Source organism: Malus sylvestris, chromosome 8 (genome assembly GCF_916048215.2).
Source record: "Malus sylvestris chromosome 8, drMalSylv7.2, whole genome shotgun sequence".
Lineage (NCBI taxonomy): Eukaryota > Viridiplantae > Streptophyta > Magnoliopsida > Rosales > Rosaceae > Malus > Malus sylvestris.
This window is the reverse complement of record NC_062267.1, coordinates 8,179,436-8,313,414: the sequence shown is the minus strand read 5'-3', so window position 1 is coordinate 8,313,414 and position 133,979 is coordinate 8,179,436. Positions and strand designations below refer to the sequence as shown.

Here is a 133,979-nt window from a genome sequence, read left to right as displayed (position 1 = left end):
GGACCTGCCGCAGTAGCAATAAATTCCACCAAATGGTTACGAACCACCACCCCAAAACCTCCCCGGTTCCCTCTTTGACTCCAAGCTCCATCAAAGTTATACTTAACCTAATCCTCCATTGGTCTCTTCCATTTTTGGACCACTCGAAGAAACTTCTTAGCTGGTGCCTTATGCCATTTTTGAAACTCCTGCATCCAACCTTCGATGCGAAGCACAATCTCATATGGTGGTAGAGATGTGTCGTTCCATAGTACCTCATACCTATGCTTCCACAGAGCCCAAATCAACATTAGACCCCGAAGTAGAAACCTGAATCTATATATTGGCTAACCACTGCATAAGGGACACCCTTTGACCGGTATCCACTGTAGTGCTCAAGCTTTGAAACCACACCGCTCTTGCCACATTATGATCTCTCAAAACATGTTCCGTTGATTCATCTTGACCCCCACAAACTACACAAGCCTCCTCATTCGTCACTCTCCGCTTGCAAAGATTCAACCGTGTAGGCAAAGAATCCAAAGACGCACGCCAAACACAAATCTTCACTTTCCCAGGAACATAAGTGCTCCACAGTTTCTTCCATAGCTTCTCCCCCATAGAACTAGAAGAAGAGGAAGACCCAGCAGCACCCTCACCATTAATTGCATTTAATCTCCATGCCACATGGTATTCGCTCCGGATGGTAAACTTACCATGTCGATCATAATGCCATATTCTACGATCGGCAGTATTTCGTAAACTGAGTGGAAGCCCTCGAATTAACTCCACTTTTTTCAAGGAGAAAAGTGCAGTCAACAATTGGATTTTCCATTGTTTCGTCTCCATCCAAAATAGAGCCTCTACCGTGGCTTCAGCATCCCAATGTATTAATGGCGGTAAAATCCTGAAGCAAGACTCCCTCGGCACCCAACTGCCATTGGAGGCCCTTTTGAAGCATCAATCTCAAGGCTGCAATACTCCTCCAAACATATGAACTATTGGCGGTCACCTGAGCCTTCAGAAACTCCGTCGTAGGGAAATAACGGGCTTTGAAAACACGAACTACAAGAGAATGAGGATCATGAAGAAATCAACATGCTTGTTTTGCCAACAACGCAAGATTAAACGCATATAGGTCTCTAAACCCAAGGCTTCCCTCCTGCTTAGACTTGCACAAATACCTCTTATTGAGCCAATTTATTTTCCTTTTTCCCGAATCCCCACTCAACCAAAATTTAGCTATCATCATGTTCAACTCTTCGCAAAATGATTTAGGAAGAAGAAAGCATTGTATGGAATACATAGGTAAAGCCTGAGCCACCGTTTTCATGAATAACTCACGTCCCACACTTCTGAAGAGACCACATCACCAACTTTGTAGTTTTTTCCATACCCTATCTTTCACATACGCAAATGTTTCCTTCTTCGACTTCCGAACTAGCATCGGCAAACCCAAATAGTTATCATGAAAATCTACTCTCCGCACATCGAGATAGTCGGCCAATAGTTGCTTATCATAGTTAGTAATGAAACACAACTCGTCTCAAAGTTTACCGTTTGTCCCAAAGCCATTTCATATTTTCTCAACACTTGTTTAATGGTCTAACACTCGCAAAGAGTACCTTGAGCGAACAAAAAACTATCATCAGCGAAGAACAAGTGATGGATGCTAGGAGCAGCATGACAAACTTTAATCCCCCGCAACTCTACATCTAATTCTGCCTTTGTCAATAAACCCGCACATATAACAAACAAATAGGAGGAGAGGGGGTCCCCTTGCCGAATTCCTCTTTCCGGATGCACATAACCCACATGCTCACCATTCAACTTAAAAGAATAAGTAACCGTAGTAATTCACAACATGACTATGCGGATCCACCTATCAGAAAACCCCAATCGATGCATTATAGCCTCAAGAAACTTCCATTCCACACGATCATACGCCTTACTGATGTCTAACTTCAACGCTATAAGACCATTGGCCCTGGAGGACCGTTATAATGAGCAACTTTAGCAGCTACCAAGTAATTATCCAAAATTAATCGCCCTGGAATAAAAGCACTTTGTGTATGAGAGATAACACATGGAAGAATAACCTTCAACCTGTTCGTAAGCACCTTCGCCATTATTTTGTACAAAACATTACACAAACTAATAGGGCAAAGTTGTGTCATCCTCGTAGCATCCTTGACTTTGGGGATTAACGTGTCATGGGTGTAATTAATTTTCCATAAGATTGGACTAGAGAGAAGCATGGATCGAACCCCATTATAGAGATCCGTACCTACGACTCCCCAATGCTTTTGGTAGAATCCAGGAGACATGTCATCAGGGCCTGATGCTTTTGTATGATGCATTTGAAATACTGCACATTTAATTTCCTCATCTTTGAACGGACAATCAAGCTCGTCATTCATCTCTTCCATTACCGAGGGTGTGATGTGACAAAATATGTCTTGAAAATTTTCCCCACCATTTGAATTAAATAACTTTGAGAAATACGACACCATAACCTTTTCCATCCCATCTCTATCTTCACGCCAACACCCATCATCATCGATTAACCCATATAGACAATTATGCTTATGTCTCTTATTAGCTTTCTAGTGAAAATATTTGGTATTGCGATCATCGAGTTTAACCCAATTCTCTTTTGATCTTTGTCTCCAAAATTGCTCTTCTTGTTCAAGTAATCTATTCAACTTACCAATAAGCTCTTTCGTCTGATCAATAGATTCCTCCGTGAATGGTTGCCCTAACAAGCTCGTGAGTTTATCTTCCACTTTGCTAATCTTTCTTGGCCACGACCTAGCATTGCTCCGAGTCCAGTTATTAAGTTTCATCCTTGTCATCTTAATCTTCTCTGTCACCTGGAACATTGGCGAACCTTCCACAGCGTGGTTCCACCCATCTCGTACCACTTCATTACAACCATCCTCCATATGCCAACATTCCTCATAACGAATGATCGGACGAAGACTTGTTTAAATGATGCACTTTAAACCAAGGAAACAAATCCATCCATCCTTGATTACCCAATGCTCGATCTAATCTCACCTTGATCCTACCCCCTTTTGTCGTAAACCACGTAAATTTATTCCCAGGGAAACCAATATCAAGTAACTCACATTGCTCCACCGTAGTACGAAACCCTTTCATTTGCCTGTCTTGACGAATATAACCCCCTTCCTGGTCGTTGGCTTGGAGGATTTCATTAAAATCACCAATACATAACCATAGACTAGACTCATTGCCACAAAGAGACTTAAGCAACCTCCAGGACTTATACCTATCACTTGTGGATAGAAAACCCTAACAAGCAGTAAAACGCCAATATAGTGCATCCCTCAAAACACCCACATCAAAATCGACATGTTTATAAGAATAAGACCTTAAACATAAATTTATTTCCTCATTCCATAAAACACACAAACCACCTGAGTTACCTCTACTGTCAACCGTAAAGCTACGATCAAAATTCAACTTCAAACGTAAACGGTCCATGTAATGAGCATTAATTTTTGTATTTTTGTCTCGCATAAGAACACTATAGTGGGATCTTGACTAGAAATTAAACGTTGGAGTGCAAGAACTGCATGGAGGTTCTAAAGCCCTCAGCAATTCCAACTTAAGCAACTCATTGCGGATGGCGGGGTTGACCCCTGTCAACCTCTACCGATGAACTGAAACACACTGAGTTATCCCCCAACTTCCTTCGTCCACCCTGCCATGCCTCCATTTCCTTATCTTCACGTTCCACCTTCTTCTTGAGCTCTGGCAATGGAACAACAACACAACCCCTAGCATTGGACTGAATGCTCCGTGAGGAGAGACTCCTAAGTTATCGCCCTCTTCGATGTTTCCTCTTCCTAGCTCACTGATGAAACTCAATAATTGGCATTAAATTGAATGGGTCAGATCCTAGCCCAGCTCCAACACCACCTAGAGGGCCAGGACCCATCATTAGTTGCTCACCATGCATAGTCTACTTCACTGTAGCTCCAATCCGGCCTAACACAATTTTGTGACCCCCACTAGGCCCAATGAAATCATGTATTCCCCCCTCATGTGCGAGGCCAAACAACAATAGGAGGTTCTCCTCCCGAGTTCCTGGTGTGACCTTCAGATCAACACCAAATAGTGTCAACCCTTCAGACCCTTGGACTGCAGACTCTTATTAACATGGGATAACTGCAAACGAATCAATTATCATTTGCTTCAAGTCCACATCCTCGTTTAAATCTAGTAGCCCGAGTGTGGCTTGTGTGTTATCAACCTCCCTCTCTGCTCCATGATCTTTGCCATATGATTGACCATCACAGCCACCGTCAACGCCTTATTCAACAAACCGTGACCCTGCAACTCATCATTGATCGAACCCTCCACCTTCTCCACATGCTATAGATCTTTCATAGACCATCCATGCGACCTATCCAACCCAAAGCGCTTCCCTGGAGGCTTACGATAATTATCCCCCAACATGTCATTCTGAAACCACCACCCATATGGCTTCGATAGATCATCATCATTTTTGCCCCTAAAGTGCACATATTGATCCTTCATATGTCTAATGATCCCACATAAGAAGCAAGTTACATTAAGTTTTTCATACCGTAAATCAATTCCCACCTTCGACCCCTATATTGCTAACAGTAAACTTCGACGTAGGAGCTTTGTGATATCCATTGCAACCCTAATGCACAGTATACTGCCTAGAATATTACCCATCCTACTTTGATTAGTTAGTACATGAACCCTAATCTGGTTTCCAATGAACTCACCTATATGGTGAGTCATATATGCAAGAGGTAGGTCTTTCTCCTGGATCCAAAATTCCTGAGAACACAGCAGAATGCTTGCAGGATGTGCCAGATCATCCACCTCCGCCAACACCAATAGTGCACCATCATAAAGCCATGAACCTCCTTTATGAACCATCAACCTTTCTCAAATGCTATCAAACCTAAATGAAAACAGCCTGTTATCCAACTCCATGATCGTTACCTGAGCTTTAGGACACTAGAGGTTCAACATCTGATGTTTAAACCTCTCATTGTTAATCACTTTACTCGAAAACACCCTACCAACTAGGAAAACCCTAGTGGTTTTGAGAAGGGCATTGTCCTTAGCATCAATCACTACCACCATTTGTTCCTCAGCCGTAAGATCCAATCGCTCTGTAAACTTCTTCATCATACCTTCCATCCACCTTTGCCCCGCTTGCAGCTCGTTTTGATAAACCCCAACAAGTTTATCCCCCAATTGCCAAACTATACGATCAAACATCCATGCAGATCCACTTGAAACTGCTTACTGTAATCCCTGCAGCGCCTCAACCTCAGGGAATCACCTAGAATAACCAACAGCCGGCATCTAATATTCTCACGCCACTCTCCTAGCGAAACCCTAGAGAAACCCTAGAGAGGAATTATAATTAGATAAGGAGTTATCTCCTCTTAAATATGAAACATGCGATTCCTTCTCTGTATAGAAAATAAGATCATGTCATTATACATAATCAAACCATTTTGTTTTTTTTCCGTTTTGAATTTACTTTACATTTTGATTTTGTCCTGCTTTCAAGGCCTTAATCTCTCAAACCATCAACGTCTCTTTCTTCTATAAGTATATATAGCAGTCCTTGGAATCATTGAAATAAAAACGATAAAAATGATACATATACTTTCTGATATTGTGTTTTGGTTAGCAACATATTGAAAGGGTGTAAGTTCAAAGGTTCTTTCGTTGTGCAAGGAAGAACTTATCAGAAGAAGAAGGTTCTGGGCTGTTTTATCCTGGGGACGACATGGTGTTTGTGAACTGCTTGCACACTTTGGGCAGAGCCACGAAATGTATTAAAGAGAGTGACTTAGTCCGCGACTCATCCCAAGAATCATTCATCACTCAAGACTTCTACATTTTCTTGGTAACTTCATTCATTTCTATTTCAGTTTACAACATTGTATAAGTTGTATAGTTACGTTCTAACATCACGTGCCAATCTTGGATGTAGCTCGGGATTGGGGTGTGACAAGTTGAGTATAGAGAAATGGATAAAAGATTGTAAGTTTGTGATGAATCCAGTTCAACATAATCGTACCAAACATGTTGAGGTAGAAAGATAATTTATTAAGAAGATCAAGTACCGGATATCTTGACAAATATAGTTCGGGCAAATCTCATTTGGTAAGTTAGGTAGTAGCGACATCTATGCACCAACTTGAGGGATGTTGACAATGTCAACTCACTTGCAGGCTGTTGATTAATTGTTATTATCACTGTTCTAAAAATCCCCGCCTAGAGCCATTTAGGTGCTAGACGGCTGATCGTCGCCTCGATTAATCCCTAGATGTTTGAAAATTAAGAAAGTGTGCCTAGACCGGCTTAGGCATCTGCCTAACCCGCCTAGGTTTTGACTCTCACTTAGGCAAGAAATTGATCACCTTCGTTTTTCATTTTAATTTTTCAACAAGATGTAAAAGACTTGTTGAATACTTTGATGAACACTCATTATATGCTTGTTCTCCATGTTTTTGATATGGTCCAATACTTTATAATATATATATATATATATATATATATATATATCTCATTTTATTTTTGTAATTTATATATACCAACATAATTATATGTGTTTTTTAAGCATAAATAGACACTTATCTATAGGCGCTAGGCCTTAGGCCCCAGCCCGCCACCCGACTAGTGCCTTATGTCTTTAGAACATTGGTTATTATTATAATTTTATGATATGTTTCCTATTTAAATTTATTTCATATTGTAATTAAAATTAGAATATGGGACATGTTAATGTTCTACACCACTATGGGTGGTTGAATTGTGCAAATTCGGCCACCTACAAACAAGAGCAAACAACTGCGAATAACATACCAACCAAAGGCTCTCCGATGGTCAAATCAGTATAAATATGCCCTATACGAAGGTATTTAAACTAGTCAGGAGATAGTTCTTTTAGTATAATGATATATGTTTTAAACCGAGAGAATTCTAAAGGATATCTAGCAAAGATATTGTTTCCTTGTAGGATGTAGGAATCTCCAAGATTATAGGAAACCAATCTGGTCCCCAGTTGGATCAGGTTTCCGTACCTTGAAGAGCAAGCATGATCGATCTCAGTGAGGTCCCCTAACCTCGCTTACTGTTCTAGAGCTTAACAAAATGTTTGGCATCATTTGTCCCCATTTAGGTAGCTTATATCAATCAGACTCTTTGAGTCTGTAACTATTCCCTAGGTATTTGTAATCCGATCCGCCTTATTCGGTCCCAGTAAAATTCATTGTCCCACATTACACAAACACATTTCGCTAAGCAAACCCTAATCTCTCTTTATACTCGTTTGGAATTGCTTATTTAAAAGTAACTTTTGCTTTGAAACATGTTCAGTAAAATCTTTTCTGTTATAAGAACATTGAAATTTCTAGAAAGAACTTCCTACTTTCTATGCTAAACATAATCATGATTGTACTCTATATATTTATCTCCTAAAAAAGAAAAGAATTATATCATAAAATTCCACATAAACCTAATTTTAGCATCTCAGGCTTAATCGTACAAGAAAAGTTGCTCAAAATTTCAAAATCGTATGAAAGGAGAGGTAAAAGAACTAAGGGAGAATGGTCTTCAATCCAAAAATACACAAAATAAAAAAATTTAGCAAATCGTAATTGAAATACAAAATAAACATTTTCCATTTACAGCGATTTATATTGTTGCTAATAACAATTGGGTTGCAAAGAAAAGGACGAAGAGAAGAGAAGAGATCATGTGTTGGAGAATTACAATCCGAAAATACAAAAATAATAAATAAAAGAAATATTTTCTCTTTCAAGGAGAACGCACTTCATGTAATGTTAATTTCAAAAACTGCGTACTAATAGAGCATAAAGATCACAACCTTAACTGGTTCTGATCTTTTTGGCAGGAGTATTTGTACCAGTGATAACCATAAACAGTGATTCGAGATCGTCTGGAACCTGAAAAAAGCATTGTGATTGTGAAGGCCATAACCTCCTAAAATTTCTTCTGGCTGCTTGGCGAGGTTTATTGGGTGGTGGTGGTTGCTTGGCCATCACGTGAGCAGCAGGTGACTTGGGTGTGTGGCATTCTTCTTCATGTTCCAAATGCAAAAGCTCCTCCGCTGCCGCTGCCTCCTCCTCCTCCTCCTCCTCCTTTGTGTTGTTTAAAGCTCGTGGAATAGGAATGACAACTCGCACTGGAGTTATTGGCCTGAATTGATCTTCTGATATTTCAAGACCCATTTTTTCTTGGGACTTGGGAGTTAGAAAAGATTTCTTGGCTGAAGCAATTAAGCTTGCTAGATCGTGTCAATTAATAAATTGTGGCTAGAAAGGGAAAACGAAGGCGTGCTGAGGAAATCGAGAGGGTGTTATGATGTAGGGTGCTGAAGGAGAGGCAGATATCAACATGAGAGAGAGAGAGAGAGAGAGATGCGATGTGATTGAGGGTATACACACCACAACACACTAATATGTAAACAAGACTGCAGATGGGAATGATGAAAAAGTAGCAACCGAAAGTGTTGGAAGAGTGCGATGCAAGACAAGGAAATATTAAAGAAATAATAAACAGTGGAGTGTTTTTCTTCCCATCCAGCAAATTTTGAACTTCTCATTTCGCCCCTTAGGTTGAAGCCTAAACCTAAACAAAAAAACAATATCAGATAAATATGCAGAATGTAAGTTAACTTTAATGAGTTATATACATATATAACAACTGACTCATATACCTATCTAACCACTAACCTGAGGAAGACATCGTCTCAGAAAATAGGGTAAAGAACTGAGGCTCTTCTGTATCTCTGCACTGTCCGGAAGCAAGGCTCTCTCAATGGGGCTAGAGAATTTCTGTATACTTGCGGGGGTGTTTAGTGAGAGCACAGGGACCTCAGTTATATACTATATGTGATGGTCTTTGATTAGGAGTCCTCCCATTAAGTAAACCCTATCAAAGATGAACTTTATCACCGAAGATTACTTGTGCATAAATCAGCTAGAAGAGTTCTAGTTTAACTAAGAATGTTTCTGACTTGTATACCTAAGTAATACAACTCCTTATAAGTCTGCCGCATGTGATAAAGTTAATCTCCTTATCGTCCCAAAAGACTTTGTACAAATCACAAAGTGTTTGCTCTCAAATAGAACTTACACAGAACTGTCAACTGATGTTTTAAATCAGACAATGTTTTAAATCAGTCATGCAACACCAAGAAAGTCAACGTGTGGCGTGGTGCAATTGTTTGGGACACCGTCACATTGCTCTTGATGTTAATCTCGCTCCTCAACAGCTCTCTATGTCAACATCTCGATGAGAGAAAGAAAGAGAAATGGAGAAAGACAGTTACAAGGGACGGGGAGGCGGTGAAAAAGGAGATGGGGGTGTCGGGGTAGCTGCCAACATAACAGCTCCAACACTTTGCTTTTTCCTCTCTCTGGTCTTTGGTTTTTGTTTAAAGGGCAAACTGGGAACACACAAAATTTGTTGGGTGGAAATGACTTTGATAGGTTAGAATACAGAAGCACTCGTCAACTAATTGTGATCCAGTGAGTGAGTGACTGACAGGACTTCCACTCATCACTCATGAATATCATGACATTTTAAGTTTTTGCCTTTTTTCTGTCTAAACCATGTTGGCCTGCATGTTTAATTTTCACACTACAACTTTACTTTCAAGTTGTTTGTCCCTGCTGCACCTCATAAGTAGTACTCCTCTTCCCTTAGCATGTAGATTTAATGTTTTACGCCAATTGGCCATACTAATTATCTCTAATGTTAATTCTTAGAAAACAAATTAAATTAAGTACACAATTGTTCATGTTTGTATTATGTTGCATGTCAGTGATTTATTTTACAAAGTTTGAGAAGGAGAAAACAGGTAGACCAAACTTCTCGTCCCATGTGTGGATAAGTGCTTTATCACTAGAATATACAGACTAACATTTAAGTACAATATATTAATTTGTTCTATGAAAATAAGTCCATGAAAGTGTTTACTGATTTTATACTTATCCTTGTTCTCTAATCTCTGTTAAGAATTTGATCTTGTGCAATGATGATGAACAGTTTGCTTAAGATCCAAAATTAATAGTAATATTAAGCTGCAGACTGCAGCGACAGGCAAAGTCTGCTGAAGTCACATGACCACTCTCTTTATTGGATTGTATAATACAGTAAAGGCAAAAATAACAAACTGTGCGGCATCACATTCACATGTCCGCTTTGCTTGCTGCAGATCAAGTGCATGCATATATATATATATATATATTCATATGAAATATTCTACGATGAATCCGAGTATAAGATACTCTGAGCTTTTCGGCTATTACATCTTGATTTTGGCATCTTTAATTAAAGATATGGTTAAAAAATCTCAAGTATTCAATACTTTGGAGTACCATAAAATCTCGTCAAACGTTGCTTAATCAAGAAAAATGAAAATGGAATTTGAAAACTGGCGAAGAAAGATCAAGTACATACTGTATGGGGAACATTAGAAATTCAAGAACAACAATAGTCATCCATATTTTTTTTCTTTTTCTTTTTTTTTTAATAAAAAGGTTGTTTTCATAGTTCATGTTAGACCAACCTTGGATTCGGCTCATAATAAGCGAGGCTATTATCAATTGGTCCGCAATTGATAGGCTTATTGAGTGCCGGAACTGCAGGAAAAATTAAAACTTTACGGTACAAATATTGTATCATTACCAATGGTACAAATTTTTCGGCACAACTTTGGTATGGTACGGTTAATATGGTAATTTGGTAAAAAAAATCACCCCTAATTAAGCTCACCCCCTCCCCCTTAGTGTAAATAATATCGTTTGTTAAAAAAAAAATGATGTAATACAAGCATTTGGGCAGACTTGATTAATGAAAGAAATAGTTTATTTGCCTTGTGCATTTGACGTGAGTGATTTCTCCTTCTCCAATCAAACGTTTAGCTTGGTTGTGTGAGCGAATCCACTATCAACGACGGCGAGCAAGCTCCATTGCCCTTGGTTGAGTGATTCCTAAATTCTATTCCCTGTTTCTTCGAGACAACAACAATCAGTTCTTAGAGATCTTTATTGTCGATTTTCTTATTTTGGACTAACTTTCCAGTCTGTAAGATAGCCTTTCATGAGCAATTCTATAGGGTGGAGCCAAAAATGACCATTAATAATCTGGTAGAGGTGAAATAGTATGAACATGAGTCTACGGAGGATTTCATGATGAGGTTCAGGAAAACCAGGGTGGGGTGCCAGTTCCCAATCAACCATGCTCAACTCATAGCCATTGCCTAGAAGGCTCCAAGACTACCTTTGAGAAAGAAGTTTTATGATGTGCATTTTAACGAGTTTCAAGAGTTGGTGATTGCAGTCATTAAGTATGAGAAGTTGCTGACAGAGGAACAACAAGTGAAGCATTCATCTAAAGTGCCTCATTTCTATAAGAGCAAAGCCCCAATACACCAGATAGAGTTTAAAGGCCTAAACCAGGAGAAAATGATAGCAGTTTGGGAAAAGGGATTAAGTTATATGCTACCGAGATGAACACTCATTTCAAACCTTTAATGGTGAAGAGTTTGGTCCAGCCTATCAAAGACCAGAAGATCATAATGAATGATGAAGGCTTTATTCCTATGAAGCCTCCAAAGTACTAGTCATACTCCTTTGATTTAACCAAAGTTGCAGACATCTATGAGAAGCTAGTAAGAGCTAGGTTAATCTTGCCCAATAGCACCAAATAGATGCCCAAAACCTAAAGAACTTAGAGGGAAGAAGTATTGTAAGGTTCACCACACCTTCAATCACTCCATAGCTAATTGTGTGCAGTTCAGGGATTGGATTCAAAACCTTATAGTCAATGGAAAGTTGTTTCTAGAGAAACTCCAAGCAAATATGATGATTGACACAGATCCATTCCCAGAAGCCCCAATCAATATGATCAACCTTAATTGGGTTGAGAAAGGGAATGAAAGGCTACCTAGGATGTGAGGGGAGAAAAAAAGCAAGTTGTCAGGCCAACAAAATGTGTTAGAAGGTTGCCCGACACACCCCAAGCAGCTGTGGTCAAATAATGGTTTTATGTAGCAAGTATCAGTGTGAGTGTAAACTTGAGGTGCTAGCATTAGGTGTCATCATAGATCAGAGATTGTACCTCTTCCTCCTCGAAGAAGATGGACATGTTTAGACTAGCCTGAGAATGATGGAGGCCATTGAGCCGATGACGCAAGTTAACAATTCCCTCTCCAGATTCGCATGCAGGGCGTGATTTGGGGGCCATGGTTGAAATCGAGGGAGAAAAGTAAAAGTGATCAAAGATTAGGGTATGAAAGGGTTGAGAATGCAAGAGATTCGAGAATTCTAGAAATTCAAAGAGTTGAGGTTGCTGAAGGTAATGGCCGAGAAAATGAAAGTGGAAGTTATTTAAACAAGTAGGTAGTTAACTTCGAAAGTCATGGGTTATAGCAAAGGTTTGTTTAAAATGGCTAATTAAGAGGAGTAGATACCTAGTTAAGGCGTGCAACATATTTTTAATCATTATCAATGTCTCAATTAGCAGACTTAACAATGGTTAAAGGTGGCACTATTTGGGTGGAAATTTGACACTTGGCTTTGTGAGGAAAGAGGCCCAAGATACAAAAGCAAAGAGAAGACTGGGCTCGAACAAATCGATAGGCCTGAGAGGAATTAAAAGCCATTTTAGCAAAGGCATAGGCCACCAACCAAACAACACTTTTCAAGGGTATTGGATGGTAAATTGTGGGTGACTCATTACCCTCCGAAAGCCATCAGCAAAAGGTAAAGCTTGGACAATCGGGCCAAATTGTCTATAAAAGCATAAAGGGACACCAGAGATAAGGACACTCAACCAATCAATCAAAAGACATCCCATTTTGCTCTTAAACAAGAAAGAAACTAGAAAGCTGCATTTTGGCCATATTCGACCCCCTTTTAGTCGTAGTTCCCCCACTGAAAGCCATCTTTTGTCAAGTTTAGAAGCTCTGCTACATTCCCTTAGTGTTGTAGTACCAATTCCCTCTAGTGAAACCTGTTTACTTTCCATTTTCTAGAGTCCACAAACCCCTGTAAATACAAAGAGAAGCGAGTGCAAGAAGTTGAATCTTGCTCGACAAGGTTTAATCTTGCCCGAGTCTCTTTTGTTTGTACTTATATAAACTAGATTTGTTGTTTTAATGCATATCTCATTGTGTTTTAAATCATTTTCAACTGTTTCTCATTCAAAAGTGTCATTTGTAATCAAATCTGGCTAAATTAATGAACCTGCTTTCTTTAAAGCTAACTGTGATTAAAAAAATTGTTGGAAGGACCCTGAACCCCCTTCGTTTTGGACATACAATATCATGAACAAAAGTCCTTGTTTACAAGGTAAGAAAAGAACTTTATTCAGACTTAACTCATCTGTGACAATCCTTTAAGATCAAGAAGTTTAAAGTAACTTATGGAGCAAGAAATCAATCCAGTAAATAACCTATAAATACAATCTATTATACAAAGATAACAGTGGCACACTTAGATCCATGTTAGCTTTGATTGTGAGCCTCAAGGCCTAAACAAAGGCCCGACAAAGGCACCTTTCAAACTAACAGCAAACTCATATTGCAACACACCAAGTAGCAAACCTTGCTCGACAGGCAAGAGAAAGCCAGAGCAACCTGGGAGCTATGCAAGAGACCAGGCCCAGAATCCTACCTCGAATAACCATCACACCCGCACTTTCTACATATACCTTGCACTCTGTACATACACCCCACATCAAAGATGAAGCAAAGAAAGACACAACCAGGTTTCTGTCAGGAATATCAAACATCAAACATGAATGATATTTTTTTACCGCGAATATCAAATGCAAAAAAACCATGAATATTCAAGACAAAGGTGATATTTCATTTGATATTCCACAAACGCGAGGAATCTGTCATCAAATAATAATGTATATGGATGAATAATCATAAATGTGTCATTAATAATCACAAACATGTGAAACAGCCTACCGCAAGCAAAACAAAAATTTCCATCGATTGTTTTTATTATCGTATCACTAACCTAAATAATTCTTTGATTCTTCTGTGAATTAGGGGTTTGGAATTGATCCTGAATCAACGATGCCAACGTCACTTAAATGTTGTTTGGAAGAACATGTATTCAATAAAAAGGCAGATAAAATTATATTTAGAAAAGCTCTTCAAAGTCATAGTTTAGAAACACAAAGAAATTAATTTATTTGTTATGAGAGAAAGAACCCAAAAAAACCCCAAGCTTACAAGTAGATAGATTATGAGTTTGGGTTCTATTTTATCTGAACTTTTAAAGTGTTTTTATATAAATCGTGAAATGTTTTTTCTTATTTACTAACCTTGTCATTATGAGACTAAAAAAAATAATCATAATTTCGAGTTATAATTATTGACATTTACAAGTAATGAAGGAGCACTAAATTAAATCTATTAGTGACACATCATATAATTTGCAATTTTGGTCTAAAAATTTGGTCTACGCATTATTCTTTGTCAAAGTTTAGACTTAAATTAGAATGAATGTTTGAAAACTGCAACTCATATATAGCTACTAGTAATTGAAAAGAAATTAACCACCAAGCATAATTTCATAAACATTAAAAAGAATAAACATGCACATATTTAGAACACCTCTCGTTAATTTAAACTACAAAAACCATTGCTTCTGATTAAATTTTCTGATTATTTAATCAAATTTTCTAAATTTATATTCTTATGAAAAGAAATTCGTAAAAATTAGAAACTAAATAAACACACATATTGTTTCAAACCCGAGACATCCTCATTAAATTTAAACAACAAAAACCACCAATTCTAGTTAAACATCTGGATCATTTAACCAAATTTCATAAATTTATATTCCTATGAAAATATATATAAATATATCACCCTAATAATTTTGGTGTCCCAAATTTTTTGGACAGCAGACGATTGCCCAGCCCACACTGGACCAAGGCCGACCCTTTGCCTTAGAAGAAAAAGGAAAACTTATGCGAAAAGAAAAAACTTGGGTAGTATATATCTCTTGAATAAAAATTAATTAAAAAAAAAGAACTTTGACTTACTAGAAGTGTCTACCTCGATTATCACTGGAATAAAAAATGAAGGGAACAAATCTCATATCCAAGGTATAAAATATCAATATTATCAGCGATATTTCGTCGATAATATCATTTTTGTGAGATGGCGATATTTTTACACTTATCCAATTAATTATCGTCAATATATCGCGATATTATCGATAATATCGCAATATTTATCGATAATATCGCGATATTGAGTATGAAATTGAGTATGCATCCGACGACGAGAGTCGAGAAGACGAAGTCAAGCTCGTTGAGGCCGAAATTGGGGTGGGAAACCATGTCACCGAGGACGCAGGAGCTGACTCCGACCACCTCCTCCATCAGAACCTTGAAGGGGAACTGCGGATCGGCGGCGACTCAAGATCTCCACCCATTGAGAAACATACCCAGAACTCCGAATCCCGAAACCGACGATCGATGACGACGAAGACGAGTCGTCGAAGTTCCCATCTCCGCCCTGGCTCCATCCCCCGCTGTTTCCTCCTGCTCCTGCGCCGCCACCGCCATTTCCACCGGAAAAAGAAAGCTCTGGCTTTTTGACCCAAATGGGCTTTAGGACGAAAAAGAGAGGGCGATTCTGGGTTTTGGAGTAGGGGAAGGAGATTGAAGAATTAGGATTGGCGGAGAAATGTAATGAGAAAGCCCCAAGAGGAAAATTACAAAAAGGAATAGAGGGCGGCGCGTCCCTGTCCTCTGAAATTGCAAACCTTAAGAAATGATAGAGAAACGGAGAAGGAGTGAGGGGAGTATTTAGTGTTCTGCTGTGGCGCCGCGCGTGTGAATTTCCATTTCAGGTTCGCACGTGGGATTTTGACACGTGTCGTGGTTGAGCTCGAACGCAATTGCGGAATTTGGGGAATCAAATCGAGTTGGCAGATCTTTGGACTCGGTTGGTGAAAAGGGGTGTTTTTGGTAAGGGAAATACTAAAAAACTGAAATTTTAAATCAAAAGATGTGATTTGTTGACACGGCGATAATCCAAAATGAGTCTTTGGACCAAGGTCTAAAATATCGATAATATCGCAACATGAAACTCAAATACTTGAAAAATGCTGAAAAGTCTCAATCTTGCGCATAAAGGGATTCGAACCCCTCCCTTTGTCAACCACGCACCTAGGCCTTATCCATCTCGCTACAGATTTGTTTGTGATTACATATTTAGCCTATAATATTTATATGGTCGTTAAGATGTCTGCCAGGCTTGCAAGCTAATATTTATTATCTAGGATAAATTTCTATATTTAAAAAAACACCAAGGGGATTCAAACCCCTCCCATTTTACTCCTTCAACACCTTGACCACCATATATATCACTTACGTTTTTGTGAAAATATTCTAAAATACACTTACTCTACACATAGAGATGATGAAGATAGTGAAATTTTTGAACCTCATAGGAACTCTATGTGGTACTAACTCACTCATGTATCTTACCATGCAATATATAAAGAATCAAATATTGTACTAATTCATTATATATAAATGATTATGGTGTGTTTAAACTTTTTTCATTAATTACTACATATTTTCTACACTCACAATGTTTGCCAGCTCGCTATATAATCAACTTAAATCAGTTAAATCCATCATGCAATGCATTTCCTTCTAATTTTTTGTGATAAACTAATAGATAATTGACTAAATAAACATCCTGCAAAGTTTCAATAAAAATTTCCAAGTTTTTCTTACAATTTTCGTGGTTTTTATTCAATTTTTTTCGATATTGATAATATCCCGATATTTCCATCGAAATTTCTGTGTTTTTGGACTACTGATATTTCCGATATCATTGATATTTTAGACCATGCTCATATCTGAACCAACATGCTAATTGGTATTTATTGAGATAATATAATTTCAGTACTGAATTACAAGACAAATAATTGTTCAGCTACCATTTCACCATGGCTTTATGATAGCCTTTTTATTTTACATAAAAAAAATAACCGAACAAAATTCAATAGTGTATAGCCATATACGTATAGAAGTGTATATACGGTCAGTATTGTATTTATCATGGAGTATATGTATAAGATCAGTTGGATGCTGCGTCCTTTCCATTTGGTGATGGTGATTTCAGTTTAAGAACTTTGCTTCTTTCAGCCCTCTCCCTTGAGAGAACTCCGGCTACCCTGCACATGGAAATCAATTTTTGAAAGAAGAAATACAGTGAAATTTTATACACATAAAAATGCTACAAACTTGAATTAATTATGGATTTGGTGATGTATGTATACAATATTCAGATACCTTATGAGAGCCTCTTGATTTGTAATATCAGGATGAACAGGCTTTCCTTTTCCAGTGCCAAAGTCAACTCTTGAAACTGGTTTCTTTAACAATTTCTCCCCAACTTTTATGAGATCATTCAAGTTTTCTGAAGTAGCAATATCCACAGAAGCCAGAGTTCCACTCAGTGTGTCATCCTGCATTCATATTTCACTTTCACGCATTATTTCTACTTATCTTATTAGCTAGGTTAATTCGCTAAGCGAAAATGATCATTTGATCTAGTAATATTTTTCTTCACTTTATTGAATCAAAATGTTAATGGTTCATAAAAAAATTTTACTCACACATACATATATATACCTGAATTCGAAGATAATTGTCGGGAGACTCAAGAGCTTGAAAAACGGTAGCAAGGTGGAAATCAACCATGTCACTACTTGCTTGAGTGAATATATCTAGCAGAGGAGCTGCAAAATCAGGTCCAATCAACCATCCTAAAGCACCCCACTCAGATGCTTCTTTGGCATCGTACTTCTCCTCAGATGTAGTTCCGGTACCCAGTGATATAACTAGGAACCGCTCATACAACTTGCAATTTGCACCGAAAGGAACGAAGTCAGGGTTGCGCTTGTGGATTTGTTTTGTCACTTCGCTCATAGCAACCAAAGCCTAAAACATAAGAACAAAAAAATAATAACGAACATATATATATGTATATGTATTCATAGTGAAAATTAAGTTTTCGGATCAATACTGGGTTATTAGCAGCCACGCCACCATCAATGAGATTGAGTTCTCTTGTTTCACCAGTTGAATTAGTCGATTTAAATTGATGTGCTGGAAGGTAGTACGGGGCTGCTGAAGTTCCGATACATATATCCGACAGCAAAGCATCTAGGTTATTGTTCTTTTTCAACTAAAATCATGACAGAAATACATATGCAAAATCAAGAACCATTGCAAAGAGAAGAATATATAAGAACAATACACCAAAATTTTGACAGTATCTGAATGTTTATATTGTCAAAATGATAATCTGATCAGGTTGGATTTTGAGGGTACAAGAGATTCACAGTTTAGCAACACAATAGCATACACTCAGTAAGAAAATATTGTCCCATATATATATATATAGAAAAATTTGTATCTAATCCCTAGTTACTAATGTTCATTAAGTGAGACCTTATTAATTTTATTTTAATTGAAGTCCCTAGCATAATGAATTTACATGTTTATTACATAATTTTTTAAAATAAAAATTTGTAATTGATTTAGGGTTTTAATACTCACACATCTATCCTAATTAATTTTCAATTCAAACATTTCCAAAATAAAAAAAAAATAGAATAAGTTTGTACTCATTAGTTTTTTTATAAAAAAAAAATTCTCAATTTTTAATCTTAAATGTATCCATTCATGTATTTTTCAATTTTTTAATCTTAAATGTACCCATTCTTAAATATACCAATTTGTTATATGTAAAATGTACCCTTTTTTAATATAAAATGTACCCAATTTTTCAATATAAAATTCTTTTAGATTTTTTAATCCATTTTTAAACTTATATGGGTACGTTCTTTTTCTTTGATTTGAGAATGTATCAATATCAAGTTTAATAGAAGAAATTTACTAATGTTATTAAGCCTAATATCTTTTTTTCTGTGGTTTTGAAGAATGTATCCCTATTTTGGTGCAATAATATTTGTTTGTTAATTTTGATGAATGTGTATATATATATATACACACACACAAACAATATAATAGAGAGTATAATTTATATTTTATTTTTTTTTATCCCACAAATTATGAGTTTTATTTAAAATTTCATTAATATAAACAAATACAAATTTCAATTTTTAATTTTTAATTTAAAAGCTATAGTACCTTACATTAGTACACTAATGTTAGGGATTTCGATCAAAAACTAAAAACAAACAAAGTTTCAATCAAATAATATTGATAGTTAGGGACCGCATCTAAAGTGTCCCTATATATATATAATGTTCCGATTAAGAGATAAACAAACCTGATAGCTGGAGAAGATAACCGGTTGGAGCCGCTTTATATCAAAAGTTGGGATTACAACATTAGTCAAGGTGTGGCGCAAGTGCTTGTCTCCTAACTTTTCCTTTAATAGGGAATGTAAATACTTCCCATCATATTTTGGTTTACCCAAAACTTTCAAGTTCATGGCAAGGTTGGCAACAATAGAACTGTTGTTGAAGGGAAATTAAGTAGCTAGGTTATTTTTCAGTTAATTGTTACCATATAACATTATTTAACAAACTAATTAAGAGCTAATATATCGGATAATACCTGTCTTGGGGAAATATTTTAGGGCAATTTTCAAGATAAAAAGCTGTAATATCTTTAGCAGCATACAAGGGACGATTATTTTCATCTGGGGTGGTAAGCATGGCAGTCACAAGGCCACCTGTGCTAGTCCCTGTAATCACATCAAAATAATCTGCCAGCCTTGCATCCTTACCATCCAGTTTCTGCATATAGTCAACATGACTGACTGTTATTATATCACTCTACCAGAATTAAAACACACATGTATATATTTCTTGATACTACACTCCGAAGTTCTAAACTCGCCGTCCATCACGTGTTACGATATGGGGAATCCTATCAGTAACACAATATTAGGACCATAAACAAAACTTCTCTAAGTAATAACACAATTTTTTTTCCCTTTGAGAGTTGCAGCTGGTATATTACACTGGAAGCAGACATGGTAGCTCGATGTGACACTATATTGTAGGTTTGAATGAAGCTACAAAACCATTATTTTTAACTATCATCCCTAATTTAGAGTCAAATGAGTTTTGATATCATATCGATGCCTGATCACCAAGTTTGTTAGTTAACTTTATTCACATATATAATGATGTAGAATTAGTGTATAATTTTGGTATATTTTCTATCAGAAATAACATGTACACAAAGTACATATGATGTGTATATATAGTAGGCTCAACTATCTCGGGATGAATGCAACATCATAGTGAAGATGTGAAGAAATGTCTCACATCAGAAGTTTACCGAACCTTAAAAAGGCTGATAAGGAGTTAGAGCCACTTCCATATTAATTACCAATTGATTTATATGATGGAACCTCAACTTCCTTTGTTGTATCAAAAATCAGTTTACCGCATGTAAATCCCAAGGGCCACATTTGAAATTGTCTACGTGTTATGCCAAAAAATTCTCTATACGTGTGAGTAGGCATGTGAGAATGTCAATAAAGGGATTGACGACCATATTTACATGTATTTGATACAATCATCATCTGACAATCAAATATAATTCATGTGAATATATGTATTTAATACAATCATCATCTAACCGTCGAGATGATGATTGTATTAAATCCATGTAAATATTGTAATCAAATCAGTGAATAAATGTCTAAAATCGGGTGTTTGCCCAACCTTGCAAGAGCTTATAAAAAGTTAAGCGCCTCCATTATTACCGAATGGTGGAACCTCTATTTTCTTTAAGGACGTCATTTATGAATAAACATCTAGAAATGAAGATAATGAGCCTAATAGACATATATGAAGTTCTCATGCATTGATCATTTTACCTGAAGCTCAGACTCCAGAAAACTGAGTATAGTTCCAGGTATAATCCCTCTTATTCCACCTCCATCAATGCTAAGAACAGTGATGAGGCTTCCATTAGTGGGAGAGTGAAGGGATGATTTTGCCATGAATGGTATTGAAGGAGATCAAGGTGATGCACAAGACTTAATATTTAGCCAGGAAGTAAAACTTAGAATAAGTAGAGGTTTTTAGAATCTAAAAGGAAGGCTGTTGATCAGGAGAAATGCAGGTATATTATAAAACTGGAGTTGTGGGCCTTTATATAGAGAAATTTTCCAGTCCAATTTTGACTCCAAACTTGTGTATGTACAGCCTATATCTATATTATTTGCTACGTAAGTAGCACTGCACATAGAGAATGTGGTCTCACAAAGCAGCCACAAATATGATCTCACGTGCAAATAATTTTCAAAGTAGCACTGCACATAGAAAATTTCGTATGCACACGTGGAAAATTCATGAACCATATCCAACGAGGAAATATTTTTGTGCATATCCGAATACATGCGCCGTGCTCCGCTGACTCGTATACTAATGTGTAATTAAATAAGAGAAATTGAGTTGAGGAAAAGTTGAAATGTGGTAGAGTCAGAATTAGATTCCTATTAATCTTGTTTACTAAAATTTTCTAAAATCGGAATATGAACGATATTGATCTATGTACGTTATTTACTAATTCACATGAATTAGAATGAAAACTAATGTGATTACTAAAATGCACTTGTTCCAAATAATCTATTTTTTTAGTAAAAATTATTTTAGAACTTTGTGAGAACAAAACCCACTGTTCGTCTTTTTTTTTTTTTTTCTTTTGTCCCAAATGTATTAAAAGACCAAAAAAGAAGGGCCAGCAAGAACAAAGAGAAGGCAAAGTGATGTCCACACCCATAGCCTCCCCTCCTTCAGGCGCCACCACAACACAGACTCTCCTGTAAATTCCTTCTGTATCTCCATTAGTTTTTGATTTGGTGAGAAAATATGTTTGATCTGGTTAATTAAGGTCCTTGCTAACGAACGAGATTGAGTCGGCGACTCGGTGAATGAGTCGAAGAGATTTTTGTGGTCTTGCTGGTGTTGTCGTGATGGTGTAAGGGTTGTGTTGTGGTGGTAGTCAAAGTGTAAGGAGTCGGCAGAGATAAATGGAAGGGGAGGGTGTGCTGCTGAAGGTGGAAGATACAGGGGTATTATAGGTAGAAAAGTTTGATCCCGAATGAGTGTTTTCTCCGGAATCCAAATACTACCTCTATCTCGATAATCCAAATCTGGTAATTCTGAAAATTGACTCTGGATATTAGGTGGACCTTACCAATTTTTTTATATTCCCCAAATGCTTTTCATATTTTTCTTTCTATTTGTTTCGATCGTTTTAAATGTACAGGTTAATTAGCATCGTTTTTAACATCGTTTCGATCGTTTTTCATTCTATTCATACTTTATGTTATCCTAAATTCATTTGGAATTTAAAGCTAGCTGAAGACCAATTAATACTAGGTCTAGGTTATTTTTTTCCTACTTTCGTCGGAAATTAACGTTAGTCAAACACGGCATTTGAATGCATTGGATCAATCGGGAAGTTGCATGTTATGCATTTTGTTGGGATTAAATTGTAGAAACATGTTACGCGCATAAGTCACATGTTATACGTTTTGTTAAGATTAAATTGTAGGATCAAAAAGTGGCACAAAAATATTGGTGATCACTAGAACAATTTGGGTCTCTTACGACTTGAAATATACGGCGTACGGTACTAGCATGCCTTAAATGATATTATTCACGACATTCGTAAAGTTCATGTTGTAATACTCTTGCACATAATCTAGCATTCATAGCATCACTTTTGTGCAAGTCGTTAAATAAAAATATTTACTGCGTAACCGTTGTGTGTTGTATTTGACAATTTACACGACGCACTTTCCTTCTCTTTTAAGGCATTATGTTATGTCGTAAAGTGAATTTTTTTTTATATATTTGGGTCCCTACCTTTTATGGCACGAATGATACGTCGTAAATAATAGTTTCTAGCTTTGCGCCTGAACTTTCCCACTCTGACCTAACAAAAAATGCTCGGGAAATTATAGCGCCAGAATGAAATATCAAACAAGTGAAATTCTAGACCATTCCACTTCACTTTCCCCTTTCTTTCTCTCTGCCTTTCAGATTGCTCGTTTCTTTCACACCAGCATGACCCAACAGGATACCCAGATTTATTTACCCAAACAACAAACCCCTCTCTCCATCGCTTTGTTGCGGTCCATGGCCTTATCTCCACGTCGCTTGCTGTCCACCACCAAAAATTCAAGAACCCAGGAGATCCATTCCGCCAAAACTCAAGTCGACACCTAAATCTTCCTCTCCCAGACATACGAGACCGCCGTTTTTCTCCCAATGTTGTAAGGTTGAAGTTTTTTTTTTCAAATTTTTATTTTATTTTTATATAAATTTGGTTTTGAATTTACATGTACTTTTCTCCAGCAGCCCTTCCACCTGCACATTCGCACTCCGCAACCTCCAATTTGGGTTTGATTTTTCTAAATCTATATGTATGTGTGCCTGGCTTTATTTCTGTGATTGGGGATTCTTTAACTTGATTTATTATTACATATGGAGGATTTTTAATCAGTTTTCTATTTGCTTTTTATTTTTCAGTATTTTTCTTTTTGCTGTGAATTTGTAGGATAAAATTATTTTTCTGGGATGCTTCTGTTTTTCTTGCTTTTTAAAGGTAAAATCTTTTTGGCTTGTTGCTTATACAAGTTAATAAGAAAAGAAGGTTTACTAATTTTAGGCTTCGTAGATGCTTTGAAATTGAACCATACATAATTGTTTAAGCTACCACTTTATACTCTATAGTCAATTCCAAGAGCTATTATTTATGTTTTATGGAGAAGCGATTTTATTGTGTGAGGTTCTCTTTGAATCCAGAACAGTGAGTGCTCTGTACTTGAGTAGTTTTAAAAATTAAAAACATAAGCTATTGTTTATTGGATATTAGGATATTAATGCTCTCAATTGTAATGTTTATCTTTTAGTTGCTCTGCATTGTAATCCTACACATCCTGAAGGCTTATCTCCTCATGTTGCTTATGTATACCAATACTTGTATCACTCATATGAAAATCAATGAATCGATTGGTTTTTACTAATGATGGAACTTGTGCTTATTGGTTATATTTGGTTTTTGGGATTACTATCTAATCCATAGTTTGTAATACAATTCAATATTTTTTGCCTTTTTTGTGTTTTTGGGCTTCTACATTTGGATCTTTCTGAATGTTTGGTTAATTCATTTTTTTATATTAATTTTCGATTACAGGTTGGTACTTGGTTGCTTGACTTCTAACCCTTTTTGTAGATTTTTTGGTTTAAAATTTCAATGTATATTTCATGTATGTTTGTACAAGAGTGAGTCCGGGTAGATATGAGAAGAGAGAGGGAAAAGAGATGGGAAGGATGGCTACAGCAAGCAGTCGACAAGAAAGAAGAAGGTGTGTTGCCTACCTAAGACATTACCCCAAATCAGTCTCCTCCCTTAAATCAAGGGAAATGTGATTTATATACCCTTACTCTAAAGATTACAATGAGCCTTAACCTAGAGATTTACCCTAGGGATGACCTTGGCAGTAGACTCCATATGCAACATCAGTCATATGTAGCATCAGTCATATGCAGCATCACAACACTTTTATTAGCTCATATGAGGAATTGAGTATTTTGGGTTTCACTGTTTTTTTAGGAATGGTCTCTTTGTGTACGGTTAGGTCCACTAATATGGAAAAATGGTCCAAAGATCCAAATAGCTTGGGCAGCAAATAACTTTTGTGAATCCATTTATGTCCTTTGTAGGTTGATCATGCTATTCGTTAGATCACCATCTATATTTCCAAGTGCAGTGACAAATATATACAGGTTAAGTGATTTAATAACTTAAATAAGTGTTAATATCCCACCTTTAAGTGTATTGTAGGAAATGTATCAGCACTTTTTTTTCTTGCTATAATGTTTTTTTTTTTTTTTTGTAAGTTATAAACTTATATATGCACTTGAACAACATTTGGGTTACCTAATATTTTTTATTGAGTGAAACAAGTTTTGATAGGTATGCTGGAATGCATTCCTTCCCAAATCTAGAGCTGTAAGTAATGGCGCCCAATGAATTATCAAATCTGAGGCACCAAGTATTTTAAAAAATTTAGACTAATATTAATCCAGACTATTCCAATTCATTTTCCTATGAAAGAGTTTTAATTATGGTGTTGGGGATTTGTTAATTTTGCTCTCTCTCTGTATGATTTGGTTGGGATTGCAAAGTGACTTGGGTTTCTTTGTATGCATGTCCCGGACCTCCAAGTCACATGGGGTACTCAGCAAGTTTCTGCTTTTGCAAAGGTTATTGAGATGTTACAAACTTACATTGATACTGCAATCCAAATAATCTCTTTTGAAAATCCAAATAATCTATGAGTATGTTGTAGTAGTTGTTGTAGTAGTGGTAGAATAACACTGGGGCATAGCCTAGTACTCTGTGAGTCTGTTGTAGTAGTAGTGTAGTACTTTGTTTAGTTTGTACTATTGGATAAAAATGATAATTTGATTGAGTTCCTTTGGTATGATTTATATTCACTTATTTATTCTATTTCTTTTTACTATTTTTCAGGTAGCATTCAAGTCTTTGGTGAAATTTTAAACGAAGAGGTTGCAAATGCAACGGTTATGAGTGGAAAAGTTTATACTTAATTTTAGGGATACTTTGGATGCGATCCCTAATCCCTAACATTCTTTGACTAAAACCTTAATGGTATTCAAAGTTTGATCAAAGTCCCTTGACTTTGTACACCTCATTATATTACAATTAATATTTATATTTTTATATTTTTGACATTAATTGTTTGATATTTTATAAGATTTATAATCCTATAAATTTAAAATCCCTCATTATAATACTATTGAAAACGGTTACAATAAAAAAATTCAAACATTTTGATTGAATAAATGGATAAAAACTATGTAAAAATAAGAAATAATAAATGGCAAAAGAATGTATCCATAGTGTTAAAAAAATGGGTACATTTCACATATAATAAAACGGTACATTAATAAAGAAGAATGAGTACATTATAAATAAATTAGGGTACAAATAAAAGATTAAAAAATTATGAGTACAAATGAATTTTTAAAAAATATAGACGCTAAAAGAAATTAATACATGGGTACAAAATAAAACTAAAAAAAAATACTACAAATTTAAAAAAATGTTGCAACTTAAAAGTGGGTACAAACTAAAAATATAAATATATGATACAAAGTTTAGGCATAAAACATAAATATACCATATGTAAATTTTCTATCATTGATTAAATATACAACACATGGGTACAAACACAAATAAAACTTTAAAAAATATGGGCACAAAAAGAAACTAATATATGGGAACAAATTAAAAATGAAAAAAAAATTGGTACAAATTAAAACTAGGTACCAACTAAAAATAAAAATATATGATAAAAAATTTAGCCATAAATATAAATATACTAATTGTAACATTTTTAACACTAAAGGAATATATTTAAAAATAAAAATATTTTATTAATCAAATAATTAATGATGTTATTAATACCAAGGACCTTGATCAAAAATTGAAAATGAATAAGATTTTAATCAATGGAGTAGCAAAAAAAAGGATGTGAACCTAATTTCTCCTAATTTTATTATTAAAGTCTTCATCAATTTCTAAGTTAACATTTTGTTTTGACTAGCTCTTAACTTACGAACCGAATCCATCTCCTTTGACTAGCTAGAGTATCTTGGTTGGGCACTTTATCCGTTCCCAGGGCCTACTTTCCAAAGACGAAGTTGAGACAGGTTGGGAACTCTCTCTTTCTCTCCTTTTGTTTTAGTTCCCAAGAAAGTTGATTGGATTGAAGAAAATGGAACAAAAAGAAGTGAAAAAAAAATTGAAATTTGTTGGTGCTTCTGATGATGTTGAATTTGTAATATATTAAGACCCAAAAACTAGATAAATGGCTAACTTTGATGTAAATTGATAACAGCAAGCCACTAGGTCAAAAACAGTGAGTCTTACCTTAGAGTTTTTGGGCATATCATAATTGATAACTCGAATATCCAATCTTCTACTTGCCGTATCAATTCTTCATGCATAGTATATATATACATGCTCTTGAGTAAATAATAAAGGAATTTTGACTTAATCAAGTTGGTTAGAGCAAGAAATGTGCTCTACACCGATTATCCCATAAATAAACAATGACGGGAACAAAACTCATATGACAACCAACATGTTGATTGGTATTTACTATTTATTGAGAGAAAATAACTTCAGTACCGAATTACAAGACATAGATAATAGTTTAGTTACCAGTTCGTCATGGCGTTATGATAGCTTCTTTATTTTACATAAACAAATAAATAACTGAATGAAATTCAGTAGCATATAATCCTAGAACAATACTTGGCTACTCAAAAATGAGTAAGAACTCTTACTCAAAATTTTTCAAAATTATTCGTTGTCAATTTATAGAATTTTGTGTTTATAATCAGTACCGTTTATATTATCAATCAACCTATAAAGATCGTCTCTGCAAAAAATTAATTAAAACTAAGGTCGTTTGATCATCAAACTATTTAAAAATAAATGAACGGTATTGGTAAAATCATTACGAACCGTCCATGTATTTGCTACAATAGATTGACTAAACGACCTTAGTTTTAATTTATTTTTTGTAGAGATGATCTTTACAGTGTGATTCATAATATGAACGGTTTTGATCATACGCACAAAACTTTGCGATTAAAACACTAAGAATTTTGAGTAGGAATTCCTACTCTTCTTTGAGTAGCCAAATATTGTTCATAATCCGATACGTGCGTGTAGAAGTGTTTATACGGTCGGTATTGTATTTTGTCATGGAATATAAATTAGATCAGTTGGATGCTGCATCCTTTCTATTTGGTGATGATGATTTCAGTTCATGAACTTTGTTCCTTTCAGCCCTCTCCCTTGAAAGAACTCCGGCTACCCTGCAGATGGAAATCAATTTTTGAAAGAAGAAATAGTTTGGGAAATTTAATATACATATAAAATGCTACAAACTTAAATTAATTGTGAATTTCGTGATGTATGTATACTATATTTAAATACCTTATGAGAGCCTCTTGATTTGTAGTTTCAGGATGAACAAGCTTTGCTTTTGCAGTATCAAAGTCAACTATTGGAACTGATTTCTTTAACAATTTCTCCCCAACTATTACGAGACCATTCAAGTTTTCCAAAGAAGCAATATCCACAAAAGCCAGTGTTCCAGTTAGTGTGTCATCCTGCATCCATTTTTCACTTTCACGTATTAATATTTCTACATATCTTGCTAGCTATGTTAATTCGCTATGCGAAAATGATTATTTGGTATAGTAATATTTTCCTTCACTTTATCGAATCAAAATGTTGAAGGTTTGTAAAAAGATTACTCACACACACATATATGTACCTGAATTCAAAGATAACTGTCAGGAGACTCGAGCTTGAAAAACAGCAGCAAGCTGGAAATCAACCATGTCACCACTTGCTTGAGTGAATATATCTACCAGAGGAGCCGAAAAATGAGATCCAATCAACCATCCCAAAGCACCCCACTCAGATGCTTCTTTGGCGTCGTACTTCTCCTCAGATGTTGTACCGGTACCCAGTGATATAACCAGGAACCGCTCATACAACTCGTCATTTACACTCAAAGGAACGAACTCAGGGTTGCCCTTGTGAATTTGTTTTGTCACTTCGCTAATAGCAACCAAAGCCTAAAATAAAAGAACAAAAATAAAAAATAAAAAAAAATAAAAATATTAATATACACTCAAATTAACGAACCTTTATATTATTCATAGTGAAAATTAAGTTTTCAGATCAATACCAGGTTATTAGCAGCCACGCCACCATCAGTGAGATTGAATTCTCTTGTTTCACTAGTTGAATTAGTCGATTTAAATTGATATGCTGGAAGGTAGTACGGGGCTGCTGAAGGTCCTATACATATATCCGATAGCAAAGCATCTAGCCTATTGTTCTTTCTCATCTAAATCATGACATAAATACATAGACAAAATCAAGAACCATTGCAAAGAGTCGAATATATAAAGCACATAAACACGAAAGTTTTGGCAGCATCCGAGATGCTTATATTGTCACTTGTCAGAATGTGAAGCTGAACTATTGATCAGGTTTATTTTTTAGGGTACAATGTGAGGATGTGAAAGTTAAAGAGTCTCACATTGGTGAAAAGAGAAACCTTGTAAGGGCTTCTAAGAGATTGGGCTACTCCCTATATTACCAATTAGTTTTATGGTAGAACCTCAACTTTTCTCATACATGAGATTCAAGTTTAGCAATACAATATTACGCTCAGTAAGAAATTATTGTCCCATGTATATGTATTTATAATGTTCCAATTAAGAGATAAACAAACCTGATAGCTGGAGAAGATCACAGGTTGGAGCCGCTTTATATCAAAAGTTGGGATTACAACGTTAGTCAAGGTGTGGCGCAAGTGTTCGTCTCCTACTTTTCCTTTAATAGGGAATGTAAATACTTCCCATCATATTTCGGTCTTCCTAAATCTTTCAAGTTCTTAGCGAGGTTGGCAACAACAAAACTGTTGTTAAAGGGATAGGTTAGCTTTCAGTTAATAGTTACTACATAACATTATTTAAAAAATTTAAGAGCTAATATATCTGATAATACCTGTCTTGGGGGAAAATTTGAGGGCAGTTTTCAAGATAAAAAGCTTTAATATCTTTAGCAGCATACAAGGGACGATTATTTTCATCTGGAGTGGTAAGCATGGCAGTCACAAGGCCACCTGTGCTAGTCCCTGTAATCACATCAAAAGAATCTGCGAGCCTTGCATCCTTACCATCAAGTTTCTGCATATAGTCAACATGACTTGGTGGAGTTATATCCCCATATGTGTAACATGCCCTTTAGACACATTATTTTGCAAAGCTTTAGTAAGAGGATCTGCAATCATTACATTAGCAAACAAAAATTGAATTTCAATCTCCCCTTTCTTAACCATTTTTCTAACCTTGAGGAACTTCACACCTGTCAATTTAGAAGTTGAAGTGCTCTTGTAATTCTTCGAGAAAAACACAGCAGCATTGTTATCACATAACATCTTTACATGTCCTTTAATGGAATCAACAATCTTCATGTCAGCAATCAAATTTTTGGGCTCTTGTTTCATTCCTTCAAAAGGTGCCACAACTCAACTTCCATTATTGAATTTAATATAATAGTCTGTTTAGCACTATTCCATGAAATAGCACCTCTACTCAGTTTTAAAATGTCCACCAGTTGATTTTCTCTCAACAACATCCCCAGCAAGATCTAAATCAGTGAATCCAATTAACTCCAGGGAATCATCTTGATCATAGATTAACGTGACCCTTGAGTTTTCTGCAAATACCTCAATACTTTCTTTGCAACCATCGATTTTGCTTCTCCTAGATTCGATTGAAATATTCCCAAAAGTCGAACAATGAATGCTAAGTCTGGTCTTGTAGAAATATTAGCATACATAAGACTAACAACTAATGAAGCATAAGGTTTCATCTTCATCAGTTTAATCTAATGCACATTTTTAGGACATTGATCTCAAGAGAATTTGTTACCCTTGTTCACTCGAACGACATCAGCCTTATTACAGCTCTCCATGTTGAACTTGTTAAGTACTCTCTCAATATAACCCTTCTAATACAAACCAACTTTCTATCTATCTCTGAGAATCTCAATTCCAATAACATAATGAGCCTATCCAAGATCCTTCATTTCAAATTATGTTCAAAATGTGCTTTTGTTTCTTTCAAAAGTTGCACATTTGAGCTTGCAAGTAAGATATCATCAACATATAGAACAAGGAAGAGAAATTTTGATCATTTGAACTTGAGATAGATACAATCATCCATCTTGTTTTCAAGAAAACCTTGTGAAGTAACCACTTGATCAAATTTTAAGAACCACTGCCTTGAAGCCTGTTTAAGTTCATAGATTGACTATTCAGTTTTACAGACCATGTCTTCTTTCACCCCTTTAACAAATTCATGAGGCTAAATCAGGAAAATCTCCTCATCAGGTTACCCATTCAAAAAAGTTATCTTGACATTCATTTAGTGCAATTATAAGTCAAAATGGGTTGTTAAAGCCATTATAACTCTCATGGAATCCTTGGAAGATACAAGTGAAAAAGTTTCATTGTAATCAACACCTTCTGTCTATGTGAAAACCTTTGAAACTAGCCTTGCTTTATATCTTTCAACCTTCCTTCAACAAATCTCTTGGTCTTGTACATCTACTTTCATCCAATTGTTTTAATTTTAAAGATGATAATTTACAAGAGACCAAACATTGTTTTTAGACATTGAATCAGGTACCTGATTGTAATTCAAATGTGAAGAACCATTATCCAGTTGATCTAGTTCTTCAAAATCAAATTTGTCTTGGACCAAATCTGATGCATCTTCATCTTCTATAAAAACAACATTATGAGTTTCTTGTATTCTTATGTGTGCTTGAGTACAATAAAACTTGAAACCCTTTGATTTCTTTGAATAACCAATGAAAAAACAAGTACAGGCTCTGGAGTATAACTTCTCACTTGGATTGTAACCTTGCTTCTGCCTTACATCCCCAAACATGACAATGGCCAAAACTTGGTCTTCTTCCATTCCATAATTCAAAAGGGGACTTAGAAACAGATTTTGAGGGCACTTGGTTTCAATATACAATTAGCAGTCTTCCATGCCTCTCCCCAAAGAAAACCAGGAAGTTTGGACCTTGAAATTATGCTTCTCACCATCTCCATTAGTGTTATATTTCTCTTTTGTGCTTCATTATTCTGTTGTGGTGTTCTAGGAGTAGTGTATTGAGCCACAATGCCTTGATTTTCAAGAAAATAGGCAAAGGGACCCTTCTGTTGCCCAACTTCTGTACACTTTTTAGTGACCATACTACGGTGCGTTACTGCACATGGCACCACCGCAGTGGTGAGTTGTGGCGCGTGGATGAAGCATGGGGGAGAGTGCAAGACCTGAGACCTACCTTTAGGTTTATTGGTGTTCTAAATCACATGGCATCCTCTATTTGTGCCAATTCAAAACTAAATAGTAGTTTTAGATGATATTTCTAGGGTTAAAGTAAGGCTGATCCTAATACATTTACCTCAGAAGTCCGGTCATGGACTCACCAGCTCTAGGTAGAGCTGTACCAAACGGAGTAACGATGCCACCATCACCATATTCAGAGGCAATAGGCAGAATCCTCGCGACTCAGCTGGATGACTATGCTTATTACGCGATCTTATCCAGATATAGACACAATTAGATTTTTAAGTCTTGGAGTTCTTACAATCTAAGAATTAATCATAAATCCTATGAGGGTGCACTATCTACTTCTAGATATCCTCTAGGATTCTCCTGGCTTAGAATGAAGATTTTATCCTAAAAAGGTATCTCTCCCCATGGTATAAATACAATCACCTAGGGTTCATCTTTGGTAACGCAATCTAAACACTTGAATTGTCTTGCCCACTGCTTCTGTCACATCCCGGCCCTAGGCAGATCACTTTCAGGGCCCGTTCCACCACCGTAGCACGATATTGTCCGCTTTGGGCTTACCATTCCCTTACAGTTTTGTTTTTGGGAACTCACGAGCAACTTCCCAGTGGTCACCCATCCTAGGAGTGACCTAGCCTCCTTCTCGCTTAACTTCGGAGTTCCTACGGAACCCGAAGCCAGTGAGCTCCCAAAAGGCCTCGTGCTAGGTAGGGATGGGAATATACATTTAAGGATCACTCCCCTAGGCGATGTGGGATGTCACAATCCACCCCCCTTAGGGGCCCGACGTCCTCGTCGGCACACTTCCGGCTAGGGATTGGCTCTAATACCATTTGTCGCATCCCGGCCCGGGGCGGATCACTTCCCGGGCCCGTTCCACCACCGTAACACGATATTGTCCGCTTTGGGCTTACCATTCCCTCACGGTTTTGTTTTTGGGAACTCACGAGCAACTTCCCAGTAGGTCACCCATCCTGGGAGTGACCTGGCCTCCTTCTCGCTTAACTTCGGAGTTCCTACGAAACCCAAAGCCAGTGAGCTTTCTAAAGGCCTCGTGCTAGGTAGGGATGGGAATATACATTTAAGGATCACTCCCATGGGCGATGTAGGATGTCACAGCTTCAGTCTAAAATTATTTACTAACTTGACCGTCAGAGAGCCTTTGGCCGACACACACCCTCTGGTCCTAGGCTTGCTCAAGGTTGTTTATTGTTTTGCAAGTAATGGAGTTCGAGCACTTCCTCCACACATGGCGGTGCACGAATTTGGTTTCAACATTCATCAGTCATCATGGACAAACATATGGTTTGATTACAAAGGATTTGAATCTCATGGCTCATTAGGAAATACTTTTAAAATGATTAGAGAAAAGCACTTGAAGTGCTTTCAGCAAGAGCATCAATTATGTGCTTCTTTCAGGAAGTACTTTTAAGTGCTTTTCTAATATTTACTTGCATTTTTACTAATGATTAGTTTCAAAAACATTTTCACCAAAGACATTTTTAGCTATTTTGAAAAAACTTCCGAACAAGCTCTCAATATTTGAGCACAATGCCTCTATGAATTGCCTTGAAATGATAAAAACACAATTTTTAGCATCTCAAACACTTATGTTTAATTATGGCCATTGTTTTCATTTGATTTATTCAAACCAATAGCCAAAAAAAAAAAAGGTGTGTAAAAGGGTAAAAATGGTGGGTGTGCAATTATCTCCCATTGCCTAAAAATGCAATACATTATGGGGAATTACATTTTACCACATTGAAGTTTGCTTATTATAACGCCTTGCATCCTCTTGTTTTAATGTCTATTTTACACAAGCAATGTTTCACATTAAATTAATTCGAACAATGAATATAACGCTTTGCATTCTCTTGTTTTAACCGTATATTTTGTATAAGCAATATTTCACATTATATTAACTCAAACAACAAAAATAGAAATTTAAACTCGAACACATTTATTTATCCAAATTGAGTCATTTGACTATGCCCAAGCCTTCAATTTTAGCAATCGTGATTTGTAAATTTGAAAAAATAAATTTACACCGAAAATAAAAATACATCATAATTATCAAATACATAATTTAATAATCAAATTCTTAAGATGGAGTTTCACACAAATCCACCCAGTCAAATTAGAAAAGAAAAATCTCTAGAGATGTTGGTGAAGATGTCAGAATCAATCAACAATGAACAACAATTAAAAACTTCTTCTTTTTTAGGGTAAATATTAGTTTACTACTCTCAAATTTCGTGGTTTTCAACATTTTTTTCGTCCTAGAGTCATACCTAAAGTGTTAATTTTGGGACAGTCTCATACATCCGTTAGTCTGACTGTTAAGTCTTCTGTTAACTGATGATGTGGCGCCCATGTGGACAAGGACTGAGCGCCACGTGTCATTAAGAGGCTCACATGGAAATTAAAAATTCAAGTTGGCCCCACTTGGACATTAAAAAATAATAAAAAAATTAAAACTTAAAAAAAATGATAATAAATTAAAACTTAAAAAAAAAGAAAAAAAAACTAAGGGTTTTTCCCATCCCCATTTCAAACCTCCGTCTTCACCATTGCAAATCCCCAGCAACCCCCTGCTCCAAACCTTTATCCTCCTCATCCCAAAACCTAACCCCATCCTCCACACCCTAAAACCCAACCTCAGCCAAAAGACGCCGCCACATAAGTTATTCACGGAGCCCAATCCTCCAACACGCCAAGCCCAAGGCCGCATATCTCTACCCTCCTCCTCCGGATCCGGTCAAGGCCTCCAAGCCTTCGCTTGAAATCTGACACCGACATGGATCTTCCCGAATCCGACCCAGAATTCGTACCGTTGGGCGCTCCCGAATCGAACCCCTACCCACATCCAACCTGGAGACCCTGACATCCTACAAATCCACTTGTTCTTGGCAGAGATTTGATTCTGAACTTCCTTCAAATTCACAAAAAATGGAAGAAAAAAATAAAAATCATAGAGGTAGAGAGAGACAGATCGAGGAGAGAGAGAGTACCTGCAAGATTTGGGTGTCTTCGTGTAGAGAAGAAGAATTGAAAGCGAGAATTAATTAAAGTGGGAACTAGTGGTAAAGGAGGGGGACAATGGCCATCGAAGAGGGAGTTGGAGAATCAATTGAATTTAGGGTTGGGTGGGTGGAGAGGAGAGAAAGGAGCGAGGGAAGGAGAAAGTGTTGGGACTCGGGGGGGGGGGGGGGAAGAGTAGGAGACAGCCCAGAAAAAAAAATTTAATTTTTTTTTAAGTTTTTATTTTTTATTTTTTTTAATGTCCAAGTGGGGCCAGCTTGAATTTTTTATTTTCACGTGGACCCCTTAATGACACGTGGTGTCCTGTTTTGGTCTATATAGGCGTCACGTCATCAGTTAACGGAATACTTAACAGTTAGACTAACGGATGTATGAGACTGTCCCAAAATTAATATTTTAGGTATGACTCTAGACAAAAAAACTTCATGTACCAAATGTTGAAAACCACGAAATTTGAGGGTAGTAAACTGATATTTACCCTTTTTTTTAATATTATCATTATGAAAATTTGAAAAATGAAAAGATATAAGAAAAAATAAGCCACAACCGCCAACGATTAGAAACTTTGAAATGATTGCCAATGGCGCCGCTTTGAGAACCTTCCCGGCTTTTTATGTTTGGCCAAGCACCATTCATAAACCCTAGCAAAACTCTCACCAGCACCATAAAGATTTTATGTATTCGTTACTCTGTCAGAGATTCCAAAACGCTCAATAAAAACCCTCGTGAGAAACCCCAATTCACCCATCCATTCCAATCCAGTCCAATCCATCGACACTCTCAATGGAGCTGGTGGTGGCCTCATCGTTTGTCGAAGCCGGCATCGGCTTCTGGGACCTCTTCACCGGCGCCGAGCAGCTCTGCTACAAGCTCTACGCCTCTCCGCCTCACGGCCTCATCTGCGTCGGTGAACGGTTCCTCGCCTCCTATCAGCTCCGCGAACCTTCTGCCTCCTCTAGCTCTGTCCAGTATTGATCCTCGTCCAAGTTAGATCACTTCCTTTCTTATGCAGTATGCACACAACCAGTTTGATGAATTGCCTCAATTGATAAAAGCCTGCATTTTTATTGAATTTTGGGAATTCTTGCAATAATATTGAATTTTGGGAATTTTGACGTGCAGTCGCAAGTTGAGGACCAGAGATTCCCAGAAGAACCGATCAATCCGCTGGCTGCGAACAGCGAAGGCACGTACATTATTGGCGGAGGCACATCGGGGAATATCTACTTGTGGGAGGCGGACTTGATTGGTATTCTATTTGAAATTTTTTATAATTTATCAAAACATTTTTTAAGAATTTTTCTTGAAAACAATTTTCTTTAAAACTCAAAAATTTGTTTGGTATGTGATTTAAAATTTTTAAATCTTACAATTACACTGGACAAAAAGATCCATAAAAATGGGGTCAAGAGAGAAAGAGAAGAGATGATGAAAGAAAGTAAGAGATGATTAGAGGAAAGAGAAAGAAGTGAGAAGGTCGGAGGAGATAGAGAGGAAGAGGAGTGAGAGAAATAATTGAGAGAATGAAGCGAACGGATTGGAGGAGAGACGAAAAATGTTAAATCAAAAAAGAGAAGGGGGAGAGAGAAAGAAGAAAAGAGAGATAGATTCAGAGTGAGAGGAGAGGAGGGAGATAAAAGAAAAGAGTAAGTTTAAATTTATAAACTCTAAAAACTCACTTTTTGTGTTTTTAAATAATAGACTATATTTTTTAGTTAGTCTTAAGTTCAGTTTTTGAAAATAGTCTTACCAAACAAGTTTTTAAGATCTAAAACTTGAAAATTGTTTTTGAGTTAAAAAAGTTGATTAAGTAGAATACCAAACAAGCTCTAATTTTCCTGATCATTTTTCTTTATCTCTTTGAATTTATATTTTTGTGCTCTGAAATGCTAATAGACAATTTTTTTTTTTTTATGTATTTATTAAGGTTAATACTGGTAGACTGCTTAAGAAATGGCATGCTCACTATAGAGGTGTTAGTTGCTTGGTATTTCGGTATGATGGCTCCCTGCTGATTTCGGGGTCGGAGGATGGAGGCATTAGAGTTTGGTCTCTTACAGGTAACCACTTCTTATCTTACATTTTTGTGTCTTGATATTGTTTTTAATTATGCACTGAAAATGGTTATATCTCTATGCGTTGAATCTCACAGATTATTCAGTGATTATCAAAGTCAACAAGAAAGCCATTTGTACATGCATTACTTTACGGAGCACACTCTTTTTGTAACGGATGTGGTCGCAAGATATGGTGGATGCAGCCATTATAATGCCAGCATCTCAGGATCACACGTGTAAGTTATCGCGTGGTCTTTCGTAAATTATAAACAGTACTTGGTATAATATATAATAATGTTATTTAGCAGATCATGAGCTGAACAATGATGACAAAGTTAATTCAAATGGGGTCTGGGTACTATAAGAGAAAACGTTTCATGAATTCACCATCCACGGTGTGGATTGTTTGTCTTGACTTGTTGATCTTTTACTTTCTTAAATGCTCAGATTTATCTTCTTGGTTTTTTGTAGCATGTATTCCTTATATGTCCCTCAATATCTATTACATGTCTTTTGCCTTTTATGTAGTGATGCGGTCTTATTCATCCCCAATAAACAAAAAAGCAATCCATTATTGAAATTGCATGTGTATTATAGTTTTGATTTGGATGTACATTTCTTAGGTTCGGAGCGTAGGAAATGGGAGATTACTGAGAAGTATTGTTTTCCCTACGATAATTAATGCGATTGCACTGGATCCTGATGAAAATGTCTTCTTTGCCGGTGGGAGAGATGGCAAGATATGCGTTGCTGCACTTAATGCTGAGAGCCCACTTAACAGCAAGTATGGGTTGCATCTCATCGATTGTTTCTCGAATCACAGGTTTCTCTCTTTTCCTATAGGGAACCTGTTGATGAACTTATTGATATTCCAGTTTGCAACTTTATTTGTTATTCAGATGAGTGTTCTTTAGTTAACACTTCTCTAGTTTTTAACTCTGTATTTTCGTTTTTCAAAGTACAACTACCAAATATTGTTGCACATTTTAAGAACCCTGCATTCTTCATTTAGTTATGACTGACAGGCTTTGCATTCTGGTGAAGTGAATCGGGGAATATTCATTTTAGTATATTTTGAATGAGTAAAACTCTTTTAACCCACATTTAGCAAAGCTGTTACTTGCTTAGCATACGGCATTTCTGGGAATTATTTGATTTCTGGATCAGAAGATGGCATGGTTCAAGTTTGGGACGCTAGCATAACATTCTTCGCGTGTTCAAACATGCAAAAGGTTATCTCAATGCTATTTGAATTATTTCCTTCCCTGGGTTTATGCAAATTTGGTGATATTGAAGCAAATTTAGTGCTGATTAGTGTACCAATGTTTCATAATACAGTTTATATTCGATTATCTCAGTTGTTTATGTTCAATCTGCCAAACTTTACTAATTTGTTTAGTATTTACATAAAATTTACACTGTACCCCGCAGGTCCAGTGAATAATATTCTAGTCGTTTGACAACATTTTTCTAAGAAATATACTGAAAACCTCAAACAAGTTTGGAGCTCTTTGCATTATACTGTACACACACACACACACACACAATTAATGTGCCTATGTCCAGACGATCTTCATTCTGCCCGAAAGCAAAGGAAAAGACCATTCCGACGAAATTTATAATGCAGCAGCCAACCACCGGTTATAGTAATGCATGCAACTTTCTCTCCCTTTCCATCTTACTTCCTCTAAAGAGAAAATGCTTGAGCCCTGCGTCCATTAGCAGCGCTTACAACAGTCAGGCAGGTAGGATTAACGAAAAAAAAACTTCAAAAGGTCGACGAAAGATGCATGCATAAACTAAACAACCCCATAATTTTGAGATTACCTGTTTCTGCACTCTTCCTTTTGGATGATTTTTGCGCCCAGCTCCAATGTAGTGGTTTTCGTTTATTTCAGGTAGCATTGGTTGTACACCCTGTAACTGCTAGTAGCTAAATAAGACAACTGGAGGTCTACAAAATTTTGTGACTATAAACTGTTACTTTCTTGCATATATTTTTTGGAATGAAATAAAACTAGAGCATTGCAAATCACGATATTGGGAGAGGGGGAATTGAACTCAGGACCTGGAATATGGTAATCTGCACTTGTTTAGTTGGAATATTGTAATTTGTCAAGTAAATTGAATAAAGTGAGTCGGTAAATAAATAAAAAAGAGCTTAATTACCAGAAGTGGAAGGTCTCTCATGAAACTAAACAGCATCATCTGCTTCGACTATGCCTTCACCCTCCCACCAGAAGTGGAAGGCCACTCAATTAACTCAACAGCATCCTCTGCCTCGACTATGCCTTCACCCTCATCATCAGAATCAAAATATTCAGGGAAGACTGTGATGTTGGGGATGTGAGAAATCTTGGGCCACTCCTTTCCTTTGCCTTTTTGGCAACCTCGTGCAAGATTACCACAGTGGCTGATGCCAAGTGTCCGAAGTGGTGTTTTCTGCAAGAAGTCTGGCAGTGTTTTCAGCCGACTGCAGAAGTGAATCTCTAAAGAAGAAAGGCATGGCATTATGGTAACATGAGAATCCTCTTCCTTCCACTCTTCCACTCCTTTCCACTCTTCCCACGCCGTCATGAAGTAAAGACAGAGTATTTTCAATTTTGGGAATAGAGTAATGCATGATGATGTTGACGACGTTTCCTTTTCTATTCCCAGAAACTCAGCTCCAACCTTTTTTACTCCTTTCATATGCCTAATGGTCAGGCTTTCGAGGGACGACAATCTTCCCAAATGAGGTAAAACTTCACATTCATTCCAATATTCAAGAGTAAGAAATCTCAAATTGTTTAATGACATGATCCAGTTGGGGGCAGTGCTTTCATTATGCCCTCTAATGTATAAAGATTCCAAATTTGGATGCGGTCGTAAAAAATTCAGCGTTTCTGCACTACTACCGCTTCTTTTTCTTCCCTCCTCATCTTCTCGATTTTTAATAACTAAATACAACTTTGAGAGTTGTTTGTTCCCCAGGGGTGATGCTTTCTCACCCTCACCCGCAACAACTTTCACGTCCCCATCAATTTCTATTTCGAGTCCACCCTGAAGTTGGTCTAAGTTTCTCAAATCTCCCAATTTGAACGCTTCATCGTCGTCTTTACCACCGCCAACAGGGCACCAATCTAGTCTTCTTAGATTTGTTAATCTCCCAATCCCTTTCGGCAAGTACTTCAGTTGATCGCAACCCCAAAGATAAAGATGCTTTAAGTTAATCAACTTTCCCATGCTCTGAGGTAGACTTTCTAGTTTCCGACACCCAAAAAGGCGCAATGTCTGCAAATTGTATAAATTACACACCCCATTCGGTAGCTTTTTCAAATCATGATTATACGACAAATCAATAAACCTCAGATGCACCAATTCACCTATCTCTTCTGGAAGCACTTCAATACAATTACCACTCAAATTTAATGTCCTAAGATGTTTCAACTGTGAGATCAAAGTTGAGTCCACAACATTAAATTCTGAATCAATAGTTGCAAGAGTACGTAGATCACAGCTGGAAAACGAAACACAAGAGAGTGGACCCTCGGGTGCAAGCATTAAGGTCAAATGGCGGATCTTATCACCCAAGGGCTTTATTGTATTGTTACCACCCTTAACATCCATTGTAAAGCATTCATGTTGAGTAAGATACTGCAGAAAGTCATGCACAATATCATGCATTTTACACCTCCTGATATTTCCATCACTGTATTTTTCAAAGTCTTGAAAGAAAGATCGCATTGCCAAATTATCAAAAAACCTTTGGCCAATTATTTCTTTCTCTGTGCTTCCTTTTGAATAGAGATAATCTTGTGACATCCACAACTCAATCAAATGATCTTTATAGATTAGATGATCTTTTGGAAAGATAACACAATATAAAAGGCATCGTTTCACCGCAGGTGCCAAATCAAAATAACTCAGCAATAGTGGTTGGAAAACTTGTTGCTCAACCTCTTCAAGGTCCCATATCTTACTGTTCAAAACTTCTTGCCATTCTTGCCTCGTTTTCTTGTAACACATGAGACTACCCAGAGTCTTTGCAGCAAGAGGCAAACCCTTGCACTTTTTTGATATTTCTTCACCAATGGCTTCCAACACACCATCCTTATCCCTATTATAAAATGCCATGCAGTTGAATATTGACAAACAATTTTCTTCGCTCAACCTCTCCATATAGATCGTGTGAGTGGGAGCTCCCATCATATCAGCAACCTCCTGTTTTCGAGTGGTCACCAATATTCTACTGCCATGGGCACCACTTTGTATTAATGGCAACTTCAGTTTCTCCCACTTTCTTTGGTCTTCAGTCCACACATCATCTAGGATAAGGAGGAACTTCTTTCCCTCAATGGATTTAGACATACATTGCAAGAAAGTTTCCAATTCATCTGAATTTGGGCTGGTAGCTCCGACACCCTCAATGATGCCTTTGGCAATTTTGATTTCAACAAAAGGGTTTGAAACACAAATCCATATTTTGATCTCAAAACAAGCTTTAACATTTTCATCGTTAAAAGCCAGTTGGGCCAGAGTTGTCTTCCCCATTCCTCCCATCCCGACAATAGGGATAACAAGGAGGCCCCTCTCTTCTTGATTACTCTCATTCAACAACTTGCTAACCAAAACTTCCTTTTGTTCTTCTCTACCAAATATGATAGATTCATCAACAAAAGAAGAAGTTTTCTCTCGCTCAGGTTGTTCATTGATCATTCTCTTTGTGAATCGAAAGTTATATGTTTCTCTTTGCTTTGCAATCTCATCTAAATTTTCATTCAGACTTTTGATCTTAAGATCAATGTCACGATGAAGAATTATCTGACGGACTTGGCCGAAACAAAAGCAAGAGGAGGGAATAGAGAAACATACCGCCTTCATCTTCTTCACAGTAACCAGGGAAGTTCTTCCCCTGTGCTCTTCCTGTTTCTCAACTTCTTGTTTCAATATTTCAGTGTTCCACTCATCCAGCACGTTGTCCATCTTGTACGACACCTCCGTCAGCTCCTCCAACCAATTTCTGACGCTGGCCTCCTTCACTTGCCTTAGCTCCGCATCCTCAAGCACAGCACGAATCGCTTTAAGTTTGGCCTCGAATTCTTTAACATCTTTCTCCGCATTCAAAACCAGCTTCACCTCTTCTTCGACGTATTGGTAAGTTACCGTAGCCAATTTTTCGAGCAGCACATAAATGAGTGCCTCAGCCATCTTTCTGTTAGCAGTGGAAACAGAGAAAACCAAGAGATTTGAACTGAGAAGTGCAGGATTGGTATGGTGTTTTCTTCCGGCCAAATTTGGACATAAGAATATGGGTCGTCTAGACAAATAATAATGGTAGGGCATAGGTGAGTCATCCCTTACTTATTTGTTCAACGACTTGTATAGCAGCCATGCCTTATCCTCAAAAAACATAAAAAATAAATAATAAAAAAAGATGTGATATCCACACACCTCTTTTTATTTCTCTCACACCGTTTTGGTTTTCGGCCGTCAGATCAGATGAATTGAAGAAGATCATCAGATAGAAATTAGCAAGGATGTGTGAAAAGTAAAAAGTGGTGTGTGGATAGCACATTCCAAAAAAATTCCTCTTTCCAGTCAATTTACATCCTAAACATCTAATAGTACAAAAAGTGAGCAATAGTATGAAGACCCTAATCAATTTACACCAGGTCAGCACTAATAGTCAAAAATAGCAACAATAATATTTAAATTATCTTTCCTGTCAATTTACACCCTACCCAAAGTTTATTAATATTTACACCCTACTGAAAGTTTTTTAATATTTAAATCTTCTTTCCTATCAATTTACACCTTACCTAAAGTTTATTAATATTTACACCCTACCTAAAGATTTTTAATATTTAAATCCTCTTTCGTGTCAATTTATATCCTATTTAAAGTTTATTAATATTTAAATCCCCTTCATGCCAATTTACACCCTATCTAAAGTTTATTAATATTTACACCCTACCTAAAGTTTATTAAAATTTGAATTTTTTTCCTTTCAATTTACACCCTACCTAAAGTTTAGCATTAATATAAAAATAAAAAAGAAAGCAATAACATTGATACGTAAGGATCCTCCTTCCTATCAATATACACTGGCCGTCAACCCAAATTACGCCGCTGCCTCCGCCGTCTCCCCCTAGCCTGAATCAAAACCTCACACACCAACAGAAAATTGTAGGTGTAGGTAGATGGAGGTGGGCCGCCCTTTTTTTTTTTTTTAACCCAGTGCTCCCTATGTTTATTTGCCGTCATCCGGTTTTTCATTTTTTTAAAGTTGTTTTTTCTCTTCAACCGTTGAATAGAATTCAGACATTCGCAGTGGTCTATGTTACATATTATTTAATGCTACAAAGTAAAGAATAATTTTCTCAAATAAAAGGATTAAACTTGTTATTTTACCCTTTTTTTTTTTAACAAAAGATATTATTTACACTAAAGAGAGGGATGTGCTTAACTTCACAATGAACTAGTAATAATGTGGTTCAAACTCGTATTTGACGAGAATCGAACCTAAGACCTCTCACTTATATTGGTTATATAGGTCATATAGGGGTTGTTAAAGGGTTGTAGAAAACATGTAAAAGCATGTAATTTTCGAAATTATGTGATTTTTTTTAACAAACGATAATGTATATATTAAAGGGGGTGGACTTAGCCTTACAATGGATTAATAATAATGTGGTTCAAAATCACCTTTGGCGAGAATCAAACCTAAAACCTCTCACTTACAAGCGAAAAAGAATACATAAGCAATTAATTTCGTGTGGGTTGACATGATTATGGCCAACCCAAATTTGTTTGTTTCGTGTTATTTTTTGTGTCAGGTTGTCTATAACATGTCTACAAAGCGTAAGAACCACCTTAAAATCCATAATTCAGTATCTTAAAAATCAAGATCATCTAGGCACTAATTTATTTGTTCACATTCATTTTTTTACTTTCCCGATTCATGACTTCCTCTTATGATTTTCGTGTTCAAGTAAGTAAACATACCAATAAAATTAAGAAGCAATTATGGCTCGTTTACTAATTCGTAATCAAAATAAGGAGAATTGAATTGAGAAAGAATTGAATTTAGGAGAAATTGGAATGGGGTGGAATCATAATCAAATTCTTATTAAAGCTGTTTACTAAAACATTCTGAAATCGGAATAAGAATGACATTGACCTATGTAAATTGTTTACTAGTTCACATGTGTCGGAATAGAAACTAATGCGATTACTAAAATGTACTTATTCTACTAAATTAATTTTGTATGCTGATTAATAGAAAGTCAAATGACAGAAAATAAAATTAACGTGCAAACTAACCAATTACCAAGCCCCAACCTAATTGTTCCTCTCCTTCTCCGCCTCTCTCATCTCTCAACAGTTTGAAATTGAAGGTGGGTTTGTGGCCTATGGGCAGTGGTAGGGTTTAGGGATTAGTTTAGGATTAACAAAAAAAACTTAAAAAGGTCAACGAAACATGCATGCATAAACTAAACACCCCAATTAATTTTGAGATTACCTGTTTCTGCACTCTTGCTTTTGGATGATTTTTGAACCCGGCCCAACTCGGCTCCAATGTAGTGGTTTTGGTTTCTTTCAGATAGCATTGTTTGTACACCCCGTAACTGCTAGTAGCTAAATCAGACAACTGGAGGTCTGCAAAATTTTGTGACTATAAACTGTTACTTTCTTGCATGTAATTTTCGGTTTAAAGTTGCTTATAGTCTCAAATCCATATATTTCAAAAATAAATAAAACTAGAGCATTGCAAATCACGATATTGGGAGAGGAGGAATCGACCTAGGGACCTAGAATATGGCCTTTACCCTTGCAACAATATAAATTGTTACTTTCTTGCATTTAGTTTTTGGAGATTTTAACAATAAAACAAAACTAGAGCATTGCAAAGCACGATACTGGGAGAGGGGGAATTGAACTCGGGACCTGCAATATATACAGTTATACTTGCCTAGTTGGAATAATTTTGTAATTTGGCAAGTATAATAAAAGCTCTACCCAGTAATTAGAACATTGATGTAAAATGAATAGTGAGTTGGTAAATAAATAGAAAAGAGCTTAATTACCAGAAGTGGAAGGCCTCTTATGCAACTAAACAGGATCATCTTCTTCGACTATGCCTTCACCCTCTCTCCAGAAGTGGAAGGCCTCTCAGGTAACTCAACAGCATCCTCTGCCTCGACTATGCCTTCACCATCATCATCAAAATCAAAATATTTAGGGTGGACTCTGATGTTGGGGATGTGAGAAATCTTGGGCCACTCATTTCCGCTGCCTTTTCGGCAACCTCGTGCAAGGCTCGAACAGTACATGATGTCAAGTGTCCGAAGTGGTGTTTTCCGCAAGAAGTCTGACAGTGTTTTTAGCCGACTGCAAAAGTGAATCTCTAAAGAAGAAAGACATGGCATTACGGTAATATGAGAATCCTCTTCCTTCCACTCTTCCACTCCTTTCCACTCTTCCCACGCTTCCATGTACCATAGTTCGAGTGTTTTCAATTTTGGGAATAGAGTAATGCATGATGATGCTGATGACGTTTACTTTTCTATTCCCAGAAACTCAACCCCAACCTTTTTTACTCCTTTCATACTCCAAAGGTTCGGACTTTTGAGGGACGGCAATCTTCCCAGAGGTAAAACTTCACATTCATTCCAATCACGAAGAGTAAGAAATCTCAAATTGTCTAAGGACATGATCTAGTTGGGGACAATGCTTCCACTATACCTTTCAATTCTTGAAGATTCCAAATTTGGATGTGGTAGTAAGAAATGCAGTGTTTCTGCACTACTCTCACAATCAACAAAATGCATTCTCTAATGGAAGAGTTGTTGTTTGTTCCCCAGGGGTGATGCTTTCTCACCCTCACCCGCAGCAACTTTCACTTCCCCATCAATTACCATCCAGAGTTCACGAAGTTGGTCTAAGTTTCTCAAATCTCCCAATTTGAACGCTTCATCGTCGTCTTTACCACCGCCAACACGACACCAATCTAGTCTTCTTATATTTATTAATCTCCCAATCCCTTCCGATTGGGTGACAATTGGATGTGGTCTTGGGAAAAGTTCATTTTTCTTCTTAATTTCGCAGTTTTCCTACATATGCAGGAGCAAGAATGCTCTCCTAAGGTCTTCTTTTTAAGGACCTGTGAGGACTTTTTTATTAGAGCCATATGATTAATCAAACAGTACAAAAACTAATGAGTTTATATAATCCCTTTGTTGGATAATGGCCAAATTAGTGGCCAAGTGGACAACAAGCCAAATCACCTTTCGGCTATTAAACAAACCAAAAGAATGAAGGACATAATGATGTGGGAACATTATTAGGAAGTTTTCCTTTATGATGTGGCCACATGAGTGGCAATTATGATGTTTGTTCCTTTTGTTTATATTAAGGCATTTGGTTATGCCTTTGGTTTTAGGGGTTGGGAACGGCAGATCAGAGAGAAGAAGAGGTGGGTTGCTGTTTTCTATCCTCCATTTGTGCCATCATTCATTCTAAGATATTGTGCTACATTTTGTGGCTTTTGGGAGAGAAGAATTTGATATGTGTTTCTTCTTCTCCATTTGTTCTTTGTATGAGTTAGAGCTATTGGGTGTATATGGGATATTGGGTTTGAGAGTTCAACTCTATTTGTAATTTCCATTTTGATATTAGTGGAATTTCCTCGCCGTTTCTGAATTGGACGTAGGCTTACGCCGAACCAGTATAAATCCTTGTGACATTTTGGATTATTTGTCTTATCATATTTTTCAGTTGTAACTTATTGGTTTCATATTTGACGCTTCCGCACAACACCCTTTACACAAAACCAAAACACACCAAAATAAAAAAATAGGTTTCACGCTCAAGAACCAACGACTGTTGTAGGTTGAAGGAGAGCAGACTTCTAATTTCATAGGGTCCTCTGAAAATTCAAATTCTCTTTGAAGTTACGAAAAGGTATTTCTTTTGTGGTTGTATTGATTTTAGTTTCTTCCAATTTTCCCCTCCTCGCTGTCGAGAAAAAGAGGAATCATGTTGATGTTATTTAGTACAATGGAGTTGATCACTGATATGATTGGAAATTGCACATGTTCAGAAAACCAATTAACCTCAAGAACAGTACCATAACTAACATCTCTTAATCCCGAAAAGTTGAATAAAAAAAAACTAAAAATCTTGCATCAAACGTATCATAAACTGACCAATCAAACTCTTAAAACGCATCAATGAATTATTTCCTTCAGATTTCTTTTAAATGGGTTTCATAGTAACCCAGGAATGCTCTCCTAATTGAGCACAATTCTATTGCATTTGCCTTTCCGGTGGTGGTTCAACCTTAACCCCATTTTTTTTTTCCTTCACTTTTAATTTTAATTGCATATTGCTTTACGATGGAAGAACAATCTTCCCAGGGACCTCACCTCAAACAAGTTGTGGGTGAACGTAATCCCATAGTTAGCCAAGAATTTGGATCAATAACAGAAGCATATGATTTTTACAATCAATATGCTCAAGAAGTTGGATTTAGTGTCAAAATGGGTTTAGGTAAGAAGAAAAAAGAAACGAATAAAATCACTTGGAAACAATTTGTTTGCTCAAAGGAAGGTGAACCGGATGAGACTTATCAGAAAACAAAGAAGAATACATCAACCAAGGAAGAAAGGAATATTGGATCAACACATGTGGGTTGTAAAGCAAAGTTAAACATTTCTCGTGACAAGTCTGAGAAGAAGAGGTCTATTTGTAACTTTGAAGAGTGTCATAATCATGTACTTTCAACACCTACAAAGGTACACCTACTACCTTTACACCAAAAAGTTTCGAAAGCAAAGAAGCTTTACATGGAAACACTAAGTAGTGCAAATATACCTACAAGTCAACAATTCAGAATAATGGACAAAGATTTGAGAAACGTTGAAAAAGATTTGCAAAAAGAAATCAAGGGAAGCTTTATATGGAAACATCAACATGATTCCTCTTTTTCTCGACAGCAGGGAGGGGGAAATTGGGGGAAATTAAAATCAAGACAACCAAAAGAAATACCTTTTCGTAATTTCAAAGAGAATTTGAATTTTCGAAGGACCCTATGAAATAGGAAGTCTGCTCTCGTTCAACTTGTAGTAGTTGTTGGTTCTTGAGCGTGAAACCTATTTTTTAATTTGGTGAGTTTTGGTTTTGTTTAGGTGTAAAAGGATTATATAAACTCATTAGTTTTTATACCGTTAGATTAATCTTATGGCTCTAATAAAAAAGATCCTCACATGTCCCTAAAAAAAAGACCTTAGGAGAGCATTCCTGCATGCAGGAGAGCGAGTTCATAACAGTTGGGCTCGGTTGGTTCTGGCTCCATGGTTAGTTGTGATGACTCTCTCCTGAGTCCAACAATCTGTGCTTGATATTCAAACACTTGAAAAAATGAATACAACCGTTGGTTGCAACGGCAGCTCTTTTATCGTTAGATATTTGACCCATGTTCTTAAACTAGACTATTAAAACCACAACATAGTTGTCATTGAGTATTACGGTCTAGTGTATTCCTCTTTACTTGTAAGTGAGAGGTCTTAGTTCAATTCTCCTCAAAAGCGTATTTGAACCACATTATTGCTAGTCATTGTGAGTTTTAGCCCACTCTCCCGTCCTTTTAATGTAGATAATATCGTTTGTTAAAAAAAAATCATAACATAGTTTAATAGTGACACTGAAAAAATTCTCATATCGGAGATGAAATAGTAGTGCCCTATAGTTGTCTCTCTAGTTTGGGCTTAAATGTGATTTGGCATCCTTTTGTTTAATTTTATCTGATAGGCCATTATTTGGCTTAACCTACTCTCTCACTCCCTTAGTATAGATAATATTATTTATTAAAAAAAAAATCACAACATAGTTCAATAGTGACACTGAAAGGAGAAGAAATAGCGGTTCTCTATATTTGTCTCTCTAGTTTGGGCTTATATGTGATACGGCACCCCTTGGTTGGGCTGTGTGTCATCAAAGGTTCAGCCCACTTCAGTCATAACCAGCCCAAATCATTTAACTGGACCAGTCCAATAACGGCCTATCAGATAAAACTAAACCAATTTTAATATAAAAAAACGATTTTTTCGAATATTTATTTATAAAAGAGAGCAGAGCTGTCTTGCTAGAAAAGAAAAGCAGAGAGCTCCCCAAACCAAACACAGTGAAAGCCAAGAGAATGTCAGGCATGGAGAGGCTTCAGAGGATGTTCGCCGGCGCCGGAGGAGCTTTGGGCCACCCGCCTCCTGATTCCCCCACCCTGGATTCCTCCGAGCAGGTCTACATCTCCTCCCTCGCCCTCCTTAAGATGCTTAAGCACGGTAAAGCTCTTTCCTTCCTCTTTCCATTTTCCGGTACTTTACGTCTTCTCGAATCAGCCTGAATTTCGATCTCGAAATTGGGGTTTAGTGTTTTGATGTTTTCTGAACATTGGATTTGATTTTTGGATTTCGAAACCCTAAATAGGCTATTATGTTAGTAAATCATGTCTAAATTATTCATTCGGGATCGTAATTAGGGTTTCTGGGGTTCTTGTTTGTAGTTAACTTTTTTTTTTTATACTCGTGCTTTGGGATTTGATAATTAATAGGAAGGGCGGGAGTTCCGATGGAAGTGATGGGATTGATGCTCGGTGAGTTTGTGGATGAGTACACTGTTCGAGTTGTCGATGTCTTTGCGATGCCCCAGAGTGGTACCGGTGTTAGTGTCGAAGCTGTTGACCATGTTTTCCAGACTAACATGCTTGATATGCTGAAGCAGACTGGAAGGTATCTACTCTTCCACTTTGATTAATGAAATTTAGGGTATTTGTTGCAAATGATTTCTATGGGTTGTGTTTTCCGAGTTTTAGGTGATAAACATGTCATTGCTTCTTCTGTCTTGTGCATAGATTACATTCAATTGATTGTTTTCTGAAAATCATTAAATTTATAAGAACGGTATGATTCAGTTGGAGACTTTGATTGTATAAGGGGCTCGTGCACGGATTTCTGATGTGGCTCTAGTTTTTAAATTTTTCGTTTCCCTTTTGTGAGAATCTTGATCAGCGTGGATTTTCGTGAGTCTGAATGGAAAGTGAAGCTTGATGATAAGTTATAATAGTTTATAAACACCTGCATTGTTAAATTGTATAATATTTATACAATTGTGTCATGGTTTACTCTCTCTGTTCTGCACTTTTGTTGTTATGAGCAACTGTCTAGTTTACGTTGATTCCCTATTGTAATTTGTGTTCTACTGACTGGCAATGCAGACCAGAGATGGTGGTAGGGTGGTACCACTCGCATCCTGGATTTGGCTGTTGGCTATCTGGTGTGGACATTAATACACAGCAGGTTGGTTTTATTCATTCTTTATATTTCACTGAGCTCAAGTTCATTTTCTTGTTGATATACCACAAACTTCTAACCACGCATAGTACTTTTGTCAATTATTAGTTTTGCGTAGTGTAAAATGTCATATTTATTTGTGGACGTCAGTGCATGTTGATGTCTTCAGGTCTCTTTTTCCTTGTGGCATCGTTTCTGTAACGTCTGCTTATTTTGTTGTTAGTCTTCCTCTTTGGCTCCAAATATTAAGATTACTTCTAATCATGCATGGTACTTTTGTCAATTATTAGTTTTGCGTAGTGTAAAATGGTCATATTTATTTGTGGACATCAGTGCATGTTGATGTCTTCAGGTCTCTTTTTCCTTGTAGCATCGTTTCTGTAATGTCTTCTTATTTTGTTGTTAGTATTCCTCCTTGGCCCCCAATTCTGAATCTTTACGTTTGAAGGGAGGAAAGTTGCCACTGACTATTCCTAATAGTTGATCAAGATCATATGTGTTTGTGTTCTTCTCAAAAAAATTCAAGATCATATGTGTTTGTGTACAACATTCTTTGATCCTTTTTTCATCAACGAGATGTTATGCCTTTACTGGCAATGCCCTTGATTAGAATTTGATTGTTGGTTGGTGTGGGCGGAAAGAGGGGCCTAGGGCTGTGGCAAGTAATTGTCATGCTGCTACTTACCAAAATGCATTGTTTTTTTGTGCTTTTATTCATGCAGAGCTTTGAAGCTTTGAATCAACGTGCTGTGGCCGTGGTGGTTGATCCCATCCAGAGTGTGAAAGGAAAGGTTGTCATCGACGCCTTCCGCCTTATTAACCCGCAAACAATGATGCTTGGCCAGGAACCACGGCAGACAACATCTAATCTTGGACATCTTAATAAACCATCCATTCAAGTAAGTCCTGAACAAGTAATTTTAAACTCCATTCTTTGTGATCACCACTTTTTGAATTCTTATGCAATTTCCTCTTCAGGCATTGATCCACGGGTTGAACCGCCATTATTACTCAATAGCTATTAATTACAGGAAGAATGAGCTTGAGGAGAAAATGCTGCTTAACCTCCACAAGAAGAAATGGACAGATGGGTTGACACTTAGACGCTTTGATAATCATTCGAAGACAAATGAGCAAACTGTTGAGGTAAGAACGGATTTTGTGAACCTTAAGAGTGGTGGTTTGGGAACTTTAATTTTTTATGTTGATTTTGGCGTCTATTACTGAAGTAAATGATAGTGATATTTAGTACTTATATGGAACCAAGTTAGTATGTTAGTGCACTTTGCTTTCTTGATCATTATGAGGTTATCCGTTGATAATGGTTAGGCAGTGGATGATAAGGAAAACAATTTAGGGCCACCATACACCTGATAATCTGTCATAACAACTTTCATGTGGTAGAAAAGAATATTCATAGGAATAGTTTACGCAAGTTTTAAACCATGAAAGCTGGTTGTGTCTGCTGGGCAGGCCAACATACTTCTTTAACTGTCAAAAAATCTATGATTGTAGTTTAAGAAAAAACCAGTAAAGGTCGGTCTCAGTGTTGTGCGCCTGGTTAGAGGTCCATATCCTCACAAAAAATAAAAAACTATAAGAATCTGTATTTTCGAAAAGGTTCTAGGTTATGCCCCTTTGGACCATAGGTTCTATCCTCTCTTGCTAGAGGGACTTTTGGAATGTTTTGTTCCGGAAGTTCAAAGTGTGAGCTGCATTGGATTGATTAGGGGTCGGCTAATATTTTATTGCCCGAAGTCATGGTTGTCTTTTTTATTTGGCTTTTACAGGAGATGAAGAACTTGGCTGTCAAATACAACAAAGCAGTGCAAGAGGAGGATGAATTACCACCCGAGAAGCTTGCAATCGCCAACGTAGGAAGGCAGGATGCCAAGAAGCACCTCGAAGAACACGTCTCCAACCTTATGTCCTCCAACATCGTTCAGACCCTGGGAACAATGCTCGACACTGTCGTGTTCTAGGGAGTTGCGATTGCAAAACCTTCGTCACTCTGTCAGAAGAGCATTTAGCAGTTTTCATTGCTTTGAACAATGGGCGTATGTAAGACTAGTTTCATGAAACTTGCTGCATCCAGATGTGATCTGTTCTACTTGGGAGAATTTTCTACTTTCAGTTAAAACCGTTTACCATGTTTGTGAAACACATCACCTCTTGCTACATCAAACAGCTTCACTGTCATAGTGGCGTCCCGTTTCAATGAAACAATAGCACGGGTCAATTTCAAACTCGTGGTATTATGTTATGGATCTGAATATCACGGTGATAGTGAACTTATTTGGGAAAATTGGAAAATTAGCCATATTTTGTAGCACAAATGATTTTTAGTCTGCTTTTTAGAATTCTTATAAATTTAACCAAAAATTCAAGCAAAAGTTCTAAAATACCCTTGCATACATATGTTTTTTACGAATAGGTTTTGGCATTTGTTCAATCAATTCAGTTTCCTTTCTCGATTCAACCTTTTCCTACTCCGTCGGAGAGCTTCGTTGAGTCTATCAAAGATGATTCACTCATGGCACTGGGTCGAAATAGTTGCAAATATCAGTTAAAGACCCTGCCCTTGCAAGGTCAAGGACAAGAAATTTACTTGAAACTAACAAACCTGGCACGCCAACATGCACAATTCAAACCAAACCTATAAGGAAATAAAGAAAGCAAACAAGAAACTCAAATGTTAATACATAAAATTAAGCACACATATCAAACTTCGAAAAAAAATAAGTTGTGGGTATTGATTATTACAGCAGATTATCCATTTAGGGGCCGTTTCGATTTCAAAAGTAAGTCAACTGATTAGCTACTGAAACCAAAGCTTCGATCTTTATGTACTGGTCCAGGCGGTGCAGCAAGAGAAGCTTCTCAGGGGTGGCGGATTTGAAAAGCCACTTGAAGCACTGCAACGAGGTGGTGGGAGTAAGGTTGTGACAGCTATGGAGCAGGAAGAGGAGGGCATGGACATGATTGTGAAGGACCTTAGTAATTGAGGATTATATTAGTACTTTTATATCAACTTTTGGTTATAATTATTATAAATTTAAAATGATGGCTATAATTCTATTTAGGATCTAAATTTTGATTATTTTTCTAAAATTTCCAACTTATTTTCAATAAGCCGCTCCCCTTGCACACAGCCATCCCAAATAAACGTATTTTAAACTATCCGCATTCCACACCACATCTTTTTTTCACATCGATAAGCCAATTAGTCAAAATTATGCCATGCTCCAATGGTACAGTTAATTGGGTAGGCAAATTTGGCCTACTCCCCCAATATAGATAACATTGCCTCCTTTCACATGTGTAGGCAAATTGGACTCTATATATCCTTCTATACTAATCATTTTATGTGGAGGAAGATGATAAAAATAAAAGATAAAAGTAAAGGTTAAATATGAAAAAAAAAAAAGGATAATACTTCCATCCCTCCATGTGGGGATGCACATATCTCTCCATTTGCGAATAATTTATCTTAATCGAATAAAATCAACGAACGAAGCAATTTAATTTCTTAATCTTCATTTAAGATCATTCCTACAAATAATCATTTCAATCGGAGATCATTTTGTCATTCAAATATATAGCACAAATCGATGGTATAAGTACCAATTAACATATTCATGGTAAACCATCCATTTATTTGATATATTTGAATGATAATAATATTCGATTCAAATGAATTTTTGTAGGAGTGATCTTCGTATCAACAAATTGAACAATTTTGATTGTTGATTTATTTAGTCAAGATACGTTATTTACAAATTGGCATATGTGGATCCCCCAAGTATTATCCAAAGAAATAATAAAGTATCATTTTGCCTACTTGGTTTGCCTAGTCTATTGGAGCGACAAACTTGTTCATGAAGCAATTAAGTATGCGACATGCCGCAGCCTTTATAGTACAATTTTACCTATTTTGATTGCCTACACCATGGGAGATGCTTATAGCTTAAGTTTGATTTGGACTTCATTCATGGATTATTCTGTAACGTAAAAAAGTTTGTATCTCAACAATAGTACGAGCATTCACCTCTATACTTGAGATTTCTTGTTGGATCTCCCCTTCTGATGAGATCCCGTTTTCGTTTCTCCCCTCCCAATTATTATGTTGCCCCACACCCCATTCATAGATCAAACTAGTATAATCCTATTGAAAATAGCTTTTCTTTATTTCATATCATATATCAACAAGGAAAATCACGTTACAAATAAAATAAAAACAACAAGAAGAAGTTTCAAACATTGACAAAGGAATCCCACCATTGAAAATGGTCCCTCACTTGTCATTTTCCCACATAACAACATTTTCCACAAACACAAACTAAAACAAATTCTCCACTAATCTTGATTAATGAACTTACCCAAATTCCTAATCAAGATCTTGGCCTTGTCACAATTGGGATTAAAGATATGAAAAACATGATCCTCCCCTTGTGTTTCAATCAACTCCTTCCTCCCTCCCCATTTGCTCTTCACCAACTCATCATAGTAAAGCATCCCTCTATCCCTCAATATATCTTTTCCTGCCACCAAAACAAGTATTTTGTCACAAGCCAACCCCTCCAACCCCGGCGATCCGCCCACAAACGGGTTGATAAGCGGGTCGTCGCAGCCTTCCTCCGACGGGCAAACGAAATTCCACCACGTGTCCACCATGGACTTCCTCACGAAATCCCCCACCTCCCCACCAATTGGCTCCTTCCCCCAAAAGTATGGATTGATCATACCAATCCCGGCTATCTTCAATTTCGGATCCGGATCGGAGGGCTTGATCCGTAAGGCCAAGTGGTGTGCAATGTTAGCCCCTGCGCTGTCTCCGACCAAAAACACGCGCTCGAAATCGACGTGGTCCTTGACCCATGAATCACGACCTGTGCCACCGTTGAAAACCCAGTTAAGGGCGGCCCAGCAGTCTTCGTAAGCGGTGGGGAGCGGGTGCTCAGGTGCTAATCTGTAGTTTACTGAAACCCCTATGGCGTTGGCTTCCACAACAAGGTTGTTGAGGCTGGTGTGGTAAAGCGGCTCGCCAGCGGAAGCTATGCAGAAGGCTCCACCGTGGAAGTATATGATGAGGGGAAGTTTATGGCCGGGTTTGGCGGTGCTGGGTCGGTAAAGTCGGGCAGACACGCCAGTCTTGGGGAAGATGACGATGTCTTTGGATAAAACTTCGGTTTGTGGATCGAGGCCGGGAGGAGCGACTTGGGTTCCGGCGAGTCTGTCGATTGTGCCATCTTTGAGGACTCGGAGGTATGGAAGGACGTCAAGTAACACTTCCGGTGAGGTGGTTGCAGCCATTTGTATGGAAGAGAAACAAGGAGGAGAGAGGGAGAGGGAGAGGGAGAGAGGCTTTGGACGTTGGAGAATGACCTGAATTATAGAGGGAGAGAGAGAGAGGCTTTGGACGTTGGAGAACGACTTGAATTATAGTGACAAGATTTGACATGCATTTTATGGAGGGAGATGAGAAGAGTGTGAGTGAGGGAATGGAATTGTATATGGTTGTACCATACACATGCCTACACAACTCTAGTATTTTAAAGGTAGAAGATTTTTTGCGCCCAACAGAAAAATAAGGAAGAATAATTTGGCTAGTTGTTTACGGCAATATCATATTATGTGTGTATCCTAGTTTAGTGATTTTGGACAAACAATTCTTCTTGGTTGTATAAACAATTTTGAAGATTATTGCATAAAACACTTGTTATGTGCTTATTTATAAAGCACTTCAACGTGCTTTTAGAAAGCAAGCACATCAAATTTTAAATATAAATGTAAGCTTGTTTCAAATTAAAGCACTTCTAGCATAACAACTTTAAGTGTTTATAAGTGATTTTTAGAGAAGCAAATCTTAATATAAAATATAAAACATTGATATATAACGAATTTATTAAACTTCTTTTTATTTAAAAAATTAATAGGGGACTTGACACCTTTAAGCCATACGAGGTACTAATTAACTATAATTAAGTCACATGATGTTCTACTCTAATGGCTCGTTTACTAATTCATAATCAGAATGAGGGCAATTGTATTTATGAGGAATTGAATTGAGGAAGGATTGGATGGTGGAGTAATCAGAATTAGATTTATGTTAAAGTTGTTTACTAAATTATCTGAAATCGGAGTAGAAATGATGTTAATGGTGGAAGGATTGAGTTAAGTCATACGATGTGATAAGTACAATTAAGTCACACCTTTATCCCTCATTTAAGCAAATACTTTATATAAAAATGTTGTCTCTACTCACTAAACAAACGTGTATAATGTATGTAGACGTTCTTGTGGTTACTAATTTACCAGCAACTTGTAATAACCAGACAAAACACTTTTGTTTATTGCAAAAGAATGATAACTTAAAACCAACGCATCTTCTTGCTCACCTCCCTCTCCGGTATGATTCTTCGTCTCACGGCGGTTCTCAATCTCACGACGCTCAACCACCGTAACTTGACACTCGCAGCCGCTTTTTGGATGTGACCACGGTAGCGCGATTTGGTGCAAATGTGTAGGTGGGAATTGAAGCCCTACCTTAATTGCCTTTAAGTATTCAAATTGATTCGCAAGGAATTCATTGATTCATGAGGAGAAGGTGGAATTAACGAGGAAGAGGAGGGAGAAGAAGTCGTGTTGAAGAAGGGTGGTAGTGCAAACACGGATTGCACGACTATGTAACTACCCATTAGTGGCGTTCTTAAAAACAACAAGAAAAATAAATTATTGTCAGATATTAAGTAAAATTCGACAGGTAATGGTAGTAATGTCGGATAAGAGAAGCGTTAGGAATGCTAGCGTTATGAAAGGACTTTTTTTATCGGATAGCACCTAAGTTAAAAAATTAATCAAATTCCGAATCCACTATTATAGTAATTTTTTTTCTTTATCCATGGGCAATGAGTTTCTAATGTGTTGGGCGCCCTGAACAAGTCCTTGAGAGGGCTTAGTTGATACATGATTTATGTTTCATCATTCGTTTCTTTTTTATATTTTTTTTTGAGAAAAATATCGATCAATTCCGATTCTTTCTTTGATATTGATTCTTTTCCGATCGAGATGTATGGATCCATGGGTCTATGTGTCTATACAGATCTTGTTCATGGATTAACGAAAAATCCCAAAATTAACAAACTGGGTGAACAACAAACATAATTTTTTTTTATACGGAAAAAACAAATCGAATGAAGAAAAAAAAAAGGACGATACTTTGAGGGAGAATAGGAAGAAAAGGAGTCAGAGAAAGAGCAGTCCGTTGGAATAGCAAAAACCAAAGCTTTACACTTTGGACAACTTCTAGATCCTTAGACCATCTTCAAATGAGATGTTGAATCTTAAGTGGCATGCAATCAAATTTGCAATTAAATTTAAAGGTATGAAGAAAGAGCAAATCACATTGTCACATTAGCCGTCAAATTATATTTGACATTTATTTTTTAACATCTGCATTGAACATCTTTATGTCATTTTATCAAAGAGTTAACTTATGGATAAAACTTTTGATAAGAAGTGGGTGAGCATATCAGTACTTATAACAAAATATTAAGAAATTAGACTTACAAAGAAAGTTCCAGCCAATGCCATTAACTACAAAATCACCAAAAAAATAATAATAAATAAATAAAATCCCCAAGCCCGTGCCAGAAAGAAATAAAAATAAATAAAACCAGTTGGAGTTTTTCTTAGCATCTTATGAACAATTATACTATGAGAAACAACCTCCACCACCAAGGCACCTACATTCTTGATTGGATATCAATTAATTTTCTATAAGCGGTCAAATTTCGAAATTAAAATAAACAAAAGAAAAAAAATAAATAATAAAAAACGTCATGAAAATGTGACAAAGCAAGGTCCAATATTTTGATTTGATTTGCAAGATGAAGAAAAAATTGGCTTGAAAAATGTGTATTTGAATTACGTGGGTAATGCTGGATATATAAAAATGTCCGACAATTTTGACTTTTAACACTTTGAAATTTCAAGCATTCCAATCACGTTACCATTTTTTTTTATTTAACTAGTATACGCCTGCACACGAAGTGTGTGATTTTTTTTACTTTTGTTTTTAAAATTGAAGGAGAGGAGAAGAGAGTGAGAGAGGATGTGAGAGTGAGGAAAGAGGGCGAGAGGTTTTATTTTTTTATAATTAAAAAAAAATGGAGATGATAAAATCACATTTAGATGAGGTTTAAAAAAAACAAAATTTTGATTATGAAATTAAGTTACTGTTCTTAATTTTTTTTGTTGTGATATAAAACAAAAATATATTTTCACCTTCTTTTGGTTAACAAAGAGGTTTTATTAATATGTAGTTTAGATTATTTTAAAGTACTAATTCAGAACTCGTTTGGATGTACTTTCAAAATGACTGAAAGCGTTCTTGGTGAAAATGTTTTTGAAATCAATCATTGGTAAAAATGTAAGTAAATCCTGAAAAAAACACTTAAAGTGCTTATTTGAAGTGCTTTTGGAACTCAAAAATATTTCTTGCAAGAAGCACCAGTTCCTCTCTTGCAAGAAAACATTTCAAGTGCTTTTGCAACTCAAAAATATTTTCTCTAAAAGCGTTTTTAATCATTTTGAAAGTACATCCAAACGAGCCATCAAATAATATGGCAAGAGTGAGAACATCATTTGATTTTATTCTTGTATCGGTATTTTTTTTCTAGCTTAGAATTTGTTTGGAAGTGATTATGGAACGAATAAAACATTTTATAACAAATCAATAATGTTAAAAATGTTTATTGGTCGTGAAACCAACCTCGATACTATAAATAGTTGACAACACATTATACATTGTATTTTATTTTGTGTTTCTTATGTTGGATTTTTACATGCTTCGACAAACTCAACTCGGTGACGGACCAAAAGAAATTGCCCGAATGAGCTGAACCAGAAAGGAGCTGTCAAGCAAACTAAATATGGATGGACTAAAGCAGTCTTGCTCGACCCACTGCTCACCCCAAATTCGTAAATACTTTTCTCACCACACTTTATTCACGATGAGCATCATCACAGTGTCAATATCTTTTCTCATGAATTTAAATTGGATTTAACTTCGCTGCTAAAAGAATCAGCAGCTCCTCCTACTGAAAACTTATCACGGCACGGTATGTGTTCAAGTCGTGATTAAAAAAATCACAACTTGGACACATGTCTAGCCGTGATTGGCTCTCAGTAGGAGGGGTTGCTGATTCTTTAGTAGTCAAGTCTTGTTCATTTAAATTTCGAGATATATTTATTGGCAACCAATACAACCGTAATTTTGCACTCTCCCAAATTTGGGTATCCAAAGCCCAATACATTAAGGTCCAGCCCAACACAAAAGCTCAAAGGTGGATTCCACGTGGGATGCTAACTGTTGTTGTCAAAGGTATCACCTTTTCGCATTTCAGTGTCCCGTCTCTGTCTCTGCTCTTCCAGTCTTCCTTCCCCATTGATTTTCTGGTAAAGCTCCGTAACAATGGAGAAGATGATCGCTCTGAGATCGCTCTACCGCTCACTGTCCTGCAGATCTTATCGACTAGCCGCCGCCAACCAGAAGCTCCTACGCAACTCCCAATCCATCCACTCTTCCGCCGCTGCTGCTCGAGCCCTATTCAATTTTTCATCCCCAATCGCCAAGGACTTCTCTTCCGGTAACTCCCTCCTTCTCCGTTCGACTTCAATCTGGTTTCAATGAAAATTTTGATAGATATGATGCAAATTTGAAATGGGTTATTGTTGCAATCTGATTTTCTGTATTAAAAACTGCATGTTTGAGCTTCTTGTGATGTAAAATGATTTGGGTTTTTTTTTTCTTTTATTTTCTGCTGAAATTCCATGTGGGTATGTTGCGAATCCGCAGATGATTGCAAGTTCCCGTTTTCAAGGGGGTTGGGAAGTAGGAAATTTTATAGTGATGATGTGAGTCATTTGCCTGCCATTAAAGACCCTGCGCTGCTCAATGTTTTCAAGGATTTACTGGCTGCAAGTTGGGATCACTTGCCCGAGATCGTCATCCATGATGCGAAGGCGGCATTGTCTGAGAATACTGATGACCAGACTGGCAAAGAGGTTGTTACTAATGTTTTCCGGGCAGCGGAGGCTGTTGAGGAGTTCGGCGGGATGATTACTAATTTAAAGATGGAACTTGATGACAGCATTGGTGCGAGCGGAGAGGTACTATAATCATTAGGGACTTTGTGGTTTCACTGTCGCCTGGCTCTGCAATTCTTTTGATTTTTGTGTTTTCGTATTGTCTGTAGAATGTCAAGCCCTTGTCAGATGAGTACGTGAATGCACTGAAGACCATTTACGATCGCTACATTACTTATTTGGATGCATTTGGGCCTGAGGAGACCTATTTGCGGAAGAAGGTTGAGACAGAGTTGGGAACTAAGCTGATATACTTGAAGATGAGATGCAGTGGAATCGGTTCTGAGTGGGGAAAGGTATTTATATAAAGATGATTAAAGTTATAGCTAGATAAGATTTTCGGTTAGTATTACCTTTTGAGAAAGCCATATCAAATCATAGGTGCAGTTATCTGGTACTTTTCTTATCCGTATGAGCAGCATTGAAGGAAAATTATCTTAGTTATTTAGCTCAATTGGGAGTTAGGAGAGTAGAACATCAAAATTGACGTGTTTGAGGTATATATTTTAAGTCTGGTAACGATCCTCAGTCCCTTATTTTCGATCTCTCTTCCCGTGGGAACTGGAAAGGGGGTCTTTCAACATAAACGATGCTTTGGCATGAAGCTTTTCATTTCGGCATTTGTGGTACATGGTTTATTATTATCCCGCAGTGTCGGAACTCCTATGTGGCACATTCACATGCAGTGTGCAAAGCAATGCGAATCTATTTGTACACTTCTCATACGATTTTGTATTCTGATTGCAGATCACTGTTCTGGGAACTTCTGGACTTTCTGGGTCATATGTTGAGCAAAGAGCTTAGTCCCAGAATTTCGAAGAATGTTAAATGTAATTGGAAGCTTTCCGGTTTTTGGAATCGTGTATGTTGAACTTTCTGGGTCGTATGTTCAGATTCTGATGACAGTTAATAAGAGAATATCGTTCTTGATCTATTAACGGAATAACGTCGCATCTTGTTCTTTCATTTATGATCGCGTATAACGTTGTAAGTTTTGTTTCGGCCTGTAATTTCAGTTTGATTTGTTTCATTTGCTTCTGTAGAGTTGATAAAACTGATGATGGAACAATTTTCAACAATATGCACATGACAGTAGATACAGAAATGATCTCTACTTCTCTAGTAACAAATTACAGAAATTTCCTGTCTGCCAGTGTTAAAGATCGGATGTGCACTGATATTGGGTTGATATTATTGAAAATACATCGATAACATTGTCATTATATTATGTTGGCATCGACACATTATTAATGACATAAATGGTTCAATTTTTACACATACGTTTCATAAACACAGACTAAACAAAATAACGTTCAATTAGGGAACTGTCAATAGTACTCTTGGCAGGCATCGTTATGTTTCGGGCTGGACACAGGTCATGAAACAAGTAAATATAGGGGCTAATCACGATCTGGATCGAGCTGGTTTCGAATATGGGAATTTACGACGGCCGAGATAAACTACCCGAATTCGAACCACATCTTGGATCAAAAGTACTGAATTAGTCGCCAGACTTTTTCTCCGAGTGCAAGACTATATACGTATCTGTATCGGCTACATACACGGTCTTATGTGATGTTACTTATTACTGTGATAATGTCACGCATTAATCTCTGTATGTGATGTTATTAAGGATAACACAAACTGCCTCCAGATTATCGCCTTCTCTGCATAGTTTTGTGGCAAGTTAAGTTCTACCGAAGTTTTTTCCGGCCATCAGAGCCTTGTGATTGATGTTCCTCAGTCCTTTCTCTTTTAACCGGAACCATTTCGTTTGTCCGATGGCCAAACTCTTCCACCACTGCTTCTGTCGACCCGTCTGTTCTTCCCATACGTCTCTCACGTTATCACAGTCAAGCTCAATTCCAATAATTACCCTATTTGGTTGTCCCAAACTGTTTCTTTACTAAAGAGTCAGAACCTCGTGTGTTTTGTGGATGGTCCTGTAAGACCAAGTTTGATAAACTTACATCCAAGAAAACAGGTTCATCCAATTGAATCGCAACTTGTACAAAACAAAGAACAAACCAAACACAAGAACAAGGGACCTAGAAAACTCACCTGCAGAACTCGGACCTGATGATGAAGCCATTGCAGCTTTTGTGTTCAAAACCTTCTCCTCTTTTACAAAACCAATAGCTCTTCCAATCAATAGGTCTTGAGCTAAATGAACTGTGTTCTACAAGAGCAGTGATTTGAACTATATATAGCACTCCTTCGACTATTCCCTATCAAAATGAGTCTAGGATTCACACTATACAAACCATGAGAATTTATGAGTCCAAATATAACTCCAGTACTGAATCCTACTCCCAAAAGAATTAGGCTATATTCAATTCTGTTATCCTAAAACAACGAGGATAACCAAAACAGCTTTTAATCAAGACTTTTCCATATCAATCTCAAGCACTATAACCGGTCCTAGTATATGTTTCATACTCTTAATCTTACGTTATCCCACTTGAATATGAAACACAAACAACCAGTTTCTTAAGATTTACAGAAGTGATCACCAAGCCTTAATTAAAAACTTATTCACATACATCATAGCCATGCATTTCAAAATACGGGACTCAAGAATCTGATCTATACATTACAAAAATGATTCACCAATCACCACATATCCGATCTGCATTCAACACTTATGTGAACCAAAACACAGGAGCATGAAGTGCACTACTCCCACTCATACAAACCAATTCTTAACTCAAGAACGTTAAGACCTCAGTTAGTGACCAATTTTATCAATCAAAACAATATAAAAATAGCAGTAACAAGTATGCCTCAGTACAACAACAACAACAACAAAGCCTTTTCCCACTAAGTGGGGTCGGCTATATGAATCCTAGAACGCCATTGCGCTCGGTTTTGTGTCATGTCCTCCGTTAGAACCAAGTACTCTAAGTCTTTTCTTAGAGTCTCTTCCAAAGTTTTCCTAGGTCTTCCTCTACCCCTTTGGCCCTGAACCTCTGTCCCGTAGTCACATCTTCGAACCGGAGCATCAGTAGGCCTTCTTTGCACATGTCCAAATCACCGGAACCGATTTTCTCTCATCTTTCCTTCAATTTCGGCCACTCCTACTTTACCTCGAATATCCTCATTTCCAATCTTATCATTTCTTGTGTGCCCACACATCCCACGAAGCATCCTCGTCTCCGCCACACCCATTTTGTGTACGTGTTGATGCTTCACCGCCCAACATTCTGTGCCATACAACATCGCTGGCCTTATTGCCGTCCTATAAAATTTTCCCTTGAGCTTCAGTGGCCTACGACGGTTACACAACCCGCCGGATGCACTCTTACACTTCATCTATCCAACTTCTATTCTATGGTTGAGATCTCTCTAATTCTCCGTTCTCTTGCACGATATATCCTAGGTAGCGAAAACGGTCGCTTTTTGTGATCTTCGCTAGATTGCTCCGATCATTAGTGTGGATAAGTATATAAATGGATATAGATAGGAAAGCAAACACAAGATGTACGTGGTTCACCCAGATTGGCTACGTCCACGGAATAGAGGAGTTCTCATTAATTGTGAAGGGTTTACACAAGTACATAGGTTCAAGCTTTCCTTTAGTGAGTACAGGTGAATGATTTAGTACAAATGATATTAGGAAATATTGTGGGAGAATGATCTCGTAATCACGAAACTTCTAAGTATCGGAATGTGGTATCGTCTTGACTTGCCTTATCTGTCTCACAGGTAGATGTGGCATCTTCTCTGGAAGTACTCTTCCTCCATCCAGGGGTGGTATCTTTAACTGGTGGAGATGCACAAGGTAATGTATCAATTTCACTTGAAGCTTACTTGTAGTTTCAGGCTTGGTCAAGCGCGATACAAACCATGTAGTAGGAGTCCCTCAAGTTGCCGAGCTAGGGGATTTGCTGAAAGAGGTGACAGACAAGGTAAGCAATCAGAGCTCCGGCTGATTGTTCACATTCTCCCTATCTTGCAGGCAGCATGAAGGATAAAGAGAAGAAAAATGAGAAGAGATGATATGGGATACTTTTGCTTTTGAAGAAGTAACTTTCCACAGGCTTATTCTTGAACTGAGCTGGAGGGTTTTCTGGTTTCCTCTAGAGTATAAGGCCGACTGAAGAATTTGAGGGTCAAAACAAGTCCATCAAATCTAGAGTACGTTCGACCCTACTGATATGGGATACTTTTGCTTTGACAGAGTAATGGATGTATCGGCACGTGTGCTGTTACGCTTGTCTCCACATGCTTCCTTGTATCCTTCTCACTTGCCCTATCTGTTCCTCAGGCAGATGCGGTATCTTCCCTGGAAGCATAAGATGTTGAAGATGAGTACTCGAGAGCAATGCCAGGTAAGTAAGTTCCAGGCAGTCAGTTCCTAGCTGGAAGCTTGATTCCAAGTGCTGACTGATTGCTCTCTTTCTCCTTGTCTTGCAGGTAAGAACAAGGCCAAAGGAAAAGACAGGGAAAAAGCATGATATGGGATACTCTTGCTTTTAACCCTGATGATATGAGATATTCTTGCTCTAGTATAACTTGTTTGCAGAGGTATTATCGGGGGGAAAGAAAGCTGAATATTTCGAAAGGCTTCGTTGAGAGTGCCCTCTCATATATGAGGAAGGGTTGAGCATTTTTGCAGGTCTGTCTGTCCGTTGGGGATGGAGGTTGACATATATAGGAGTCTCCTTAACAACAAGTAGTAATGCTATTCCTTTACCCTGTCAGAGCACTTTGAAAAAGTGGTCTGTGGTATGTGGAAAGCTGATGTTGCGTGTGAAGATTACAGACAGCTTTATCCAAGGAGATCCGGCTCTTGTAGTTGGGAAAGTGTTGCCTCTTCGGTTTTCGAACAAGCAATCCTATCAGGGATCTAGCTCTCGAGATTCGGAGAACGATGTCTCTTCGATTTTTGAGAAAGCAATCCTGCTGGGGGTCTGGCTCTCGAGATTCGGAGAGCGGTGTCTCTTCGATTTTTGAGAAGGTAATCATGTTGGGAGTCTGGCTCTCGAGATTCGGAGGGCGGTGCCTCTTCGATTTTGGAGCAAGCAATCTTGTTGGGAGTGTTTTCTCGAATGTGAGTAAAGGTTGGGCATGTTTGCTAGTCTACCTTGCCACGAAGCACAGAGGTTGACACACAGGGACTTTCCAATTATCCAGCAATGGTACTGTTCCTTTACTCTCTCTTCGATTTTTGAGAAAGTAGTCATGTTGGGAGTCTGGCTCTCGAGATTCGGAGGACGGTGCCTCTTCGATTTTGGAGCAAGCAATCTTGTTGGGAGTGTTTTCTCGAATGTGAGTAAAGGTTGGGCATGTTTGCTAGTCTACCTTGCCACGAAGCACAGAGGTTGACACACAGGGACTTTCCAATTATCCAGCAGTGATACTGTTCCTTTACCCTTGTGGGTAATAATATGGGGTAGCTAGACCTTCAAAATTTATGTGTCTAAACTTTGTTAGTGCTGTTTCTTTGCTATTCTTTTACCCGTCTTGGTCAGAGCGATGTAGTGGAAGCTGCAAGCTTCACGTGCTCAACTTTGGCAGAGAACTTTGGCAAAGTTATCTGTGATACACATGAGCTACTATTGCGTGTGGGAAGTGGGTGATTGAACAGTAAGACTCATGTGCTTTCTACTTCACCAGAAGTCTTCGACAGAATGCCCATAATTTCCGCAAAGCTGAGTGTGCGTGTGACAGGTGCTGCCAAGGCTGGAAAAGTAGGTGCCTCTTCGATTTCTGAGATCGGCCCTCGTGGTCTCTGAGCAGCCCAACTTTTGAGAAAGCAAGCGCCTCTTCGATTTCTGAGATCGGCCTTCGTGGTCTTTGAGCAGCCCAACTTTTGAGAAAGCAGACGCCTCTTCGATTTCTGAGATCGACCCTCGTGGTCTCTGAGCAGCCCAGCTTTTGAGAAAGCAAACGCCTCTTCGATTTCTGAGCAGGCGCCTCTTCGATTTCTGAAGCTCCGTCGAGTGCAGATTTTTATAGGGGCTGGCATTAAGTTCCAAAGCACACTTGAATCTCCACCAGTAGAAGCTCTATTCTTACACTTCTAAGATCTTGATTTGTTCGACCTCTTCTCTCTTCAACACCTTTGAAAATGTCTGGCCCCTCTGACCGTCGTTTTGACTTGAACCTTGTTGAAGAGGCAGCCCCGCCTTCTCCAGACAACATATGGCGCCCATCCTTCGTCTCCCCTACTGGTCCTCTTACCGTTGGGGATTCCGTTATGAAGAATGATATGACCGCTGCGGTGGTGGCCAGAAACCTTCTCACTCCCAAAGATAACAGACTACTTTCCAAACGATCTGATGAGTTAGCTATTAAGGATTCTCTGGCTCTCAGTGTTCAGTGTGCAGGTTCTGTGTCTAATATGGCCCAACGCCTATTTGCTCGAACCCGCCAAGTTGAATCATTGGCGGCTGAAGTGATGAGTCTCAAACAGGAGATTAGAGGGCTCAAGCATGAGAATAAACAGTTGCACCGTCTCGCACATGACTATGCTACAAACATGAAGAGGAAGCTGGACCAGATGAAGGAATCTGATGGTCAGGTTTTACTTGATCATCAGAGATTTGTGGGTTTGTTCCAAAGGCATTTATTGCCTTCGTCTTCTGGGGCTGTACCGCGTAATGAAGCTCCAAATGATCAACCTCTGATGCCTCCTCCTTCTAGGGTTCTGTCCAGTACTGAGGCTCCGAATGATCCCCCTCCGGTGCCTTCTCTTTCTGGGGCTCTACCGACTGCTGCGACTTCTCCTAAGCAACCTTTGTGAAGGCTCTCTCTTGTTTGTTTATTTTGACTCATGTATATGTACATATTTGTAGCTTATCGGGGATATCAATAAATAAGCTTTCCTTCATTTCAACGTATTGTGTTAAATACACCAAAGCCTTCTTCTCTAAGTTCTTTGAATTTTCTTTTGTTGGAGCTTTGTGAGTGGAGCATGTAGGTTGAGGTAGTGTTCCCTTAATTTCCTGAGTGAGGAAAACTTCTCGGTTGGAGACTTGGAAAATCCAAGTCACCGAGTGGGATCGGCTACATGAATCTTAGAACGCCATTGTGCTCGGTCATGTGTCATGTCCTTCGTTAGATCCAAGTACTCTAAGTCTTTTCTTAGAGTCTCTTCCAAAGTTTTCTTAGGTCTTCCTCTACCCCTTCGGCCCTGAACCTCTGTCCCATAGTCGCATCTTCTAATCGGAGCGTCAGTAGGCCTTCTTTGCACATGTCCAAACCACCGTAACCGATTTTCTCTCATCTTTCCTTCAATTTCGGCTACTCCTACTTTACCCCGGATATCCTCATTCCTAATCTTATCCTTTCTCGTGTGCCCACACATCCAACGAAGCATCCTCATCTCCGCTACACCCATTTTGTGTACGTGTTGATGCTTCACCACCCAACATTCTGTGCCATACAGCATCGCCGGCCTTATTGCCGTCCTATAAAATTTTCCCTTGAGCTTCAGTGGCATACGGCGGTCACACAACACGCCGGATGCACTCTTCCACTTCATCCATCCAGCTTGTATTCTATGGTTGAGTTCTCCATCTAATTCTCCGTTCTTTTGCAAGATAGATCCTAGGTAACGAAAACGATCGCTCTTTGGTATTTCTTGATCACCGATCCTCACCCCTAACTCGTTTTGGCCTCCATTTGCACTGAACTTGCACTCCATATATTCTGTCTTTGATCGGCTTAGGCGAAGACCTTTAGATTCCAACACTTCTTTCCAAAGGTTAAGCTTTGCATTTACCCCTTCCTGAGTTTCATCTATCAACACTATATCGTCTGCGAAAAGCATACACCAAGGAATATCATCTTGAATATGTCCTGTTAACTCATCCATTACCAACGCAAAAAGGTAAGGACTTAAGGATGAGCCTTGATGTAATCCTACAGTTATGGGAAAGCTTTCAGTTTGTCCTTCATGAGTTCTTACGGCAGTCTTTGCTCCTTCATACATATCCTTTATAGCTTGGATATATGCTACTCGTACTCCTTTCTTCTCTAAAATCCTCCAAAGAATGTCTCTTGGGACCCTATCGTACGCTTTCTCCAAATCTATAAAGACCATGTGTAAATCCTTTTTCCCATCTCTATATCTTTCCATCAATCTTCGTAAGAGATAGATTGCCTCCATGGTTGAGCGCCCTGGCATGAACCCGAATTGGTTGTCCGAAACCCGTGTCTCTTGCCACAAAAATCGTTTCACTAGCAAACTTTCAATATCATTAAACAAACTTGTTTTCTGGAACAATTCATCACAGAACTGGAAGAATTGAACATTATTGAAAACCAAAAATAAGGTGATAAAACTAGCTAAACAAACACTTCAATTTCAATAATGAAACTACCTAACTGTGAAGACATGCTGCCTTAAAGCCTCTGCTTACTAATGAATCATCACTAGGGTCTTCCAATTTCGAAGTAATTCACTCCCACTTGTCAAAAGATTCCAAGACCCCCATCTATGTAACATGTTCTTTAAACACATTATTTGGCAAAGCTTTCGTAAGATGATCTGCAATCATTACACCAATAGACATATACTGAATATCAATCTCCCTTTTCTTGACGATTTTTCTGACTTTGAGAAATTTCACATCCATCAACCTTGAGGCGAAAGTCCTTTTGTAATTCTTTGAGAAAAACATAGCAACTGTGAAATTCCATTCCCGGATTTTACTGTTATAATCTACGTATTTGTACTATTGAGTTTTTATATTATTTCTCGAGAATTTATTTTAAATTGTTTAGATTTAGATTTTAATTAAACTAGTTACGACGAGTGAAGTTTGGAAAATAATTATTTAAAATTCGTTGACCTTTTGAGGTCACAAGTAATGTTTTCGAATAGGTCTCGAAGCCACGAGCGCATAGGAGAAAACCGTTTGCAAATCCGAGTTATAACGGTATAGTTACGGACGTTTGAAGTTGTGAACTATAGATTGTGGGAACTATTTAATTCCCACATGTGGGTTAAAGGTTAAGTGAGCTTAATAAAAGAGTGAGGGACCAATTAGAAAAAGAAAAGTTTTCAGAAAAAGGAAGGAGGGGTCTGGTTTTGACCCGTTTTGGGGGCGTTTTCGACCTTTAACCCACAAACTTGACCCGCTTGTATCTCCTTCATCCGAGCTTCGTTTTGGGTGATCTTGGTGTCCATGGAAAGCTCTTGACAAGCCCTATATCTCTGTAGTGTTAGATTTTCCATTTTCTTATCCATTTTTCCAGTTCGAGGCAACAAAGTTCCGTGGGTTTTCCGACGGTTTTATCATTTTTCCGGTGATTCCAGCAATCATTTCCTTCGAGTGAGGTATGAAACTTCATCTACTCTTCATAATATTCAAGTTGGTATGCTTGGTTTGTGCTTTAGTATTTGTTTTAGAGTTGGGTGTTAGAACCCTAGAAACTCGATTTTCCCCGATGAATTTGGATGGTTTCCGGTTAGAATTTGTCGTTGGTCTAGTTGTGATTAATGTTTCCCTTGTTAAGCTCTAGTTACCACGTAAATTTGAGCTCATCTAGTTAATGTTGAAAATTTGGGTTTTCAAAACCTTCACCATGACTAGCATCGTGTGTGGCAGTGCGTGGGACCGTCCATGAGTGTTGTCTAAGTACCAAATACCTTCTAGTGACCCTATGAACCTATGTCTAGCTCGGTTTCCCGAAATTCAATTGTTTGGTGTGGTGATCAAATTGGACCACCACTTGTTTGCACAATTGACGACAATCCGATCGTTGGATTGTCGTACAATTTTATGAGCACCCAAGTTATCGGTTGTTGGACCTTAGGAACTTACTAGTGAAAATCTAGTGATTGGATCTTATGGAGCAAGTGATCTAAGATCATGGACCATACCTTTGATCGACGGTTTGATTCTCATTAAATGTCGTTGTGGGAGACTTATGAGAGTTTTGGGTATGTGAATTGATAAGCTCATGTTTATATATATTTTACATCAAATTCATTTGTCTTTTCTTAATTAGTTCCTTATATTTTTGAGCTATTTACTTTTTTTTGTGTTTTGTGGGATTGGTCAAGCAAATAAAAGAAAAATAGCACAAGTAGGATTTTTAGTAACAAATTTGTCAAAACTGCCTGTGCAGATCAGCCGACTTTGGAAGCAAGTTGCGAACAGCTCAGAATGAATTAGAGAAAGAAGCCTTACATGCTTGGAAAGCTACAGATGTCTATTTTCTAGAGCATTTCGCGGATTGTTAATATCATTTTTCTAGAAGAAGTTATGGCCGTTTTAACACTGAAAGGTTTCCAAGACGCTGAGCAGTTTGTAACTGCAATGGAAGCAATAAACCCAATAAATCTAGCAGCCAAGAACAAGTCAGCTAACACCTATTCAAATATCAGATGAAATGGAATTAAAGATGAGGATTAAGTGGGAGTAATTGGCATAAAGGCTACCTAAAGTGTTACAATTGTTTTACCACATTTCCTTTCGCTTATTGTCATCACTAAATGGCTATTAGTGGGTGAGTTAAGGAGAAGAAAATGATGCAGCAAGAATTGGTTTAAAAGCAGCATTGGGGAAGGAAGGAGGAGAGGGAGGAGGCCTTAGTCAATTTCTTTCGGTTCTATCTTCTCAAACTCATGTCTATCTTTTGTTTTTATTTAAGGATTGTGTGTAACTAATTTTTTAGTAGTTAGGGGCTGTTTTGAAGCCCCAAATATGATTGCAAGTTTGTTATGACATTTCGTTTGAATTACTTTTATGAATGGATGAAAATTAGTTCACTACTTGTCTCATTGATGAATTCTTTATTTGTTTTCTATGGATGCATACGTAGTAAGCATATCTAGGATTCTAACACTAAGAATATGTGTGTGCCTGCCCTTGTTGAATGAGGACCTACATATGTTCTAAAGTAGTACTTGTTAATTGCGATTAACATGTGAACCAATTTCTAGGATAAGTAAGACAACGCCAGTATTTACGATGCCTTATGATGACTCAAACTCTTTTCGTTCTTAATGATTCCTACTTGTTAAATCTATGAACACGCCATTCTAGATTGCATGCTAGGGACTAAGTTAAGTTGAAAAAGCCATTCTCTTAACATACTACCTAAGAAAGAGTAATAGGTTGAGTTCTAACATTGAGCCAACTTGAGCATCTTCATCTGGAAATAAAAGGAATTTGAATGAAACATAACATGTTTGCATGATTATTTGGTGGTGGATAGCAATTCCCCTAACTCGTTTTTCTTAATATGTGAACTACTTAAAATATGTTTCTGTCCTGTTTTTGTTTGATTTAATTTAAATATCAAATCTAATCCAAAAATCCCAAAAATTTGTATAAGTGTAGCTCTGTGTGTCTAGTGTCTTCATATAAAATTTCGTAGACTTTAGATTAGTGTAAGTCAGTCTAATAATTATTTTTCGGTGGCTGGTCAGTAGGGACAGCAACCAGTTTTTGTGACATTTTAAGTAGTTAGATAAAACAATCTTCTGCGGGAAAGACCCTTATTTTCATATGCTACAATTGACAAATCTTAGTGTTAATAAGGAAAATCAATAGGACATTTGTGTGCTACTTTGTGGTGTGCTTTTAATCCTATCATGAATTTATTGAGAGAAATCTAAATGTGGACTTGTGCTTTGTTTTTGCCGGTGATAGAGCTTGATGCCTTGAATTCCATGCTAGAGTGTTTTAGTGTGGACCTCATGTGAGTGACTTTAATATATGTGATATTGGTGATTACCCTGTTTTCATAATTGTTATTCTATGTGGATATGACTTGGTCTTATAAATATGTTTTCTATTGAATTGTTATTTTTAATGTTTAGCCAATGATTTAAGTGTTTGAAATGAGATTTGACATGTATATATTGAAATATGGTTCGGTTGGTTTGATTGACATGTTGTGATGAAATGTGAGGACTAGTGGTAGACCATTAACCAGTGGTGATGGGGATTTGTTGCTTCGATATGGTTTCATCTCCCGCTTCGTTGATTCGTTCTAAATTTAGTATTTGTGTCTTATTTCCCTTGGTTGAGCTTTTGTAAATTAAGTAACTTGTGTTTGTCTCATTTCTTTGAGCCGTTGTATATATGGTTGTTGGCCTTCCGTGATTCCATCGAGTGATGGTCCGGAATCGCATCCACTCGGATTCCGTTGAGAGATGGTTCGGAATACTTCCTACTCCGTGATTTCGTTGAGTGATGGTCCGGAATCGTATCCACCTCGGGTTTTATTGAGTTGGATTGAGATAGCTTCCAAGATGTAGGCTTCGGCCGATCTGCGTCCCTTTAGCCTAGTTTTTATTGTACATATGAACAATGGTTTTTGGGAATCTTGTGGTTTGAATTAGAAAAGCCGTTGGATGTCTAGGTGACTCATTCGCAGTTTTTAGCGACTTGATTATGATTTCATAAAGCATGATTCTATACTTGATATTTTGTTTTCGTTGAGGGGTCCAGAACCTGATGTTGTTGGATTTTGTTGAGTGGTCCGGAATCCTTTCTTTCACTCATTCCCATAACATTAGTCTAGAACCCTAGATTCGAGTAAATGGGAATTACCCACAATAGACCTTGTGAATTTATATACCATGTTATTACTCATAACCTAAGTAGAGAATTATACAGAGTTCTCTAATTGAATTGGTGAAATGGTATGTTATCTCATTGGTTGATTAATATAGTTAAAAGTTAAAATCCTGCATCTTTGATTCATGAATTGATTAATTGACAGGATTGTGGAATGACGTTGGATATAGTTGCTATTAATACGATTAGATTAGTTAATGAATGTGACTAGAGAAAAATATTGTGCTTGGTTGATCCTTGATATGTTACATGATTAGATTGCGATATTATGTTGAAAACATAGTGACTTATATGATGGGTGGAATGGAAACCTTGATTGTTATATTGGATTGTTATGTAGCCTTGAATCTAGTACTTCCATACTTGTCAAGTTCTAATGATTGATTGAGGAATGTTATATCTTTCGGCTTGAATGTACTATGGTAAATATAGATGGGTAGTGAGTGACGAACTACGAATGGCTTGATCCCTGTTGAGGGTATGTAGGCAGTCTAACGAGAAGGTTAGATGCAGCCATAAAATATATGGAAATTACTACGCAATTTGGACCTTGAGTGGTGCTTTATTCATATCCAGGAGGCAAGGTATGTTAGATATACGAGTATTTGGTGACGTCGCGTGTCGATCTTGGACGTATGTTGAGATCGGGGCATGACAGCAGCATTGTTATCACATAACATTTTAACAGGCCTTTTAACTAAATCAACAAGTCTCATATCAGCAATCAAATTTCTAAGCCAAATAGCTTGCTTCATTCCTTCAAAACAGGATACAAACTCAGCTTCCATAGTCGAAGTCGACACTATAGTGTGCTTAGCACTCTTTCATGACACAGCATCTCCACTTAGCTTAAAAATATATCCCCCTGTTGATTTCATCTCATCCACATCCCTAGCAAGGTCTAAGTCAGTGAATCCAATCAATTACAAATGATCAATCTGTCCATAAACTAGCATGAACCCTTTAGTCATTTGCAAATACCTTAACACTTTCTTGGCTGCTACCCAGTGAGCTTCTTCTGGATTTGATTGAAATCTTCCCAAAAGTCCAACAATGAAAGCCAAGTCAAGTCTTGTACATATATTAGCATACATAAGGCTACCAAGTAATGAACCATATCTTCATTATTTTAGCCACAAGTTCATTCCTATGACATTGATCTCGGGAAAACTTGTCCCCTTTATTTACTGGTACATTAGCCTTGTTACAACTCTCCATGTTGAACCTGTTAAGTACTCTTTCTATGTAGCCCTTCTAAGATAAACCAATAAGCTTTTGTCTTCTATCTATCAAAATCTTGATTCCCAGAACATAATGAACTTCTCCAAGGTCTTTCATTTCAAAGTTTGTACTCAGCATATCTTTAGTGTCTTTCAGTAATTGCACATCATAGCTTGCAAGCAAAATATCATCAACATATAAGACAAGAAAAATGAAATTTGATCCCTTGAGCTTAAGATAGATACATTCATCCATCTTATTCTCTACAAATCCTTGTGAAGTGACTACCTAATCAAATTTCAGAAACCATTGTCTTGAAGCCTACTTCAAACCATAGACTGATTTATTCAGTCTACAGACCATATCTTATTTACCCTTTCAACAAATCCAGGAGATTTGGAGATTGAGACATAAAAATCTCCTCATCGAGTTCACCATTCAAGAATGCAGTCTTCACATCCATTTGGTGCAATTATAGGTCAAAATGAGTTGTTAATGCCATGATAACTCTCATGGAATCTTTGGAAGAGACAGGTGAAAAAGTGTCATTGTAATCGACACCCTCTCTTTGTGTGAATCCCTTTGCAACTAATCGAGCCTTGTATCTCTCTATTCTACCCTCAGCATCTTTCTTGGTTTAAACACCCATTTGCATCCAATTGGTTTAATGCTAGTAGATGACTTCACTAAAGACCAGGCATTGTTTTTAGACATTGAATCAAGTTCTTCTGTAATTGCTTGCTGTCACGGAACTGCTTGAGACTCTTTATAGCTTGTTGATAAGTTAAATGGTCATCAATATCACCATAATCAAATTCTGTCTCTTGAAGATACACATAGTCATTTGAGATCACAAGTTTCTTTACTCTGCTAGATTTCCTTAACTGTGGCTGATCAATCAAATTGTCTATAACTGATCATTGAGATCTTGTTCCTGTTGAAGTTGAACTCCTACTTGATCACCAATGTTTGAACTTTCAGTGTTTCCTTCTTCAGGATCTGCCATGTTTTCATCTAGGTCCATATTTGTAAATTGAGACTTTTGGAATACAGGCACTTGATTGTAGTTCATTTGTGAAGAATAATCATCTGACTGTTTTAGTTCTTCAAATTCGAATTCATCATGAGTCAAGTTTGACACATCTTCATCCTCCAGAAAGATAGCATTGTGAGTTTCTTGAATCCTTGTGTATGCTTGTGGGCAATAGAATTTGAAACCCTTGGACTTCTCTGAGTAACTGATTAAGAAACAGGAAGATGTTCTTGAATCTAACTTCTTCTCATTTGGATTGTAAAATCTTCCCTCTGTTTTGCAACCCTAGACATGGAAGTGATTGAAGCTAGGTCTTCTTCCATTCCATAATTCAAAATAAGTCTTTGGAAAAGCTTTAGATGGTACTCGATTGATGATATAATTTGCAGTCTTTAAAGCCTCTCCCTAAAGAAAACTGGGAAGCTTGGACCTTGAAATCATACTTCTCACCATTTCCATAAGGGTTCTATTTCTCCTTTCTGCCACTCCATTCTGTTGTAGGGTACCATAAGTGGTATATTGTGCCACAATCCATTGAATTTCAAGGAATTTGGCAAATGGACCCTCTTGCTGCCCAGCCTCTGTGTGCCTACTAAAATATTCCCCTCCTCTATCTGATCTAACAATTTTAATCGCATCATTCAACTGTTTTTCAACTTCATTTTTAAAGACTTTGAAACATTCAAGAACTGCTGATTTCTCACTAATAAGATACATGTAACTGAATCTCAAGAAATCATCTATAAAGTTCACAAAATAAGTATTCCCACTTATGATTTTGACATGAAAAGGACCACACATGTCTGTGTGTATGATTTCGAGTAAGCCATGACTTCTTTTAGCATCTAGTTTTCTAACATTTGTCATCTTGCCTTTCATGCAATCAACACATTCAGTATCAGTTTTAGTATCAATGGCAGGGATCAAGTTTAGTTTTGATAACTGGAATACTCTTTCTTTTGAAATGTGTCCTAATCTTTTATGCCAAAGCATGAAGGTTTGATCAATATTGTGCATCCATTTGGTTGCTGTGTTTAAAACATGCAGTTTTTCAAAATCTACAATGCATTGTAATTTCCAAAGGTGATCAGTCAAAAATGCTTTTCCCTGCAGTGTACCATTCTTGAAAAATTTGACACATTCATCATCTCATATAAAAACATAGCATTGTTTAACCAGTTTTGATGCAAAGACCAAATTCCTCCTCATCTTAGGCACATATAACACATTATTTAACCGCATTGTAAAACCAGTGTCTAGTTTCAACTTAACAGTACCTATTGACTCCACAGATACCTTGGTTCCCTCCCCCACAAAAACATTAAAACTGCTTGTTTTCTTTTGCTCTTTAAAACCATGTAGACAATTAGTGATATGCATAGATGCACCAATATCAAACCACCAAGAGTTTAAGGGAATATCTACAAGATTTGACTCCTCACAGACATAAACATCAGTTCTTCCTTTAGATCTCAGCCAATCCTTGAATATTTTGCAGTCTTTTCTATAGTGACCCTTAGTTTTGCAGTGATGGCATCTAATTTTATCAATGTTTTTTGTTTTCACCTTAAATTTGTTAGATTTAGAGGAATTGGAACTTTTAGTAGGCAACACAGACTTATCATAGTTTAGAGATTCATAAGGTTTACCAAAGTTTGCTTCCTTCTTCCCTTTGGCAGCTTGCACAAAATTGATTGCCTTGAATTCTTTGCCTTTCTCTTGCTTTTGTCTGTTCTCTTCTTGCACACATTAAACAATGAGTTCCATCCACAGTCCAAGTCTTTTCTTGTGTATTGTAGGACACCTTGAGTTAACTGAATTTGGGTGGCAATGCCTTGCAATATCATGAAAACAAGTTGTTTTTCTCTGATGTTGACATCCATGGAAGTAAGTTTCTCGACAGCATCTGTCATCCTTATGATGTGATCCCTTATTGAGCCTCAACCTTCAAACTTGTAAGAAGTAAGGAGAGACATATATTGGGCAATCTCAGCGTTTTCTGATTCTTTAAATTTGTTCTCAATGGCTTGTAGATAATCCTTAGAGAGGACTGATTTCTTGATTCCCCCACGTATAGTATATGTCATGCCACTCTCAATTATGGATAAAGCCACCTTATTCGCCCTGGTCCCTCTTTCAAACTCAGTTTTGTCTGCCTTAGTGCTTTTATCAGTCAAGGCCTTTGGTGATGGATTATCAAGGGCATTGTCATACTCATTCAGTGTCAAGAGCAATTCAATCTCTCTTCTCCATTTCTTGTAATTGCTTCCACCAGTGAGTATTGGCAATGTTGCTAGATTGAGTGACTTTAGTGAAACTACAGAAGATATCAATGAAATCATCACTATGAATCTTTAAAAGATTCTTGATTTCCATCTTTTCACTGCAGAACTCAGTCACTTGAATCCACTTATTCATACATATGATCTTGTTTTAAAAGCATACATAGAATAAACAATCCAACAATATCAAAGGAACTTCTGCAGAATTGATTAACACAGATCGTAGAACACATATATATGTATTCTCAAAACAGTAAGGCAATTAATTGATTTAGTCAAACAACACATTCATTAACTTGACAGACCTCATTACGAATAAAGACCCAATCTTTGCACTGATTTCATATCATTTCGTTTATGTCGACCCGTCTATTCTTCCCGTACGTCTCTCACGTTATCACCGTCAAGCTCAATTCCAATAATTACCCTATTTGGTTGTCCCAAACTGTTTCTTTGCTTAAGAGTCAGAACCTCATGTGTTTTGTGGATGGTCCTGTAAGACCAAGTTTGATAAACTTACATCCAAGAAAATAGATTCATCCAATTGAATCACAACTTATACAAAACAAAGAACATACCAAACACAAGAACAAAGGACCTAGAAAACTCACCTGCAGAACTCGGACCTGATGATGAAGCCATTGCAGCTTTTGTGTTCAAAACCTTCTCCTCTTTTACAAAACCAAAAGCTCTTCCAGTCAATAGGTCTTGGGCCAAATGAACTGTGTTCTGCAAGAGCAGTGGTTTGAACTATATATAGCACTCCTTCGACTATTCCCAATCAAAATGAGTCTAGGATTCAAACTACACAAAGCATAAGAATTTATGAGTCCAAATATAACTCCAGTACTGAATCCTACTCCCAAAAGAATTAAGCTATATTCAATTATGTTATCCTAAAACAATGAGGATAACCAAAACAGCTTTTAATCAAGACTTTTCCATATCAATCTCAAGCACTATAACCGATCCTAGTATATGTTTCATACTCATAATCTTACAAGTCCTTCTCCCTGAGATCCTCAGTTTTTTTCCGACGATGCTGGGAACAAAACCGACACTGTCAACCCCGATTTTTGGCTGCTGGGGTTTAGTTTTATATTTGTTGTTTCTTCTGCTTAAGGTTGTTTTGTGAAATCTCACATCGCCTGGTGGAGAGGAGGTGATGTGCCTTATATGTACATGCCCACCTCTATATAGTAAGAAGCGTTTTGGGTGGAAACCCAAAAACAAATCCGTGAGGGCATGGCCCAAAACAGACAATATCATACTATGCAGACTGGATGTGACATGTTTCCCCAGTTTCTCTCTTGAATTTGCAGAAGACAGACATATTTAATTGCCAACTGGTTTCTTTCATGGTATCATGGCCCCGAAGTCCAGGTTGCTTTCCAGAACCAATCAGGTATGATATGAAATTTATAATTTAATGTATATCTCCAATACAAAATACGTAGGTTTTCTTTGCATGGCTAAGAAAACATAAAGAACCAACGTCCATTTCATAGCTGAACTGAACAATTGCTAAAATATTTGGGAATTCTTGTTTTGTATTTTTACGGAAGCTAATATATATATATATACACACACCAGAAAAACTTGTGTGGAGCTTGATTTGCTACTGGATTTTGTTGAGTGGCACTACAATTCACTCACACCTCACCACGTGGCAAGTCTTAAATATAATTTTTTATCATTATTTTATATTTAACATTCTCATAATTATTTTTTATACTAATTAATATACATCATACACCATAAGATCAATCTAATGGTTCAATTTTTTCTTCTTTCCTCTCTCTCATTTTTCTTCCCAAAATTTTCGGATCTCTGTTGTCTAAGCTTCTCCTATCAATTGAAAAAATCAAAATTAGACTAACATATTCTTAAAACACTTATAATATAGAAAAGTAGATGTTGTGTCAAACATAGCCAAATAACAGAATTCATATATCTCTACTAATTAATAAAATCTTCTTTGTCAACCAAAAGATAATGAAAAGACAAATTAGTCTTCTATCACACAAAAAAAATGATGGGTAATAATGTAATTTCACAGGTCCAAATTTTGCTATTTTTTATTGAAACCTCACCTACAGGCGATGTTAAAATACCTCCAATATTAAAATAAAAAATTAAAAAAACCAAAAACAAAAACCTCCCACTCCCCCACGTTCTCTCTCTCTCTCTCTCTCTCTCTCCCTCTCTCCTTCTCATTTTCTCTGAAAAAATGTGAAAGTTCTAGGATGGGTACTAGTTTAACCTAGAGGGGGGTGAATATGTTCCAATTTAAAAATCCAATTCAATTTTCAATTTAATTTTCAGTTCTCAAATTAAATCTACATTCACATCACATATCAAACTATCATACTCATATGCAATTAAAACGATAAATAAAAAGTGCACACATGATGTAGGATTTAACGAGGCAAAACCCACCACTGGGAAAATCCTCGGGCTCCCAAGCCAGGACAAACACTAAGAGAAATAAGTACAGAAAGACTTACAAAACTCATCAACTAGACACACATACTAGTAGGTAGTTTTGCCTCCGCGCTTTGCTACTCGATCTCTCTTCAGCCTTTGAGTTGAAGTGGCACAACACTAACGCGGCCGTCAATCATTATCGCCTCGAACTTTGCAGGATATTAACACGATCGTGCAGAATGTATGTAATGAAATGATTTTTGGAAATCAACCAATTATGAAAATCATAAGGCACATTTTCATAATTGATTTCTAATTAAAGCGCATGAAAAATCAGTGAACAAAAACTAATATTTTCTTTGAAAAGCACTTGGCAATAAAACTGATTTTTTTGAAACGAAGATAACTCTCGGTGCACTTAGGGCTGCTAACAAATGTTTGCTTTTAAATGATATATCATGTGGTAAAAGCAAACTAAAAACATACTCTGATTCATCAAGATGAAAATATAAACCGACTTAACCATAGGCATGCGGCACATGAATTTTCTCTATGTTTAATGCATTGCTGCTAGTGTTTTATACCATCGGAAAAACCTAAATGCATATGCAGCAGCTTTTAAAGGGCTAAATCTAATCCTATATATAATATTCAATCAATGCAATTAAACCAAACGTGAATCAAATAATGCATGCAAAATAGATATGCATGTGATAGGATTAAAACAAAACAAAAACTCTTGTAATTATCAACTTGATAAACATGCAAAATAGATAAGCATGTGATAGGATTAAAACAAAACCAAAAAAAAAACTTTCGTAATTATCAACTTGATAAACATGCAAAATTATCAAGTTAATTAGATGTTAACTAACATCCTATGCAAACACGGCAACAAAAGTGAACTGATTCATTAAGTACAGACCTATAGTTTAGTCCATAACATATAACCAAATCAGTCGATTCGTTAAGTTCAAGAACATGCAGCCAAAACTAAATGTATTTGTATTTGAACCAAGATAAACCTAACTACATGAAATCCTTATGCATGACAAACTTACTTGAGTGGATGTCTTTGAAACGCTTGCCATTTTGTGATCGAGAGCACGTGAGATAAACTTATATTAAAATAATTACAACTGAAAACAAGCAATAGTCTAAGATTACAGACTCAGGCGTTTTGTTTAGGAATTGCCAATTTTACTCTAACAAAATGTGTTCATACACACAAAGTGTGTAGGCAAATGCTAGTATAAATATAAAGAAACCTCCTCACCTGAACCCAAAAACCCCCGATTATAAGAAAGAAACAAGTAACCCTAATACGCGATCAAGCAAACTATTGCATAAAGAAAAAAAAAGTATTATTTAAAGAACCAAAAACCCTCAATTACCACTGGGGTGCCGAATATTTTTTTTGTTTTTTTGTTTTTAAAGAAAAGCAAGAAACAAGGAGAGAATAAAATGAAGAGTCCTACAGAAAAATATAATTTGGAGGGAACATTTGGGAAGAAAAAAAGGGGATAAGAAGAAATTAGATTGATTTTATGATTAATTAGTATAAAATTAATTACGAGAATGTGAAATATAAAAAAAATGATAAAAGACTATATTTAAACTTGCCACATCGTGAGTTTTGAGTGGATTGTAGTGCCGCTCAGCAAAATCCAGTTGCAAGCCAAGCACTACACAAGTTTTTATCTATACATACAAGCTAATTACAAGAGAATAGGAAACTATAAAATTGTAGGAAATCTTAATTACAAAATCAAGCAAAGATGTCACCAATGCATAACTTGTCGAGTGAACTATAATAATATACTTTGCTAACACGACTTTTGTAAGAACATCTACACTTCGACATGTTTAGTTCGATGATGTTGAATTAGATTGTGAGCAATGTCGATCGCAACCTTGTTATAACAATGCAACTTCATTAGTTTCAATGGACTAAAGCCAAAGTCTAACAGTAAATTTCAAATCCACAACAACTCACAAATGACATGAGACATACCTCAAAACTCTGCCTCAATGCTTGATCTAGCAACAACATTTTGTTTCCTTCTTTGCCAAGTAACGAGATTGCCTCCAACATATGTGAAATAACCAGAAGTTGAACGTTTCTCAGTGATAGAACTTGCGCAATCGAGTGATAGAACCTACCTAATCTGCATTTGTAGACCCAGAAACATCCAAGTGACCTTGTTTTGAAAACATAAGTCTTTTCCCCCAATCATCCTTAAGGTATCTCAAAATGCAATCAACCACACTACGAGGCTCAATACTAGAACATGCATGAACTGACTAATCACACTTACTGCATATGCAATATCTGGTCTAATGTATGCTAAATATATTAACCTTCCAACAAGGCGCTGGTACTGTCCCTTATTGGTTGGTGTTTGATCTTCTTGCTCACACAACTTATGATTCATCTATGTAGATGTATCAGCAAGTTTGTAAGCAAGCATTCCAGTCTTTGTTAGCAAAATTCCATTGCGTATTTCCGTTTAAATAGGAAAATACCTTACGGCCATCTGGACAATTCAATCCCCAAGAAATACTTAAGAGAGCAAGGTCTTTCATCTCAAACTCTTGAAACAAGTATATTTGTAATGCAGCTCTTTTCCTATCACCACCATGTCATCTACATAAACAATCAATGTAGTGATTTTTTCAAACAAAACTCCTACGATAAAGCACTGATGTCCTTGCCATCTGCTGATGTTGTCACTGGACTTTGCTGAGTGTCACTACAATACACTCAAAACTCGCCACGTGACAGCCTTATATATAATCTTTTATCAATCTTTTATATTTTGAAATTCTCATAATTAGTTTTCCTATAAATAATATATAATATGGATCAATCTAATGTTTCCTTCTTTTTTTTTTTTCTTCTTTCCCCCTATTTTTTTTCTTCCCAAATTTCCCTCCACTTTGCTTTGCTGTTGGTGTTCACTGTCCTCCTACTTCTTTCTCTCTCCCAGCTGTTTCTTGCTTTCCTTAAAAAAAAAAAAATATATATATATATATATATATATGCACCCTCTCCAATTTTATCATGGAAAGCAACCAACAATTTGTAAGTTTCTTTTCGTTCTTTATACAATATTTGATTTGATCATGTAAACTTGACATGAGTAACCCACATATATGTAGGCATATTAGGTTTTTTTTTTCCTTCTTTTAATTGGGGGTTTTTGGGTGAGAGTGAGGGTGTTTGGTTTCTTTATATATTTTTTTCCTTATAAAAATACGCAAATGTTGGAAATATAGTCAAAATAACTTTTAGTTCACTTTGGATATCAAGTTTTTTAACAGCTTATTTTTTTTATCAAAGTTTAATTTTCAAACATTATTATCTATAATTCTTAATTATATTTGGTAGATATGTACTTTCTTGAAAATAGAAAGCTACTACAATCAAAACAAAGTGAAAGATAACAAATAGAATGTGAAAAAATCAACTCGATAATCTGGAGTGTGCACTTTTGTATTTCAAGAGAGGAGAGAAACAGTGGGGGAAAGAAAGTAGAGAAATTTTGGGAAGATAAAAGGTGCAAAACTTCATAAAAAGCTCATCCCTCCCCCTTAGTGTAGATAATATCGTAGGTTTTAAAAATAAAAGTGCAATATAAATTTGAACTGTAATACTGAAGTTGACAAGCAAGGTGCACGAACGAACATACAGAATACTAAACTTATTTTATTGACGGAAAGAAAAAATTTGCAATGGCGACTACGTACCAGCGGACCGCATTGTGACTAAGTTATTATAAAATAATGAATACATGACTTCTATTTGTGAGAAATTCTTAGTTGTGACGGAAATATGGATGGTACACCACGTGTTTTTATGCAAGTGGTGGAAATTTTTAATTTTTAAGTTATTAACCTTTAACACACATAACCCACAATTTCTATAAGGACACATGGTGTACCACTTCGTATGACAGTCACACTGAAAAATCTCTCCCTATTTGTAGGAGAAAACCAAAGTAAACCCTAAAACTTAACAAATAAGACAAACAACTCTAATCCTTGACCCACAGGAAAACTAATAACTCAATAAAAACCCTAAATTCCAACAAATGATCTGTGTAAGAATCAATCTGCATCCTCATTCTAACCACTGAGTTGAATCTACAATTTTACTTTTTACGGTAATCAGTTCCGGTGGCCATCCCTTCTATTGACATCTCCGTTTTTCCCAACATCTCTCATGCCACCACCGTCAAACTCGATCACAAAAATTACCAATTATGGTTGGCCCAAATTGTTTCTGTACTTAAGAGTCTGAAACTCAAGTCTTTTGTGGATGGTTCATCTCCATGTCCTTCTCAGTTTCTCGCCGACAATGCTGGCATGATATGCACCAAATCTCAGATCTCCAACTCAACCTGCAAGCAGCACAACAATGGCGAAAGCTATGGGAAGAGATAGAGAAAGAGAAGAGATATTTGTTCTTGAATATATTCGTATTTTCATTTCTCCCACAATGAGTTACATATATTGTTTTTCCAACACTACCGTCAGCTGGCCTCACTAATCAAAAATACTTATTTGATAACTAAGCTTGTGATTAAGATAATCACAGCTATAACATTGCCCCTTCCTTCAATTAAACCTTGTCCTCAAGGTTGCAGCTAGAACTTGAAGTCTGGAAATCTTGCAGTGAACTCATCATAATCCTCCCAGGTTGATTCTTCAACATCCTTGTCCTTCCAGTGAATAAGCAATTGCACCCCAACAGCATTGTTCTTCTTATACACCCTCCTCTGTAGCATAGCCAAAGACTCTTGAACTTGTAACCCATTCTCAGTGACCAATGGTAACAATGGCACTGGATTAACATCAGGTCCAATATGCTTCTTCAAGCAACTGACATGGAAAACTGGATGTATCTTGGAGGTTTCAGCGAGTTTTAACTTGTAAGCTACCTCTCCAATTTTTTCCAACACTTCAAAAGGACCATAGAACTTAGGGTGCAACTTGTGATAGACATGAGTTGCAAGTGACTGCAGCTAGTAAGGAATGAGCTTCAAATAAACCAAGTCTCCCACCTCAAAAGTTCTCTCACTTCTGTGTTTATCTGCTTGCACCTTCATCCTATTTTGTGCGATGACCAAATTAGTTTTAAGCACTTTCAACATTCTGTCTCTAGCAATCAAGCCTTGTTCTACACTCTCCAGTTTAGCCGAACCAAGTTCATAAGATGCAATGTGTGGAGGAGGGAAACCATATACAATCTCAAATGGAGTGAACTTGGAAGCAGTGTGAAATGAGGTGTTATAGCTCCATTCAGCCCAAGGAAGCCATTGGAGCCACTTCTTGGGTTGAAAACTAGTAAAGCACCTCAAATAGGTTTCTAGGCACCTATTGACAACTTCTGTTTGGCCATCACTTTGGGGGTGGTACCCGGAGCTCATGCACAATTTCGACCCTTGTAGTTTAAAAAACTCCTTCCAAAAAGCACTGAGGAAGATAGTATCCCGGTCACTTACAATGGTCCGAGGCATGCCATGTAGCTTAAAGATATTTTCTACAAACTCTTGGGCTACCATGCTAGCAGTGTAAGGATGTCCCAAAGCTATAAAGTGTGCATACTTTGATAGCCTATCCATTACCACCAAGATCACAGATTTCCCCTTGCAAGAAGGTAGGCCACAGATGAAATCCATGCTTATGTTTATCCATGTTTGCTGAGGTATTGGAAGGGGCTGTAATAATCCAGGTGGTGAGATAGTTTCATACTTGTTTTGTTGACAAGTTCTGCACTCGGCTACCCAAGCTTTGAGATCCTTCTTCATTCCTACCCAATAAAAACCCTTTTTTATCCTTTGATAAGTCTTCAGCACTCCCTCATGGCCTGCCATATAAGTGGAGTGATGCTCCTCAAATAATTTCTTTCTCCACACAGAATCCACCCCAAGGACAATTCTTCCTTTGTACTTCAAGAATCCATTGTCAATGTGATACTTAGAAACAACTACACTCTGTCCAGTACCGTGAGCTTGTACTTCCACCTTTTGCTTCTTCACTTTAACCCAAGGATCTAGTTCTAGTTCCCTCCTAAGTTCATCCAGCCACCCAAAATAGGGGTATGTGATAGTTAACACATCTCCCTTATCCTCCAAAGGTAGCTCCGGGAGGCAGTTTGATCCAGGTGCTCTAGAGAGAGCATCTGCCACAATATTCTCTTTGCCATGTCGATATTGCATCTTATAATCAAACCCTAACAGCTTGGATACCCATTTTTGTTGAAATGGTGTATTTGCTCTTTGACTCAAGAAATATTTCAAGCTGTTATGGTCAGTTTTGATGATAAAATGGCTCCCTTGGAGATAATTCTGCCATTTTTTAATTGTATATAAAATTGCAATAAGTTCCCTCTCATAAGTTGACAAGGCCTGATTTCTGGGACCAAGTGTTTGACTTGCAAAAGCTATAGGTATGCCCATTTGTTGCAAAACTGCTCCAATGCCTAAACCAGAAGCATCACACTCAATAACAAATGGTTCTGCAAAGTTGGGTAGGGCTAGGAGTTGGGGTGAAGTCATGGCTTGTTTCAGTTGTTGGAAAGCTTCCTCGGTGGCTTGTGTCCAAAGGAACCCTTCATTACTCGTGAGTTTGTACAAAGGTTGGCAGATTTTGCCATACCCAGGCACAAGCTTCCTATAATAACCGGTTAAACCCAGAAATCCCCTCAACTCCTTCACATTCTTAGGAGTTGGCCACTCTACAATGGCTTTAATTTTGGTAGGGTGTGTAGAAACCCTCTCGCTGGACACTATGTGACCCAAATACTCCACTAGTTGCTGCCCAAATGAACATTTCTGTTTCTTGAGGAACAATTAATGCTTGTGTAATAACTCCATTGTTTGTTGCAGGTGAACTAGATGTTGTTCCCATGAAGAACTGTAGATTAATATATCATCAAAGAATACCAAGATAAACTTTCTCAAATAAGGCTTGAATATGTCATTCATGAGGCTTTGAAATGTTGCAGGGGCATTAGTAAGCCCAAAAGGCATTACTAGAAACTCATAGTGTCCCTCATGAGTTCTAAACGCTATTTTCTCAATATCATCCTTATGCATCCTAATTTGATGGTACTCGGACCTGAGATCAAGCTTAGAGAAGTACTTTGCCCCATATAATTCATCCAGTAGATCATCAATCAATGGAATAGGATACTTATCCTTGACTGTGATGCTGTTCAATTTTCTATAATCCATGCATAATCTCCATGTTCCTTTCTTTTTCTTCACCAACAACACTGGAAAGGAGAACGGGCTGTGACTAGGCCTTATAAACCCTGACTTTAGAAGCTCTTGGACTGCCTTCTCAATCTCATCTTTCTGTGCAGGTCCATAATGGTAGGGTCGAATACTAGGGGGTTTTGAACCAGGGATAAGTGGAATTTTGTGATCATACGTCCTGTACGGAAGTAACTGAGTAGGTACTTGAAACAATGTCTCAAATTGCTGCAACACTGCCTGTAACTCCTCCACTTGTTGAGCACCAAGAATTTCAGTACCCTTTGCATTAGACTCCAAAGAATACAATAGTACCCCCAAATTGGACTGAGAAAGCTCTTTGTCAATTTGTTGAAGTGACATTTCTTGCACTGCAAGCTGTGGTGATGTACTGTGAGACAATTTGAACTTGTGTTTGCCCACTTGGAACTCTATTGTAAGCAACTGAAAGTCCCAAAGCACATGACTCACAGTGGACAACCACTGCACTCCTAATACCAAGTCACACCCTCCCAATGGAAGTGCAAATAAGTCCGTGTGAGAATGATAACCTCCTACTTCTAAGGGTATGCGCCTACAACAACCTTGGCTTTTGATTTTTCCCCCATCAGCAATCCTAACCTCAAATGGCTTAGTTGCTTGCAAAGACCACCCCACTATCTTAAGAAACCTAGAATCAATAAAATTGTGCGTACTACCCGAGTCTAGGAGTATTCTTACAGAATGGTTGTTGACAGTGCCTAAAACCTTCATAGTTTGGAAAGGCTGTGTGTGATGCACCCCATAAAATGCACATTCACTCAATGCCATTCCCTGTAATTCAGCCTGCACTCCTTCTTCTAACTCTTCACAGAGATCACCTTCCTCCCGCACATCTAACAGAAGTAGTTGTTTTTTGCCACATTTATGGCCTGCCACCCACTTTTCAAGGCAAAACCAACATTCCCCTTTATCTTTCTTGCGCTGAACCTCTTCGGGAGTAAGCTTACAATATGGTAACATAGTGGTTTTAGTTTTAGGAGGCAGTATAGGTAGGGGAGTGATTTTAGCCGAAGGAAGGGTTCTAGGATTGAGAGCTCTTAGGGCAGAAAGCTTAGAGTCAACCTAAATAGCTATCGATATGGCATCATAGACTGTAGCAGGCCGCAACAACTTAACATCATAGATTAATTCCCTTTTTAAACCACCGAGAAAACAACTCTTGAGAAGCACAGGTCCAACATCATGAGCACGATTAGCAAGCCTACAAAATTCAGATACATAGTCTTTGAGAGTACCTATTTGGCGCAGTTTGAAAAGTGCCTCAATATAATCCTCAAATTCAGAGGGCCCAAACTCCTTACAAAGCTCACTGGTAAATTCCTCCCAAGTATGAGTGGTATGAATGCAATTGCGCCATTGGAACCATTGCATCGCTTCATTCTCCAAGTAGAAGGAGGCGGTAAGAACCTTCTGATGGGCGGGAGTGTTGTAACAAGAAAAATAGTGCTCGGCCTTATAGATCCAGGTGAGCGGATCCTCTCCATCGGAGAAGCGTGGAAAATCCACTCGTTGAGACCATTGAAGTTGCGAGGCACCACCTCCTGTGTCAGATTGATCACGACGAGGCGGGCGAGGGGTCTCCAGAGCAGAGTCGGCAACTATCAGTGCTGGATTTGACGAGCCAGCTCCCCCCACAAAGGACTGCTCACGCCGAAATTGATCAAAGGAGAAGGCTAGCTTGGCCTCGAACTGAGCGGAGAGAGTAGCCGTGAGGTCCTGATTTGCAGCGGCAATGGAGGAGCAAATGAAGTTGGGAAGATCCGCCAACGTTTCCTCGACAGTAGAGAGACGAGCGTCCATGGTTACTAATCGAGTCGTCAGCGCGTGACGGGGCATACAAGAGGGAATCGAGGACCGAGATGGATGATACCAATTAATATGCACCAAATCTCAGATCTCCAACTCAACCTGCAAGCAGCACAACAATGGCGAAAGCTATGGGAAGAGATAGAGAAAGAGAAGAGATATTTGTTCTTGAATATATTCGTATTTCATTTCTCCCACAATGAGTTACATATATTGTTTTTCCAACACTACCGCCAGCTGGCCTCACTAATCAAAAATACTTATTTGATAACTAAGCTTGTGATTAAGATAATCACAGCTATAACATGGCAACAAAACCGATACTGTCAACCCCGATTTTGAAGATTGAATCCAAAAGGACCACCGTGCTCTATCCTGTATCGATTGCTTCTTAAGCCCTTATGTGCTCGGCACCATCGCTCACAAGTACCGTACTGCTCGTGAAACTTGGCAAGCTTTGGAGAATCTGTTTGCCTCTTCCAGTCTGAAACATATCACGCAGCTCCGCAGTGATCTTCTTCATACTACCCGTAATGGTAGGAGGATTGGTGAGTTTCTTTCTATTGTCAGTGATTCTTCCCACAAACTAGCGTTAGTTGGTTCTCCTGTTCCTGAGACCGAGATCATTGATGTCATCACGAAGAATGTTGGCTCTCCCTATAAGAATATAGTGATCAGTGCTGCTCAAGTTCGTGACAAGCCCTTTACTTATGATGGGTTAGAGGCTCTCCTCCTTAGTGCTGAAGTTCAGATTGATCAACGCATTGGTTGCGAGTGCTTCTGCAATTTATTGGTAATTATCATTGTGGTGGTTGTGAGTTTCTATCAAATTCACACGATAGCCAACGTCTTCACAAAAGGTTTGTCTGCTCGTCTCCAAGCTTCCTGCAGATGGACACCAGGTCGAATCCACAAGACTTACCGCTTAGCAGTAGTCCTTTTCGTGTGCTGGGGTGTAGGTGTTAGGCTTCACTTTCGGTTTCGGTTTCTATTTCTTCTCGTTTGCCGGATTGTTTTGAATTTTGTATTGCTTGTAGTTTTAGGGTTTTTCTTGTTTCTTCTGTTTAAGGTTGTTTCTTGCTGGTGGACAAGTCCGGCCAAATTTAATATATGATAGCATTACTTATTACAAAGTATAGCATAGCATTACAACTGAAACTTTTATTGTATTTGCATTTTATTCCATCCATTTAATCATCTAAACACAAAATAACATTGAACTTTGAACGTCCTTTGTTGGTGGTGGTGCGGGCGACCTCCGACTTTAAACCATCTTAACAAACTTAGTGCCTTTTCTTCCACATCCACGACTCAGAGGGCGACTTTGGCAGCGGTGGAAGCAACACAGCCTTCCGGCAAAGCCCAAACGGCCAGCCCTCACAATGATAGAATTGCTGAATTATGGACTGCCTTGGAAAATCTCTAAACTCGATCCCACCAAGGCTCGAACAACGCGACAAACTTGTCTTGACAGAAAGAAACACGTCTCTGGTTGCAGCGGTGCTTGAGCAGCAAGAAAGGCAGCTTGCAACCGATAAAAATTCTTCTTTCTCATCGCCTTCGTGATCTTCATGATCCTCTTGCTTTTCCGCTCCTTTCTGCGTTATGAATAAATCTTCTGATTTCGAAGAGTAAACGAAAGAGAAGCTATCTGTCAAACTGCTCGGCTTGCGCGTCAGTTTTTCCATAGCACGGCTTCGAATGGCAGACACAATAACCTGATGGAGAAAAAACCAAGCAACCAAAAACGATAAAAACAACCTGCAAAACACTCATGGGTTAACAGAAAATGAAAACTTTAGTATCGAAAAATATTCATTTCGGTTCACAGTAAGTACTTCTTGTTCCTCATCAAAGTCGCTTGTCAGGAACTCCTCCCCAGCAGGGCTCGAAGCCGAAAGCTTTCTGCTGGTATGGCAATTCGCAAACACATCGGTGAGACAAGCAGCAAGAAACTTGCATCTTTTGGAAGGATTTGGTGGCTGTTCTTCTTCATGATGAAAGATGCTCATGTTGGAGTTGAAAAAAAGGTGCTTTTGGTTTGTAAACTGTAAGCCACAGCTGCTTTGAGATATCTACAAAAACTAGTGCTTTTGGTGTGAGTTATTCTTACTCGACATGATGTTCGGATTAGACCATCACCTGCTTTTTTTGACAGTGGCTTCTCAACTTATTGGGGGGAAAATGGAGAATACTGGTCTCAATTCTTTAGGGTAAAGACAAAGCTAAAAAAGCATACTAGACGTTTTAACAAAAGCTAAAACTCCTCCCTTTGAGGTTGAAAACGCCCTTGCTTATCTCACAGCCATAATAATTCTCATTGAAGAAGACTCTTGTAACTTCAATCCGTTTCTTTGGTTTTCTTCCCTATATTTATTATTTAGTACTTCTTCTGTAGTTTTCAATTCACACTTTAAGTTGAAGTTATGGAGAACTAGGACATGATACCAAACCCAATTTGACATTTTAGTATTTATTTTCTAACAAGACAGTCTTCTGAACTACTTTAAACTACAGGAAGGGAAACTCGAACTTGAGTGCTAAGAGCAGACACACTGTCTTAACCAACTGGCCTAACCCACACTTACAAAACTATCGGTTAAATTTTCCCAAACTGGGAGTGCTCTTAAAGTCTATATCTCAATGGATGAAATCATGTACAAGTTAACACATAAATTTGGCATCTTTCCCCAATTTCATTTTCATTGATGACAATCAAAATTAGTTGAATTCAATGTGATGTCCCAACAGAAAGGTATGACAATCAAAATTACTTGCATGCCTTCTTCAGCAAAAGAATTAGAAATTTCATGGGCATTAAATTCTAGTAACATCATAACAAAGAAAGATTATGAGTCTTAGATTTCTTGAGCAATATCTTTGATTTTATCTTCTTTAGTCTCCCTCCACATTGAGTTCGTTAAAAACCCTAGATGTGAAAATGGATTGAGACTTAGCTACACCAAGTATGCCAGTGAGACGGTTTCCAAAGCAATAAAGAGTTACCAAGTAGAAATTAAAACACATGACAACGCATGTCACTTGCCTTGAATACTGTTAGGTTGAAAGTATTAAGCAAGTCCTTCCCGACAACTAAACACATAATTGCATACGACCGATAATGATAATACTGGTAGGTCAAATTTGCTACAAAATGGCACCAGTCATATCTAAATTAATGAACCAAACCAAAATTTAGACAATAACGAAGGAAATCCTCTACTAGTGATTAACCATGGTTAAATACATCATTCATCTCTCAACTTGATCAAACAATCAAAGTTTAGAACTTTAGACAAGAATAAAGGAAAATTCTCCACCTTTACAAGTGCTCTGTAAAGTTTAAAAGCATCATCTCCACCACCAACACCAACCACCCTCGTGAAATCTGCTCCCAACACTAATGTCAACATGTCATGTTCCCCAATTGATTGATCATTCAATAGCTCCAAATTATTGTTGCCGACCTCCAAATCCGCATGACCAAAACATGGAAAGTTGGAATCAAATACCCTAAACTTTTCGTCCCACCAAAATTCATGTTGTCACAATAAGTTGGATCCAAGTGCCGGAATAGTATAATACACAAATAACCAATTTTTTTGATGTCATAATAAACTCCGCTGCACTCGAGATCCTAAGTTCGATTTCTCCAACCGTCATTGTTTGCATTAATTAAAAGGGACAAGATATACTCAGCTGGTGGACTTTGCACTCGAGATCCGAGATCCTGCGTTCGATTCCTTCTTCCCCCGCCATCCTTGCATTAGTTAAAAATGAAAAGATAAAGATAAACTCCGAGATTTTGTGTTCGATTCTTCCTTTCCAGCCATCGCTTGCATTAATTAGAAAGGACAAGATAAACTCAGCTGGTGGGCTTGTGGAGCTGCTGAGATGTGAGAGAGATCAAAGAGTGGAGCTTGGCCACGGCAGAGGTCTGGTCAGGTGGGCACTTAGAGAGAGAAGTGTTTAGAGAGAGAAGGGCCTCGTCGAGCTTCCCAGCTGCCAATGCTGCGCAGCCTGCCTTGTATGCTTGGTCCGCCATTCTTGCATTGAATACGGGTTGATCAGAGCTCTCGGTTTTCGCCATCGAAGACGAAGAAGACGGAGAGCCGAGAAGATCGGTGGCGCGTGCGTATTCGAGATTGCAAATTGCTGTGTTGATCTCCGCCATTAGAGCTTCCGGCATTGATTTGATGGTCTTCAGCTTCACGCCATCGAACACGCTCCGCCATTGGGAGCTTTTTTCTGCAGAACCCATCTCCTGTTTCCGATTTACAGAGAAACCCAATTGTGGATTTTAGTTTAAAATCCCCCAAACCGCAGAATCTTTGATGAAAATTAAATTTCTTTATTTCACAGGAAGAACAAAGCCCTAAATTTTTGTGAAATTAACAAGAAGGAGAAGAAATCGTACCTGGGAAATAGAGATTTTCAACCTTCTTGGAAGGATTGGAGAACCAGAAACCTGATCAGATCGCTGAGAATCGTAGACGTCAATTTTGAATATGTTTCTTCAAATTTTTATTTTTTTGTTATTTAGAATAAAATAAAATAATGAGGTCCTGATCCATCCAAACTCATACAAGGGCCCGTACGATAGCGCTGGGCCGCTAAGCTGTTCTAAAAGTTCCGCTTTGATTCTCGAGTTTCAATTGTCGCGATTTAAATCACAAAGTTTGCTAATCGTAGCAGTTGAAGAATAAGATGCTCGATTCCGTCAATTTTTCGATTGAGATTTTGAAGGATTTTAATTCTTTTAATAAATTTAGGAGTATTCAATCAGAATTTTAAGTGATTCTTTGAAATTTCAATCAAGATTTTGAGATAATTTATTAAATTCCTTATAAATTCAAGTGTATTCAATTAGAATTTTAAAGAAGTTTATAACATTTCATGTGTATTCAATTAAAATTTGAATATAAAGAATTTGGAAAAGTTGAGGAATTAGAAGGAATTGAAGAGATTTTGTAGTGTATTTTAAGCATCTACAAATCTCACATCTCTCCATGAGATTTATAGGGAATTGAATCAAAATTTTACATAGAATTCCTACAAATCAGTTAAACTCCATAAAAATCCACTAAAATCTCTCAAATTAAAAACGTATAAACTGTGCAATTGCTTATCCAATGTGAATTCTGTGTATCAAAAAACAAAAATTGCAAATTCCATGAGAAAATCTCGAAATTAGGACGTCCTTATATTGAATCAATCAGTAAACTACAAAATTGCCACAATTGAAACTCTAAGGACCGAAGTACAGATTTGCCGAAACTACAGAGAACATAATCATAGTTGGCCTTTCTTTAATCTCTGCTTCAATCATCCCACTCATCCCATTTTCCATGAAATTTCAACTTGAAACACACAGGGCTCTCGTCATTTTAAGCTGTTGAAACTAAAATCTTAAGAGAAAACTTCGTCCCCCATTCGATGGTTATCAATGATCGTCATAAAGTCATCTGAATTGATCAATATCCGAACTTTCAAAGAACAAGACCCGCAAGGGAGGACAAGCGATGCTGGCAATGCATTCTGTGCTTCAAAAGATATCTTGTTTCCATCTTTTAACAAAGCATACCCCATCTTCTCCAACTCCAAAGAATCAACGAAGAAATAGTCACCGCACCGGCACTGGTAAAAGAGTTGGATGACCTCTCCCGCATCTTCAACCATCACATCTTCTAGGCTGATATCTTCTGCGACCATAGCATCATGACTAGAAGCTCGAAGCGCACTATCATAAAGTGCGCGAGACCTTGAATCGCCAAGGATTTCCCAAGCCTTTTGCACCTTCAGGAATCTATCTCCCGACCCAGATGTACTTTGCAATTTATCAGGATGACTATCAAGGATGGCAGATCGGTAGCTTGCTCGAATAACTTCATAGCTTGCATCTTGTTTCACCGATAGTATGTCATAGTGAGTTTCCTGAATGGGGTGGCTGCCAAGAGCCATGGTTGTAGCTACTTGCTACCACATTAGCTTCACATCATATGAAATGGAAAAAACGTCTGTAATTTCTTTATACGAAAATCTAAAGAACCATCAAACGTAACTGAATACTTGATTTCAAATTACCAATACCGCAACGACACACAACTTTTAGGTTTCGAAATTTGACTATCAAACAATCTGAACAAACACATAAGAGGACATCTAGATCAAGTATTCGGGTTTCTATTGCTCATATAACATCAAGCATGAAAATACAACGGCATTCAAGTATTGTACTAATATCGCTGCATCTCAATAAACCCTAACCCTTCTCCATCGTTCTACATGTCCACCCGAATGCAGTCCCTCTTTTGGGTTCCTCTGGTCATGCAGACAAACCAAAACGTATAAAAATCTTTAAGCTTGATTCATTAATTTTCTAGTAAAATCTTTGACGGATGACAACAAGAGCTTGAACCCACTTGGGAATCGAAAACCCGAATCGAAATTCAACTAAACCAGACAGGAATATAATCTGCAGACTTTCAATGTCAATGAACCATAGCTTGAAATCAGAGCTACAGAACGCCCAAATGCGAATTAAACCAATTAAGCAACAACCCACCTACAGAAATTTCAAAATTCTTAACAAGAATAATGATTTCAAAGTGCAAAGAAAAAACTTGAGAATTACATCCAATGGGATTGTTGGTTTTTCTGAACCAAGTAACGATCGGATTATGCACAAATGCAACCAAAATACCAGGACTAAAGAGAAACGTAGAAATTAAGTTACCTTCGTGGGCCGAGCAAGATCCAATCTCGCGCGCGATCACATCAATAATGGTGGGCAAAGAATAGCGCGGATTGGAATCGCTTTGAGAGGCAGCGACTCTCAAAGTGCTGTACGCGTGGAGTTAGTTTTTTTTTTTTTTTTTTTTTTTTTTTGATAAACAATATTACCTACCTAAAAAATGAGAAAGTTGGCTAAAACCTCATAATGAATTAATAATAATGTAGTTCAAATTCTATTTTGGCAAGAATCGAATATAAAATCTTTTGCTTACAATTAAATTTCACTTTGGGCATGCGGTGGATTTCCATGGAGTGCCAAAAACGTTTGTAATTGAGTTTAATCGAAAATTTTTAGCTCACCTTTAAAATAACTAAACGCTTTTTTTGGTGATAGTATTTTGGATTTTGTAAGCACTTAAAGTCCATTGAAGGGAGCATCAGTTATGTATGCTTCTTGTAGGAAGCAATTTATCTGCCTTATCAAAATTCACTTGTATTGTTATAAAGAATTAGTTCCAAAAGCATTTTCATAAAAAGCATTTTCATGAAAAACATTTTCATTCATTTTAAAAACAGTTCCGAAAACTTTAGGTTCATAAAACTGTTTTTGTGGGGATCCCTTCCTAGCTGTCCATCGTATATCGTGCGATCAATTTTCGTCAGGTACTATTTATAATTAATTTTAAATAAAAAAAATCAAATGATTTTTAACCGCACAATATACGATGAATGACTAAGATATGAAGATCCCTAAAATCCCCACAATTTGTTCTTTCTCCCTCGTACCGTCGAGGTTCTCTCTAGTTTGTTCAGGTTTTTGTTATTTGGAACTGTACTTTATACAATTGATGAGCATTACAAGATAAACGATACTTGAGCAACAAGAAACTGAAAACTTTGTACTCCTACTTTTAAAGGTAGAGAGCATTATGTACTTATCCAAAGAATTAGAGAGTATTACACAACGTTCATAGACAGAAATTCATATCCCTCGTTCATTCGCGGGGAGAGTCTCAACGTCTAACGACAAACCTCACTATGCCTCCGACCAGGACTTCTTTATCTTGAATCATCGGCGCCAGACACCATGACAATCCGTATTGCAAAAAAATGACTCTGAACAAACAAGAAGCTCGGAGCGTACCCTGAACCTTCAGTCGCTCCATTTCCCTCTCTTCAAAAATTCTCCCTATTTTCTTCTATTTTTCAATAAACAATTCAAACGGAACTAAAGTATATAAACCCAGGGAGACCACGATTGCATATTCCAGTGAAGTTACCTTCGTTCGTGTGCTTTGTGATGTTTCCAGAACATGGTAAGCCTTTGCAGGTCAAGTTACAACGACAAGGGTTTGTCCTTTTCTGCTGGGAGTGGCGAAATCCTATCATGCACCAACAATGCCAGAGGCCCAGGGAACAACAAGCGGTGCAGATGGATGGCGGTCTCTATATGATTCAGAATACTTGTCCTTAAAATTAAGTTTAGGCGTTTCTGCCTGCATTTTGATGATTGAAAACAAGAAACATTAGACTCAACTGGATCAACGTAATCACAAACAAAATGCAATCAAATCAAATTATATATAAATTGTAATGAAGGGGTTGTTTAGTTCTTACGTATTTAAGCCAGCACTCTCCAAGTTTATGCTCGTAGATATCTGGAGAATAGCAACCAGTTTCTGACGGGCAGTAAACCCATATATTACATCTATTTTGATTAGGCTTAGCACGTTTAGCTTGGTCCAAGCAAGCCTGACAACAGTCCGCTGCACTATCTTTGTGGTGGTTAAGTCCCCATCTTACAGCAGCACCATCATAATCTGTATGAACTTCTGCATGGCATTCAGGAGGAAGTGGCCTGCCAGGCAAAATTTCGTCTACAGAAAAACAAAGGAATACGTACATTCAACACACGGAATAAGTTTCCACTATCCGAATGAGTAAACTTCTCAAAACTACCAGACAAGGATCATGACTTTTTTTTTTTTTTTCATAAAGGAAAATAAAAGATTACTTTTGTCTTATGACAGAGAGAAGGCATGGAGCAGAAATTGATGAATTACCTAAATCGTCTTCTTCACCCTCAGGTTTATCATGATGTTCCGTGTTATGAATTTCAGCAGGAATCCAAAGGCCCAAGTCTTCCAAAAGCCAAGTCCAATCCGATTCCAAAGCTTTTACTAGCATTTCTATGGAAAACAAAATCAGAACAGGAAACACCAGAGTCTGTCAAAACAATCACACTACCGTTCATAGACTGCTACATCATATAAGTTACTGAATCCTAAAAAGAAACCACATGTAGCTCACAAATAATGACCATACCTGCTTCCTCATGAAGAATTGTTGAATTTGAAGCCTTGGTCTCAATTGCCAACTGCTTAGCTTCTTTTAGTTTTTCCTTGCACCAACTTTCAACTACTTCTGTTTATTTAAGCACCCAGCATCAAAATGATAAGTTAATTACTACAAGTAATGAGAGAATATGTTGTAAACTTGTAATGTACGAGTGAAAAAGCACTCGTTACTTGAACAAGGTGAAAGCACTTTACACTTAAGTGGAACATCTCTAAGGTCTAAAAAAAATGCAAGATACACACATATCTAAATTATAGCCAGTCTTACTAAAAAGACAATCAGTATTGGCCCCACTTAATCACAGGATAAATTGAGTAATTCCAAAGTTAACTGAAACAACAGTTATGCAGGTCATCATGCACCACCTACCCAAAGAAAGAAGCACGGCACCAGAAAACTAAAAAAACCACATTAAACTATAATTGTTTGCTCTTTTACGTCACAATTTTTTAGTGTTTACCGAAATACAGAGTATGCCTAAAGCAAGCCCTTCCTTGCAAAGATCAGGTTTGACATAAAATCTAGAGAAAATTTATATGCTACCAGAATACCGGGAAGCAATTTGTTCCTCAAGAGTCAAGACAAAACAGACAACCTTCTACATCCTTTCACATGCAATCTACTTAAACTTCACTTTAACCCGTGTAACCTTCAGTCCTAAAAATATTTTATTTCTGGATATGCAACAGATAATTTCCCTCTGAAAGCTGAAACAAGTAGTTGAAATATTGGAAGCAGGAAATCTACCATACGATGATGCAACATCATAAAGAAATAGATAACGGGAAAGCATGCACAAACGGGTAATAAACTTATAGTAAAACATAAGAAGCTTAATGATTAGGGATTTAAACTAAAGCTATGAAATCTTTGGATTCCTCCTTTACCGGAACTTGTACAGTAGCTCAAGAGAACAGTACACTTCATTCAACCTTAATATGACAGTATTAAATAACCACTCGATAGCTTTTTGAGTTTGTTATCAATGTCGATAATTGTAGTTTCAGATACAAAAACTAGAATCAACACAGTTCAAAAATAAATTCATCATATCTATTTCAGGACAAAGTTGAATGTCACAGTAAGATAATTATGTTTAAACCATTTATACAAGATTTCAGATTTGATATTGCATGGCTATTAACTATTCTAGTCCAACATAACGATTTGCTTGAAATGCATGTAACAAAAAGAGATGAGCTAAAGAAAATAAAATTGAGCTGCATTGACCTCTCTGCTCAGTAATATTTGCGTTGGGCCTCAAGGTTTTCAACCTATCAATTATCTCATTAGTCATCTTCAGTTTCAAAGGCTGTGGCAATTCGACCGCTGCCTCTCCGTAAAGCTCCTTCTTAAGTGCCTTCACCTGTTGAGCACAACAGAATAGTCCTCCATTAAATTAAAAGACTCACAGCTATCGCTCTACTGATTCAATCAAACAGATCTACCCACCACCAGAGAGCCCAAAATGCATATCTTACCAATCTAATTAGCTCAACCGGTTCAGCTGCTTTTCGAATCCGAACTGATTCCTCCATCTTCCTAATCTGATCCGGAGTGTACTCAAAAGCTGAACCAATTCACAAACAAAACATTCCCTCAATTAAACCAGCATTCAACGTCAAAAAATTCAAAAATTCCCAACTGGGTTCTCTCAAAAACACCTCAAACAGTTACTGGATAATCCAAAGCAAGAAAATTTAAACAAAACTCATCAAACAACAAGCTAAATTCCCAACTGGGTTCTCTCCAAAATACCTCAAATAGCTAGTGGATCATTCAAAGAACCAAGATTTACAGAACCTAGTGAGAGAAAATTAGACAGAGAGAGAGAGACGTACTGGGGCCTGTATCTTTATCGGAGTAGATGTAGAGAGAAGCGTAGAGAGAGCGAAGAACATAGAGAGCAACGGCAATGTTAATGGAGCAAACGATGAGAGTGGTTTTCTTGTACGAAAAAGCCCATTTCCCTCTACCTTTAAATCCCCATTCTCCTCCTACCCGAGCCATGCCTTCGTCTCTTCTCCTTCATCACACCATATCCGCCGACCTCACAGATCGATCAGAGCCAGACCCTGATCAAAAATCCAAAACTTTCGAAGCCTCGCCTCTGCAGACGACAGACCCAGGTCGTCTTTTGCTCCAACGCAGCAGTGGAATGAGTGCTTAGTGCTTTTGGCTTTTGGCTTTTGGCTTCTGGGCTTTTCTTGTCTTGCCTTTTTGGCTGCGATTTCGTGAGATTAATGCAAAGCCATCGTCGTAATTAGGATTAAGGAAGGGACTAAGATAATGATTAAGGTTAATGAAGAATAAGTGGCCTAGTCTGCCCAGGGGGGATTAAGGTTAGGACGATGGTGATGATTATTATGGTGTTTTTCTCAGATGATTCCGTGATTGTTGGCGTTTGCTCGGTAGTGGTGGGATAGCTTAATCAACCTCTTTGCCTTGTGTCCTGTGCCTTGCGCTAACGTGCGCCGTTGGTGTGTCAGCTCCTATGTTTTCTTTTTTGGTGAACACTCCTATGTTTTCTTTTAGGAGAAGTCATAGATTTGTGAGGGATGGTATTGGTATGGAACTATCACAGTCGCAAATGTGAGATTTTCTATCATTTCACAGTTATAATTTCACGTTAATCTGGATCAATAATATAAAATATTGTATTAAAAACATGATGTATCTGAAGAGTCCCATTTTACAAAAATTAGGTTGAAAACATTTTAAAATAAAATTATATCATCACCAAACACTTTAATGTTATTCCTATACAACTTGTATAACTTGAATTATTTTAGTTCGAATCAGTCTAAATTAAACTCATAATTTCATATAAGTTAGAAACAATACATTAATTGTGAAAACAAAAAAAGTAAATGTTACTCAATCAAATTTAATTTGAGTTAGGTACATCAAATTATTAACAGGATTGTGAAAACAAAAAAAGTAAATGTTACTCAATCAAATTTAATTTGAGTTAGGTACATCAAATTATTAACAGGATAGCAAACACAATCATTTTTTTCTTTTTGTTGGAACCAAACCTAATTCTTTAACCTTGTTGATTTGAACTTCAATGTTATCCGAGTGCAAAAACAAAATTTCATCTATGTCAAGAATTAATTGAACAAATATATATATACTTAAATTGTGATTAGTATTCAATTAATAATTAATTTTGTTTTAATTTATGACTATATATCCCTATCCATCAAGCTACGTGCATGTATTTCATTTTATACAACAATGAAAGATGTGATGTGCCATTGTTTTATTTGATCATTTGTAATTAGGAGGATTAAAACACTAAAACCTTATTATTTAATATGGAACTATCAATCGGTAAGACCACAATATGGGCTCATTTGGAAAATGATTTTTGACGACTAAAAACACTTTTAAAGAAACTATTTTTTAGTTAGTTTCAAAACCACTTGAAGTGCTTTCTTTAAGAAGCACATAACTGATAATTCTTGAATGAAGCACGTCAACAAAATTTCCAATATTAACTTACTTTTTTACTAAGAATTGGTTTCAAAAACATTTTTTTTTTCAAAAAACGCTTTCAATTATTTAAAAGCACTTCTCAAACAAGCCCTATATAATTTACTGAACAATTATAGAGCCTTAGAGAGAGAGAGAGAGAGAGAGAGAGAGGGGGTGCAGCAATAGAGAGAAGAATAGAGAGATGTGTAATTGTGGGTGTGTGTTATCTCACCCCATTGTGCCTTTATTTATAGTAGTAAGAAGAGTAAAACCTTTCCCTGTAGGATTACAACATTTAATAGGTAATCTAATCCTAATAGGAATATAAGATACATTTCCATATTTCCTAGGATTTACACAATCACATTCCTATTCTAAATAGGACTGCAACACTCCCCATTGAGTGTGTAAATACTCAAGTAAATGGCGCATCAAGTCTTCATTGAAAGTATAATTGATGAAGTCGTCAGCACAATGGGCAAATACGAGTCTCAAATCAACGGAAGAATGCATAAAAAGTAAAACTCACAAAACCTCGCTATGATAAAACCCAAGGTGGGAGAAAAACCCATAGTCTAAGGAGAAAAGTGAGAAGTTGCATTAAGTCAAAACTATACATCTTTTGGACGCAAGTAGAAGAGCTCTCAAGGGTATAATCAGCCCAGGATGGGTGCCTCATTAAAACCTAGTTAGGTAGTAAAAACCCAGTGGGAAAAATGCTCCTAATCGTAGGGAAAAAAAGTACATTAAGATCAAGTAAGTATACTTCTGGATACTCCTCCTGAATTTGACATAACTTTCAAATGAGAACTACAAGCATTGCATATGAGTAGTTAGGCATACCAATTCCTTGGACAAGCTTCTGGAAGGTTGACTTCGGCAGTGACATTGTGTAAAGGTCGGCAAGGTTGTCTGGGATCGGTTTGCATGACTTCAATCTCCTGATGCTTTGCTGATGTAGATGTAGACGCAATATGTCTTGGTGTTGACTTTGTTGATGTATCATGGCTTGGTCGGGTTGATATATGTGGCATAATCTTCATGGATCGTCGTTGGGACTCAACAATGGATGAAAATATAGCAAGTACTTCGAATATGCTCAACAAGAACTCCTAACCATGTCTCACTTGTGGCATAGTGAAGTAAGGTGAGTCTTGGAACGATTCAAAGATTTCGCAACTAGGGTCATATCGTGGACCTCCATGATATTGCAATATCCCTAACGATAAAGACATAACCATTCGGGGATTTTGCCTTGTGCGGGTTTGATAAGTAACCAGCGTCAGCATAACAAACAAGGCAAGCATCATTTCGAGGATCAGGGGGTTAGATGTGCTCAAGATGCGTTGGGATTTGTCCACATAATACCTTCAAGGTACGTCTTTAATACTAATTCAATGGTTGCGTATAGGCGCAGTGCTACATCTTTACCAAGATCAACAGCGAAGGAGATGTCCTGTCTAAATACAATGAGCTAAGTACAACGAAGCGTAAAGTTGAACTTTTAGATATGGAATTTCAGATTCCATAAACTCTTCAAGAGTCTCATTTGCATATAACGTATGGACGATCATGGGTATACTCAAAGGTGACACATTCCGGGTGTAGTTCGACTGGTAGACAAAAATACCGTCAGAACAATGCTTCAACTTCAAGTCAAGGCATAAACGAGTTTTTCCAAGATCCTTCATCTCAAATTCCATCTTCAGGTGCGAGGTAGTTTTCTCAAGCTCTTTGAGTATTAGTGAGATTCGTGTTAACGACACAAACTGTAACTCTAGCAATTTGGAATAAGACTTCATAGTTTAACACGTAAGGGGATAATTCATATCCTTGACTGATCAAATAATCACTTAGACGGGTATACCACATCCGTCGGATTTTTCAATCCATAAGTGAACGCCTCAAAACGAGTTAAGAGGGTGTTCCGTGGTTTGGAACTATTTGAACCAGTCCATGTAATTCTTCGGGAACTTAAACGTAAATCTCCATATTTATATCCTCATGGAGAAATACTAACCACATTTCATAATGTTGCTATCAATCACATGACGATTTGAGAGAAACCTTGCGCCGTAAAGCGTGCATCATATCACACTATTTCATTCATCTCATAACGTTTCCTTTCCCACTTGTAACTCAACAGGGTTACCTTGGGTAGTGTAGGAACGACAGGTCCAATACACACTTTGGTAAGGAATTTGACCTGGATTGTAACTTTATTTGTCCAATCAGTTCTACGTTGTCACTTAATCAACGGAACACGGTTCGATATCGTCGCTTTTCATTTATGTCGGTAGCTACCATATAAGTGAAAACATCATCGATGATAATCTCATTTCAATTCCATTTTCTCATCCAAACTAGTATACTGGACCAAGAACTTCAAGTCTCGGGAGTAATCTAGATTAATCTCATGAGATGGAAATGATTTGAGACAGCGATCGAGTTTAGATTCATTGTTGTATCGTGTCTTCCTCTTCCAGGGAAGTGAATCCTACGAACCGAATGATATGTCGTGCTCCAGGTCAAGACATATTGATTGGCTATCCGCCGATGTACCGGACTGTCCAACAGGGGCATCCAAACCGTCCAACATGGGCGGCACACCCTCCAGGGATGTTAACTCGACGTCCGTTAAGTACGTCTATCCTTGCAGACATGTTTGCAGCTGGTATATGATCTCGTCACTTTAGCTAGATCTGAAGAATGCGTCTGGAGCAACATTCTGAAATCTAGAATTCGTCACACTTGTTTATCACACTTGTGCGGTATGGGGATCGAGATGAGACATAGTGGGCAACGTCCATGCAAATTTATGTCGTTCTACAGGAACGTTGATGTTCTTATCTCCCCCTAACGGCAGGAAGACTGTCTCATTAAAGTGACAACCTGCAAATAAGCAGTAAAGAGATCGTGTGCAAGGGCTCGAATGAAGCTAGTATGAAGGAGAATCATGATTGACAAAAGATACACATCCTTCTTTGAGGACCCATGGTGGTACGTTGTGGCGGCGCAACTTGGTATTTGGAATGCGCACCCAAATGCATAAATACAAAAGTCGTCAGGTTCATACCCAGTAACCAACTGTAACGTCATATAAGTTGGGTGGCAATGGGCCTCAAGGTGGACCAACATAGCTGCATGCAAGATTGCATAGCCCTAGGCAAAGACCGAAAACTTGGTACGTTTACCAAAATTTGGGCGATCATTTAAATTGCGCTTTATGATCGCTTGGCTAGGCTATTTGGGGTGAACATGGGAATGCGATGTTTAATTAAAAACCCAAAATGACATGCAATACTTTATCGAAAACCGTCGATATAAACTCTCTGGCATTATCCAGTCTTCCAGACCTTAAGGGATAAGTAGGGTGGTGAACCCTTAATCGGCCAAGAGGTTTAGCAGTAATGTATGTGGACAAACTTGTGACTAGTTTGTCGATTCATCAACCAAAACCATAAATATTTATATGGTCCGCATTTTGGTTGGATTAGTCCATATATATTCCCTTGAATCCACTGCGAAAATGGAGTCGTGTTGTATCTTTGCAAGAAATGATATAGAAAATTAATTTCCCTAATGAGCAGGATTGACAAAGTGTGCTTGTAGGTACAAAATCCTTACTTCAGATAAGGAGATGCGTTGTAGCATCATTGTTCGATCTAAGTGTCCCAAAAGGTCGTGCCAAAACAAGTAAACTGCTTAATTACCAGGCTATAGGCTAGCCACATGTGGTGTATTCCCAGTTGGGAGACAACCCATTGGCCCTAAATCAAAGCTTCAGGCTCATTTTTGGAGGTGGTGCAAAGATATTTCACTCTATTTTCTTCAGTGGTTTCATTTATGATCATTGTCATCTCAAATATCCTTAAAAACTGAACGTCAGGAAGAATTTAAGGTCCCTTAAATGATAATTCAGTATCATTCATACAACGAGGAGCGTGCCAATACTCTTAATCAGGTTGGATAGACCTGAAGTCGTTGTTAGAGATGTGATTTAGGTGTAAAGTTAGTGTGCGTAGTACGCATTCATCCAGACAACTAACTTTCCCACATTCCTACCTAATCACGTGTTTAATTGAATCGGTCACATGTATTAAGAAACATGATTCAATTAACTCATATTCGAGGACAATATCAATAAGATTATCCATACACCAAACTTGAATCCAATAACATGGAAAAATGTTCACAAAGTAAATTTACTAAGGGGATTCGGCCAATAAGGCCATCCATGTCGAAATTTTGCTCTGCCAACGATGTTCGGTGGAGCAAAATCAATCTCACATATTGACTACTAGAATGGTACTCCTCAACAATATTGGTAAGGGCATGAACAAGTGCATAACCAATGATCTATTCCATCAAGACGGGAGTAGATTCTTGCAAGGTTGAGGTTCAAGAATATTATCCCTTATTCTTGAAGTTTTAGGTCTTATGTACCAAGGATCATGCTTCGGGCATGATGCCACACCTTGGCAGGCCCTGATTATACTATATGTTTGTGAACACAAACTCGAAATTGTATTATGAAAGAATATGTCATTCAGTGTATCCCTGCCGAATCTGTGCATCACCATTTAGTTAGGTTTTGACCGAACTGGGTCGAGCCATTCGGTAGACATTAGCCGAACTGGGTCCATACCTTTCTCTCACGTTTGTGGTAGTAATAAGATCCAAGAATTTGGTAAATTTACACTTTTTACACTGCTACTTCAGGAGCGAGTTAGAAACATGGAATGACGAGAAAAGTATTCTCCAGTCAAGATTCGTTCGGATTTATAAAATTCAAAATTGTACTCATTCATGGACGTAATCATGGTTTCCTTCGGGCAATTTCTTTCATGATTAGACGGTCTATAGAAGCGAGCCAAAGAGCCATGGAATCCTCATTCGGGAAGTATTTCCATTTGTAATGCTTTAAGCATAAGTCTTCGAATGAAGATTATGGCGGAGGCTTATTCAGCTCTTCCTTGTCTATTGTTGGCATCAATGGTTTCTCAGCTTCTTGATAGTCAAGTGGAGATTCACGTCTTGTACCCCACCTAAAGTGGTTTCTATTAGAAAACGTCCAAATCAGGAAAATCAAACTTGTGACGGTTCGACAATCCACTGAATTTGAGGGAACAAGATTGTGATTGGTGCTATGGGAATGAATCATCCATAAGCATCAAAGTTAGAACATTCAAGTTCTAAGACATGGTTTTCATGAAAAATGTTGGGTTTTCATGGGTGTATTGTTTTATGAAAACTTTTGGTTTCAAAGGCACTAAATTTGAAACTATAGGTTCGATTTAGTTTATAAACATTTAGTTCTTAAAAGAGAGGTTCCGGCAAGAAACTCAGAATGCAATATACTAACTTAGTGTAGTGGATTTGAGTTGTCTTCGGGAACTCAAGTGTGAGAGCTTCGTTACTACGAAAGTATGTGATTTTCAAAGAAGAGAAATAAATTATTGAATCGTTAATATCCAAAAGTGATCTTCAGGTCAATAATTTTGTATTCATTATCAGATTAATGGACTACAGGTCGCTTTTAATTAATTCAATAGATCGGGACCATTCGGGGTGGATTGTAGAAGCAAAATAATATTAAAATAATATTATTGGATCGAAAATAGAGCCCTAAAAATAATTGGGCTTAATGTCGGGGGTTAAGAGGCACGGGTTAGGTGCCTTAATCATAAGGCAAGGCCCAAATGTTCCTTTGGTGGTGACTGCAGGCCACGGGTGAGGAATGGGAGACCCTAGCCGTAGCTGGGTCGTGTTTTGGGCCACAAGGGAGTGCACAGACAGGTCTAGCACAAGCTGGCCTATGGGTTGTCACGGGGATCCCAGCAAAGGCTGGTTGCGTGAAAGCAGCCCCATAGTGACTGCAGGTCACGAGATTGGGTATGGGTGGCGCAATGACAAGCCTAGCATATGCTGGCTATATGTATGCGGGCCAGAGCAATAAAACCCAGCAACCAAAAAGGTTGCAGCGTGTGTATGGGAGGACAACCCAGACAATTGGGCAGGTTGGATGGCTACGGGCCAAGGCCAGTGTGCATAGGCTCAGGGCTGCGGCCCTACCGAGGTAAAATCCAAGCCTAGGCCTGGTGATTATTTGCACAATGATGGTGCAGTGGTGTGCCGCACCATGTCCTGATTCCCCCATTTTTTTTTCAAATCCTTTAGGGTTTAGGAAAACCTGAAACATGCTTCTAATTTAATTGAATACTTTGACTCACAAATTCCACATAGCAATTATTGCGTAATGTATGAAACAAATATATATATTGACAAATATATGAACATATACAATATATATATCGGAAGGTAAATATAAATGTAGGGGGTTCATGCATCATGGGGAATGTTTTCATACTTCATAGATCGTTTCAAATATATTTCTTTATTTTAAGCGTACCTGAGTAGCAGAAAACAACAAAAGCCTTTGAATTTGTAGAAGATCCTTCTTGAAAGTCGGAATTCTCCAATGCGTTGTATCACATTCAACACAGAAAAATTAAATTGAATCAATAGCATGTAGATCAATTTAATAAAATAATAAATTAATCATGAAAAGAATGATTAAAACGTAATACTCCCCAAATTGAAGATCAAACTTTCTTGTTAGCGTAGCGTCAAGAGCGTGCTAATAACGTGTTGTAGGCATAATTTACTGAACAATTATAGAGGCCTTAGAGAGAGATAGGGGGTGCGGCAATAAAGAGAAGAATAGAGAGATGTGTAATTGTGGGTGTGTGTTATCTCACCCCATTGTGCCTTTATTTATAGTAGTAGGAAGGGTAAAACATTTCCCTTTAGGATTACAACATTTAATAGGTAATCTAATCCTAATAGGAAATAAGATACATTCCCATATTTCCTAGGATTTACACAATCACATTCTTATTCTAAATAGGATTTCAACATATATGAATTTGTTTCACTTAAAATGTATATGACTCGTACGAATATTTTTCCAATAAACACAAATTTATAATAAAAAGTTCAACGTGCTTATAATAAGGAAGAAGAGAACTTTAACGAAAAGCTCTTGGTACTGTTCACTTTAACGAAAAACCACATTTTTACACTAAAAAGTCAATCATGTAACTATTCACTTTACCCTTTATTTTGTCCTTATCGTTAAAACTCAAGGTTTTCAAGTTATTTTCATTAGTTTTCCTAAAGAACAATGCTTGGCTATTAAAAAATAAGTTAAGGGTGGGCACGGTTTGGTTCGGTGTGGTTTTGAGTGAAACCGAAACCGAATTTTTTTGCGGTTTGGTTCGGTGCGGTTTTGAAGCCAAAACCGAAATGAAACCAAACCGTTTGGTTCGGTTCGGTGCGGTTTCAAACGTTTTCGGTTTGGTTTTTAAGAAAAAAATGTACAATTTGCAATTTAACATATTGATAAGCATTTCCCAGTAACAATAGGAAAATGACATTTGTTATATAAACAATTAGCATGTTGCATGCGATTGTGATGTTAAAACATGTTTGTGCAACAAAAGGGTGTCCCGTACAAGGTATAACATAATACAAATTCAATAACTTTGAATTCATTAAACGTGAGTGAAACTTTCATACTATGTGATATCATGCTTCACATGAGTGGACTTCATTAGATCATTGTTCGACTCTTGATAACAAGATTAGTCCACCCTTGTACATATATGTGTGTGAGTGTGTGTGTGTGATGGTATAAAATAGCAAAGGTCCTTCAAGTTAATGAACGAAAAAAAGTGATAAATGATGATATTCTAATAGTTGAGTTCATACTAAGTGCATGGATTCTAACAAACAACCAATTAAAACATGAAATTTAATATGGACATTTAATTAAATGTTTATTAATATTTGCGGTGCGGTTCGGTTTCAATGCGGTTTTCAAAAGTAAAAACCGAAACCGAACCGTTTTCCAAAACCGCAAAACCAAACCGTTCGGTGCAATTCGATTTGGTTCGTGTTTCGGTTTCGGTTTTCGGTTCTAAGTTCCCACCCCTAAAATAAGTAGAAACTCTTACTTGAAATTCTTCGTGTTCAAATCATAAAGCTTTGTGCTTATAATCAGAATCGTGCATAGATGGTTCGTAATGTTTTTACCAATTCCACTTATCTGTTTTTATACAATTCGATAACTAAACAACCTTAGTTTTAATTGATTTTTGCAAAGACGAACTCTTTAAAGTGATTTATAATATAAAAGATTGCGATCATAAACACGAAATTCTATACATTGTCAACGAATAATTTTAAGCAGAAACTCCTATTACTACTTAGTACTACGGTTTAGTGGTATTCCTATTCACTTGAAAGTGAAAAGTCTTAGGTTTGATTCTCGTCAAAGATAAATTTAAACTAAATTATTGTTAGTACATTGTGAAGTTATCCTTATTATAGAAAATATCGTTTGTTTTAAAAAATAAAAAATAAGAGTAGAAACTCCTCATTCAAAGTAGCCAAGTAGTTCGAATCTAAACAAGCCGTTAGACAAGGGACTAAAACAATCATAGGGCTTACAAGGGGAAACAGTATAAGTGGCCCAATAGGCCGGACTCGGCCCATGTCTAGTTACTCGCTCCGAAAGAGAAAAATGGCGGGAAAATCAAGAACTGCAGAAGTAGCGTTACTAGGGCACACGCCCGACTCGGACCAATTTGGGGGCTGCAATTAGATCGAGACCAAAGCCATGGAGATGAACGACGGCGAGAACGAAGAGTTTGGGTTCTCCAGAAACTACTTTCTGGCAAAGGAGCTCCGCGGCTCTGGCAAGAAATCGCAATCTAAGCTCTCGGATATCGATATCGTCGATGAACAGGTGCCGCTGGCTCGAATTCAATTCTTTCAGAATCTTCCATTTTTTGTTGTTATTCTTGTTAAAGCTTGAAACTTTGGCAGGAACTGGTTGCGGCGGCGGCTCAAATCGAACCCAAACATGAGAAAGAGGTGAAGGATTTGATGAACAGTTACAAGAGTTCGTACCCAGAATGGGCGTTTGAACTGAGGTATTCCACTGGCTTGTAGATTAAAAAAGGTCGTACCCAGTGCACAAGGCTCCCGCTTTACGCAGTTGATTAGAAATATATGAAACGCTGTTATTTCAATTGGGTTTGTAGATTTTTTCATTTCATATCCGTTTTTCGGCATCTAATGTTCAAATTGGATGGATTTTCGACTTAATTTTACTGCGAAATGAGAACATAATGATCTTTCTGGCTGCATATGCTACAAATTATACTGCTTTATGGTACTTAATTATATCATCGACCACATTTGGCATCGGAGTTTTTTCACCAATGGCAATGAGTGCCCTCATGCATTCTTCTATAGGCATTTGGCTACAAGGAGTTGCATTATATCCTTTCTGCAATTGATTGAGTTCTGGAGTTGAAGTCTGCTATTTACTAATGTTATGCTATTTTGATGTTATTATTCACCCTTTGCTTTATTGTTCGTAGATGTGGTCTTGGCCTTCTTATGTATGGATTTGGATCTAAGAAGGCCTTGCTTGAAGATTTTGCTTCAACATCGTTGACGGATTATTCTGTGCTTGTTGTCAACGGCTATCTTCAGGGAATAAATATAAAACAGGTAATATTTATATGGGACACTATTCCACTTCCAAAGCAATATGCGATTATTCTACATTTTCCTGTTGTGTGGTTTTATCTTATTGGCAATAAGAATTTGATTTACCGGTTTTTCCTGGCCTAGTATATTGTATGCAATCTGCTATAAACTTTATGAACAATGTGCGGATCATCTTTGTCTCATGTAGGTTGTCTCCAAAAGTGGCCTAACCCATCTTCCTTGTCGTCTGAAAGTATGACGTAATATGGAAAGAAGATAAGGGGATAGGTTCGAAGCTAAAACAAACATTACCATGTCCTTTAACATGTTATCTAATGTTTGCAATGTAGGTTGTGGTAGCCTTAGCTGAACTTCTGTGGGATCAATTGAAAACCAAAAGGACTCCTTCTAGAAGCTCGTCAAAAGTGCAACAACCATTTAGTTCTAGGTCCATGGATGATCTTCTTGCATTTTTGGATGGATCGGAAGATACAACAAACGAATGTATAGTATGTGTTGTCATTCACAACATTGATGGACCTGGATTAAGGGACTCAGAAACCCAACAGTGTCTTGCACGAGTTGCTTCTTGTTCTCATATTCGCATTGCGGCCTCTATCGATCATGTCAATGCACCTCTTTGTAAGTCTATTCTTGTTATAATTTGTTATATCGGGTTCTGAGTCTCTGACTAATGTTGGATCCTGAAACTTTGCCTCTATGCCTTCGTAAAAATAGAACTGAAGAAGAAAACCGTTTTCTGTTACTCTGCAAGACGAAAATTTCATACATCATCAAGTTTAATCACACCTTCTTTCCATTTAATAGTGTGGGACAAGAAGATGGTTCACACACAATTCAACTGGTGCTGGCATCACGTTCCTACCTTTGCGCCATACAAGGTCGAAGGAATGCTCATTCCACTGATTCTTGCACATGGAAATACCACCCAAAGTGCCAAAGGTGCTACAATAGTTTTGCAGAGTTTGACATCCAATGCTCAGAGCGTGTTCAAAGTTCTTGCAGAATATCAACTATCCCACTCAAACGAAGAAGGTAAGTCGCTATACAGCCTATTTTAACTCTTGGAGCTTTAACCTCTATGATCCGTTCCATCCGTTATCTAATAACTTGTGTGTTGTTCAGGGATGCCGATTGATAATCTGTACGCAACCTGTCGAGAGCGGTTCCTCGTGAGCAGCCAGCTTACGCTCAACTCCCATTTGACGGAATTCAAAGATCATGAATTGGTGAAGACCAAAAGGAATTCTGATGGCCAGGATTGCTTGCACATCCCTCTCACAAATGAGGCACTTGAAAAACTGCTAGCAGACCTGAGTCAATGACTTGTTATCTAACTACTCGGTCTTTCAAAATTATGTGGATTTTATGTCCTGATACAAGTGGCAATCATCCAAAATTTTCACTCCCTGCTTAAAAAGTGACTAAAGTGCATCGAAACGTGTCCTAACCTCCTCGCGTGTGCTTGTATCATGTGCGGCTCTGCAGTGTGCGGGAGGTTTCATTTTTATCTCACGCGTCTAAAGAGAGCATTTTGTGTGTAGAAGAGACTCGGGAGAGTTTAAAATATAGGATGATGAAAAGAGTGTCAATCAGCCTCTTTAGTTTTGGTAAATTCTGCCGATTTACTATCTCGACTGTTAATTTGATGTTCAAATACGCCTTGTCAAAATTTCTAAAATATTAAAAGTGAGGGTTTTTGCCCATTCAAGTAGGAAAAATTGACTTTGGTACTGGACGTTCTAAAAATGGGTACTATCGAGTCAAGTGAATTGAATTCAGTAATAAACGCTTGTTGACATTTCAGCATTCGTTGTCGTTCCAAGGCCGATCCGGAAGAGAATCCTGTGCGGTGAAAATGAGTTGAAAATGTAGCTCAAATGAAAAGGACAAAGGACAAATTGGATTTGTTAACATTTACTTCAACAGAAAACCAACCAAACCGGATGGAGATGGACCGGACCTCTCAAAGAAAACGACAAGTAGTCAACATTACAACCCGTATTAATCTCCCCAAAAAAATCAAACACAATAAAAGGTATGGGTCTAAGTAATGCTAGTGAGCTCAAGTTTTTTTTTAATTAAATTTATAAATTAAATAATGTGTTGTTAATATGAAATAAGCATATTAATTGACATCTAATTAATAATTCAATCATCTAAAATTACATTATTTAATTTGTAAATTTAGTTTAAAATATTTAGTCCTTGTCATTGAATCACATTGTTGCTAGCCTATTGTGAGGCTAAGTCAACCCTCATCCATATATTACTGTAAATAATATCATTTGTTAAAAAAAAATTATTTAATCTTCTTATCATTATTATAGATCTATCCAGTTCCATACACCTCTGTCTAATAAACCACCGCCACGTACGAAGAAAGGGTATTTCCGTAATTGACGGCTCAAACAGACTGGATTAGGCACGCTTTTTGTGGCGAAGTGTAGCTGAGCGAGCGTTCTCTGTCTCTCTGTAATTTAGCAGAAAGTCCAAAAAGTCCAAAGCTTGCAAACACCCATTCCATTCCCCCTGCCTGAAAGCTGCAAGCTTTTTACTTGGGACGGATGCCAGATAATCACACCCTCCATCTCTTCATCCGTTTGATCGAATTGAACTCCAACTCAATAATCGTCTGCAGTTTCCAGAAAAACCCAATTCGAAAAGTCAGTTTTTTGCAGCTCGAGTTCTGAGAATTCTGCAGAAAAGGTTGGGTTACGGGGCGCCGCGGCGGTGGAGGAGGAGGAGATGTGGGGGCTCGGGAATCAGTGCTATTGGGGGAGGAAGGAGCTGCGGAGCGATGGGATTGAAGGGATAGTGGTGGTGTTTGCGTGGATGTCGAGCCAGGAGTGGCAGCTGAAGAGCTTCGTGGAGCTCTACTCGTCTCTGGGTTGGAACTCACTCGTCAGCCACTCCCAGTTTCTCAATATGTAAGTTGTTGTTCCGATTTTTACGCTGATTTGGAGATGTTGTTCTTATCAAGTTTCTGCTCTTGCTTTTGTTCCCAGTTGGGTTTGACTTGTTTTGGTTAATCACTTAATGGCTTTTGCCTTTTTGGGTCGTTGGAGGAAATTGGTTGCTTAATATTTTGAGTGTTTTGTGAGTTATTGTGGTTAATTTAGCGGTAGCTGGAGCTAGTTTGTGGTAACTGATGTTTCCTTATTTGACAGATTTTGCGTGGGAAATGTTTTTGAGCCCCCCTTTGCCCTTTTCCTTGGTTTAATGAAATCAGGGTTAGGTTAGGCAGCTGCATGAAGCTGCCATTATTGCTGGCTTTAGTAGTTTTATGATGGGGTGGCGAGCTAAATTGCAGTACTAGCCTTGTAAAGTGAATGTGGATCACCCAAAATAGAATTATATTTACAGCAACACATATCGAAAACGTAGAATGACCTGCATGAAAAGGAGGAGCCTCGTTAAAACCTTACCGTAAAGCCCGCATGGGAAAAACCTCGGTGAAGGAAAAAGAGTACCCCACATGCCCCAACTATGGCCCCTTCTTCCCTTCCCTAATGAAAGAGTCCACCGCCTGCCTTAGTAGTCTCAAATAGGGCGCGCAGGCCTGCCTCTATTTTTATTAGGTGATTCACTATCGGAGTGAAGAAAAGGCCGGATCAAGAAAAGGGGGTACTACGAGCCCTCTGCCCCACGCATCTAACCAGTTCGCGTGGTTCACCGGGGGTTGCTTCGGTCAGTTACAGGGGCGGTCAGTAGGTAGTTCCGATTCTAGCTCCTAGCTCTGGAGAAGCAAACTTCAATGACAAAGATTTCACTACACTACTTATTACGTCAAACATTCCTCTTTCTACTTCTGACTCTCGCACGGATAGAGATGGAGGTCTTTCTGCTATAGCAAGAAGCGGAACTACAAGTGAATTTTAATCATTATGGATAACCAATTCATTTTTAAATATAGTTGGGAGACTTTACCCAAGAAATGGGTAAAAAAAATGGAAAGATCAGAACATGGGAATAGGTCTGATACCAATACGGACTACCCATTTCAATTGTTGTGCTTTCTTAAATTGCATACCCCTCGGTGGAGTTTTTTTATGTATGTGGAAGTTGTGGAGTTGATATAGTATTTCGACGGCTTGCAACTTTTATACTGGTTGGCGGCATTTAGGGAAACATTCTTGGCATCAGGCATGTTACAGTGGAAGTACTGCCTTTAATTGATTTGAAAGAATAATTCTATTGTATTTGTACAAGAATGTTTCAGGAGGAATTAAGAAGTACACGGTTGTTTTATATCATCTCCTTGTGATGATTTAATTCGCTCCAAATTTCAATCTTCAATTGTTCCAAAGCTCAAAAGAACTCGTAGAATACATTATGTAATTTGCATTTGTAAAACTTGGAGTTATTATATTTGGATCTGTCTGTTATTGTTGCTGCAATCATTCAATTAGAAATTGCATAATTTTGATTTTGGACTAAGGTTTGATATACATGATTTCTGCAGGTTCTTCCCCGAGAAGGTTACAGCTATAGCGATGGATATTCTAAATGAACTTGTTGAGGTCAGTTTATTACAGTTATCCAACAATAGATTCAGAGAGACTGTAGATCTTGTTTAATTGATTTTCCTTAGTAAAGTTAACCAATTACCACTTTGCTTTTTATATGAAATACAGGAATTGAAGATTAAGCCTTGCCCAGTGGTCTTTGCTTCTCTTTCTGGTGGTCCAAAAGCCTGTATGCTAAAAGTTCTTCAGGTAAACTCCTTTTACTTCTTAATGCTTCATATTTTATTCGTATTTTCAATGTTAAAAGGATTTCACTGGTCACATAAAGTAGCCTTCAATTGATTGAGGATAAGTATTGACAGCGTTTTTCGTTTTGTGCAGATGATTGAGGGAACTTGTGAAGCAAAATTGAATCTGGTATACTTTTTTTTTCTTACTTTCGCATTTCACTAATGATAACTTAACAAAAAAATGTTAGGTAATAATTAATGATTCTATATGTCAGAGGCAATATAGGGTGTTCCATTTTGAGTCTTTGACTAGTTCTTACAGTTTTGAAAGTTATGAACATCAGTTTCGATCATTTGAATCTTTTCGATTGTCAACTTTCTGGCCTGAAGAATGATTGCCGATTAGTTAAAGACTGTATTGCCGGCCACATCTATGATTCGAGTCCAGTGGACTTTACTTGTGATCTGGGTGCTAAATTTGTTCTTCACCCAAGTGTCCTGAAAATATCCAAGCCACCAAGATTTGCATCCTGGATGGTGCATAGCATTGCATCTGGGCTCAATGCGCTCTTTCTCAACAGGTTTGAGTCACAGCGTGCTGAGTACTGGCAGACTCTCTAGTCTCTACTCCACCATTGTGAGTAACAAAATATACTCCAGGTTGTCTGCTCTCTAAAAATCCCATTTTTATTTCCCTTCCATTTATTCTTTATGATTCTTATGCAGGGCATACAGGCCCCGTATCTCATCTTATGCTCAGAGAATGACGATCTTGCTCCCTATCAAGTTATCTATAATTTTTCGCAGCGCTTACGGGAACTTGGGGCTGATGTTAAACTAGTAAAATGGAATGACTCTCCTCACGTAGGTCTGCTTCTAAACATAAACTCGAAGGCTATTTATAACAAATGCTATTCCTTGTAGAGCTTTCAACTGTACCGTGTTATTAAATTTACAGTTCATGTAGTATTCTGTTCCCCAAATTCTTATTTATTCACGTTCTTTCCTGTTTTCAAGAGCATCACCTAAAGATTCTAAATCGTAAAACTTGATTCAACTCTTCACTCACAGGTCACTACAGGCGTTATCCAATTGATTACAAAGTTGCTGTAAATGAGCTCCTTGGTAAAGCAGCGGGAGTTTATTCTCAAAGAATTAGAGGGCTGGAAGGAGAAACATTGGGCATGCAGGCAACACAAGATGAGATCATCGACAATGAACCGATGAGTAGCATTAGAAAAGCTGCGGGAGGCTCAAATGGGTTTCGAGGAGTCACTCTGGCCTCAAGCGATCACTTCTTCACCACGCCCTTCTCAATGGAGTACGAGGGAGGTAGAGATGTTGGGTCAATGCAGGAAGAACGCAAGGAAGGGATAATTCACGTGCATAACCCGCCAACTCCAAGCATGAACGCCCACGGGGTTCTTGGGCAGATCCTTTTTGACGTCTGTGTTCCGAAGACTGTTGAGGATTGGGATATAAAGCCGTCATCGGGTTCTTTGAACGGGAATGGCAGCTCACTCGCTTCAAGAAGACGACATGCCCCCTTTAATCCAATCAAGTGCATCCGTCGCTCAAGATTATAAGAGAGATCAAGTTTTTATCTTTATTTTTTCATTTCTTGCTTTCTTTCTGGAATAAGGAGGATAAGCTGATGATGATCTCCTTCTCCGCCCTAAAAAAAATGTAGAGTGACGCAGTTCAATGACACTGAACAACCCTTAGGCTTTAGAGGAAGTTGTAAGTGTTAAAAAGAAAGAAATAATATAAAATAATGTTTCTTGTACCAAAATAAATCTTCAGAAAATGAGTTTGGTTGTCAATTCAAACTGAATTTGTTTCAATGTGACCGGCACTCAATTTTTATCTCACTTTTTTTTTTCCGTCATGACGTGGTATGGGCGCAGACCATTTAGTGTAACATGTGCTTGTTATTTACTGGGATTACCTTTAGAACAGTTCCACAGTGGGAAAGGCCCCTTCGGGCTATCCACTATTTAATCCACTTAGTGAACGGTAATTTTTTTTTACATCTCCACCCCTACACTTGAATAGCCCTGACAACTGGTAAATAAAATAATAATATTTTTTGCAACTGCTTGGAATTTCCCGTGCACCTCTCCACTCCCTCACGTCACTCCTTCTCTTTCCACTCATCCTTTTGCACTTCTCTCCATTTTTCTCTGAAGTTCCTCTCTCTCTCTCTAAGCTCCGAGAGCTCTCACCCACTTTTCTCTTCGAAAATTAAACAAATCAAACTCCAAAACCATGAAACCTTAATCTTTGGACTAAAGGATCCTTGCTATACCATTGCATGTGTCATCGAACCATCACGGTGTAAACCACCATTGAAGCTGAGAGCTTCAAGATCTAAAACTCGAACCCAGGTGAGGTTCTCTATGCAAATCTTGTTTCATTATGTCTTAATGTTGCTTGGGACAAGATTTGTGGTGTTTTTCCAGTTTGAAACCAGAGGTTTAACCCCCTGCAATTTCTTTGAAACCTTGCCCAGTTTTTGGTCACATCCTCGGAGCAAACTTCGGCAAGTTTGTGGGTTAAGATCCAACGGACGCCGAGGCAAAACAAAAGAAAAAACATGGCTAACGTCAGGGCGATGTCAGCCTTGCATCAAACCCACTCGGGGCTCTCAGGCTAGCAACTCTCCATCGACCTCTTGTTTAGGCCTGCTCGGGCTCCCTTGCCAGCACACGCTGGACTTGATTGCTCGGGCTATCTGGCCCTGTTCACTCGCCTGTCCCTCGGGCTCTAGTACACGCTGGAGCTGCTCTTAGTGGAACTGCAAGGGATTCGCTAGACTGTCTCAACGAGTCCCTTCTTATAGTGTGACTGCTGCTTGCTAGTTGATTTGCAAGATTCATATAGTTAATTTATAAAAAGATTATATCATGAAAAAAAATAGATCATGATTAGATGATCAAATAACGTTCTTCTTTTTAAGTTTGGTTTCTATTCATAGTATTTGTATTGTAACTCAATTATGAATGTTGTGGATGCAAATTTCTTCCTCCTTATTCTTGGATAAAATTGCACCTACAAAACAAATAACACCTTAGGTCAAGGCCAAGATCCTCACGCGCCCACGATGAATGGGGGGCTTTGGCCGAAGAACCTCCGATGCCAAAGTTAGAATTTAGAGAGAAAAAGTGTTTGAAGAATTTTGAGAATTTAGTAAGAGAATTGGAATTGAGTTTTAGAGAGAATGATGGGGTTTTTATAGGGTGTGGTCGGCCCCTTTGGGTTAGAGAAAGGATCAGCCACTTGGTTCATTTTGTGGGCTAGGTTCTTGATTTGTGTTTAATTAGGAATAATTGAATAATAAATCAATTAATTAACTAATTAATAGAATAATTTCCTAATTGATTAATTAATATAATAAAAGGGGAATGATTTGGGAGTTACATTGTGGAGAGGATTTGATGAGGATGGATGAAATATGTTTTGAATTATTGCTTATTTTGGGCACTTTTAACTTGGTTGAAGGTTGATTGCCCGCTGCTCGTGCGTAGGCATCCCGGTATGCCTCAAGGGTAATTTTGTCATTTTAACCCAAAGGTCCACGTGTCGCCTTGTGATTAGTTTTGACTCCACAAATACCCCCACACCTGTTGGGCTGCTCGCAAGAAAGGGCAGCAGGTGTAGAGATCTCCAACTTTGATGCAGATTCTTAAGGGCAGCAGGTGTAGAGATCTCCAACCTTGATGCAGATTCTTTCTTAGACTTGGAATTAGATTCTTCTAGGGATGGGAAATAAATCGCCTTCAAAGCCTATTTAAGCCTACCTTAAGTAGGGGATTAAATCAACTTTGGAAGGCAATTATTTATCCCTACAAGAAAGAGAGAAAGCCAGAGGATATTTGTTTCCCCTCCTCTAGCACTCTTCTTTGCTTGCCCATGCAAAGAATCGTCTTCCGTTGATTTCTTTGTCTTCTTCGCGCTGCACCGATGTAAGAAAAACTTAATTCTCCTTGTCTTCTTCTTGGAAGATGCTGCCACGGGGCAGCCATCAGGGTGGCGCGGCACGTCGGCTGTTAGAGGCCAAGAAGGTGGTGTGGCAGGGGTCATTGCTTGTGATGCTCGACTTGATTGAAACCAAGGATTGGCTCGGCATGGGCCGAGGAAGTGGTGTTGCATGGGCAACGGTTTGGGTTGCCACGTCTGCGCTGCTTGCCAAAAATGAAGAAATTGCTTAAGTTTGATTTCTCAACTGTCGTAAATGGAGCAGTCAATGATGTAGCTGCCAATATTTGAGCTGTTGAAGATGAAGTGTCGGATGAGCGAAGTGTTAAGTGCAAAAATGGCTACTGCCCCCTGACTATTTACTGCCTGGTTGATCTTCAAGCATTCGATCTTTTGAGCTATGTGGCCTTCTCGCACTGGAGAGCTTACCCAGATGGGCGTCGGGGAATGAGTTTACCCTCTCGCGCTGAAGAGCAATTAGTTTACCCTCTCGCACTGGAGAACAATTAGTTTATCCTTTCGCACTGGAGAGAAAACTCATATGGGTGTCGGGGAATTGGTTTACCCTCTTGCATTAGAGAGCAATTAGTTTATCCTCTCGCACTGGAGAGCAAACCCTTATGGGTGTCGGGGAATTGGTTTACCCTCTCGCACTGGAGAGCAATTAGTTATCCTCTCGCACTGGAGAGTAGACCCATATGGGTGTTGGAGAATTGGTTTACCCTCTCGCATTGGAGAGCAATTAGTTTATCCTTTCGCACTGGAGAGCAGACCCATAAAGGGTTTTGAGCAGTTGTTGTGGACATCCGTTGAGGAAAACTAGACTGCTGGACAACTGAAATAATCCTCAGCATGCGAGGTCTTGTTTGGCGAACTGCTTGAGACTTCGAACTGCTTGTTGAACCCACGTAAGGGTGTAAGCGCAGTGAGCTGCTTTCAGAATTATTGCGCCATCATTAGGTGTTTTGTCGTGTGCCCTTTTGAGGCTTGGTTGATGTGAGTAACATGGTAAAATCGGCATGGTTGAGAGCCGTGGTGTAAGATTGGCACAGTTATGAGTCATAATGATAAGTCAATGGCCGCCGGGAGTCGTGGAGCAAGTAGGCACGACTGTGAAAGCAGGGCTTAGGCCAGGTTGTGCGCAGCAGGAGGAATGAGACCACTAGGTTCGTGATACTTAGCTATTAATGATGTGCTGCTTCAATATTGAATCATATGAAGTGTTAAGAACAAGGCTTGCCCCCAGTTCTTGGTAGTTGGGCTAATGTGTCATTCTGGTACTCATCTGCCCCCGGCGCGCCATTAGGCTGAGCTGCTGCGTTTGTCAGAATAGAAGTAGTCTTCGTATCAGCAATCTATATGGGGTAGTCCCGTCTGCTCGATCTTGTCATTGAAAGATGACTCGCTTATGTTGGTCATGTCTCATCGGAACGCTTTGTCAATAACTTCGTTGCAAGGGAAATCACGTAATCGCTCGGTCATGAGCCGTTCTATTTCTTATTAAATTTGCCTTTTTTGGGGGTGGCGGAGCTCTCGGCTGCCCCCGGTTGTGACCTGCTGGTCTAGGCTGCTCATTCATGTGTTTGGTTCGTTTACGGCACGGCTGCGATGCATATGGTATGTTCCTAGCAGGCAAGCAGGTAACTCGCAGGCTACTGGTTGAACTTGAGCCAGATTGAGTGATTGCTTCTCTCCGTCCGCTGTGCTGCCTACTTTGATGTGAGGTGGATGATGCTCCTTACAAGCCTTACCGCGAATAAACACTTCACCTAGAAGGTTGTTCATGTTGATTATTGGAGTGTGGGCCCAACCGTGAGTGTATGTTTATCTGTGGACCTAACTGAGAATGCACGCTCCTCCACGCGCTAAGACGGGAGTATACACTATCTCGATGGCCTAGTCGGGAGTGTACTCTATTAGAACGCTCGGTTCGTGACTGGTCAAATGGCTACTTGCTGGGACGCTGCTGGAGAGATTCTTTGTTTGCCTTTGTCCTACTTCGGGACACCTCGTCAGGGGCACATTGCATATCGGTGCGCTACAAGAGCTGATTCACCAAGGTCGTTTACTATGCGAGGGCACTCGTCAACTTTATAACTTGTCAAGACAAGTGTTGTTCTTCATTTGGGTTGGAAAAGCTTGGAAAGAACGTATCTCATTGAGCAGTGAAAATGTGGTAGACTCCGGATGCGAGATTTGAGTTGGAAAATGTCAAATCCGTAGAAAAGTATGATGAAAATGCTCCCGATTTGATCGTCGCTCCGAAAATTTGGAGTCGGATTGGTTGAACTAATCTTGGACCGATTTAGGCTGCTTAGAAGGCCACTGAAGTGGGCTGCTCGGCGAGAGCAGGCTAGGCCGCGAGAGTGGGCTGCTCAGCGGGAGCAAGTTGGGCCACTATAGTGGGCTGATCGGCATGTGGCGTACGCGAGTGCGAGGCCTGGGCTCGGCTTGGCAACGCATTAAGCTCACGTTAGGCTTGAAATGACTTGGCTTGGGCTGTGACCTTGGTGCCGTAGGCCTTGGATGGCACGACTCGGGCCGTGGTGATGACATCATGGACCTCGCTGCGGGTGGCTACCGTGGTAGCCATCGCGGTGGTTCCCGTGGTGGAAACTCATGGTGGTGGTGCCACTCCACTTATTTTCACATTTAGCCTCGTGGATCGTCGCGGTCTCATCTCTTGGATGTGAGAGTCTTCTACGAGTTGAGACTCAACTCTCAATGAAGCACCAATTTGTGGATGCAAATTTCTTCCTCCTTGTTCTTGAAAAAAATTGCACCTATAAAACAAATAACACCTTAGTTCAAGGCCAAGAGCCTCACGCGCCCACGATGAATGAAGAGGTTTTGGCTGAATAACCTCCGATGCCAAAGTTATAATTTAGAGAGAAAAAATGTTTGGAAAATTTTGAGAATTTAGCAAGAGAATTAGAATTGAGTTTTGGAGAGAATGATGGGGTTTTTATAGGGGTGTGGCCGGCCCCTTTGGGAGAGAAAGGACCGGCCACTTGATTCATTTTGTGGGCTAGGTTCTTGATTTGTGTTTAATTAGGAATAATTGAATAATAAATAAATTAATTAGCTAATTAATAGAATAATTTCCTAATTGATTAGCTAATTAATATAATAAAAGGGGAATGATTTGGGAGTTACCTTGTAGATAGGATGTGATGAGGATGAATGAAATAAGTTTTGAATTATTACCTATTTTGGGCACTTTTAATTTGGTTGAGGGTTAATTGCCCGCTGCTCGCGAGTAGGCATCCTGGTATGCCTCGAGGGTAATTTTGTCATTTTAACCCAAAGATCCACGTGTCGCCTTGTGATTATTTTTGGCTCCACAAATGCAATTTTCAGTAAAACAAAAAGATAATATAAAGAAAGAGTGATGTTATTCTCACCTCAATGTCTTATATTGCCACTCATCTTTTAATGAATTTTTTAATTACAAATTTGTCCATTTACAAAAAGACGGGTAAGGACATTAATTATCTTGTTTTGCTTAATTGGGAGACAATTTGTCGACCTTAAACCCTAACTCATATTTTCATCTTCTTTTATTAAGTGAAAGTCAAAAAATAGTAGTGGACTTAGAAGACGACTTTTTCATTGAACATGTAGAAGATGAATCTTCTATGGAAGAAGTAGAAGATTATATTTCCTTTAAAAATGTAGAAGAATAATTTGTGTGTAGGTCATTTGAATTTGTCCATCGTATTTTAAAATTTGTCGTTGTCGAATTCTTTTGAATTTGGATACCTCTGTCCATTTGAATTTGCAGACATTAGTGATTTTAATTTACATATTATTTGTTTTATTTTTTAAGAGATAATTTTATAATTTCATATGTAGGTATATATTAAAGTATATATTAAAGGTTATTTTAGAAATAATAGTGGGTGGGAAAACTGGAATCAACCAACTCTTCTTCAAAAGTCAAAATAACAGTAATCTCTTCACCTGGGACACACGGCAGACGATCACTTTAATCAGACATGAAGATACTCGTCACCGGCGCCTCCGGTTACTTAGGCGGAAGATTATGCCACGCGCTACTGAAGCAAGGCCACTCCGTCCGCGCTCTCGTCCGCCCCACCAGCGACCTCTCCTCCCTTCCTCCACCGTCATCCACCGGTAACGCTTCCCTCGAGCTTGTCTACGGCGACGTCACTGACTACGAATCCCTCCTCTCCGCCTTCTCCAACTGCGACGTCGTTTTCCACGCCGCCGCAGTCGTGGAGCCCTGGCTTCCCGACCCCTCCAAATTCTTCTCCGTAAGCTCACAAATCCCCAAAACCCTAAATTGAATTAAAAAAACTCATCTTTTTGCGAATTCGACTCTTAAAATTAGGTCAATTTTGACTTCCGATTCCGTTAGGTCAACGTCGGGGGATTGAAGAACGTGCTGCGAGCGGTCCGGGAGACGAAGACCGTACAGAAAATCATCTACACGTCGTCGTTTTTCGCGCTCGGATCAACCGACGGCGGCGTTGCTGACGAGACGCAGGTCCATCACGAGAAGTTCTTCTGCACGGAGTACGAGAGATCGAAAGCCGCCGCCGATAAAATCGCGCTGCGAGCCGCGCAGCAAGAGGAGCTGCCGTTGGTGCTGCTTTATCCCGGAGTCATCTACGGCCCTGGAAAACTCACAGCCGGCAACGTCGTCGCTCGGTTGATCGTCGAGCGGTTCAACGGCCGGTTGCCGGGGTACATTGGCTCCGGGAACGACAGGTATTCGTTTAGCCATGTGGACGACGTCGTAGAGGGCCATATCAGAGCAATGGCAAAAGGTCGAACAGGTGAGAGGTATCTGCTGACAGGCGAAAACGCATCGTTTAAGCACGTTTTCGATGTGGCGGCCGTGATCACACAAACCAGCAGGCCGAAATTTGGGATCCCATTGTGGCTGATCGAGGTGTACGGATGGGCGTCTGTTCTTTTCTCTCGGGTTACAGGGAAGCTTCCCCTGATTAGTCCTCCGGTGAGTTTGTTTTGTTTTTTTGTCTATATGGCATCAATAATGTGTCGATATTATTGTCACTAACGAAACATAATACCATGTTGTGAACATTTTTTATATTTCGATGGTATTAATGTGCATCTGGACGTCCTACACAGAGAATTTCGGTACATGCTTGAATTTTGGGTGCTGATTTTGTTGTGTGGTTTTTATGTGGGTGCAGACTGTTTATGTTCTGAGGCATCAGTGGGCGTATTCGTGCGAGAAGGCGAAGGCCGAGCTGGGTTACAGTCCTAGAGGATTGAAAGAAGGGTTGGGGGAGGTGTTGCCATGGCTCAAGAGCTTGGGTTTGATCAAATACTAATCCTATAAACTTTATGTTGTTAACTAGTGAAATTTTTCGGTTTAACAGAATATGGTGCTATGCAACAATGTGTTGATATCATGTTGGTGTTTTTGATTTATGTGTTAACTTTTCTTCTAATCCATACACAAGCAGAAATGGTGAACCTTATTTTGTGACGGTAGCGATAGAGTATCAATGCAGTTTGAGTTCGACTCGTTTTTAGATTGTTTGAGCTCAGTTCATACCATTCTGAGCGGGAGTTTGGAAGACTTGGGATGATCTGCTTGTTCTGGAAGAAACTTTCTGGATCGACGGCGGTCTTCACCTTCACTTGTTCATAGCTATTGTTTCCAAATCTATTCACACCAAATTCAAGGTCCCTGTAGTTCAAGAAAGCACTTCTACGGTTCTTGGACACTCATGGGGTCATGAATCTGAAACCTGATTTCCGTTTGTGTAAGTCATCTCTGCTTCGTACCTTCCTTCCCCTCCAACTCACCGAGTACTGAACTTTGAACTAGTTCCCGGCACGGTGTACGGATTGAAAACCAACCCTATTTTGCCTATTTCAACCATCTTCCCACAGCAACTCCAACCTTCCCTTGACATCAACTGTCCGATCATCAATGACATTGTTGACAGCCAGGATGTACTTCCTCAACATGTTTCCATATCCACCACCGCTTATGTGCCCGCCAACACCAACCGTGGGGCAAATACGGGTCGGAAAGCCGTGGACTTTCCTCGTCTTCAAAATCCAATAGTACAATTCTCCGAGCGTGGCGCCAGCCTGAACCCAAATCGAATTGTCTTCCATGTATATATTGACCGGACTAGTTAAACATGTCAAGGAGTGATTAGCGAGCCACGCAACCTCGATAATTATATTATTAGTAGAACCCAATATTATTGAACCCGAATTGTTAAGGTTATGTGGTTCGTTAATCACTAGTATTATTAGTAGAATCCAATAATATTAAACTCGAACTGTTAAGGTTGTGTGGTTCGCTAATCACTACTAATAGTACATTAGTCTTGCTAATAAAATTTTGCACTAGGAAGAAACTCTAGGGCTTGAGCCGCCATGTGTTGTAGTTAATCATGGGACACTTGTCGCAACCACAGTGCTGGCGGAGGGTGGGCAGAGTGATTTGGTAAACAGAAGATTGGGACTCATTAAACCCACGGTTGATTGCTGACCAATCAGCATGCCTGTGACGCATCAATTACTCAACGCAGAGGGGAACTTAGCAGTCCACTAGCACCGGGGTTTTCAAATTTACACTTTGCCACCATTTTCCTTCCTTCTTTCACCCAAAATTACAGAGAGAGAAAGCACAAGAAAATTTTCTGTTTGTTTCTCGGGAAAAAAATGGTGGCGCCCAAGTTATCGTACGAGGAGTCTCGCCGGCAGCGAATGGAGGAAAACAAGAAGAGAATGGAAGCTCTCAATCTGCCTATGCTTGCTCAAGCTCTTCAGAAAACCCCAAATTCCCCAAAACCCTCCCCTGTAATCCCCTAAACCCCTCCTTCTCTCACCAAAAAAATCAGCTCTGACTCTTGTTTTCTCTTTTCTTCGCAGATGAAGCGCGCGAAGGCCCGCACGGTGGAGAAGCAGCTCGTGGAGGTGAGGAGGTCCTCCCGGGTCGCAAATCTTCCGACCCCGGTTTACAAAGAAGTGGTAGGTCCTTTTGTTTTTCATCTGAATGCTCATGTGCTTTTTTTATTTTGTTTTTCGAATCGGAAAGTTGAAAGCTTTAGTGATTTTGTGGTTTGTGGCAGGCTGTGGTGGATCGGGAGATGAGGCCCAGAAGGTATTCTACTAATAGACATAGGGATTTGTCAAACCGGGTATATGCTTCCGATGAAGCCAGAGATGACGCCACTGCGAGAGCTGAGGCATTTGAGTCCGATTTGGGATCCGATTACCCGACCATGGTGAAACCGATGCTGCAATCCCATGTCACTGGTGGATTCTGGCTGGTAAATAAATCTGCTTTTTGTGCTCAAAATGTCACATTTTCATCCTACGTTACTTCTGAATTCTAAATGCTTGTTGGTTGTTAAAAAATTTACGAACTTTTTAGTCATTAAGGCTGTAATTTCCGTTTATCTTGTATATGCTCCGTAACTAATACAAGAACCGATTTATTCTTTCTTTTGCTCTAGGATTTGAGTGAAATGGATAACCCACTATTTTCTCGGTATATTGAAGGTAGAGGCGAACTGTTTCTTCTGCTCAATCCTACCATTTTGGTGGGATTAGTATGGATAAGTTTCCTTAATGAGTAATCCATCTTCTGCCTTCAAGTTGGACACAATTTTTGCAATTCGTCTTTCAATATAGCTTGAATATAGTGGGTTATCCATTTCGGCCTTATCCACCAAACGAGGCCTACGTGTATTATCAATTATCTCCAGTATCCTGCTTCATAATGTGTATGAAGGAACAGTCAATTTCATACACCAGTATAGGCATACTTGCACTCATTCTGTTTAATGCATGCAAACTGCAACAGGGTCTTCCGAAATATTTCTGCAGTAAGAACCTCCCGAAGCGTGATGATATTGTGATTTTGATAGATGAAGATGGGAACAAGTGCGAGGTTATATACTTGGCTGAGAAAAGAGGACTCAGTGGTGGATGGAGAGGGTTTGCAATTGATCATGATTTGGTTGATGGGGATGCATTGGTCTTTCAACTAATTCGGCCTAAAACGCTCAAGGTTTGGTTACAAGTTTCTTGACAAAGTTGAACTAAAATTACAACTGTTGACAAGTTTCTGCTTAAAAGTTTTAGTATTTCACAATTGGTTTGGTTAAATGAGGCTGATTATTTGTTAAGCTCCAAATAAGTATATTACCTTCAATAGATACCATTTAATTAAACTAGATAACTGCCCTACATAATACTATTTTCTGTATGAGATCATCCTATCATTTTGCTTTCCGCTTTCAGTTTTTTTTGTTTCATGTACTCGTCTTGTCATTTCAGGTGTACGAGATCATCCTATCATTCTGCTTTCCGCTTTCAGTTTTTTTTGTTTCATGTACTCGGATTGTTGTTTCAGGTGTACATTTTAAGGGTGGAAAGAGCTGAATAGGGCTACAAGCTTTAACTATTGCCAATGTTGGTGGGTTTTTTGTGGTCGTTGTTGTCGAGGTAAAGTTCAAGTATTGTTTCTCTCTTGCCTTTTCAGCTATGCATTGACAAATGGAAGAACAGTATATCATCTGATTTCTACCGCTTCATCGTCCTTTAAGACCGCTAGTGATATTTTCTACGGTTTGTTAATGCACATTTCATACGTAGCCTCTTGACCAAGTCATACATTTACTCTTTTGCTTATGGGTTCCCAAGTTCTTCAACATATCAAGCCCAACGTTTGTTCTGCTGCGAGATTGAGATAGGTTAGTTGACCATATACATAGAAAGCCTACACAGCTGTGATTTAATGAACTGTCAGCTAGTTTTAGAGTTGCTTCTTCATATGCAACCATTAAGCAAGGCAGTTGTTTGCATTTAGTTAATTAGAAGAAAGACTCCTCGAAAGTTTAAGACTCGTAAAATTTATCATATCATTAAAGGTATATGAGCATGCATGATGCATCTGTCTCTGTTATATGTAGAAACCATGTATCTTCTAAATTCTAATGCCTCGAGTCGCTTGAATGGCATACTAGGGATGCATGCACCCGAAGTTGCCTTCAGTTTTCATTTAACTGAACGAATTTATGGTCTATAGGTCTCTTTCAACAATCCATAAGTTGCGTATAATGGCGTTCTTCCTTGTTTGCCTCTTGGACTTGGTTGCTTTCTAAATAATGTTGTTAGAAATTTTTACCTTATTAGAATTCAAGCGATTTTGTTCTCTTAATTCTCTTGTCTTCTCTCTCACACTGCTCTTTTACTTACTATTGCAGGTAAAAAGGATTTTGGACAGACCATCCGTTAAGCGATGAGCTTTATTTGTTCCGAGAAGATTACATGTTTCGTGTAATAGAAACTACCAATGGAGCCTTGTAGGGTTAGCAGATGAAGCAATCATCTGCAATCATATTTTTGAATGTTCTCTGGTGTCCCTTTAGGTTGCGTTTGTTGTACGGACTGTCTCGGACTGGACTAGCTGCAGGGACTAAGCTGGACTGGCTTAGACTAGACTAAGCTGGACTAGCTTAGTGAAGCGTTTGTTGCAGTGTCGGACTAAGAAGCAGGATAATGAAAACAATACTGTTCACCAGATTTGTGTTTGCTTAGACTAGCACTACATTTGTTTTATTTTAATAGTTCCAATTACATGTGCCCAACGCCCAAAATTTTTCCATTGTGTAATATTAGTTTTTTTTTTTAATTCACTTTTAAATTATAAAAAAAAAAAAACTATTATATTTATAAAAATATCTTCTTCATTAGTTATTTTTTAATATCTTCTGCAGCTTGCCCTACTCTTTTCTGGAAAGAGCTTCCCCTTTCTTCTCCTCACGACCGCTTCCCCTTTCCTCTTTCTCACAACTTTGCAGACGACACACCTCTCCCTCTTCACTTTTTCTCACATCTTCATTTCCTCTTTCTCCCTCTTAGTGCAGAGGTATCGATGCTCATCCCACTCGTCGTCGACAAAAACTACCCTTCTCACAGCTAAGCAAAACGAACAAATCACAAAATCAACAGATCCCATGGCGCGACTTGGATTTTGGTGGTACTGGAACAACTAATGTGCAGCTGATGGAACGATAGAAGCACATCGATTTTGTAAATTTGTTTTTATTTTTTGTTTCGAATTCTTGGTTGGATTTTTGAAAATGGGTTTGAAATTCTGGATTGTTTCGAATTTTGGGTCAAATTCTGGGTTTCAGATTGCGCTATCTGGTTTTGAAAATGGTTTAGCAAGTGAGGAAGAAGAAGATGGGATGGGCGAAGCGGGGAGAGACGAAGCGAAGCTCATTGGTCTTAGCAGTCCGCCCAAAATTGGGGGGTCTCGCTAAGACCCTTTAGCGAACCCGTTAATCCATGCAAGTCCCACTTTGTCCCATTAAAGTTAGTCCCTGCTGGAACCAAACACAGGCTTACACAAAAACTTAATCTAATCCAGTCTAGTGAAACCTAGAGAGGGCAAACAAACACACCCTTAGACCTATATGAAAAACCCACAAGCAAATATGAATGAACATCCGATTTATTCTTATCTTTCCCGATTCTCTGCTCTATATTTCATAAACTAAGAACTTAAAACTTCTCCGTGAAAAATGGCAATCAATTCGCTTCACGCATTCATTTCTTTAACATGGACAAGCAAAAAGCGACGATTAAACTAAAACCCTCAATTGTTTGACTCTGGCAACTGGATAAATTTACGTAGGTATATATCACTGTGTCAGTATTTCAATTTAATCACATGCGACCCTATAATAGTGTGGACTGTGACAACAATGCTGCTACATTTCACCCGATTTACAAGTTACTAGACCGACGGTAAATTTGGAAGTTTGAATTTGAAAAGCTGCGTGCATGAATGTCCCATTTTAATAGCAATATTTATGGAAGTGAAAACAAAAAGTTACTGCTGGGCGGGTGCAGACCATTTCTCAATGCAGTGGGAACTCAACGGTCGACTAGCAACGACTCTTTTAAATATTCAAACTTTTGCCACCATTTCACTTCCTTCTTTCCACCCAAAACCCTAAAGAAACAGAGAGCGAAACAGAGACAGTCTGAGAATTTTCTGTTTGGTTCTCGGGAAAATGGTGATGGCCAAGTCTAAGTTGTCTTACGAGGAGTCTCGCCGGCAGAGAATGGAGGAAAACAAGAAGAGAATGGAAGCTCTCAATCTCCCTCTGCTTGCTCAAGCTCTTAAAAAAACCCCAAATTCTCCCAAACCTTCCCCTGTAAGCCTAAAGTCCCTCTCTCTCTATCTCTCTCTATATATATACACACACACACACAGACACACACATGTAAACACACCTCACATTCTGCCTATTTCTCTTGTATTTTCAGATGAAGCGCGCCGGGAAACCTCGCACGTACGAGGTGCAGATGGTGGAGGTGAGGAGGTCCACCCGGGTTGCGAATCGACCTGCACCGGATTACAAAGAAGTGGGTCATTTTATTTTTCCTCTAACTTGCTCAAAGTTTCCATCTTTATTTTTTTGAATATGTAAAGTTTCAATCTTTTGTGTTGTTATGATTTGTGACAGGTTGTGGCGGAGCGAGTAATGATTCCAAGAAGGTGCTACGCCACCAATCGGCATAGGGATATGGCGAACCGGGTGTATGCTTCCGACGAAGCCAGAGCCGCCGCGATGGTGAAAGCCGACGAATTGGAGCTCAGTTTGGGATCCGATCACCCGACATTTGTGAAGACAATGCTCCAATCACATGTCACTGGTGGATTCTGGCTGGTAAACATTATTCTCATCTTTTGGACAACATGTTTCACTTTATTTGTGTTTTATAAGTTAGAAGAATGTAAAGACTCACATCACAAAACCTGACAAAATAAATACAACATAGAATGAACGGTTTCACTAATAATTGCATCCTAGGATTTTTGTATAAAACCGCTTACCCGTTGCACTGTGCATGTGATTAAGTTGGTGTGACTAGTGAAACGCTAGTCCGTCTCTCTCAAATCTCAAAGATTAGAGCCGTCGCTGGACAATGTAGCAATGTGCTGTCAAATTCACATGCTTAATTAGTATCTGTCCAGTGTGCTGTTTCATATTGTGTATGCAGTTGCAATCATATCTTGTGTAATTTTGGCAACAGGGTCTTCAAGTCAGCTTCTGCAAGAACCACCTCCCAAAGGGTGAAGAAATTATGACATTGATCGATGAAGTTGGAGCCGAGTACCCGACTATATACTTGGCCCGGAAAACTGGACTCAGCGGCGGATGGAAAGGATTTGCAGTTGCTCATGATCTTGTGGATGGAGATGCATTGGTTTTTCAATTGATACGGCCAACAACATTCAAGGTGATTGCCAAAGCTGCACAAAAACCTTCAGTGTTTTGCACTTGAATTTTAGATTAGTTATCATTTGAAGCATAATGTACTTGTATGATCTTTTCAGGTGTACATTATAAGGGTGGAGAGACCTGGGCAGGCAAGCTCAGAAGAATCAACTTAGGTAATTGCTTCTAGCCACTCCAGTTGCGGTCGAATTTACTGATTCACACGTTATAATATACTATCTACGAGTTATAGTATGATTAGACAACATAATTGACATTTCATTTGCCTAACGGTAGAGTAGTGAGGCTTATTTGGTCAGTAAAATCGTTAATTTAGATGATGTGAGTTGATGCAGCGTAGAGTTTAACAAATAGATACATGTGCAATAAAATCTAAGTAATCTTTTGGTCATTTGTCATGTCTTTATAGGAACACCAGATGGAGAGGGCAGTTAGTAGTACATCATATAAATGAAACAAGTTGCATATGCGAAAGGTCCACAAATGTGATGCAACTGTGACCACAATCTGATGCAACTGTCTCTGTTTATTTAGAAACCATGTGGCCTACTATTGGCTTGACTGACGTAATGTGATGCAACTCCAACAAAACAAAGTTGCCCTCACGCAAGTTAATCAATTTATTATGGTTTATATGTCTCTTATCTCTGAGACATGAGACATTCGTATCGCGGATATGTATACTTATGTTTACGCCTCTTATTTAGTAATGAGAGATTGATAAAAATAGATATACAACCAGTTACAAAATAGATTTTTTTCCTTATACTCACGATCTTCTTAGATATCCATTTCTGTGTACATTTCTAATCCCGTTAGTTAAACATAAAAAACTTCCCCCTCTCTCTCTCTCATACAACACCTTTACTTTTTTGCAGGAACAAGAGTTGGGGGATTGGAATGTAGAGAGTTTTATATGTATATTTTGCAACAAGTTCCATTTGCTGCTAGAAAGGTGAATGTTTTAGGGGATGAGTCAATCATCTGCAATCATATCTGGTGTCCAGCAACAGATATATATATATATATATATATATATATATATGTATATATATATGTATATATATATGAACTCCGTTGATGAGCAAATTATGAATGGACAGGAGCTTATTCTTATCTTTTATTCCCTATATATATATATATATATATATATATATATATATATATAACAATACTTGATAAAGAAAGACAGCTAGATTGCGCATGTTATGTTATGGGCATGTGGCTTTCAGAGACTGAAAACTTTTGCCATGGCAAATGGCAATCAATTCAAGCCATTGACTTCATTGCCAATTTACTTTACGAGAATGATTTATGCACGCTGTTTTTATTCTCTTATATCTTGTTTGTGTATGTTTTTGAATTTTTTTTCTTCTGATTTAATCAGTTTAAATGTGACATTCACCTCTCTTAGACCCTGCGTAAAGCAGGAGCCTTGTACACTGGGTACGACCTTTTTTAATCAGTTTAAATGTGAGAAATAAACAATAGTGTGTAGTGAAAAAAAATGTGCATGTGGAAATAAATTTTCTTAGCCTTGACTGATAATATAAGTGAGAATCACTACTCAATCAAAACCACA

At 38.1% G+C, this 133,979-nt stretch overlaps 14 protein-coding genes, 5 long non-coding RNA genes and 3 pseudogenes across 25 annotated transcripts; 11 read left to right on the top strand and 11 right to left on the bottom strand.

The window, feature by feature from the left end:
- Window positions 1-7,664: 7,664 nt before the first annotated feature.
- On the bottom strand, window positions 7,665-8,858 carry LOC126633158 (uncharacterized). Its single transcript, XR_007626972.1, has 2 exons — window positions 8,763-8,858; window positions 7,665-8,658 (listed from the first exon to the last, which is right to left on the bottom strand). It is a non-coding gene; the product is annotated as an uncharacterized LOC126633158 (long non-coding RNA).
- An 8,182-nt stretch (window positions 8,859-17,040) lies between these two features.
- Window positions 17,041-21,170, bottom strand: LOC126633148 (patatin-like protein 2). The gene is made up of 7 exons (XM_050303709.1): window positions 20,948-21,170; window positions 19,672-19,853; window positions 19,382-19,568; window positions 18,110-18,271; window positions 17,716-18,024; window positions 17,374-17,549; window positions 17,041-17,255 (listed from the first exon to the last, which is right to left on the bottom strand). Exons 1-7 carry the CDS (start codon window positions 21,071-21,073, stop codon window positions 17,159-17,161), a joined length of 1,239 nt encoding a protein of 412 aa, XP_050159666.1. The 5' UTR covers window positions 21,074-21,170; the 3' UTR covers window positions 17,041-17,158.
- Window positions 21,171-27,904: 6,734 nt separating this feature from the next.
- Window positions 27,905-29,900, bottom strand: LOC126633149 (patatin-like protein 2; annotated as a pseudogene).
- Window positions 29,901-34,503: 4,603 nt separating this feature from the next.
- On the bottom strand, window positions 34,504-35,428 carry LOC126633156 (uncharacterized). Its single transcript, XR_007626969.1, has 2 exons — window positions 35,093-35,428; window positions 34,504-35,013 (listed from the first exon to the last, which is right to left on the bottom strand). It is a non-coding gene; the product is annotated as an uncharacterized LOC126633156 (long non-coding RNA).
- A 269-nt stretch (window positions 35,429-35,697) lies between these two features.
- On the top strand, window positions 35,698-38,929 carry LOC126631319 (protein ROOT INITIATION DEFECTIVE 3-like; annotated as a pseudogene).
- LOC126633147 (putative disease resistance protein RGA1) lies at window positions 38,506-42,484 on the bottom strand. Of its 4 annotated transcripts, none has more exons than XM_050303706.1 (3): window positions 39,350-42,484; window positions 39,008-39,134; window positions 38,506-38,889 (listed from the first exon to the last, which is right to left on the bottom strand). In XM_050303706.1, the coding sequence occupies exon 1, from the start codon at window positions 42,368-42,370 to the stop codon at window positions 39,398-39,400; it is 2,973 nt and encodes a 990-aa protein (XP_050159663.1). In that variant the 5' UTR covers window positions 42,371-42,484; the 3' UTR covers window positions 38,506-38,889; window positions 39,008-39,134; window positions 39,350-39,397. The 4 variants fall into 4 exon arrangements, with proteins under 4 accessions (XP_050159663.1, XP_050159664.1, XP_050159662.1 ...); XM_050303707.1 differs by having other exon boundaries at window positions 39,008-39,106; XM_050303705.1 differs by having other exon boundaries at window positions 39,008-39,103.
- Window positions 38,506-45,876, bottom strand: LOC126633151 (putative disease resistance protein RGA4; annotated as a pseudogene).
- LOC126633155 (uncharacterized) lies at window positions 39,037-44,881 on the top strand. The gene is made up of 2 exons (XR_007626968.1): window positions 39,037-39,132; window positions 44,820-44,881. It is a non-coding gene; the product is annotated as an uncharacterized LOC126633155 (long non-coding RNA).
- Window positions 45,877-49,294: 3,418 nt separating the features above from the next.
- LOC126633146 (26S proteasome non-ATPase regulatory subunit 14 homolog) lies at window positions 49,295-52,816 on the top strand. Its single transcript, XM_050303704.1, has 6 exons — window positions 49,295-49,503; window positions 49,773-49,950; window positions 50,436-50,517; window positions 51,234-51,410; window positions 51,490-51,657; window positions 52,302-52,816. Exons 1-6 carry the CDS (start codon window positions 49,362-49,364, stop codon window positions 52,491-52,493), a joined length of 939 nt encoding a protein of 312 aa, XP_050159661.1. The 5' UTR covers window positions 49,295-49,361; the 3' UTR covers window positions 52,494-52,816.
- A 1,861-nt stretch (window positions 52,817-54,677) lies between these two features.
- Window positions 54,678-56,035, bottom strand: LOC126633145 (probable carboxylesterase 2). The gene has a single exon (XM_050303703.1). The coding sequence runs from the start codon at window positions 55,822-55,824 to the stop codon at window positions 54,868-54,870; it is 957 nt and encodes a 318-aa protein (XP_050159660.1). The 5' UTR covers window positions 55,825-56,035; the 3' UTR covers window positions 54,678-54,867.
- A 3,853-nt stretch (window positions 56,036-59,888) lies between these two features.
- On the top strand, window positions 59,889-61,690 carry LOC126633144 (succinate dehydrogenase subunit 5, mitochondrial-like). The gene is made up of 4 exons (XM_050303702.1): window positions 59,889-60,161; window positions 60,371-60,684; window positions 60,771-60,956; window positions 61,408-61,690. Exons 1-4 carry the CDS (start codon window positions 59,987-59,989, stop codon window positions 61,462-61,464), a joined length of 732 nt encoding a protein of 243 aa, XP_050159659.1. The 5' UTR covers window positions 59,889-59,986; the 3' UTR covers window positions 61,465-61,690.
- A 2,985-nt stretch (window positions 61,691-64,675) lies between these two features.
- Window positions 64,676-66,666, top strand: LOC126633143 (uncharacterized). Its single transcript, XR_007626965.1, has 3 exons — window positions 64,676-64,797; window positions 64,928-64,991; window positions 65,077-66,666. It is a non-coding gene; the product is annotated as an uncharacterized LOC126633143 (long non-coding RNA).
- Window positions 66,667-69,687: 3,021 nt separating this feature from the next.
- Window positions 69,688-71,339, top strand: LOC126633142 (uncharacterized). The gene is made up of 2 exons (XR_007626964.1): window positions 69,688-69,949; window positions 70,744-71,339. It is a non-coding gene; the product is annotated as an uncharacterized LOC126633142 (long non-coding RNA).
- Window positions 71,340-90,380: 19,041 nt separating this feature from the next.
- Window positions 90,381-91,599, bottom strand: LOC126633140 (uncharacterized). Its single transcript, XM_050303700.1, has 2 exons — window positions 91,117-91,599; window positions 90,381-90,996 (listed from the first exon to the last, which is right to left on the bottom strand). The coding sequence occupies exons 1-2, from the start codon at window positions 91,288-91,290 to the stop codon at window positions 90,562-90,564; spliced, it is 609 nt and encodes a 202-aa protein (XP_050159657.1). The 5' UTR covers window positions 91,291-91,599; the 3' UTR covers window positions 90,381-90,561.
- An 873-nt stretch (window positions 91,600-92,472) lies between these two features.
- On the bottom strand, window positions 92,473-93,990 carry LOC126633141 (uncharacterized). Its single transcript, XM_050303701.1, has 2 exons — window positions 93,696-93,990; window positions 92,473-93,542 (listed from the first exon to the last, which is right to left on the bottom strand). Exon 2 carries the CDS (start codon window positions 93,537-93,539, stop codon window positions 93,144-93,146), a length of 396 nt encoding a protein of 131 aa, XP_050159658.1. The 5' UTR covers window positions 93,540-93,542; window positions 93,696-93,990; the 3' UTR covers window positions 92,473-93,143.
- Window positions 93,991-94,460: 470 nt separating this feature from the next.
- On the bottom strand, window positions 94,461-96,148 carry LOC126633138 (uncharacterized). Its single transcript, XM_050303699.1, has one exon. The coding sequence runs from the start codon at window positions 95,237-95,239 to the stop codon at window positions 94,688-94,690; it is 552 nt and encodes a 183-aa protein (XP_050159656.1). The 5' UTR covers window positions 95,240-96,148; the 3' UTR covers window positions 94,461-94,687.
- A 754-nt stretch (window positions 96,149-96,902) lies between these two features.
- LOC126633137 (uncharacterized) lies at window positions 96,903-100,882 on the bottom strand. The gene is made up of 7 exons (XM_050303698.1): window positions 100,213-100,882; window positions 99,853-99,941; window positions 99,602-99,737; window positions 98,339-98,437; window positions 98,077-98,202; window positions 97,631-97,890; window positions 96,903-97,509 (listed from the first exon to the last, which is right to left on the bottom strand). Exons 1-7 carry the CDS (start codon window positions 100,379-100,381, stop codon window positions 97,399-97,401), a joined length of 990 nt encoding a protein of 329 aa, XP_050159655.1. The 5' UTR covers window positions 100,382-100,882; the 3' UTR covers window positions 96,903-97,398.
- Window positions 100,883-110,449: 9,567 nt separating this feature from the next.
- LOC126633136 (origin of replication complex subunit 2) lies at window positions 110,450-113,031 on the top strand. The gene is made up of 6 exons (XM_050303697.1): window positions 110,450-110,663; window positions 110,744-110,850; window positions 111,304-111,436; window positions 111,766-112,057; window positions 112,244-112,471; window positions 112,562-113,031. The coding sequence occupies exons 1-6, from the start codon at window positions 110,535-110,537 to the stop codon at window positions 112,759-112,761; spliced, it is 1,089 nt and encodes a 362-aa protein (XP_050159654.1). The 5' UTR covers window positions 110,450-110,534; the 3' UTR covers window positions 112,762-113,031.
- Window positions 113,032-113,888: 857 nt separating this feature from the next.
- Window positions 113,889-117,861, top strand: LOC126633135 (uncharacterized). Its single transcript, XM_050303696.1, is given in 7 exon segments — window positions 113,889-114,366; window positions 115,902-115,959; window positions 116,074-116,154; window positions 116,287-116,322; window positions 116,526-116,795; window positions 116,871-117,003; window positions 117,207-117,861. Coding segments are annotated over 7 exon segments (1,275 nt in total). The 5' UTR covers window positions 113,889-114,184; the 3' UTR covers window positions 117,722-117,861.
- Window positions 117,862-124,028: 6,167 nt separating this feature from the next.
- Window positions 124,029-125,560, top strand: LOC126633132 (uncharacterized). The gene is made up of 3 exons (XM_050303690.1): window positions 124,029-124,390; window positions 124,495-125,097; window positions 125,300-125,560. The coding sequence occupies exons 1-3, from the start codon at window positions 124,112-124,114 to the stop codon at window positions 125,438-125,440; spliced, it is 1,023 nt and encodes a 340-aa protein (XP_050159647.1). The 5' UTR covers window positions 124,029-124,111; the 3' UTR covers window positions 125,441-125,560.
- A 132-nt stretch (window positions 125,561-125,692) lies between these two features.
- LOC126633134 (B3 domain-containing protein At3g19184-like) lies at window positions 125,693-130,610 on the top strand. 2 transcript variants are annotated; one of them, XM_050303694.1, is made up of 7 exons: window positions 125,693-126,932; window positions 127,005-127,103; window positions 127,205-127,405; window positions 127,942-128,148; window positions 128,494-128,585; window positions 129,347-129,511; window positions 130,556-130,610. In XM_050303694.1, exons 1-5 carry the CDS (start codon window positions 126,795-126,797, stop codon window positions 128,524-128,526), a joined length of 678 nt encoding a protein of 225 aa, XP_050159651.1. In that variant the 5' UTR covers window positions 125,693-126,794; the 3' UTR covers window positions 128,527-128,585; window positions 129,347-129,511; window positions 130,556-130,610. The 2 variants fall into 2 exon arrangements, with proteins under 2 accessions (XP_050159651.1, XP_050159652.1); XM_050303695.1 differs by having other exon boundaries at window positions 128,494-128,833.
- A 464-nt stretch (window positions 130,611-131,074) lies between these two features.
- Window positions 131,075-133,513, top strand: LOC126633133 (B3 domain-containing protein At5g42700-like). 3 transcript variants are annotated; one of them, XM_050303693.1, is made up of 6 exons: window positions 131,075-131,308; window positions 131,421-131,468; window positions 131,621-131,824; window positions 132,192-132,398; window positions 132,496-132,552; window positions 133,276-133,513. In XM_050303693.1, the coding sequence occupies exons 1-5, from the start codon at window positions 131,165-131,167 to the stop codon at window positions 132,550-132,552; spliced, it is 660 nt and encodes a 219-aa protein (XP_050159650.1). In that variant the 5' UTR covers window positions 131,075-131,164; the 3' UTR covers window positions 133,276-133,513. The 3 variants fall into 3 exon arrangements, with proteins under 3 accessions (XP_050159650.1, XP_050159648.1, XP_050159649.1); XM_050303691.1 differs by having other exon boundaries at window positions 131,421-131,519; XM_050303692.1 differs by lacking the exon at window positions 133,276-133,513 and adding an exon at window positions 132,807-133,182 and having other exon boundaries at window positions 131,421-131,519.
- The last annotated feature ends 466 nt before the right edge of the window (window positions 133,514-133,979 follow it).

Excerpts from the sequence above, each read along its gene's own strand:
- LOC126633148 (XM_050303709.1), bottom strand. The coding sequence starts at position 21,073 with ATGGCAAAATCATCCCTTCACTCTCCCACTAATGGAAGCCTCATCACT. Across the intron at positions 18,272-19,381 it reads TTATCTTCTCCAGCTATCAG|TTGAAAAAGAACAATAACCT; the intron begins GTTTGTTTATCT and ends TCATGATTTTAG. Across the intron at positions 17,256-17,373 it reads AATCAAGAGGCTCTCATAAG|GGTAGCCGGAGTTCTCTCAA; the intron begins GTATCTGAATAT and ends TTCCATGTGCAG.
- LOC126633147 (XM_050303706.1), bottom strand. The coding sequence starts at position 42,370 with ATGGCTGAGGCACTCATTTATGTGCTGCTCGAAAAATTGGCTACGGTA.
- LOC126633146 (XM_050303704.1), top strand. The coding sequence starts at position 49,362 with ATGTCAGGCATGGAGAGGCTTCAGAGGATGTTCGCCGGCGCCGGAGGA. Across the intron at positions 49,504-49,772 it reads CCTTAAGATGCTTAAGCACG|GAAGGGCGGGAGTTCCGATG; the intron begins GTAAAGCTCTTT and ends GATAATTAATAG. Across the intron at positions 50,518-51,233 it reads TGGACATTAATACACAGCAG|AGCTTTGAAGCTTTGAATCA; the intron begins GTTGGTTTTATT and ends TTATTCATGCAG.
- LOC126633145 (XM_050303703.1), bottom strand. The coding sequence starts at position 55,824 with ATGGCTGCAACCACCTCACCGGAAGTGTTACTTGACGTCCTTCCATAC.
- LOC126633144 (XM_050303702.1), top strand. The coding sequence starts at position 59,987 with ATGGAGAAGATGATCGCTCTGAGATCGCTCTACCGCTCACTGTCCTGC. Across the intron at positions 60,162-60,370 it reads CGCCAAGGACTTCTCTTCCG|ATGATTGCAAGTTCCCGTTT; the intron begins GTAACTCCCTCC and ends GCGAATCCGCAG. Across the intron at positions 60,685-60,770 it reads GCATTGGTGCGAGCGGAGAG|AATGTCAAGCCCTTGTCAGA; the intron begins GTACTATAATCA and ends TATTGTCTGTAG.
- LOC126633140 (XM_050303700.1), bottom strand. The coding sequence starts at position 91,290 with ATGAGCATCTTTCATCATGAAGAAGAACAGCCACCAAATCCTTCCAAA. Across the intron at positions 90,997-91,116 it reads ACTTTGATGAGGAACAAGAA|GTTATTGTGTCTGCCATTCG; the intron begins GTACTTACTGTG and ends TTTCTCCATCAG.
- LOC126633141 (XM_050303701.1), bottom strand. The coding sequence starts at position 93,539 with ATGGGTTCTGCAGAAAAAAGCTCCCAATGGCGGAGCGTGTTCGATGGC.
- LOC126633138 (XM_050303699.1), bottom strand. The coding sequence starts at position 95,239 with ATGGCTCTTGGCAGCCACCCCATTCAGGAAACTCACTATGACATACTA.
- LOC126633137 (XM_050303698.1), bottom strand. The coding sequence starts at position 100,381 with ATGGCTCGGGTAGGAGGAGAATGGGGATTTAAAGGTAGAGGGAAATGG. Across the intron at positions 99,738-99,852 it reads CGGTTGAGCTAATTAGATTG|GTGAAGGCACTTAAGAAGGA; the intron begins GTAAGATATGCA and ends TGTGCTCAACAG. Across the intron at positions 98,203-98,338 it reads AATTCTTCATGAGGAAGCAG|AAATGCTAGTAAAAGCTTTG; the intron begins GTATGGTCATTA and ends TGTTTTCCATAG.
- LOC126633136 (XM_050303697.1), top strand. The coding sequence starts at position 110,535 with ATGGAGATGAACGACGGCGAGAACGAAGAGTTTGGGTTCTCCAGAAAC. Across the intron at positions 110,851-111,303 it reads GAATGGGCGTTTGAACTGAG|ATGTGGTCTTGGCCTTCTTA; the intron begins GTATTCCACTGG and ends TATTGTTCGTAG. Across the intron at positions 111,437-111,765 it reads AGGGAATAAATATAAAACAG|GTTGTGGTAGCCTTAGCTGA; the intron begins GTAATATTTATA and ends TTTGCAATGTAG.
- LOC126633132 (XM_050303690.1), top strand. The coding sequence starts at position 124,112 with ATGAAGATACTCGTCACCGGCGCCTCCGGTTACTTAGGCGGAAGATTA. Across the intron at positions 124,391-124,494 it reads ACCCCTCCAAATTCTTCTCC|GTCAACGTCGGGGGATTGAA; the intron begins GTAAGCTCACAA and ends CGATTCCGTTAG. Across the intron at positions 125,098-125,299 it reads TTCCCCTGATTAGTCCTCCG|ACTGTTTATGTTCTGAGGCA; the intron begins GTGAGTTTGTTT and ends ATGTGGGTGCAG.
- LOC126633134 (XM_050303694.1), top strand. The coding sequence starts at position 126,795 with ATGGTGGCGCCCAAGTTATCGTACGAGGAGTCTCGCCGGCAGCGAATG. Across the intron at positions 127,406-127,941 it reads TCACTGGTGGATTCTGGCTG|GGTCTTCCGAAATATTTCTG; the intron begins GTAAATAAATCT and ends AAACTGCAACAG. Across the intron at positions 128,149-128,493 it reads TTCGGCCTAAAACGCTCAAG|GTGTACATTTTAAGGGTGGA; the intron begins GTTTGGTTACAA and ends TTGTTGTTTCAG.
- LOC126633133 (XM_050303691.1), top strand. The coding sequence starts at position 131,165 with ATGGTGATGGCCAAGTCTAAGTTGTCTTACGAGGAGTCTCGCCGGCAG. Across the intron at positions 131,825-132,191 it reads TCACTGGTGGATTCTGGCTG|GGTCTTCAAGTCAGCTTCTG; the intron begins GTAAACATTATT and ends TTTTGGCAACAG. Across the intron at positions 132,399-132,495 it reads TACGGCCAACAACATTCAAG|GTGTACATTATAAGGGTGGA; the intron begins GTGATTGCCAAA and ends TGATCTTTTCAG.